General features: G+C 60.1%; 3 protein-coding genes across 4 annotated transcripts in view; 1 reads left to right on the top strand and 2 right to left on the bottom strand.

The window, feature by feature from the left end:
• Gpr20 (G protein-coupled receptor 20) overlaps window positions 1–238 on the bottom strand; it is a 1,071-nt gene extending 833 nt beyond the window's left edge. Inside the window, exon 1 of the mRNA XM_026403075.1 lies at window positions 1–238. This exon is cut by the window's left edge and continues 833 nt beyond it. Within this exon, the coding sequence (XP_026258860.1) occupies window positions 1–238 (238 nt within the window).
• A 26,736-nt stretch (window positions 239–26,974) lies between these two features.
• Ptp4a3 (protein tyrosine phosphatase 4A3) lies at window positions 26,975–64,122 on the top strand. Of its 2 annotated transcripts, none has more exons than XM_026403045.2 (6): window positions 26,975–26,996; window positions 56,927–57,821; window positions 60,049–60,141; window positions 61,763–61,893; window positions 62,574–62,648; window positions 63,646–64,122. In XM_026403045.2, exons 2-6 carry the CDS (start codon window positions 57,717–57,719, stop codon window positions 63,761–63,763), a joined length of 522 nt encoding a protein of 173 aa, XP_026258830.1. In that variant the 5' UTR covers window positions 26,975–26,996; window positions 56,927–57,716; the 3' UTR covers window positions 63,764–64,122. The 2 variants fall into 2 exon arrangements, with proteins under 2 accessions (XP_026258830.1, XP_026258829.1); XM_026403044.2 differs by lacking the exon at window positions 26,975–26,996 and adding an exon at window positions 54,166–54,274.
• Window positions 64,123–66,059: 1,937 nt separating this feature from the next.
• On the bottom strand, window positions 66,060–129,019 carry LOC113192821 (maestro heat-like repeat family member 5). The gene is made up of 27 exons (XM_077800917.1): window positions 128,969–129,019; window positions 123,779–123,938; window positions 122,986–123,038; window positions 114,112–114,219; window positions 113,741–113,857; window positions 113,091–113,216; window positions 111,996–112,148; window positions 111,369–111,491; window positions 110,970–111,049; window positions 109,904–110,039; window positions 109,076–109,171; window positions 107,849–107,953; window positions 106,492–106,627; window positions 106,047–106,210; window positions 102,823–102,972; window positions 102,018–102,172; window positions 91,224–91,383; window positions 89,774–89,955; window positions 70,990–71,127; window positions 70,528–70,642; window positions 69,685–69,828; window positions 68,635–68,811; window positions 67,971–68,126; window positions 67,287–67,409; window positions 67,101–67,203; window positions 66,875–66,949; window positions 66,060–66,607 (listed from the first exon to the last, which is right to left on the bottom strand). The coding sequence occupies exons 1-27, from the start codon at window positions 129,002–129,004 to the stop codon at window positions 66,507–66,509; spliced, it is 3,372 nt and encodes a 1,123-aa protein (XP_077657043.1). The 5' UTR covers window positions 129,005–129,019; the 3' UTR covers window positions 66,060–66,506.
• Between the last annotated feature and the right edge of the window lie 8,640 nt (window positions 129,020–137,659).

Genomic DNA, 137,659 nt, shown 5'->3' with positions numbered 1-137,659 from the left:
CCCTGGTGCGGCAGCAGAAGACGTACAAGGCCAGCCCGTTGAGCACCAGCCCGGCCAGGAAGATGACCCCGTGCACCACCATCAGCGCCAGCCAGAGGCCGGGGAAGGCCGAGTGCAGCTCCTCGTCCAGCAGGGCGAACAGGTGGAAGAGAGAGGTCTCCGGGACACTGCTGTTGGCCGACACCGTGGCGTTGGGGGCTGCCAAGGCCCAGGGCACTGCTGCAGGCGCAGAGGGCATGGCGGGGGCCCTGGAAGAAGGAGAAGGGGTTACCTGCAGCACCAGCCTGGCAGCCAGCTCTGTTTGAGGCTGGCCCTTGCTTGGTCTGTCCACTCTGTCCCCTCCCCACACCCTTGCCTGGCCCCGCCTGAGACCCTGCTCTCTCCGCACCACTCACACCTGACACTTGCAGTGTGGAGTTTCAGCAAAATGCTAAGGTTTGGGGGACTGTCCTCACTAGACAGGCACAGACACATTCCCCATAGGACTGAGTTCAGGTTGGAGGGGGAAAACAAAGGGAAGATCATGGGGATCAAAATGTGGTTTCAGGGCCTGGTTCCATTCTGGTTCTTCTACTTACCTGCTGTGCATCCTCAGGCAAGTCACTGAACCACCCTGTGCCTTATTTCCTAATCTACGGTATTGGAATTTAGCTGCTGCTGGGAGGATTAACTGAACTGATCTGGATCAAGGGCACAGCAGCCCCTAGCACAGGTGGTGGCTGATAAACTTGTTCTGCTGGGACAGAGCCCTGCCCAAGGGGAGGGCCATGAGCTGCTCCCCCACCCCTGACCCCACACCCACCATCCTCCAGCCACCTGTCTGTCCCCACCTCCACCAGGTCAGCTCCAGGTCAACACCCTGGTCCTTTCCCAAAGGGAATGGGTGCTCAGCAGAGCAGTTGGGCTGAGGGCCAGCTGCTGTCCTCTACGGGCCCTGAGAGCAGGGCCCACTTACCCTGACCACCAGGCTGCTCGCTGGGGTGGAGCCTGGAGCCAGGTCCCAGCAGCCACCGGGAGGGTGTGGGTCTCAGGCACACTGTGCTCTGCGCAGGGGAGGGTGGGCAGGGGCTAGGCCGGAGCCGCCCACTCTGTTTACGTTCCTGCGAGCAGTGTTTAACTGGCCCTGATTTATCCCTTTATTTATAAAGGAAGGGTTAACAGGATCCTGCCCCCACCCCAGGCTGGGCTGACCCTCCAAATAAGGACATTTCTGTCTTTTTCAGGAGAGAGGAGAAGCCTCTGGGGAGAGGCAGGGAGGCGGGGTGGGCACCCAGACATTCTTGGTGCACAGGGTCCCCCTGCGGGGTCAGGAAGACTCTTCCCGATTCCTCCTAGGGGCCATCTGCTGTAAATAGCCTGGGCACTGCCACTCCCAGAGACTGGCTGCGTGGCCTTGGGCAGCAGGCTCCCTCGGTCATTCCATCCTGCTGAAGGGGGGACACTGAGTCCTATGTCCGGGGACGTAGGACAGGGGACTGTGCCCAGCCTAGCAGGGGTGGGTGCAGTGAAGGGACACTGGCTTCCCCAGCGTCAGGTCTGGCAGGCAGGTAGCCCCAGCTCCATCCTTAGCTCAGAGAGGTCGGCACCTGCCTGAGGTCACCCAGCATGCTCTCTGCCTCTGGGAGCCCTGCCCTGGACACCTGCCACCCCAGGCCGCTAGGGAAAGCCAAGTGAAGCCCAGGCCTGTGCCTGCCCTCTGCACCCCCCAGGGGCCAGGTCATCGTGTCCTCTGGGTGGGCTCTATCACCCTTCACAGGCAGGCCATCCCCGATGGGGAGGAGTGGATGGGTCTTCCTCCAGCCCTGGGGGACTCCAGGGCCAGGGGGCCAGGGCGGGGCTCTGAGGGCATGAGGGGCCATGGGGGCTCAGAACCTGGAGGCCCACCCTCTGGGCTTGGCCTCCTGGCAGCAGGGAGAGCCAGAGGTCTTCAGGAAGGAGAGGAACGTCATCTTGGAGGCGGGACCTGAGGCGTCACCAGTGTCAGCAAGGGGACAGTGTTGCAGAGTGGCTTTCCACTCTGTCTGCACTGGCCTGACTCAGTGTCACAACCAAAGACAAATAATAAACATAACCAAATGTCTCCTCTGGGAGCTGGTCCCAGGATGTCGCTGACCACAGGGTCCTGCCCTCCCGGGAATCTCCCCAGGGCCAGCCTTGCGTGCTCACCAGCCACTGTGGTGCTGGGGACAGGGACCAGGGCAGTGGGAACTCTGGGGTCTCCAGAGTCTGGGGGTGGATGGGACCTTCGGAACACCCCAGAGGCCAGACAGGTGAGGAGAGAGGGACTCTCAACCCCGAAGTCTGATCCCTGATCTCACACAGAGCTGAGCCCTGACCTTGGTCACACAACGGTTCTAAAACTGGTTGCACTGAGCCATGATCCCAGCAGCGTGATGAATCTTGATACCGGCCACTCTGAGGCCTGATGTACTGAACCCTGATCCCGGTCACACACTGATCCTCAGTCCCAGTAACGCATTGAGCCTTGGTCCTCGTCATGGCCTGAGACCTGATCCAGGTCACATTCTAAGCCCTGATCTCAGTCCCATACTGAGTCCTGATCCTGGTCACATGCAGATCCCCAATCCCAGTAACAGAAGGAGCCTCGTCCCTGTCATACTCCAGCCCAGGACAGGCAACCGGGTCCACATCACACTGGGAGCCTTAATGCCAGCCACACTCAGCCCTGGTCCTGGCCACAGCCTGCTCCCATCCTGCCCTCCCCTCTTCTCTCGGCTGAGTCTGGCACCTCTCCTGTCCCCGGCCTCCCTTTCCACAGTGACTGATTAAATGGCCACTCTCTGCGCATTGCTCACAACCCTTTTTGTCCTGGAGGACGAGGAACTCAAATGTGTGCTCCAGTCCCCGTTTGCCGTGAAGGTGGCCAGTGACCACTTCAGAGGAAGAAAGTCTAGGCCCTCGGGGGCCGGCTGGCCTTGGCCCACCTGCCCAGGCAGAAGGGGAGGCAGAGGGCCTGGGGGAGATGATCCTTCGCCTGTCCCTTCCTGGAGGGTGCTTTGGGACTGTCCATGGCTGAGCAGCCTCCGTGGCCTGGAAGAGCTGGTCGGAGCCCAGTGGGCAGGGCTGATGTCATGTGCTTGCAGTGCGGGGCCTGGAGCTGGGGCTCTGGGCCTGGGGCCTGCGCCAGGGCTGCGAGACTTCACATAGCACTGGTCCCAGCCTGCTGGGCCTGCCCACACCTGGACACTTCCCTGGGGTGGGCAGAAGAACAGCCCCCTGTGGTCAGAGTCAGACGGGAGAAGAGCCGGGGGACACCATGACCCTTAATGCCACTCCTGATCCTGCCTCGGGGGCCTTCCTGAAGACCTCTCCCAGCTGCCAGGAGGCCAAGCTCAGAGGCTGGGCCTCCAGGTTCTGTTACTGGGATTAGGGATCTGCCTACGACCAGGATCAGGGCTCAGTATGTGACTGAGATTAGACACCAAGGAACTAGAGTCCAGCTCGAGCTTAGACTGCCCCGTCCATGCCTGGGTCCCTCTCTGAAAACGATGTGTCCTTCCTTAGAGTCTCCGAGCCTCTGTTTCCTCATCTGTAAAGTGGGGGTCATTGCACCAACATGACACTGGGCACGGAGTAGGTGCTCAAAATAGGGAAGCGAGGTAATGAGGAGATGAGCTCCACCTGATGGGATGCAGGACCAGGGGCGTGTCCTGCTCCCCTCCTCAGCAGGGCCTGGACTGGACCTGCTGGCAGGAGGGTGGCTTCTCCCAGAGTGACCTTGCCGCCCTCCTCCTGGGCTCCTGGTGCTGCTAACTGCCCTGGCAGCCTGGCAGGCCTCCGGGGCCAGGGCCCTCAGGGCAGTCAGGGCACCCTGCCTGAGGGAGCCACAGTGGCCCACATTCTGCACGCCCTGCCCCTCCAGGCCTCTGCTTCCTCCCTGCACCTGGACACACTCGGTGACCACGGTTAGGACTCGCTCCCAGCTCTCCTCCTGGCTCCTCTCTGGGCCCCAGGAGCCTCTTCCTGCACTCCTCCTCCGGAGTGGTCCCTGCACTGCTGTGTGCCACCCTGCCATCACACCGTGGCATCTGGGGTGAGCAGCCCAGGGCGGGTCTGCCATCTTTCTGAGCCAGCCCCATGGAGGACGGCAGGGTGGGCCGTGCCCACGGTGGCATTCAGTGCCTTTCCTCAGGCTGGCTGTGCCCACCAAAGGGGCAGAGGGGACCTGGTTTGGCTCCGCCTTACCACCCCCAGCCAGCCCAGAAAGGCTGACACCTCCTCCAGGAAGCCCACGGCAGTCGCTGACCACTGGGTCCTGCGAGCGTCAGCTCCCAGCTCCCACTGCTGCGTGGTGACCTCCACCTGTGAGGCCTGGGCCAGGTACTCCACCCTGCGAGCCTCAGTTCCCTCTCCCGTGACTCCGGGGACCCTGTTTGTCGAGTGCATCCAGGAAACCTGGCAGTGACTGGAGGTGCTGGATGGCGGGGGGACGCACCTGTGGACACCCCACCTGGGAGGAAGGCTGAATTCCAGAAAGGGCGCTAGAGGCCCGCCGCCCACAGGTGGGAGAGTGGGACCCCCAGCACTTCTCCTGTGACTCTGGGGATCTCCCAGAGAGGGGAACCTTCCCACCAAGTCATCTGATCCTGTCCCCTCCCCTGGGGCCCACCCCATCCAGCCTGGTGGCCACGACAAAGCCCCACACCCGAACCATGCCCCACTGCCCCTCCCAGCTGCTGCGCGTCTGCTGTGGGCAGGGCGGGCGAGGCCAGGGCTCCTGCTGGACGCCGCCTGGGCATCAGGGGGGGTGTCTCTGTAGCTGCCTCCTTGCTGGGTAGGGAGGGCAGGTCCTGAGTGCTCTCTAGGCCCCTCTCGGGTCCAGCTGTCCCTCCTCTGCCTGCTGCATGTGGGGCTGGGTAAAGAGGTGGCCTGGGCCCCGGAGTCTGCGTGTGGCCTGCAGCTCGTGAGCCAGGGCAGGGAGGGCAGGCGTGGAGAATGGGTGCGGAACCTTCCCACAGAGTGTCCAAGCTCCACTAGGAGAAAGGAGCCCCAGAGAAGGCCGCAGCAGGCCCAGGGTCACCCAGCATGGCACTGGTGGACCTGGGGACCAGACCCAGATTGGGCAGGACCAGACACGGACAGCAGTGATCTGCACATGGCGCCTCTGGGCCAGGAGTGTCCCTGTGGATGCGCTTGTCTGTGTGGGCTTTAGCCTGCCCCCCTCCATGAGTGACACTCATGGTCTTCCATGGCCAGAATAGCCGTTATCAGGGACCGTGTGCTGCAGAACCATCGTCCACCATTTTCACGGGGCTGAGCTTCTGTTTGTTCTACTAAGGGGCAGCCAGGCCCCATCGAGTCCTCCAAAATGGACCACATGACCCCAGTCACCCAGATGGTCTCAGTTGGCTTGGCCAGGGCTTCCCCATCCCAGATTGGAGGGCACCACTCGGCAGAGAGGGCCCCTGGTCCCATCCTGCCCGACGGCCTCAAGGGCCACCAGCAGGGAGCCCCTTCCCCTGGGGTTGTGTCTCTGATGGACTCCCTCATATTCTGGGGCGAGGCACCGGCCATCTGCAGTCCTGCAGGTCCCCAGCCAGTGCCTGCCTGTTACCTGGTTCATTGTTCACCTCTAGCCTGGACAGCGGTGGCTGCAGCAGCCAGACACCCCCATCCCATTGACCCTTTCTCTCTGGGGGACAGGCAATCCATGGTGTGCGCCAGCTTGGCCTCTGCCCACCTCTTCTGCCTGATGACCCTGAGCCTGGCACTCTGGCCTCCACACTGCTGTCCCCTCTGCCTGGGTCACCTGGTACAGGCTCCTGGCACTGACACAGCCCTCCCTGAACCCTCTAACCTCCTGGTGCCCTGGACACTCTCCCTGGGGTATCTAACCCCACAACATGTGGGGTTGATAGGATCCCTTCTAGGCTCCCACTGATGCCTCCTATCATGTCCTCAAGTGGATGTGCTGGTCCCATCTTGGCTCTGCAGAAACGGAGGTAGGGAGGGGTCAAGTCCTGTGTTCAGGGTCACCCAGCCAAGGTAGGGGCTGGGCGTGGGCTTCTGCTGGTGCTCAGCTTGGCTCTGCCTGATTTGGGTTCACTCTGCCCTGCTGTGCAGAGGGGATGGGCAGACGCTGGCCAGGCTGCAGCCAGGGCTGGGACAGGGGACAGCTAGGACGGTGTGTTTGGGAGACATAGACCTGGGCTTGAACCTCAGCACTGTGAGCACGAAGAAGCCCCAGGCACACCCAGCCCCTCCTGACAGAGCACACGGCGGAGGACAGGGGGACAGGGCCGGGAAGTGGCCATTAAGGCAGGACAGCTGAGGAGGGCCTGAGAGCACACTGCTCCAGGGGAGGGCAGAGGTGGGAGCTGGCTTCTGAGCTGGGACCTGTAGGAGGCTTTAGGGTGGGGGGAGCTGCACTGGGCACCCTTCAGGCCCTCGCCACCTCCTGGGGTCCTCCCTGAGCTCCTGAATCCCACACACCTGAGCTGGCCCACCGGGCTGCAGCAGGGCAGCTGCTGAACCAACAAGTGTGATTTGGAAATGACACTGGCCTCGGGACAGACAGACACCACCTTCCCCTTGGTTACCCAAGAGAGAAGGGGTCCCCAGGCTCCCCGTGGAACAAGGTCACAGCTCCTGCCTTTGCTGAGGTCCTGCTTGGCAAGGCACAGAGATGGGTAGTTTCTTGCCCATGGCACAGAGATAGGAGAGGAGAGGCGAAGAGAGCCCCTAGATGACCCAGTATCAAGGACAGAAGGTGGGGACAAGTGGGCAGGTCCAGCCTCCTGCCCTGGGCTGTGCACTGCCACCACCAGCCTTCCGTCCCAGTCCTGCCACAAGCGGCCCAGCAGCTGCTCCATGTCTGCCCCGCCAGGCACCCTGGCTGCTGTCCAGTTCCCATCCCGCCTGCCCCCCTCGGGACCCTGCTCCTGCTGACTTCTCACAGGGCAGCTGCTCCAGGGACAGCAGGCTGGTTAGTGCCAGCTCTGAGGTCCATGCTAGAAGCTGAGCTGCCGAGCCTTCCCTGGACCTCAGTTTCCCCATCCCTCAAAGGGAAGGGGAGGGCCAGAGTGGGAGCTGAGGCCCTGAACCGTGGGATGGTGGGGCTGACTCTGTAGGGGGACCCTGGTGGGGCTGACTCTGCAGGGGGACCCAGGAGACTGTCCCACAAATCCCTCCACCTCAGCCCTGCCCCAGCCCCGGGTGGTGGTGGCTGTGGCCCCAAGAGAGCTCACTGCCTCTGGGATTCCCTGATCCCTTTGTAGGCTCAGCCTCTGGGGCCACCCCACTGCCTTGACAGGTGGAGAGACTGAGTCCCAGTTTGGGGTCCCCAGCAGATACTGAGGGTGTCACTGAATGAATAAATGGACCTAGGGAGGACATCCAGAGACTGTCAGGCACCTAGCAGCCTGGGAAGAACTCTGCTCTGTTCCCAGGGCAGCCGGGTCCTCTGCACCCCGATCTCAGCCTGGCCAGCTCCTGCCTGCCCTCCCCGGAAGCCTCAGTTTCCCCTCTGCCCGGACCCTGCCCGGCAGGCGGGCATGGGCTCTGCGCTCCGGGCTGGCGGGGTCTGCGGACAGTTTCCCGCCCTCCCCGGCTGCCTGCTAGGCTGGGCAGCCAGGGTTCTGCGGGAGCCTCCTGCCTGGGGCGCGGGGGAGCGAGGACGCCTGCCCGCGGGGACTCACCGCGCCTTCCCGGGGTTGGAGACTGTGCGGCTCGGCCTCCGCTGGAACGTGAGCGCTCGGCCGCGCGGACCGACTGGACCGCGCCCTCCAGGGCCTGACGTCAGGCCCGCTCGGGGCCGCTTTTGGGCAAAGGCGGCGGGTGGGGGCGGGGTGGGGGCGGGGCGGGCTCCTTCCCCCCTCCTCCGGAGCACTGGGATCCAGGAGAGCGCGCCTGTGGGCGCAGAGGCCCCGCGTCCGCCTGGAGATAGAGGGGGAAACTGAGGCACGGGGCGGAGCCATCCAGGAGGCGCGGTCTCAGGCTGCAGGGGCTGGAGGTGGGGATGGCACTCCTGCCTGTGGGGTGGGGGGCGGGAGCACCCAAGGCCGGTTTTGTGCCCGGGAGGGGCGGAGTCCTGCTCACGTGGTGCTGGCCTCCGTGTGTACCCTGCACCGGGGGTGGGTCGGTGGACTTGGGCTGGATGCATGGGAAAGGCCTGGAGGTGACAGAGGTCCCTGGATTGCGCCCTGGGGGAGGGTGAGTGGGCACCACCATAGGGCTCTCAGCAGCCCCAGTGGGCACAGTGGTGGATTTGATTCTGTGGGCAACTGAGAGCACTGAAGCTTCTGGGAGAGGGGATGTCAGGGCTCTGGATCCCCACTGTGGCCGGGCAGAGCCCACGGCTTCCCTCTGTCCTTGTGCTGTGACTGTCTCAAATGGGGAGCCTGAGGCCAGAGCCGGGCAGGAGCTGCTGGTCCACCCACACTGCTACGCTGGACCAGCACCAGCCCCTCCTGGCAAGGCAGGGCTGGAGGGGTCCTGCGGGAGGGGTCACTTGCTGGGGGTTGCAGGGCCTCTGGGGCAGGGGTCAGTGTCATCTGGGCAGGGCAGGGGGGCCTGTGGAGGCTGAGCAGGCGAAGGCTCTGAGTCACAGGCAGGGCTGGCCAGCCTCTGGTCCACCTTCCGCCTGGTTCTCACAGAAATATCGGAGTCCCCCAACACACTGACACCAGAGGACGTCTGGGAAGGGTGACAGCACGAAGTGGCTCTCAGTTGCCCACAGGGTCCAACCTACCCACTGGGGCTCCTGAGACGGTGCGGTGGTGCCCCGTGATCCAAGGGATCCTCGAGGACTCTCTGCTAAGGACCCCGGACTTTTGGGGTGGCAGAGAAGGTGCTGGAGCCAGGAGGCCGGGGTGCTGAGGGTCAGATTGACCTTTCACAGGCACAGGGACAGTGTCACCATCACCTTTACCGAAGCTGTGGTTCAGAACAGGCTGTCTCTGGGTGGGGTCAGTTAGACAGCGCCTGGGCCAGGGGTCGGGACCCTTCAGGTGGGTCTGATGGAGCACACTTGAGCACTCTGGGCCCAGCCCATAAAAGCACCTCAGGGGTATCAGGGACCCGTGTCCTTCCTTCCTTGGGGGACAGAGGGTAGAGAGAAGCACAGCCATGACTTCCTGGCAGGACATGGAGTGTGCCCCTGGGAGACACTGGGTACATCTGCCTGTGGGGTCAGCTTGGACCCTGTCCCCTGGTCCCAGCCTTGGCCTTGACTCTAAGGCCTGACCTTGCAGCCCAGTGACCTGGGTGGCTCCTCACTGGCCAGGGGACTCCACACAGGAGGGAAACTACCCACAGGGGCAGCGTGGCTTCTGCTGCCATCAGGAAGGGGCCCCTGTCAGGAATCACCGTCCTGCCTGGCAGTCTAGAGAAATGGGGCTGAGGTGGAGGGATGGGAGGGGCCAGGACTCGCCCGAGGTCCGTGGAAGTGAGCAGGGGCTACTTGATGCACTGAAGGGAAGACACAGGCCAGATGTGGGCCCAGAGGTTTGGACCTCTGGAGGGTAGGGGCTCAGCTGTGGCAGAACCCCTGGGAGTCAGCTGGGAAGGGCCCAGCATCCAGATCCACCAGGCCAGCTGGGGTGGGATAGTCGACCCCGGCCTCAGCCTGCCTGTTGCCAGACACCCAGGACACTCGCCTTTGTGCACAGTGATGGTTGGAGACCTGAGGCCACAAAACAAATAGGGCAGGAAGACTGGCTTCTAGTGGCCCCGTGGCTGTGTGCCTCAGTGACCTGGTAAACTCTGTGTCCTGGGCTGTGCAAGGGCAACACTCAAGGGACATTCTTCCCATGGCTGCAGTGGACTGGCCCTGGCTACCCAGGCAGGAGTGGGGCACCCTGTGGGCTGTGGGTACTGCTGAGGGAGCACAGAGCAAAGGGAGGTACCCTGATAGGATGGCGGGGGCAGAGCGGGGCTCCTGGGTGTGCAGAGGAGCAGAGGCCCAGGCCTAGGATGGGTGCTGGAGGGCTTGCTGGAGGAGGCTGGTCCCTGGCCTCCACACCTCCCCAGGATCCACTCTGGCTCTGCCTGCCCTGCTGCATGCCTAGGACCCTGGGTGAGGTCGAGTGGTGGGCTGCCCGCCTGCTCTCCTGCGCTAGGGCCTGCAGAATGGGCCCACAGGGCCTGGGGAGGAGCCCTGGAGTCAGAGGAGCTGGAAGCCCACCCTAGTGGCCCACCTTTCGCAGGCGGGGAACCCGAGGCCTGGGGTGGGACTCCCTCACAGGAGAGTCTCGGCTTCAGCCTCCTCTGAGCCCCTGGCCCTGACCTCCTGGCCCTGACCTCCTGGCCTGGGACTGGGAGGGGTCCTTCGTATCTTTCCAGGACCCCCGGGCCCCGAGGCCAGCTCAGGAGATGCTGGGTGAGTGGTGGGTTCCCCTGAGCAGGAAGGACAAGAGGGTGTGATGGCGGTTTACCTGGGGCTTCCGTGCGGCCATTCCAGAGGGTGCCCGGTCAGCTCCTGCCCCTGCCCTCCGCCTGGGGAGGGCCCTGCGGAGTTCAAGTCCTCCTTCCTTGGGCTCATGCCACTGGGCCCTGGAGCTCCCTCCACCCTGAGCGCCACTCTGCTCCATGGAGGTGGCAGAGCCTTCGGGGTCGGATCCCACAGGGCTGCTGGAGACCAGCTCACCAGGCCCTCCCGCCACGGCCTCCTCTGGACACTGGCTGGGGAGGTGCTGGAGTGGGCGTGGGTGCTACGGGCAGTCAGAGATCCCAGAAGACTCGCCCCAACCAGTGGTGACCCGGGTCCAAAGTGCTGGTCTGGTGCCGTCACTCCGGGAGCAGCACTGAGAAAGCAGCGGGTGTGGCTGCCACCTCGCAGGAGCTGGCCTGGGGGTACCACCTCAGAAGAGCAACCGGGGGGCTCAGAGAGGTCACACAGCCGGGAGGCAGGGAGCAGGGTGGAGCCCAGGTGGCCGCGGCTGGACCCGGAGCCTATGTCCCGAGTCCCTGCCTGGCGCTGAGGGCCGGGCCACCTTCTCTCTGGAAGCTGAGGAACCCACCCACCCACCAGGACGCAGCACCACGTCTTTCCTGGGTGTGTCCACATCAGGCCGGGCCTCTGGGCCCAAGAGCTGTCCACATCCCCTGCAGGGCCTCAGGGCCTGCTTTCTATTTCAGCCCTCCCTGGCCCAGGTGGCCCCAGGGGACCCAAGTAGCTCTCTGTGTCTCTCTGCTCAGCAGGCCTCAGAGGGGCCACCCCGGTGCCCAGCTCTTCTGACCTCACTGTCTGGTCCAGGCTGGAGTCCCCAGGGGGCAGAGAACCGCAATAGCAGTTGCTGTTCTCTGCTCAACCCCTTCCACACTCCCTCATGAGGCAGTGAGATCCCTGTCCCTTCGATGGGCTAAAATAGCTTAGACCAGCACATTCCAAGAGGTGGATAGTAGGTGCTAGGTGGGCGTGAGAACGGAAGTTCTTCTTAGTGTCTAACCTTTTCCCATTCTGAGTGCTTCATGTCATTCTAACTGGGTTTTGAGGGTTGTAAGTGTTGGCACTGTTCATCTAACCTTCAAGAAGCCAGGTGGCCACCTCTTGGTGAGTGACAGAGATGGGGGGATGTGACATGCACAGTCAATATTGTCTTCCTAGTGGTCAGTGAAGAAACTCAGGGGTGGGGAGGCCCGGCTCACCACTTCGGAGGCCTCTGCATTTGGCGGTCGCCCCCGCCTCGGCAGGAGCACTGGTAGGCAGCACAGGGACAGGAGAGGGTGCTGTTGTTGGCTGGGACGGCCATTTTCCCCAGTGCTGGTGTCAAGGGTCCTGAGGTGGGTGGACGGGGCGGGTGCTGGGAACAGAGTGGCCAGAGGGCAGCCCAGGCAGGGTGGCCTGGTGAGGGTGGCAGGCCAGTGCTCACGCGCAACCCCTCCTCCACTCCAAATCCAAACTGCTCTGGGGGGGCTTGAAGTTCTTTTGACAAACTCCCTGCATCTAAGCAGCAGGGGCCGGAGGGGCAGAATCTGCTGCCCTACTCTGTGGACGTGTGTGCCCCAGGGGCGTCACTGTGTGCGATGGAGGCCCCCTGGCCCCGCGAGGGGTCACGTGATACCCAGGCTGTGCCCCTTACCGTTTTCCTACAGTGGGAACCAGATTTGGCCAACTGCGGATCTGACCGCCTGGGGCAGGTCACAGATGAGTGGACCGAGGCTAGAGGAAGAGTCGGCCCTCCGCTGGGAGCTGCCCCAGGCAGCTGGACCAGGACCCCAGCCTTGCTGAAGGGACCCAATTTGAGGTTGTACCATGAGCCATCAGTGTCCCCTTCAGGAAACACTTCCCTGACATTGACATTCCCTAAACTCAGCCTGCGCTGGCCAAGCCCTGTCCCTGGAGCTCAGCCCCACAGGAGGGCAGCCCCACAGGAGCTCAGCCCCACAGGAGGGCAGCCCCACAGGAGGGCAGCCCCACAGGAGGGCAGCCCCACAGGAGCTCAGCCCCACAGGAGCTCAGCCCCACAGGAGGGCAGCCCCACAGGAGCTCAACCCCACAGGAGCTCAGCCCCACAGGAGGGCAGCCCCACAGGAGGGCAGCCCCACAGGAGCTCAGCCCCACAGGAGGGCAGCCCCACAGGAGCTCAGCCCCACAGGAGCTCAACCCCACAGGAGCTCAGCCCCACAGGAGGGCAGCCCCACAGGAGGGCAGCCCCACAGGAGGGCAGCCCCACAGGAGGGCAGCCCCACAGGAGGGCAGCCCCACAGGAGCTCAGCCCCACAGGAGGGCAGCCCCACAGGAGGGCAGCCCCACAGGAGGGCAGCCCCACAGGAGCTCAGCCCCACAGGAGGGCAGCCCCACAGGAGGGCAGCCCCACAGGAGCTCAGCCCCACAGGAGGGCAGCCCCACAGGAGCTCAGCCCCACAGGAGGGCAGCCCCACAGGAGGGCAGCCCCACAGGAGCTCAGCCCCACAGGAGGGCAGCCCCACAGGAGGGCAGCCCCACAGGAGCTCAGCCCCACAGGAGGGCAGCTCCACAGGAGCTCAGCCCCACAGGAGGGCAGCCCCACAGGAGGGCAGCCCCACAGGAGGGCAGCCCCACAGGAGCTCAGCCCCACAGGAGGGCAGCCCCACAGGAGGGCAGCTCCACAGGAGCTCAGCCCCACAGGAGGGCAGCCCCACAGGAGCTCAGCCCCACAGGAGGGCAGCCCCACAGGAGGGCAGCCCCACAGGAGCTCAGCCCCACAGGAGGGCAGCCCCACAGGAGCTCAGCCCCACAGGAGGGCAGCCCCACAGGAGGGCAGCCCCACAGGAGCTCAGCCCCACAGGAGGGCAGCCCCACAGGAGGGCAGCCCCACAGGAGCTCAGCCCCACAGGAGGGCAGCCCCACAGGAGGGCAGCCCCACAGGAGCTCAGCCCCACAGGAGGGCAGCCCCACAGGAGGGCAGCCCCACAGGAGGGCTGCCCCACAGGAGCTCAGCCCCACAGGAGGGCAGCCCCACAGGAGCTCAGCCCCACAGGAGGGCAGCCCCACAGGAGGGCAGCCCCACAGGAGCTCAGCCCCACAGGAGGGCAGCCCCACAGGAGGGCAGCCCCACAGGAGCTCAGCCCCACAGGAGGGCAGCCCCACAGGAGCTCAGCCCCACAGGAGGGCAGCCCCACAGGAGCTCAGCCCCACAGGAGGGCAGCCCCACAGGAGCTCAGCCCCACAGGAGGGCAGCCCCACAGGAGGGCAGCCCCACAGGAGGGCAGCCCCACAGGAGGGCAGCCCCACAGGAGGGCAGCCCCACAGGAGGGCAGCTCCACAGGAGCTCAGCCCCACAGGAGCTCAGCCCCACAGGAGCTCAACCCCACAGGAGCTCAGCCCCACAGGAGCTCAGCCCCACAGGAGGGCAGCCCCACAGGAGCTCAGCCCCACAGGAGGGCAGCCCCACAGGAGCTCAGCCCCACAGGAGGGCAGCCCCACAGGAGCTCAGCCCCACAGGAGGGCAGCCCCACAGGAGGGCAGCCCCACAGGAGCTCAGCCCCACAGGAGCTCAGCCCCACAGGAGCTCAGCCCCACAGGAGCTCAACCCCACAGGAGCTCAGCCCCACAGGAGATCAGCCCCACAGGAGCTCAGCCCCACAGGAGGGCAGCCCCACAGGAGGGCAGCCCCACAGGAGCTCAGCCCCACAGGAGCTCAACCCCACAGGAGCTCAGCCCCACAGGAGATCAGCCCCACAGGAGGGCAGCCCCACAGGAGGGCAGCTCCACAGGAGCTCAGCCCCACAGGAGGGCAGCCCCACAGGAGCTCAGCCCCACAGGAGGGCAGCCCCACAGGAGCTCAGCCCCACAGGAGCTCAACCCCACAGGAGGGCAGCCCCACAGGAGCTCAGCCCCACAGGAGGGCAGCTCCACAGGAGCTCAGCCCCACAGGAGGGCAGCCCCACAGGAGGGCAGCCCCACAGGAGCTCAGCCCCACAGGAGGGCAGCCCCACAGGAGGGCAGCCCCACAGGAGCTCAGCCCCACAGGAGCTCAACCCCACAGGAGCTCAGCCCCACAGGAGATCAGCCCCACAGGAGGGCAGCCCCACAGGAGGGCAGCCCCACAGGAGGGCAGCTCCACAGGAGCTCAGCCCCACAGGAGGGCAGCTCCACAGGAGCTCAGCTCCACAGGAGGGCAGCCCCACAGGAGGGCAGCCCCACAGGAGGGCAGCCCCACAGGAGCTCAGCCCCACAGGAGGGCAGCCCCACAGGAGGGCAGCCCCACAGGAGCTCAGCCCCACAGGAGCTCAACCCCACAGGAGCTCAGCCCCACAGGAGATCAGCCCCACAGGAGGGCAGCCCCACAGGAGGGCAGCCCCACAGGAGGGCAGCCCCACAGGAGCTCAGCCCCACAGGAGCTCAGCCCCACAGGAGCTCAGCCCCACAGGAGCTCAACCCCACAGGAGCTCAGCCCCACAGGAGCTCAACCCCACAGGAGCTCAGCCCCACAGGAGCTCAGCCCCACAGGAGGGCAGCTCCACAGGAGCTCAGCCCCACAGGAGGGCAGCCCCACAGGAGCTCAGCCCCACAGGAGCTCAGCCCCACAGGAGGGCAGCCCCACAGGAGCTCAGCCCCACAGGAGGGCAGCCCCACAGGAGCTCAGCCCCACAGGAGGGCAGCCCCACAGGAGCTCAGCCCCACAGGAGCTCAGCCCCACAGGAGGGCAGCCCCACAGGAGGGCAGCCCCACAGGAGGGCAGCCCCACAGGAGCTCAGCCCCACAGGAGGGCAGCCCCACAGGAGGGCAGCCCCACAGGAGCTCAGCCCCACAGGAGCTCAACCCCACAGGAGCTCAGCCCCACAGGAGATCAGCCCCACAGGAGGGCAGCCCCACAGGAGGGCAGCTCCACAGGAGCTCAGCCCCACAGGAGGGCAGCCCCACAGGAGCTCAGCCCCACAGGAGGGCAGCCCCACAGGAGCTCAGCCCCACAGGAGCTCAACCCCACAGGAGGGCAGCCCCACAGGAGCTCAGCCCCACAGGAGGGCAGCTCCACAGGAGCTCAGCCCCACAGGAGGGCAGCTCCACAGGAGGGCAGCCCCACAGGAGCTCAGCCCCACAGGAGGGCAGCTCCACAGGAGCTCAGCCCCACAGGAGGGCAGCCCCACAGGAGGGCAGCCCCACAGGAGGGCAGCCCCACAGGAGCTCAGCCCCACAGGAGCTCAACCCCACAGGAGCTCAGCCCCACAGGAGATCAGCCCCACAGGAGGGCAGCCCCACAGGAGGGCAGCCCCACAGGAGGGCAGCTCCACAGGAGCTCAGCCCCACAGGAGGGCAGCCCCACAGGAGCTCAGCCCCACAGGAGCTCAACCCCACAGGAGCTCAGCCCCACAGGAGCTCAACCCCACAGGAGCTCAGCCCCACAGGAGCTCAGCCCCACAGGAGGGCAGCTCCACAGGAGCTCAGCCCCACAGGAGGGCAGCCCCACAGGAGCTCAGCCCCACAGGAGCTCAGCCCCACAGGAGGGCAGCCCCACAGGAGCTCAGCCCCACAGGAGCTCAGCCCCACAGGAGGGCAGCCCCACAGGAGCTCAGCCCCACAGGAGGGCAGCCCCACAGGAGCTCAGCCCCACAGGAGGGCAGCCCCACAGGAGCTCAGCCCCACAGGAGGGCAGCCCCACAGGAGGGCAGCCCCACAGGAGCTCAGCCCCACAGGAGCTCAGCCCCACAGGAGGGCAGCCCCACAGGAGGGCTGCCCCACAGGAGCTCAGCCCCACAGGAGGGCAGCCCCACAGGAGCTCAGCCCCACAGGAGGGCAGCCCCACAGGAGGGCAGCCCCACAGGAGCTCAGCCCCACAGGAGGGCAGCCCCACAGGAGCTCAGCCCCACAGGAGGGCAGCCCCACAGGAGGGCAGCCCCACAGGAGCTCAGCCCCACAGGAGGGCAGCCCCACAGGAGCTCAGCCCCACAGGAGCGCAGCCCCACAGGAGGGCAGCCCCACAGGAGGGCAGCCCCACAGGAGGGCAGCCCCACAGGAGCTCAGCCCCACAGGAGGGCAGCCCCACAGGAGGGCAGCCCCACAGGAGCTCAGCCCCACAGGAGGGCAGCCCCACAGGAGGGCAGCCCCAGCTCCTCCAGCTCCCTCCTGCCACCGGCTATTCCCTTGGTCAGTCCCAGGCACAGACCCTCTGTCCCCAGCATTACGGCCCTGGCCGAGGAGGGCCCATCCACCCTCTTTGGTCCTTGCACAGGCAAGGTCCTCAGAAACCCTGGTGGGAGGGAGCCCTGAACTCAGGCACAGGGCCCGGTTCAGCCACTGTCCAGCTGGGGGGACCCCAGTAGGGGTCAAGGGTGAGGCCTGGATCAGGGTTCAGCTTGTGCCCAGAGTTCATTCTGTGACCAGGGGCTGGGCTCAAGCTGGGACTAGGACCAAGGCTCAGTGTGTGGCCAGCACCAGGGCTCAGTGTGTGGCCAGGACCAGGGCTCAGTGTGTGGCCAGCACCAGGGCTCAGTGTGTGGCCAGGACCAGGGCTCAGTGTGTGGCCAGCACCAGGGCTCAGTGTGTGGCCAGCACCAGGGCTCAGTGTGTGGCCAGCACCAGGGCCCATCTCTGTCTGGAGCCACAGTCAGGGCACCCAGCCTGGGCCTGCTGCCCCACCAGCTGACCTTGGTACCTCTGAGTATAGACTCTCCTGCACCAGAGCTGGTCCTCCAAGGGCCGTTTCCTGTGCTGCCTGTGCTCTGCCCTGTCCCTGCCCCAGGGAGGGGCTTGGGATCCCATCTCAGGCCCCCTCCCTTCTTTTCCCCATGGAGCTAGAGTCTGAGATCCACCAGGCCTGTCTGTTGGGGCCCGCTGGCCATTTTCTGCTTATGACTGTGTCAGGAGGACAGAGACCAGGCCCGGAAACTCTCTGCCTGGGTGGGAGGTGGAGTGGAAGTGGGCTGAAGCTCTGGAGAGGACGGAGGAGCCAGCTGGAGGAAGGCCTGTTCTCAGGCTGTCAGGGGGCTCCCAACCTGAGCCATCCCTTGGGCCACAGGCTCCCTGGATGACCTCAGGGGTCAGCGGCTCTGGGCCTCTGCTTCTGGTGAGGGTGTGGGGAAGGTCCCTGCTCTCTCTTGAGGAGCTGGGCTCCAGGCTCTGGCTGCCTAGCACCTGCTCTCAGGAGATGAGTGTGTCCCTGCTGGGCACCTGCCCTGGACTCAGGCCCCTCTCTGTGTCTTCAGGAGCTTGGAGTGCAGTGGGAATCGGTCAGCAGATCACAGACACGGATGAATGTCACAGTCACCTGGTGACCTGGCTCCTCCCAGGATGAACATCAGGATGACGTTTAGGACCGCAGCTAGGAACGCAGGCACTACTATGAGCGGCTCCCTACCCGAGGGCCACGTAACGAGCCAGGGCCGGTGACAGTCCTCTAGGCTAGCTAGACTCCCCACTGACTTGGCTCAGGGACCTGGGCAGCACGGAGACCCTCACTGCCCAGAGGGAAGGAGCTGGAGCCATCTGTCCTCATGGTCCTCAGAGCTCTAAGTCACAGAGTGTCCTGCCCACAGAGGTCACATGTGGAACCCCTGGTGAAAGCCACAGGGGCAGAGCCGCCCTGGCACCTCCTTTGCCAGAGCCCTGGCCTCAGGAACCTGGGCAGAGCCCCGGCTCCGGACCCCAGTGAGACCCTGGGGAGCCCCTGTCTGACCCCACACCCAGGGGCCTGTGCAGGAACAGGGGAGGCTGAGAGGCCCCTAGTAAGGTGGGGGAGACCAGGATGGTCACTTCTGGGAGGGCCCTCTGTCACCTAGAAGAGATCCTTGAATGGGTCCTGCCTGTGGGTGTCTGGGCAGGGACCAGGCAGGACACAGCCATGGTAGGTGAAGTGGACAGGAAGGACTCCAGGGTCCGGGCCACCTGCCTTTGCCATGCCCAGCACCTGAGTGGGTGGGTGAGTGGACAATGAGACACCTTTGGAGGTCACCTCAGATGCTCTGCTGTCCCAGCCAGAGGCCCCAGCGCTCTGTGACTACACTAGATTCAGAGTCTGGGGCAGGATCTGTGTGTGCAGTTGTCACAAGGGACAAGCACGCATGTGGCTCAGCAGCCTGGTGTAGACCATGTCTCTCTGTGACTATGGGGCCTGGCCCCAGAGGTTACCCCGGGAGCCGGCAGCCCCGCAGGACAGGCTGAGGCAGCCATGGGTGGCACCTCTCTGCCTCCAGCCTCGCACCTTCCTCTGGGGGTCAATTTCTGTCCCCAGCCCACTTCCCAGAGATCAGAGGGATTGAGTGCAGCTTCGCTGAGCCCCATCAACATCCAGGGGACGTGAAGCCTGGGAGATCTGCTTCACAGGCCTGTCGGAGCGTCCATCCGTCCTTCCCCGGGATCCAGCAGAGAAGCTGTCTGGCACTGGACACCACTGTCACGGGGTGTTTGGGGGCACCAAGCTGGGGTGGCTTTTGATCTCACCTTTGTACATTCCAGTTTCTTTGAAATCTCTGATGGCCAGGAACCCTCTATAAATAGACACCCGACAGCCCTGGTCCTCCTAAGGCGCAGGAGGGACACCCCCAGAGGGGCGGGGACAGTGGGCTGGACACTGGAGGGTGAGATCTGGGCAGTGGAGGCAGGCGGCTTCCTTTCTTCTGTCCATTGCTCTGGATTCATGATTAATTTACCCAGAATGCATATGCTCCTCAGAGGTGCCCCGTGGTGGCCCTGCGTGTCACCGCTGCCCCTGGGCTTCCACAGCCTCTCCTTCCAGACATGGGGAGGGGGAGTCGGCGGCCCCCGGCCTGCCCTGCAGCGCCCCCATCACTCAGGCTCTCGCGGCCACTGGGCCCGGACTGTCCTCCCAGCTTCCCAGGCGGCTGGCGAGTGGACCATGGAACAGACCCACCTGGGCTGGGCCCAGGCTCCTTGATTTTCCCTAGAAACCCAAAACCCTGAGGCACTGGGGGGAGGGAGCGTCACCAAGGTCCCGGGGGACTTGGGGGGCCGGGCCCCTCACAGTGTTCTTCCTGCTGGGAGGTGGGCTGTGGTCCTGACCTCCCCAACCCTCACCTGGGCCCACGGGGACCCGGGCCTGGCCCTGGGGGAGCTGCGGCTTAGAGGCCTGTGACGAGGCCCTGCCCCCACCCCCACCTGCAGTCGGAACCCCCCTCGGGCCTCCAGCATCCAGTCCCCCGACAGGACACGCAGCCCTGCCCAGGCTCTCAGGTCCAACGGGGCAGTCTGCACTGGGGACCCTGTGACAGAGGAGGCAATAGGAAATGACTCGTGATGGGGTGACGGGGACACTTGGGGATGAGTTGGGTCTGCACCTGACCCCCGGCCTCCTACCTGGGGAGCAGTAGTGTGTCCTTCAGCCTCCAGTGCCGTGCCGTGGAGCCCCACCTGGAGCGGAGGCAGGAGAGCTGGGGTGGTGTGAAGCGCCCTGGGAGGAGGGTATTGGGGGCTGGCCCAGGACACCGGGGTCAGGTGTGTGACCTGTTGTTGCCCCTGTCCTGAGTCAGACTGCAGATGCCCGGGCCCTCCTGGAGCGCTGATTTGAGTGGCCTGGGCACCCACACTTTAAAGTAGTGACTGATGTGCAGCCAGGGTGACCGTCACTGAGCCAGCGCCCTGAGATGCTGGCAGAGTGGATGTGGGCTGCTGGCCTGCCACTCCCCAGCTGCCAACCTGGAGAGGAGCAGCCGCCTGGCCCCGAGCGACACCTCACGTGGACCCACCGTGTCCCCTCACGTGCCATCTGCTGGTGTGGTCAAGGACGATGGGCGTCCTTCATCTGGGCCCTGTGGGTGGTGACTTCTCCCACCGCCAACCTCATCTGCTCCAAATCCCGCTCCCGTCCCAGCTGGCCGGGCCGCGCCTGCTCCTCGTCTCCGGGAACAGGTTTGTTTAAGGGCCGCCTGACACGTCTTCTCCTCCGCCCGCCCGGGGTGTTTACGCTGGCGCTGGCCGTGGAAATTCCAGGTGCAGGAAGGGGATGGAGGGTCTCAGGGGACCTCTTCCCCACAGCTTCACAGAGAGCCCTGTCTCCAGCCCCGGGCAGACTGGCAGTGAGGCCCCGGAGGTCACCCGAGGGCCGGGAGCAGAGCCGAGCCTGGGGCCCAGCTCACCAGGACTCTGCGGCAGGGAGGGAGCCCTGGACAGCTTTTTGGAGGAGGGGACACCTGAATTGGTTGTCAGTGGGGACCTCGAGCAAGCCAGCAGGCGTGGAGTGCCAGGCGTTAATGCAGAGTAGCCCTGCTGCAACCCTCAAGTGCCACCCTGGGCCTGCGGTCAGGGTGTGGGTCCTCCTGCATCCGGCCATGTGGCCTTGGGCACATTACCCGCTCCGGAGCCTAGTTCCTCCTCTCAAGGGAGGGAATAAATAGTGCATTAACTTCTCCTGCGGTGGCTGCCGGCTCCCGGGGTAACCTGGGGCACAGGAGGGGAGCCTCTGCCTGCAGGCAAGGGGAGCTGGGCAGGCAGCTGAGCAGTGCCAAGCTGAGACTCGCAGCTCTGCCTGGGCTTCCAGCCAGTGCTGGGCTCCGCACTCTGCAGGAGCCTTTTCTGCAGTCTGGGTTGGGGGGTTTTATGCTGCAACCCTCTGACCAATCACAGATCACCTAGCCTCCCTCCTGGCCAGTGATTGGTTCAGAGGTGGATAATCCTAAATTGGTTTGAGTCAGTGAAAAGTATCCAGAGGGTCATCTGCTGATAGACAAGCAGCCTTTTTGTGACCACGAGGGGAAAATGAAGTGGGGAAGAAATTCAGAGGAGCACAGGCAGAGCCTAATCTCTCTGTGCCTGAAGCCCATATCCCTTCCCATTTCCTTTTACATGTGATCATAAATTTCCTTCCTGGGGAAGCCACCAGAGTCTGGTTTCTGTCATTTACTTCCCAACGTGCCCATTTTCCACAAGGCACCCTGAAGCATCTGGCAGAGCTTCACCGTGACTGCATCTCCACCTGCTAGAGACGCACCCCTACGATCGACAGCCTAGCACTTCCCAGCAGCCTGCGAGGCCCGTGGACTGTGGCCTTCCCCTGTGGCCCCGGACCCCAGCCACACCAGCTCCCTGACTGTCACACATCAGCACACACCAGCACACATCTTCCTTGAGGCCTGGGTGCTCTGGAATGAGTTGTGCTGATCCTGCCCACCTCAGCACGGCCAGCACGGTGGCATCCCGAGTGGCGAGTGGTCTGGACGGCCCAGTTAGCCACAGCAACATGGCCCCTGCTCCAGTGCCCCAAGGAGGGTGGTGTGGCTCTCACAACACCTGTGCTTTGGGTCCACGGAGCGGGTGGGCCCCTGCTCTCCCTGGGCTGGGGAACCCGAGTGACGGAGACTACACCCTGCAGGAAGCGACTGCTGTCCCAGGAGGCTGTAGGGTGCAGGTGGCGGAGGGTCAGGCACTGCTCATGGGCCAGTCCCTTCTGCCAAAGCTGGTGGTGTGGCCAATGTCAGGGGTGGCTCTGGGGCCAGGGCCCGGGAGGGACTGATGCACGGCAGCGGCATCTATCAGGGGCCCCGGGCCTTCGGCTGCTTAGCAGCCCCTTCACGTGGCCGTCCTGTTCCCATGCAGAACATTCCCCGGAATAAAACCAGCGTTTAAAGAGCACACTGCAGCTGTGCCTCTGCCTCCCCGTGCGGGGCACTCCTGTCTCCTTCCGAAACTTCCATCTCCCCAGAGGAGCCCTGAGCCCATTCAGCAGTACCCCCGCCCCGTGCGGAAGGCGAAGGACGGTGCTGTGGGCGTACACGGCTGATATGCCACCTTGGGTTTGTCTGTCCCCCACGGATGGCTGGGGGCCTGGGTGGTTCTGCAGGTTTTCTGTTCTGAGGGTGCTGCTTCGCACTGGGTGCAGGTCTCTGTCAGTCCCTGCTGTCAGCCCTTCTGGGTTGGTGTGTGGCCACCCTCCGTGGTCACTAGTTCCCACTGGGCCTTTGCTTGCCTGCCTGGGGACAAGTCGGACTCAGCAGCTCCGTCTGCTGCTGGAGGGACCCAAGCTTCAGCGCACCGTCCCTGTGGGCGCCTTCCTGTGGCTTGTCCCACCTCCTCCTGTGGCAATGAGGACAGGGTCACCCTGCACACAGGAGGCGAGTGCACAGATAAACTCAGAACCGTGGCCTGCGCTTGCCTGGGGGTTGGTCTACGAGGAGAACCTGCGGCTAAACGTGAACATGCCACTGGCCCCTCCAGGCAGCGATGCCAACCTCGCAGGACTGGGGCCAGGGGTGGGTGGGCCCAGATGGAGTCTGTCTGCCCTGGCAGGAGCCCCTCCCTGTGTGCGGGGGCAGGATCTATGGCCTGCCCCTGGGCCCTGCCCTTTCAGGCGAATGGGGACTGGGTTGACTGCAGGCGTTTCCAGGTGGTCCCTCCTCCAGCCAGTAGCTGTGCACACTGGCCCCTGGTGGTGGGGCACCTCATGCTCTGGGAGGACGCTGCACCTGGCACACTCTGGTTTAGGACACTGCTGGGATTCAGGACGAGTCTGCTGATGAAGGCTTGCACAGTCCCATGACAAAGAGCTACTGCAATGGCGGCTTCCTGGGAAGGAGGGCTCCCACCCCGCCCAAGGGCCTCAGCAGCCTCCCCGGAGGTGCCCACCAGAGGCGCAGCCGAGGGAGCCCTCCCTGCTCCAGAGCAGCCTGCAGCTGGGCTCTGGTGAGTGGTGCTGCCCCCTGGTGGCCACTGTCCACAGGTGCTGAGGCTCGGCAGGCTGAGGTCACTGTCCCTCACCTTTGGCTTCCCTCAGCTCCTGTCCCTAAGTTTCCACTGATAGGGATGCAGGAGATGGGGACAGCATCCCAGGGCCTGGCACTTGGGGCCTGTGGAGAAGTCAGAGGTACACAGTGGGGAGAATGACCTCCCTCCTGGAGGCCACAGCTGCCTGCTGCAGTCCCCGGACTCCTGTGGCCCTGTCTTATGATGGGGCCTTGGGTTTGCCTGGCCTGGACCTGCCATGTCCTGGGCAGCATCAATGTGGGGGTCCTGTGACCTCAGGGTGGGGTCACCTGTCTGGAGGCTGCTCTCACATGCTGGGCAGAGGTCCCCACTGCTGGCGCGGCCCAGTGGGCAACCTGCTGGTCCACAGGAGGCACAGGGACTTCTGCACCATCCCACTCCCAAGCAGCTGCCCTGCTCTGCCCGCAGACTGCCCAGCTCCGTCTCCCTCCCAAACTGCATTGACCCCGGCAGGGAATGGACGTAATGGCCCCTCTGTCCCCTCTCCTTTCTCTTGTCCACTCCTTCTTTCGCCTGCCACTCCCTCCTCCTTCCCCTCCCTCCTCTTCCCTCCACTCTCTTGGCCCCCACAGGTTGGGGGACATTCATTTTATCTGGGGGAACAGAAGGAAGCAACCTCATCGCAAATCCCCTTTGACCAAATTATTAGCTCCAGATGGTTCTTGGATTGGGCGCTGGGGGCTTCCGGGTCAGGAACAGGGAGGTCTGGGTGTGGAGTGGTCAGGCCTCCCTCACCCCTTTCCGTGTGCACTGCACCCCAACTTCTGTGAGGGTCACAGGGCCTCTTCCAGTGCACCTGCTGCCCCTGCCCAGGATCCGTGCCCGGGATGGGCTCTGGTGTCTGGGCAGTGCTTGGAAAAGGCCGTCCCTGTGTCGGGGCAGTGGGAGGACAGGCCCTGGTGGGGATCTGGGGGCCTGGCTCCAGGGGTCCTGGTGCTGAGGAGCTTCTCCCAGGTCACGGTCTCTGCAGTGGGGCCAGCTCCCGGAGGGCCCTGGGGGGCAGAGAGCTGGCCGGGCCTGGCCAGGCCCACAGGCGCCACCAGGGGGCACCCGTGTGGCACCACATGCCTGGCAGTGGGCTGGGCCCAGAGCTGCCGACGCAATTTTCCCCTGGAGGCTGTGGCTTGGTGGGTGTCCTTCTTGGCCCCCTCACTGTGCTTAGTGGGGTCTGCAGCAGGGTCCTCTGGGAGGTCACTGATGCAGTGGCAGGTGCAGATGGGCCCAGGATCAGCAGCACTGGGTGTGGGGCCACCAGACACTCGGCCCTCGGCCCTCCCCCTGCAGGGCCCAGCCCCTCCCCACCCGGCAGCACGCCCACCTCCACTGGCCCACCCTGCAGCCCAGGCTCCAGAACCCGTGCCAAGGACACGCCTCCCTAAGCCCCCCTCGGGCTTTCCCCGGGTGCGAGGACCCCAGGGCAGGTGTCGATGACCAGCTGACAGACGGGGTCTGAGGCACAGGGTCTTAAGGTGTGGCCAGAAGCTGACTCAGGACCCACCCCCAGGTCCCTCTTCTGCCCTGTGGGTCTGGGCCGGGCCTGCTGGACCAGAGGCTGTTTTCTAGAAATCCTCTTAGCACTGACCTCTCTCTGTCCCCTTCTAAGCCCGTCTGTTAATCCTGTCCATCCCAGTGAATCCTCCTGTCCCTGTCCCCAGCTGCGACTGCTCTCAGCCATGCTTCCAGGGGCCTTCAGGGTCAATGTCGGGTGGCAGGGTGGGTCCCTTCTGTGGAACTGGGCGAGTCCTGGAGCCTGGGAGCTCCGGCTTGGCTGGGTCCCGCCTTCTCCTCGATGGCTGTCCCCTCTGCAGGGCCACTATCTCCTCTGGAAACCAGCTCAGCCTGCAGCCCCCACCACAGCACTGCACAGGACCCTTCCCCACCCTCCACCTCCCCCTGGGCTCCATGTCCCCTCTGCCTCTGCTGGGCCTGGTCCTACCTGCACATCGGGCAGCAGGGCTTGCGGGGTGTGACTTGGGGCAGCGGGTTTGGGTCCTGCAGGTGTCCATGCTCACTGGCTGAGGGATGGAGCAAGCAGGGGTTTCCTTCATGGCTCCCTGCTGCCCACCAGACACAGGACCATGGCCATGAAGGAGACTCCTGCTCCATGGCGAAGGAGCCCGTGGGGAGGGCTAGGTCCCCTGCCCGCAGCAAAGGTGGCTGGGATTCAGACCCCTGAGATTCAGGGCAGGAGAGGAGAGAGTAGGAAGTGTGTGTGTGTGTGTGTGTGTGTGTGAGAGAGAGAGAGAGAGAGAGAGAGAGGATGTGTGCCCGCGCGGTGCTCTGCAGTGAACGTAGGCACTGTAAAACACGGACAACCAAAAAGGACTCAAAGTCCCCCCGTGAAGTGGGACTGAGACACCCTCAGAGGCTCTGAGCTCCCTAACAGTGCAGAAGTGGAGGTATCCCTTTCCCTGGAACGCAGCTCCATGTTGCCTCCACCTCCCTCCTGGTCTCTGCTTGAACACACCCTGAACGGAAAGCTGGCTTCGTGGGTAAATGTGGGGGTCCTGGACCAGCTTGACATCCAGTTTGCTGGATGACCTTTGGAAGCTGCTTACCTTCTCTGTGCCTTATCTGCAAAACAAGGAAAACAAAAGGCCTGTTTTGAGGCTAACAGAAAATTAAATGACTAATGCACTGAGATTCGGCTCCAGGTCTGCAAGGGTCTGCCTCCAAGCTGCCCCTGCCCGGTGTCGCTGCCTCTGTCCATGATGTGGCGCACACTGCTGTGTGCTGCATGCTGGCCAGGCACAGGAGACACAGCTGGGGACAGCCAGATGAATCTGCAGGCTGACACTGATGAGCAGTAACCTGGGGCTTTCTGGCAGAGCTGAGGGCACAGTGGCTCGTGTGAGGGGCCAGCCCAGGAGAGGCTAGGACAGGAAGGACGGGTCACACTGCCTGGAACAGCAGAAGCAAAGGCCCTGGGCTGCCAAGGAACCTGAGTTCTTGGAGTCAGGCTCATGTGACGGAGGCTGCAAGGACCACTTGGGAGCCTGGGGACAGGTTAGGGTCTCTGGCCCTCACCAGGGCCAGTGTGCTCCAGGACTCTGCAGAGGAGGTGGCCCTCGCCTTTCCTTTTGGGGGTTCCCTCTGTCCGTTGTGGGTGCGTGAAGGCCTGGGGAACGTGGAGGCAGGACCAGAGCAGCTGGGTGCTTGGGTGGGCGGGTCCACAGATGGGCAAAGAGTCCACTGCTTGTTTTTAGGTTGGCCTCTGTCCTGAGCCTCCAACATGAACACGCCACTGCTGGCCTTTCCAGTGACTTGTGTCACAAGCCTTCCCAGGAAGGGGAAGCCTGGCCAGTCTCCAAGGGGCTCCTTGAAGTCCCCCCAGGGCGGCAGGCTGCGCACTACATGGGGACACCAGGAGCTGGGCCAGGGCCGCTCCGGGGCCTCGGTTCCCTCCTGAACACCTGCTGCGAGGGCGGCTCCTGGGGCTCGCTCTCAGCCCCATCCGCACAGAACCATCTCGGCCGGCCTCGAACTCCGGCCTGACCCCAAGTCTCTGGGCTCGGGAGATGCTTCCTCATCGCCTCGTCGCTGCAACCAGCCCTCCGGGTCACGTGGGCTGAGAACTGAGCCGAGGCAACGTATGGGGAAACTGAGGACTTCAGATTGTCCAAAGCCCCGGGCGCCCGCCCTCTCCACCCTCGCTCCTGCGGACGCCCACCCGCCTCTGGCCACTGCTCCAGCCCAAGGGTCCGGGCCGGGTGGGGGCCTGGGTGGGTCCCGAGCCCGCCCCCCACCGGGAGGGGCCGCCGAGGCGCGCTCCCATTGGGCTGCGTCCACGTGACCCAGCGGGCCGGCGCGCGCCCCGAGCCGGCGGCGCCGAGGCCGCGCCTTTGCGCGCGTGCGCGCGTGCCGAGCCCTCCGCCCGTCCAGCCGGCGCCGCCCGGACCGCCAGGTCAGTCTCCCCGGCGCCCGCTCGGCCGGGGGCGCGCGGGGCGCGGCGCCTGGTGCCGGCGCGTGGGGGGCCGTCCGCGCGCGAGCCCGCCGCCGCCTCGGGGCCGCGCAGGCGGAGTGCCGCCGCCTCCCTCCCGGCGAGTCTGGGACCTGCGCCCTGAGGCCGCCCCGCGGTCCTGCGTGGACCCGGCCTGGTGCTGCCACGTGCAGGGGCTGGCCCCAGGGACGCGGACGGAGAGTGTCCCTTGTGAGCACAGGACAGCACTGGACGAAGAGGTGGCCCCGCGCCGGTCACTAGGGGCGCTGAAGACCTCTGACCCCTACCCTGGTTCATCTTCCTCCAGTCTCCTGTCCCCAGGGTTTGGGCACAGGTTTCCCTGCCTCCTGGGAAACATGGAGGTCAGTGGGTGACAGTGGCAGGCTGAGCCCCAGGTTTCAGGGGCCTGGGACCCTGTCCAGGCTCTGATGAGTACTAGTGTCCGGAGGTGCTTTATCTTTCCCAGCACCCCTCCTGCTGTGGCCTTGTCCCAGGTGACACAGGGACTAAACAGGTGACTCTTGACATGCCCCTGAGATCTCCTGGGCAGTTGGCCACCAGCAGGATTGAACTGAGTGGCCATCATCCTGGCCTGGCATTTCCTGCAGGCCAGGGCCTGCTCACGGAGGGGCAGCTTCCTGGCCCCTCTGTGGCGATGGGGCAGAGGGCAGCATGGGGGCCAGGCCAGCTGGCCCTGTGGATCCATGGTCCAGAGTTGCACACTGCACCTCTTCTCCCTGCCTGTGGGCTCTTGGTGGTTGGGCTGGGTGTCACTGTAGTGAGTGGACTCCGCAGAGGTCTGCTGCCAGGGCTGCAGAGCAGGTGGAGGTCCCTGGACAGTGCCTGTGGTCTTGCCTGGACAGAGGCCCCTCGGCAGTGCTGCACGCCAGCTACTGAGGGCCCTTTTCAGATGGGGAGATGAGGCCCAGGAGGTGCGGCAACCCCAGCCCTCACCTGCAGGCCCAGGGAGCCTTTTTTCCCACCTGCAGGCTGCTGTGAGGAGACCCAGGAGGGGCAGCCCCCCCACTACCACCCTTGCTGTAGGACTGAAGCAAGGCTGCCCTGAGCATGTGGGCTGTTCTCAAATGCCCCCGATGGAGCTGGCCACTCCCCACATCCCCAGCGTGTCTGCCTGGCCCTCACTCTGGGCCGGGCCTGGTGTTGCATTTGGAAGGGGCTTATGGTGGGTCCAGCCTGGAGGATCCCACTGGCTGCCTGGCGGGTGGAGCAGGTGGTGGACAGCCTCCACAGGTGGTCAGTTGGCAGGAGGAAGTGCACATGATAAAGAGAGGTGCCTCCAGGCTGCTCTCGTCCCCTAGGACATCTTCCCTGACCCCTGAGGAGAGGTGTCCCCTTTCTCCTCAGCCCAGCTCAGGACTTGGCAGAGGGTGGCTGACTGGCACAGAGCGACAGGTGTGGGCATGGGGGTGGGAGAGTGTGGTGGGAGGGCTTCTCAGATGAGGAGGCAGTTTGGGGCCTTGGAGTCACCAGGGTGGGTGGGCTGGAAGATGGCACGTGGGCATCTGGCAGGGGAACTGGCAACAGTGTAAAGCCCTGATGCTTAGCGTTGGCCAGTTCTTGTGGCGTGAACACTCCCAGGTGCCACCTTGCTTCCCTGCCCATGGGGTTGGGGAGGGTTGCATCGTTGTGGGGAGCTGGTGTGACCTGGGAGCCTGCTGACCAGGGGCAGTGCAGGCCTGGGCACCTGCCCTTCATCCAGATGGCGGCTGCAGTTCTGGGGGGTGCCTTGCGAGGGTGGGTGAAGTGGAAAGGGCACAGAATGGTGTCCAGGTGGCATTTGTCCAAGGGGACAGTGCTGGGAGCTGCTGGGCCTGGGAGGCAGGACACTTACTTTCCCTAAGTCCTTGGGCTTCCTGGGTTCCCCAGAGGACTCAAACCTGTTCACAGCTGTGACTGGACACGGGGGATGCGTGGTTGCTCCTGCCCTGCCCCCCCCACCATGCCCTGTCTGGGCTGCCCCCCTAGGGTGCTCTCTTATCTGCCCCACCTCCCAACCTGCCGCTCTTGCCGTCCCCTGCTTCTGGTCCCTGGCACCTCTGCCTGTGCCCAGTAGCCTCACTCAGCGCAGGCAAGGGCAGCAGCAGGAGGGCTAGGCTCCGAGCTTCTGGCCAGGTTCTTAACATCTTGTCCCTCAGCTTCTGCACCTGTGAAGTGGGAGCGATGATAGGTGTACCTGACTGGACGGGCGTGAGGATCAGCCAGGGGCAACCCCACCTGGCGCTCAGGTGGTATGTGGTGAAGTGGACCCTCCTTCCTTCCTTCCTGCCCCTCCCAGGACCCTCTGCAGGGGCCACAAGCACAGGAGGAGGTGCAATGAGAGCCCACCCAGCCTGGTAGAGGGGTGGGGCGCTGCAGGCCTCAAGCTTCTGGGTGCACCTGCAACCTGGGGCGTGGCAAGCTGGTCTGGTTGTGGGTGGTGGTGACATGCATGCCTTGAGCCTGCCCAGCCCCTGTCAGTTGGACCCAAGGCCCACACAGTGGGCTCCCAGGGGAGGGCCTAGGGTCCTGTTGGCCATTGATGGTGCAGCCCCAGCTAGATCCTGCAGTGGAGCAGGTTGGGGCAACACGGGCAGCTCTGCCAGTGTGGGGGACCGAGGGTGGGGAAGGCCTGTGGGTGCTGAAGGCTCAGTAGGAGTTCACCCAGCAGGTTGGGGGTTGCCTGTCTACCATGCACCAGGTGCCTCAGATTGACATCCTGAGACCCTCACTTTAGGGGTCAAGGCCTTTGTAGGAGTTCAGAAAAGGAGCACATCGGTGGGGGAAGGGTCACCGTAGCCTGCAAGTTGTTAATTAGAACCCAGGGTTCGGGCGATAGGGGATTAAGAAAGACAAAGGCTTATAGAGAGAAAGCTGGAACCAGGTGGGACATTGTCCTCTGCTGGAGGAACAATAATGACCCAGAGCTAGCTCAGCACATTTATTATATCGGTTTTGTCATCAGAAGGGTTTCTGTGAGCTGGTGTGGTGGCCCATGCATGTAATCCCAGTGGCTCTGGAGGCTGAGGCAGGAGGATCGTGAGTTCAAACCAGCCTCAGCAAAAGTGAGGTGCTAAGCAACTCTGTGAGACCCAGTCTAGGGCTGGGGATGTGGCTCAGTGGTCGAGTGCCCTGAGTTCAATCCCTGGTACCTTCCCCCGCATCCCCCCCCCCTTAAAAAAAAATAAATAAATAAAAGGGTTTCTGTGAGAAAGTTTCTCCAAAGCAGGCAGGCCTGAAGTTTGAAGCACCTTCAAGCAATTATAATTATCCAGTTGCACTGATATTCTCTATCCCTGGCAGCTGGTGTCTGAACTCAGGGTCAGGACTGACAGTTCTGTGCTTAGCACAGAATCTCCTCAAGCAGGGCATCACCATAGCAACTGGGCAGTCTTGATCTGCACCTTTACACAGGAAGTTCCAAGTGCAAGCTCAGCCTCCTGCCTTTGAGGCACTCAAAGACCATGATCCAAGTCACCACTGTGTGCAGGTGGTGGCCCTGAAGACCCCTGTGCAAACCCCACTCCTCCAGACCCTGGGTACAGGCTCTGTTGCCTCAGGCCAGCGTCCTGGGCTGAGGCTGGGGAGCTGTGCCTGCCACCTGACATGACTGTGTGGCTAGAGCCTTCTCTGAGGGTAGGCATGCAGGTATTACTTTCCCCAGGAGCCTTGGGGAGGGTGCTGTTGGGGTGGGGGACTCTTAAGTCACCTCTCCTTGCTGCTCCCCACTCCTTGAAGCCCAGGACACATGGGCCCTCCTGCTGCCCACCTGCTCATCTGCTGCTCATGGCCCAGATCTGGGAGCCCCAAGTCAGGGCTCTGCACGGTAGTCATTGCTGCTGCCCAAGGTGCCAGCCAGGCTGGGGACAACAGGTGCTCACTCCCCTGGCCTCCCCGGCCTGGCCTGGCCTGCCCAGAATCCTCCCTGCACTCCTCAGAGGGGACAGGCCTGGCCTGGTGTGTGATCCTAGGTGCCCCAGCCCTGCACACCAGCGGCCGTGGGAAGGTGGGTTTCCTCAGCAGGGCCTGATGGCAGTGGCAGTCAGCAGTGTCGTCGTCTGGGCTGTGAGTATTGTTAATTAAGACCATAGTGGCCTCTCCTGTCCCTCTCAGGTGGGGAGGAACACCCTGGGCTAGGTATCATGTTATCATCCTGTCTTGCAGCCGGGTAGGACCCTAGAGATAAAGTGACATCCAGGGGCATTTCATGGGCAAAAGAGCCAGGATTGAACTTTGGCTCTCTGGTCCTGGGGCCTGTGCCTATCACCATGGCACCCTGTTCCCTTCTGGGGAAGGTCAGTAGATTGGCAAGGGAGGTTCCCTTTATCTGGTGGTCCTTGGGGGTGCAGCTTTGGGGTCACCAGGTGGTGTGCCTTTGGGCTTTATGCTGCCAGCCTGGCATTCCTTCCTCACCCAGACTGTAAAGCAGGAGTGCCCACTGTGTGTCCAGTTCTGGCCCACTGTGGATAGGACGACCGGGCCTCCCTGCCCTGCGGAGCTGGTGATCCAGTTGTACCCTAGACATGCACTTGGAGTCAAGGTCACTTCTGATGGTTGGGCCAGGAGGGAATGAAGTAGGTTAGGGGCCACAGGTGGTGGGGAGCGTGGCCTAGGAAGGGCTGGCTTAGCTGGGCCACTCTCTGATCCTCAGTGTCCCTCTATCTAACTGGACAGTGACTTTGCATGGTTGATGGGCAGAGTGTGCTGGGCCACTGAGCTGAGGCGCGAGTCCTGGGTCTGCTGGGACCCTGCGCCGCAGGGCCTGGAGCGCACCCTCTGACGGCAGCTCTCCCAGCCAGGAAGCCAGGTGGGGACTCTGGCGGCTCAGGAAAGAACCACCGTGTCCAGCCCATTCCCGGGTCAGGCTGGCTGTCAGGACAGCGATGCGGCCTGTGTGTGCCGCGCTCGATGGGTGGGGAAGCCGCGGCTCTGGGAAGGTGATCGCAGGGTCTGTCGGGCCCGCTGCAGGCCAGGCTGCTTCTCCCTCGCCCTGTCCTTCTCCACTCTTGTGACAACAGGAAACCTGTCCACCTGCCACCCGGCAAGAGGCAGGTCTTCACCCCTTTCTGAAGTCAGAAGGCCCCAGTGACCCTCATCCCCTGGGGAGAATCCCTGTGGGGAAACTGGGGCCTGGGCACCTGTCCCCTGGGAGCCCCTGTAGGGCCGGGTGGGGTGGACATTTAGATAAGAATGCCTGCCTGGGGCCCGGCCAGTCCTCTGGGATCAGCATTCCTGCCTCTACATCAGTGACCTCTCAGGACTGCCCGTGTGGGATGCTGTCCTCCGTCCTTGGGATAAACTCGTTCAGAGATTGGCCCTGATCTGGGTGGACGACTTTTGCTGCCCTGGTTCTTGGCCTTGGCACCACCGGTGCCTCCTTTGTTCTCGGTCTGCTGAGCCCCCACCTTTATTATGTGCTTGCTGTGTGCTCGGCTACCTGTGGCTGAGGCCTGGATGGGACCCAGGACCCTGGATGGCCCATGTAGGCTGGGAAGGAAGAGGCCTGCCTGGACCGCCCCTGCTCAGGGCCGGGGGAGTTGGGGCAGCAGGGAAGAGGCCATTAGGTCCAAACAGGTGCTAGGAATCGTTTGCTTGTCAAAAACCTCAGTGGGCTAGTGAGCTGGGCCAGGGAGTGGCTTTGGGCCAGCTTCTCTGCTGGGGAGCCCTTGAGGGTAGACATGAGCCCGCCTGGTCTCTGCTCCGCAGGACCATTCGGTGGGCGAGAAGGTGGACCACAGCAGTGGTTGAGAGCTGGGGAATCATACCTGGCCAGTTAAGGCCCCCTGGAGATTCTGGCTCCCCTCCTGAGCCACCTGGAGGAGGTTGGAAGCTCCAGACCGTAGCATGTGGTCCCACTGCCAGACGTGTCTTGGGGACAAAGTGGCAGGAGTGTGGCTCTTTGGCCCCTGTGGGGGGTCCGATTTCCCTGGTGTGCAGTTGTGGGGATGGGCAGGAGGGATAAGGCTCAAATGCAGGGGCCTGGGGTCCTTGGGTCCAGGGGCTTCTATGTCCAGGACTAGAAGAGGACTTTAGAGTAGGAGGTTGGGGTGCGGATGGTGAGGGCCCAGCTGGGCTGCGTGCTCAGACTCTGCGGCATCCAGAGCTAGGTGACCCGGGGTGCTAGTTGACGACGTCACTGCCAGGAAGTTCTTCTCAAGCCTCAGTTTCCCTCCACTGTCTCGAGCTCTCTGTCCCTGCCCCTCCCGGGAGCTGCCAGAGCTCGTTCCCACAGCCTTGGTCTCACCCGCCAAGGACCCGAGGCTAGGGCTGGCCGGGTGGGAGAGGGGGGTGGGGGGCCTGCCCTGCCTGTCCCCTTCCCATGGGCTCTTGGCTGCACTGCAGCCTGGGGCCTCCTGTGACTCAGGCTTCCTGGAAGAGGCCCACTGACTTGGGAGGATCCCCCCAGTCCCCCTAGAGCCCTGCCTGCCCGCCTCCTGTCCAGCACTGGCCTTACTGCTGCACCATGCATTGTGGGTTTCACCTGCCTGTCCACTCTGCTCCTAACCCAGAGAGGGTGCCCCTTCCTCCTGGCACCCCACCCTGACATCGTCTGCTGGTGCCCAGAACTGAGTCCCCTCACCCTGGCCTGGCCCTCGGATCCCTGCCAAGGCAAACATTTCTCTTTCATCTTCCTGCCTGGGGTCAGCACAGAGGTCCTTCCTCCAGGGTCCTGCTTCTCTCTGGCGCGCTGCCCAGAGGCCCATCTGCTGGGAATTGCCAGGGAAAGCTCAGGGGGTACCCAGGGCTCCCAGCTGCCCCTCCCCGTGTGACCTCCATGTCCCCTCCACTGGGCCCTAGGGAGCCACAGGGCCCGGCCCCAGCTCTGCCTGGTCTTTCTGGGTGAATCCTGGCCTGCTCTGCCCTTCCTGGGCCTCTGTTTATTTATCTGGAGATTGGGGAGCTAGGAGAAGACCACGGGGCCCCCAGCAGGCAGGGTAGGGGCTGACCAAAGTGAGTCCCTTGATGTCAAATCACATGCACAGGATCCCAGCAGGAAGGCCCTTGCTCTTCTCCAGGCCAGCAACCTTGGGAAGTACCAGCCTCGGTGCCTCAGCTTTCCTGTTAGGTGCTACTCCTGCGGCGAGCTGGGCACGTGCAGGACAGCACTGGCTGGCCCGGGAGCCTGTGCAGAGAAGGGGCACGCACTGCTCCAGAGGCGCAGTTACCATGCTCAGTTTGAGGTGTGTTCAGTGCAGGAACTTAAACAGACCAGGGAACAGCTCACTGCCATGAGCCCTGAGCCTACGACTCACCCACGGGCAGGGTGACATCTCACTGAGGTTTCCCATGGCCTTGATAGCACCCTTGGTCCCTGGGTCCAGGTGGACCCTTGTTTTTTAACCCTCTGCCATAGACATGCATCTGGACAGCGGTGCAGTCTCTCTTGGTCCCAGCACAGAGCCTTGGGCCCGGGAGAAGGAGAGTTGATGCTACCTGGCTCTGTCACCCTGTCACCCTGTGGCCCCTCTCCTGGCTGCTGTGGGGTGGGAGGGACGCAGGCTGCTGGCAGGGCCTTGGTCCCACTTCCCCGTGCCTCTCAGGAGGCTGCCAAGCCTGGCTGTCCTTGTGGGGGATCAGAATGGACAGAGAGGAGTGGTCTTGACCCCAAGAAGGACCCCAAGGCTGAGCAGGACTTGCAGGGGGCAGTAGTCACCGTTCTTGAGCATATGTCCCTCGCCTTTCTGGAGGCTTTGAGGTCATGGTGGGGCAGGAAGGGGACTGCCTTGCTAGACAGTCAAGGTGGACTTGTGGGAGGTGGTATGGTGGTGTGGAAGGAGTGAGCCACCAGGCTCCAGGAAGGGGTGAGCTAGGTGCAGGCTGCCCCCTGAGCTCAGGGCTGGGAGGCCAGCATTACCCACAGGGCACCTGCAGGCGACCCCCACCCAGCTCAGGGCCACTAGGCCAGCATTACCCACGAGGCACCTGCAGGCGATCCCCACCCAGCTCAGGGCCACTAGGCCAGCATTACCCACAGGGCACCTGCAGGCGACCACCACCCCAGCTCAGGGCCACTAGGCCAGCATTACCCACAGGGCACCTGCAGGCGACCCCCACCCAGCTCAGGGCCACTAGGCCAGCATTACCCACGAGGCACCTGCAGGCGACCCCCCCACCCAGCTCAGGGCCACTAGGCCAGCATTACCCACAGGGCACCTGCAGGCGACCCCCACCCAGCTCAGGGCCACTAGGCCAGCATTACCCACAGGGCACCTGCAGGCGACCCCCACCCAGCTCAGGGCCACTGGGCAAGCATTACCCACGAGGCACCTGCAGGCGACCCCCACCCAGCTCAGGGCCACTAGGCCAGCATTACCCACAGGGCACCTGCAGGCGACCCCCCCACCCAGCTCAGGGCCACTGGGCCAGCATTACCCATAGGGCACCTGCAGGCGACCCCCACCCAGCTCAGGGCCACTAGGCCAGCATTACCCACAAGGTACCTGCAGGCGACCCCCCCCCACCCAGCTCAGGGCCACTAGGCCAGCATTACCCACAGGGCACCTGCAGGCGACCACCCCCCTCCCCAGCTCAGGGCCACTAGGCCAGCATTACCCACAGGGCACCTGCAGGTGACCACCCCCCCAGCTCAGGGCCACTAGGCCAGCATTACCCACAAGGTACCTGCAGGCGACCCCCCCCACCCAGCTCAGGGCCACTAGGCCAGCATTACCCACAGGGCACCTGCAGGCGACCACCCCCCTCCCCAGCTCAGGGCCACTAGGCCAGCATTACCCACAGGGCACCTGCAGGCGACCACCCCCCCAGCTCAGGGCCACTAGGCCAGCATTACCCACAGGGCACCTGCAGGCGACCCCCCCACCCAGCTCAGGGCCACTAGGCCAGCATTACCCACAGGGCACCTGCAGGTGACCCAACCACCCAGCTCAGGGCCACTAGGCCAGCATTACCCACAGGGCACCTGCAGGCGACCACCACCCCATCTCAGGGCCACTAGGCCAGCATTACCCACAGGGCACCTGCAGGCGACCCCCCCACCCAGCTCAGGGCCACTAGGCCAGCATTACCCACAGGGCACCTGCAGGCGACCCCACCACCCAGCTCAGGGCCACTAGGCCAGCATTACCCACAGGGCACCTGCAGGCGACCACCACCCCAGCTCAGGGCCACTAGGCCAGCATTACCCACAGGGCACCTGCAGGCGACCACCACCCCAGCTCAGGGCCACTAGGCCAGCATTACCCACAGGGCACCTGCAGGCGACCACCCCACCCAGCTCAGGGCCACTAGGCCAGCATTACCCACAGGGCACCTGCAGGCGACCCCACCACCCAGCTCAGGGCCACTAGGCCAGCATTACCCACAGGGCACCTGCAGGCGACCCCCACCCAGCTCAGGGCCACTAGGCCAGCATTACCCACAGGGCACCTGCAGGCGACCACCCCCCTCCCCAGCTCAGGGCCACTAGGCCAGCATTACCCACAGGGCACCTGCAGGTGACCCCCACCCAGCTCAGGGCCACTGGGCCAGCATTACCCACAGGGCACCTGCAGGCGACCACCCCACCCAGCTCAGGGCCACTAGGCCAGCATTACCCACAGGGCACCTGCAGGTGACCCCCACCCAGCTCAGGGCCACTGGGCCAGCATTACCCACAGGGCACCTGCAGGCGACCCCACCACCCAGCTCAGGGCCACTAGGCCAGCATTACCCACAGGGCACCTGCAGGCGACCACCCCCCCCCAGCTCAGGGCCACTAGGCCAGCATTACCCACAGGGCACCTGCAGGCGACCACCCTCCCGCCAGCTCAGGGCCACTGGGCCAGCATTACAACATGGGGACCTGCAAGTCCCGCCTCCCCCCCAGCTGGGGACCAGTGGGCCAGCATTACCCACAGGGCACCTGCTGAGCCTCTTTGGGGGCACCTCTGTAACTCACGTGGGGCACCTCTGTAATCCTCAAGGCAACCTGGTGGCAGCTGCTGCCATGGCCCCTTCCCCTGCATGGAAGCTGGTGTCTGGCTGGCCCCGGCAGGTGGCACAGTTGGGGAGTGTCGCCGGGACGAGAGCGGGCCTGGTGGTGCCTGCACACCTGGGCGTTGTTCTTGCAGGTGGCCTGGAGCAGCCCTTGCTCCTCTTAGCAGCTAGTTAAGGGGAAGTCCTGCTGTGGCCTCTGGTGTGACCTGCCTGTCTGTGCCTCAGTTTCTCCCCCTGCAAGTGGGGACATGAAGTCTTCTCTTGGCAGATGTTGGGAGGCTCACGAGGGGCAGAGGCCCATTTGCAGTGGATGCTCTGCTGACAGATGGTGCAGACCCCCCTGCTCCCACCCGCCCCTTGATGGCCTCCACTGAGCGGCAGTTCCCACGCTGCCCAGCCACAGGAAGCCATCTGGAGGCCTTGTTTACCCTCCCCCTGGCTGCCCTGGCAGGAAGTCACCGGAAGGGCTGTCCCCAGGGGCTCCCAGGCCTGTGAGGACAGCCAACAGCTTGGGGGCCTGTGCTGTGGAGTCCCCGCTGGAGGGGGGAAAGGGAGCTGGGAGAACAGAGCTGGGCAGGGCTGGGGGCCCTGAGGTGCTGAGGGCTGGAGCAGGGTCCATGTGTCCACCCGCCCTGTCAGCCACCCTCCCACACCCACAGGCCCTAGACGAGACCCAGATGGGCCTCAGCCGGCTTCAGCCTGGGTGGTCTATGTGATGTGGGATCTGGAGGAGGAGCCCTTGACATGAGACACAGACCACCCTGGGTGGGGGCTGGGGGGAGGAGGAAGTACCCAGGAAAAGGGACTTGGGGAAGGCAGCAGGCAGAGGGTACAGCCCAGGGTACAGTGGGGGGCTTTGGGGCTCCAAGGGGCAGGGTGGGGTGAGGGAGGTGAAGTTTGGGTGGTTGTGGCCCTGCAGACCCCTCTTTCTCCCCGCCTCCCCCCGCCCTCCATCCCTCTTGGAGGTTCCCCTGGGACCTCCCCAGGTCAGCCCATAGTCTGGACGTGCTGGCGTTGACTCGGGCCTGGGCTCCGCCCCATAGGACATGTCCAGCAGCCCTGGCATTTGTGGCAGTCTCCTGAGCCTGAGTCTGGCCCCTGGGACCTGGGGACTGTTCCCACGGACACTGCCAGCAGGGCTGCTTGGCCCTAGGCGGGACTCTGACCCAGTGGGCCTGTGTCCTGTGTTCCTGGCTGCCTGGTTCCTGTCCAGGCCTCTCCTCTGCCTTCAGGATTGGGAGGGCTCTGGGGTCAGGCAACAGGCTCCTCAGCCTCAGTCCACTCACTTCTGTCCTGCCTGTCCCCACGCCCTCTTCCCTCTGCCACTTCCCCTCTGGCTCCTGGCTCCTGGGGGCAAAGCCCTACCCTGGGACAGGTTTCCTGGGCAGCATCCCTGCAGGCCCTCCCCACAGAGGAGGAAGTGGCCTGAGAACCATCTCTGGTGGTGCCCAGGAGAACATTGGTGCCTTAGGCCGGTCACCCGACCTCAGCGGGATCCTGGGTGGGCGTGCATATTCCGTGAGTCCTGGTGGTGGGGACAGCAGCCTGTGTCTCAGGAGGGTCACTGTCTGGTCCCACGCCTGCACTGGGCTTGGTGTTCTGTGGTCCAGCCAGGAAGCAGCACTGGTGGCAGGGACCCGTCTCCAGAGGCTGTGTCAGGACCCAGGACTGGCTGTCCCCCCAGGACAGACAGACAGAGCTGGTCAGCCAGGTTGAGCCCATCAGCCTTGCCATTCCACCTCGTGACAGGACAGTGAGAGGGAGCTGTCCTGGTCACCAGGAAGCCTAGCAGAAGGGACTGCAGCGTTCAGACCACAGTGGCCTCGGGTGCAGCTGAGCAGTGCTGGGTGCTGAGCTTGGTGGCCGCTGGGGCAGGAGGCTCTCTGGGGTGCTGAGTTGCTTTTGGAATGGGAGGACTGTTGAAGAGTGTTGGGCTCTGGCTGCATGGGTCCTGGGGAGGCTAGCCGCCTTGGCCAGCTTGACCTTCGGCAGCAGTCACCTCAGCCCTGCACTCACTGGGACAGTGCGGATGGTGCGGGGCGGGGCCTGCTTTGGGGTGGTGGGGTTGAAAACCTGATAGGATTCTCACTGAGTTGGAGGGTCCAGTTGGGGCAGGACCCCCAGCAGCCTAGGACCTCTCTGCCACCCATGCTGTCCTGGGCTTCTGGTCTCTGGAACTCTGGCCCCACGGTGTCCCCTGGCTGCTGTGCTTGAAATCAGTGTCGTGCTAGGAACTGAGCCTCCTCCCCAGGAGCTCCCTTGGCCCTGGTATAGCCATGGTTCCTAGGCACTGGTCAGTGTTGGCTGCTGAGCCGGCCTCCAGTAACATGGGATCCCAGTGGATGGAGCAGAGCCGGGAGAGGTCCAGCAGGAGGGACGCGAGGTCCCACACGGGGCACTGGGGCCTCCTGAGCACCTCTCCAGGGAGATGGAGACTGTCCTTTTGGAATGGGAGGACTGTTGAAGAGGGGTCCTGGTGGTGGGGACAGCAGCCTGTCTCAGGAGGGTCACTGGCTGGTCCCAGGCCTGCACTGGGCATGGTGTTCTGTGGTCCAGCCAGGAAGCAGCACTGGTGGCGGGGACCCCTGTCTCCAGAGGCTGTGTCAGGACCCAGGACTGGCTGTCCCCCCAGGACAGCGGGCCTCTGGGAACCAGGGGCTGCTGTGGCGGTGAGTCTGGAGAGTACTGTGTGGTGCCTGGTTCCTAGAGGGACTCAGCAAGTCAGTGACCCAGAGGCTCGGTGTCTTTGGAGGGGGGACATCCTCAGGGACTCCTGAGAACCTCTGGGAGGCAGCGGGGACAGTATGGAGGAGGGCTGCTTTGTTCCCTGTGCCTCTCACGCCCCAGCATGCCTGTGCCAGGCTCTCAGAGCAGCACCTGGCGCCCAGGAAGCCCTGGTGAAAGTCCCCCTCCACTGCCGGCAGCACCCACGCCGAGGACCTACTGTCTACACTGCCGGGCATCTTGGGGAAGTAACTAAAAATGGCCGAAGTGCTCAGTTTGTAAGGGTCGTTCCTTCCCCACTCTGGCTGCCCCATGCTGCCATCAGGGCCCCAGGATGCATGGGCTGACCTGCTGACCACAGCCCACAGTCCTCAGGAGGACAGACAGGTCACCAGTAGACAGAGTCATGGGGTGCCCAGGGGAATGGGCCTGAATTGACAGGCTCGATTTAGGATCTGCCACCAGCTGAGGGACCCTCAGTCCTGTGCACCTGGCCTCCTGACTACTGGCCTGTTCAGCCACGAGCGTGGTTCTTTCTGGGTGCTTAGCCATGTCCTGTCTTCCTTGAGGGCTCCCTGGGTGGTTCCAGCAGAAGGTCCTTCCTCCAGGCCCTCCAGAGTCCCTGAGGTTGGAGTCCATTCTCCTGGGATGCTCTGAGCAGTGACTTTGGGTCCACCCATGAGGTGCTATGGACATTGTCTGGCAGCAGTGGCACCAGGTCCCTGGGGGAAGGAACCAGGTGGGGAGAGACAGGCCTGCTTTGGCCACCCACCCTCGATGGCAGCAGGCTCCTGGCCAGCCAGGTCCTCCTCATCCCCCTCCACCTGTTGGGCATGATGGCCCTGCCCTGTCTCTCACAGGGCAGTTAAATGCGTTCGGATACCAAGAGGCTCCTACTGTATGCAGTGCCCACTGAGCACCAGGCAGACAGGGGGCACCATGCCAGAACTCTTGCTCTGCAGGGAGAGAGGCCCACGGGCTGGTCTGGGAGGGCAGGCGATGCCAGGTGGCCAGGTGAGGTCTGGTGGATGGGGTGCTGGCAGTGGTTAGTGAGATTGCCCAGGACAGAACCCATGTCTGAGTGATAAGGAGGAGGTTACTGGAGGGGCACATGCTCCTGGCCACGGGTGCAGCCAGGGTGAGGCTGGGAGCGGGAGGGTGCTGGGCGGGTTGCAGGAACAGCTGGAGGCAGGCGAGGCTGGTGCAGTCAGGAGCGGGCTGTGGGAGGAGGTCAGGGTGGATGGAGCCGGTCATGGGACCTACAGGGCCAAGATGTGGCTTTTCTTTGGGGCTATGAGGGTGCCCTTGAGGGGTCTGAGCAGAGGAGACTGTGATCTGACTTTGGTGTCACCAGGTAGGACACAGGGCAGGGGCTGGGATACCTGGGTCTCAGGGTGGAGGCTGGCTCTGAGTAGATGCTGCCTGGTGTCGTGGTCACTCCGGGTGTCCTGCTCTGGGGCAGCACTCTCCTTCTCACCCGGCAGCCACCCAGGGCTGCTCTCCTGGGAACTTGAGGGACTTTCCATTTCCTCGCTTTGTACTGGACTCAGGACTGTGGGACCTGTGGTTCTGAGCCGCCTGCCCCAGGCCTCTGTGGCTCCTCCCACTGCCACCTTCCTGGGCCCCAGCTGTACCTTCACTGAGACACCTCCCCCTTTGCTCTTCTGGGTCAGATCTGTTAAGAAGGGACAGTGTGTCCAGTAGTGTCCTGTTGGTGTGTCATCTCAGGCTGCCCGAGGATGACCTGACTCTGGGGATGTCCACCCACTGTGTGATCAGATAGGGCCAGACTCAGTGGTCAAGTGTGAACGGACTCACATGTGGCCTGCACTACCCTGCAAGCCTGTGGCCAGCTCAGTCCCTTCTTTCCCATCTTGGTCCAGTGCTCAAGGTCCCACAGTCTGAATAGCCTCTGGGCCCCAGCTTTGCCTCCTTTGTCTGTCCACTGACTTCGATGACCTTTGCCCCATGCTCCGGTGTGCTTTAACCCTTCGCGTGCTGACAAACCCTCCCCTCTTTGAAGGCCCACTCTGACAAGTCCTTCACCTTCTGAGCTTTCCTAGGGAAGTGGGCCAGGCCCTGGCAGGGTCCCTTCTGTCCTCATTGCCTGGGACCCACCCCACTGGAAGTGGGGAAGTGCCCAGAGCCTCCCTGAAGCCCACTTTCCCTTAGCAGCCTGCCAGGCCTGGGAGGGTCGGCCAGGGGTCCCAGGTGTGGGCTGCCTTCTGCTATCCTGCTGTGTTGCTGCAGCCCCTCCCACCTGCACTCGCCAGGCCCCAAGCTCCTGGTCCCTCTGTGTGTCCCCGCGATCCTGCTCCCCAGGTCCCAGCAGGACCCAGGGTGGGCCTGTTTGGTAAGCCATGCCCTGCCTCCCTGCCCTGACAACGTCCCGTGCACCTGGCTCTGTCCCCGATGGCAAACATCAAAATGCTCCTGGAAATGACCTAGATGTCTCCGTGAAGAGTGCAGAAACAGCATGGCGTATCCAGGCGGCGGGGTGTGACTGGGCCACAAGGCAGAACCTTGACACCGCAGGCTGGTGTCTGTCCCCATGCATGTGAAAGTGCCTGGAATAGGCAAACCCTTGGGACTGAGGTGGTCAGCGGTCACAGGTCTCTGTGGCCATGATAGTTGGAGTTGGTGGGAGGAGCACAGCTACTGCTCCTGGGCACACTTGCCATCTACGTGGACAGCGGCGGCTGAATCTCCTCCTGCTGGAATTCACCTCTGTGGAGAAGCATGAGGACAGCCCTGCAGGCGGGGAACAGGTGCTCCGGGGTCTGTGGGCAGGAATGACGGCCACCCTGGGCTTCCAGCAGCCGGCCCTCCAGCCGCTGGGGAAGAGCAGATGCCCACAGCTGCACCGTGAGGGTCTGGTGGGAGCGCCAAGTGGAAAGGAGGTGGGGAGTCCCCCCTGCCCTGGCAGAGCCCTGCAGCTGGGGGAGGGAAGGGCAGAAGCTTGGGGACAAGGTGGCCTTGCTGTGTAAGGCACCCACCTCCTGTGTGTAGCCCCATGGGATGTTCTCCTTGTCCCTCTGTGTGGCTGTCTGCCCAGCTCCCTGTGTGTCCCCAAAGCCCAGCTGTGGACAAAGTGCGGCTAAGGCCTTCTGGTCCCCAGGTCCTGACCAGTAGCCCCCTCCTGGAGTCCTTGTCTGGCCCTCGGCAGGCGTCCATCTGGTAACGGTGCTGCCACTTCAGGCAAGTTCCCTACCCCAGAGGCCACCCTGAGGCTCTGCAGCTGGCAGGACCGATGGCTCCCCTGAGGGCTCCCTCCACCCCTAGCTGGTACTCTCTGGGCTAGGGACAGGACGGAGGGCTGGGAAGCCCAGCCTGTGCCTGCCTCCTATTTGCCTGGGGCCTGGGGCCTGACCTCCTTCCACCTGTGCCTGCTAGGCACCAGCAGCAGTGCCAGAGGGCACGGGAGGGAGCAGGCTGGGTGTCCCCAAGCTGAAGGACGTGCTCCTGGCCTGTCCTTCAGGATCTCCATAAAGTCCTCCTGGGAGCCCCGCCTAGCTCCCAAGAAAGGCTTCCCCCAGGCAGAGCTGGCGGCTGCCTGGCACCTGCAGCTCAGCCGAACACCCACCTCCTGCCCTCGCCTGGGAAGCTGCTCTGGGACATCGGCAGGGCTGGCAGGGGATTCCGGGACAGCAGTGAGCTGTGGCTGCTGTCCTCCTGCTGCCCGTGTAGGCGGGGTGTGGGTCGAAGCGCTGGTGACCCTGCCCCGTGTTGTTGGTCTGAAGGTCTGTGAATACCCTCGTCACTAGTGCCTGCTGTTGGACACTCCAGAAGTCCCAAGTCTGGATCTGACAAGTCCTGCAGGAACTGAGTCCCCTGAACCCAGCCTACACTGTGTGCCGAGGCACTGTCCCACCAGGCAGAGGCCCCGGCAGCGCCAGCCTGAGTGTGGGTCCTCTCAGGGCCCCCGGGGGGTGCCAGGCCCACCGTGGGGCTTGAGGGACTCAGGCCAGGCCTCTTAGAAAGGCAAGGGTCCCCAGGTCCCAGGGGACCACCTAAGACAGCCTCAGGAAGGATGGCTTCAGAGAGCTGGTCCTCAGCCCCGCAAACCAGGGCACAGAAGGTGAGGGACGTGCCCCCCTGCGGCTCTCAGTGGGTGGCCCAGGGGTCAACAACAGGCCAGACCCCCATGTGGTGACACCCTGTGAGGGGTGGGCTCTGGGAGCAGCGGCACCGGCTGAGCGAGGGTGTTGAAGAGACATGGGTCAAGCCCAGGGTCAGGTGATTGGTGGGAGTGTCCCCTCGCCTGGGAGCCTTCCTGCCTTGGACTTGAGCGGAGGCCACTGGGGTCATGGGACAAGTTTCAGGGCTCTCTGTGGCTTAGGTTCCTCATGTCAGCTGGCCACTGGTGCTCGCAAGGCTGAGGTGGGGACTGTGACCCAGATGATAAGTGGCCCAGGGGAGGCTGCACCCAGCAGGCCCCGTGTGGGCACCTCTGTGGGCTTGTGGGGTCTGCCTCTCAGGGCCTGGTGTGTGTGGGGTGCCTGCACGTGCATGAGGTGAGCCATGTGGCATGTGAACCCCGGCTGTGTCCTGCCCCCACTGGGCCCCCACCCCGCCACGTGCTCTGGTTGGAGCAGCTGAAGGCCTCCAGCAGGGCCCTCGTCATCTCAGGGACCAGCTCTGCTCTGCCCTACCCTGGTGCCCAGCACAGGGCATGACCTGTGTGATGACCTGAGTCCCCCAGGGGTTCCGGCGTGAAGCCGACACACTGACGGCTCCAGGTGTCTGGTGGGGAGGGGGCTCTGCGGGGAAGGCCACGCACAGCGCTCCCCGCAGGATCTCTCTGGCTCGGGGGCTGTGGCTGCGTGGGTCCCCCCACCACACCCCAAAGTGCACTCACCACCAGGCCAGCCCAGAAATAGCCACGACCTTCCCGGCCAGCGTGGCAGCCCTGGGGCAGTGGCTGACGTGCCCGGCTGAGCCCCTCGCTGGGCGTGCTGGCTATTTTGGACATGGCCTCCCAGAGCCAGGTCAGAACACTTTCCCGCGACTCCAGTAGGGCCCTCTGACGTGTGTCCACAGGGCCTTGGCCAGCGGCCCTGGCTTGCTCTGTGACCTCAGACCCCTTCCTGTCTGCCTAGCCTCAGGGACCCTGGACTCTGGGTGGGACTGGGGCGGGGGTTCCTGGGCTGAAGCAGGTGCCAGGTGCTGGGCCCCCTGGAGCCCGACATGACTGCAGGACTTGGCAGTTTTAGGAGAATACACAGGGCGTGCCCATCCCAGGCCAGCTCTGTGTCCCCTCCCAGCCCCTCACTGACTGCACGGCTATAGCCTCAGTTTCCTCATCTGTAAAATGGGTGATGGGTGCTTTCCAGGGCTGCTCTGAGGGACACGGGCCCTGCTGGGACCCTGCAAGACCATTACACAGAGGGATCTTTGGGCCTGCACTCTTCGCAAGGCTGTACCCAGGCTCGGGGAGGGACATCCCAGAACTGATGGGCTTGTGAGCTGGGCAGTGGCTGATCGTGGATGGGGGCTGTGGGAAGCTCATGGACCCGGGTTCCAGTCAGGCCACAGCCGCCTCCTCTGTGACATGGGCAGAGGCACACAGGCCTGCTGTCCCGGTTAGGGCTTCTGGTGTCGTGCAGAAGTGCCCACCCTACCACGATGTCTCAAGGTCCTGCTGCCGGGTGGGACCATAGCTTCCTGCACAGCCTGCTGACTGGGTCCTGCAGGGGAAGTGAGCCCAGGGGGTGGGGTCAGTGGGGGCCTGGCTCCCATCCAAGAGCAGAACTCCCCTCCCAGGAGGGGGCTGGGTGGGATCTAACCCTGCTCCCAGAGTCGGGGTCAGGCACCAGGGAGGGGCCACATGACCTGCCTAGTGCTGGTGTCCCTCCTATGATATGGGGATCCCGAGGAGGAGCTGTGACCTCCTTCCATGGAGAGGAACTGTAGGCCCCTGGCCCTGGGCACGTGGAATCCAGCAGGATTTTGGGTCCTTCTGCTGAGTGGCATGGCTGGAGCCCGCTGTGTACCTGGCGTGCCCCTGGGCCACTCTGAGGACTAGCCTGCTTACCTGAGGCAGTTGTGCTGTCGGCTGGGAGCGGTGCCACAATCCCTTCGGAGTGCTGGTGACAAGGCCAGAGAGCCCAGGAGACGCCTTTGGGTCCACTGTAGCACACCGGGGCCTTCTGAGCACCTGGTGAGCATGTGCAGTGGAGGCCAAGGCAGGCCACCCCAGGTGGGTAGGACTTTCCTGAATGGCCCAATCCTGGCCAGCAAGAGAGACTGCTGGGTTGTGGGATGCACCTAGATGCTGCTGCCAGCATTTTACAATCAGAATTCTGGGCTCTGAGGCTGGACTTGGAGGCCTGGTTGCTGCCCTGTGATTCACTGTTGTCTATTGAGGTCCACTGGGTGGTACCATGTGTGTGGCACAGGAGGGACAGAGGCTATGCCTAGTGATCTAGGGACGCTGAGTTCTCAGGAACCCAGTCAGGGACCTCCTCTGGGCCTCTATGTTACTGGAAAGGGTTTGTGGGGGACAAACCCCCTCTTATAGGCCATTATCTTTACATGGATCTATGAAACTCCATGTCCTCTGGTCACCATTGGGTGGCACAGTGCCAGGAGTCGGCACCAGCCCAAATGGGTCCCAGGAGGAAGTCTAAGACTGTGGGTACTCAGGTCTGATGCCAAGGCTAGGGCCGTTTTCAAGTCTGCCTCTAACCCTCTAGGATCCTGGAGCTGCAGAATTCCTGACCCGATGCCCTGTACTCTAGAATTCCAGCTCATAGCTGGAAGCTGCTGCCAGCATCGTATAATCAGAATTCTGGGCTCTCCAGACAGGGAGGCCGAGAGCAGGGAACAGGGGCCAAGGTCTGTGAACTCAACTCCCAACTGCCTGGGCTAGCCTGGCTCTGTGTGCAAACACAGATGGGGCCCTCATTTAGGTTTGGCTGGGAACCTGCATATATACAAGGGTACCATTTTGGAGCCCCTGTGAATTCAGCATCTCTGTCCAAGACCAGGCTGGGTGGCCTCAGGGTGAGTGGGAGGTTCCACCAAAGGCTCCCGCCCTCTGGGGCCCTGGACCTTAGAAAGGTGAACACTGGGTCATGAGGTCCCTGGAGGTGTTGAGGCAGGCGCAGTGGGGCGGGCGCAGTGGGGCGGGCGCAGCAGAGGGCAGCACTGCTTGGCTTGGTGCCTCTGGGGGGCTTGTGGGCCAGGCCACTGCAGGGCAATGGGTTCCTCTTCCTGGCGCAGGCGTCTGTTCTGATGTGTACACATCTGTGTGCGTGTGTCAGTGTGTGCACGTCAGAACGCCCCACTTGGGCCATGTCCATACTGGGTTCTCAGTCACACTGGGAGGCAAGGGATGAGCACTAGACTGGGAGTCCTCACTGGGCTGCTGGCAAGAGGCTGCCCTTGCCTCCAGGCCATTTGTGCATAATGATCCCAGGTTAGCAGCTTCTGTGGGGCACTACACAAAGGACTTGTTGCGAGTCATCCAGACAGATTGGCCTCAGGCTGTCCAGAGAGAGGGGCAGGAGAGGTTCTTACAGGGGAGGATGGAAAGAGGTGGCCCAGCAGGAGGCAAGGCCAGGTGGCAGAAGAAGTGTCTTGTGCCTGGCAGGGGCCCTGGGTGCCTTGAGGGGCAGAGAGGTGGAAGGGCTGGGCACGAAGGAGGGCTTCAGGCACTGGCCAAAGTGCTAAGGAGCTGGTCCAGGCTCCATTGAGAAAGGCTTCTATCTGGGGAGTGGGTGTGGGCAGCAGGCAGGCAGACTTGGGGAGACAGACCATGTGGATGGGGTGGCTTGGCAGGGGTGGTGCCGTCACAGAGCAGCTGTTTTGGTGACAGAGGTGAAGCCAGTTCTTTAGCTAGGAGTAGCCCTGCTGCTCCCCAAGGGGTGCAGAATGTGCATGAACTCTTGGTAGCTCCTCTGCCCCAGGGCACAGTCCTGGGAGTTGGCCTGGCCTGAGATACCTTGCCCCAGGACCCTCTGCTTCAGGGTGGCAGGGCCAGCATCCTGATGGGAGGGGCACGTGGCAGCTCTGGGAAGCAGGAACTCCCTCTTCCCCAGCTGGTGGGGAAGGGACTCAGTGAGTGCTGGGGAGGCGGTGAGCATGGTCGGGGCCTGGGTCGGGTCGGGTGGGGGAGCAGCACTCTCGCTTGTTTCACGGAGGAAGCCATGTCCCCAGGATGAACTGAGTGCGCCAGAGCAGGCTCAGGGCCAGATCCAGGCTGCTCCCTACAAGGGCGATCCCCAGCCCCTGGGTGTTTCTGGGTGGGAGTGGTAGGGTGCAGTGAGTTCCGTGCACGGAGGACGGGCGGGGCCCTCTTCCCAGTTGCAGCCCGCGGGGCAGGCGACCCTGGGCTGTGTAACCCCTGCAAGGGTCATGGCAGTGGGGCGGGGCTGTCCCAGCCCCTGGGGCCGCCCCGCGGCCCGCCCTACTTGGGAGGGGCTCTGTCGCTGAGCCAGCCAGGGTGCCCGCGCTGGCCGGTCTGTGATCCTGGGGGCAGCCCTGCCCCCGCTCTCCCGCCCCAGCCTTTGCCGCTAAGGCGAAGGCGGGCGAGGCATAAAGCCGGAGCAGCGTGGAGCTGGCGCGCAGAGGACTGGCCGGGTGAGTGTCGCCGCCTGGCAGGCCTGGGTGGGGGCAGACCCTGGCAGGCGCCAGTGTGGTCTTCGTCTCAGGTCTTGCCAGGGGCAGGCGGGGAGGGCGCCGCCCTGGTGGCCAGAGTGGAACTGTCTGGGCCCAGAAGCCGAGCTGTGCAAGGGGAGCCTCTGCTTTGCTGTAGCCCTTTGCACCCTGCGAGGTGCCCAAGCCCCGCCCCCGACCTGGCACCAGCCTCCGTGGCTGTGCATATGTCTCCTGAGAGCACCTCGCCCCACTTCGTGCCAGCTTCACATCAGAGGTGGGACAGGACCCCTGGTAGCACAGGGACTGGAGTCCTGTGGGCGGTCCGGCCTGGCTCTTTGCCTTTAGGCAGTTTCTGTGTCCCACTGCCCTATTCTGTTTGGTGAGATTAGGATCAATACTCAGTGACCACATGGTTTATCCCTGGTCACTAGTCCCTTCACTAAGAGAGCTGCTGTGAGCAACTGCTCCTGGACAGCTATCATGAATGGGACTGTCCTGGATCACTCTGGTACATAGTTGGCCTTGGAGCACTCGTGACTAAACTGGCCTGGATCTGGGGTTGGAATGGCCATCAAATGAAGGGCTGGCTGTGAGCCTGCCCTCTGCAGCTGGGGCATGGTTCCCACAGCCCTTGAGGCTGGTGAGCCCTTCTTTTCAGAGTGGCTGGGTGGGGTGAGAGCTGTGGACGCCTCCCTGCAGCTGGTCAGTGGAGGACCTCAGGAGGCCTGACCTGTCAGGCTTTCAGCTCTGTGGAGGAGGTGCTCATTAGGGGGAACCATATTCACTGTTGCTGTGTGGCATCTGCTGTCACCTTGGGTCAACAGGTGGATCCCTGTGAGGTGCTCCAGTGTGGCTGGCTTTCCAGGTGGGTCATAGCTGTGTGCAGAGCAAGAATCCCTGGGCTCTGAGCGGACACTCTGGGAAGTGCAGTGGCTAGGCATCCTGGAGAGGTCCCTGGCTGCTTCTGCCCTGCAGGCCTCCTTGAGCATCTGAAGCCTCCCTAGGTCTGCGTTCTGCACGGAGGAGGCTGTGTGATTTGCTGGGGTGGGAGAGAAGCAGGAAACATGGGTATGGAAGCAGAGAGCCAGGTCTTGACAGTTCGGCCCTCCATCAGCCCCTGAGAAAGATGGGTCTCCTGGGCCTGGGTGGGCCTCGAGACCTGTGCAGGGCGGTGCGCTCATGGAGATGCGCCAGGAAAGGGCTCTGAGCTGCCAGCAGGGCAGGCACTGGTGTGTGCTGTTGTTTGGGGCTCTGTGGAGAGTCTGTGTGTCCCCCACCAAGGAGGCCTTTGCAGTGTTTGGGGTATGGGCCCACTGTCTCTGCCTGAAGACCACCTCCTCAGAGAGGCCCCATGACTCTTCCCTGCTGTGGCGACTTTCTGTGGTCCAGCTTTCCCTCTACCGTAGTCCCTCACCTGGTGACCGAGGTCTCCCACTGACCTCCACCTGGCTATGTTCCCTGAGGTGGATCATGGCCATTCACTCACCCGACTCCAGCCAGTGCCCACGTGGGGCCTGGAGCCCAGAGGTGCTCAATAGGTGAACATGTGAAGGGACGTGGCAGGGGAGGCACAGGCCTGGAGACTACTCTCAGGCTGCTTAGGGGAAGAGGGACTGGCCTCATCTTCAGTGTGCAGGGGTGTGTCTGGGCAGAGAGATGATGGTGCCTGCATGGGTGACTCCTGCCACCCCTTCCTCCCTGGTCCTCCTATTAAGAAGCAGTGAGCCAAGCTGAAAAGCCCAGATTTGGTTTGTAGTCCATAGGGAGCCACGGAAGGTGTGTGAGCAGTGGTAGAGCCAAGGTTGCCATTCTGTTTATTTATTTATTAGTTGTAGTTGGGCACAATACCTTTATTTTATTTATTTTTATGTGGTGCTGAGGATCGAACTCAGGGCCCCACACGTGCTAGGCGAGCGCTCCACCACTGAGCCACAACCCCAGCCCCAAGGGCCGTCATTCTGCCTGCAGCCCTGGTCTAGGCTTCGCGATGTGTGTGGGTGGCTGCCGGGTGGGTTGGCAGATGATATGGCCCCTGGTTCCCTATCTAGTATGGGTTGGAAGTGGCAAAGCTTTCTTACCAAACCCAGATTGACTTGCCCTGCGTGGCAGGGACACATGGGTCCTTACCTTGGTCCCCGCCTGGTGGAGGGCTGGTTGGCGGAATGCATTACTTGTGGTAACTGACAGCTCTGTAAGGGAGGTGCTGTTCTATCCCATCGTATGGATGAGGAAACTGAGCATCCGAGAGGACCTGTGTTGGTTGGACTCTCCCTGGGGGGAGGTGTGTGAAGCACAGCCGGGAGAGACAGGCCCTGGCAGGGGCACAGGGAGGGCCAGGGGCTGGAGGTGGTGGGGGGCACTCCTCAGGAGCCACAGGGGTGTACAGGCAGCTGGTGTGGAGGAGCGGGCAGCGGAGCTGACCCTGTGTGTGGCGAGGGTGGGGTGAACCACGCAGCCCAGGGAGGGGTGGCACTGGTACAATGCCACCTTCTAACCTGTACCCATAGCCTGGGAGAGCGGGGTCTCTCGGAGGAACCAGCCCCAGGCCTGGCTCCAGGGACCAAGTGGCCCTGGCCTCAGTAGCGAGGCCCGCACAGGCACCCCTGGCACCACGGCTGCCTGCCCACCCTGCTCCCATTTGTCCTGCCCCCTTCTTGTCCTGCCTCTGCCAAGCTCCGCCCGTGCCTGCTGCGGGCGGTGCTCAACAACGGGTGGAACAGGACGTTGAAGGGATGCCTCTCCCCCGGGTCCTGGGGTCTGGGGGGAGCAGGGAGGCCAGAGGGGCTGGAGGGAGCAGAAGACGCCCCAGCCAGTGCTGACCTTGGGGAGGGCAGAGGGCATTGTGGGTGATGGAAGGGGCCATCCTGGTCGGTGGTGGACGGTCCTCAGCCCCTGCTAGTGGTCAACTTCAGCTGGTGCCGTTGGAGGCCAGAGTGGTTCAGGGTGGGCCTGGCAGGGCCTGAGGGGCCACGAGGTTTGAGGCCCTGGTAACTGTGGGCCTCGCTGTCTGTCTGTCCTGATGCTCTGTGCTGTGGAGCCCAGTGGCCTTGCCTGTGACTAAGCTGGGTGCCCATCTGCCTGCCTGCCCACTGAAGGGTCAGTTGCATTCCCCAGTCTTTGGTGGAAAAGGGGCCTGCCCAGGCAGTACTGGTGGCTGGTGACACTGAGGGTGGCCTCGGGGAGTGGATACTCTTGGTTGGCCAGTCAATGCCCCGCTGAGCACTGCTAAAGCCATGTGTGTGGCGAGGGTGGTCTGCGTGGCAGTGGCTGAGCTCTGGGGACTGGCCTTGCAGCTGGCATGTCTCAAGGTGCTTGGCAGGGAAGACAGGTGCCTGCCCCCTGGGGAAACCCAGGCTGGCTCCCTGTGGCTGTTTCCAGGTCACAGCCCAGGCACCCCATGACCAGCCCAAGACCAGGCCGAGCTGGCACCACCCTGGAAGGTGGCTTTCCTCACTGCCAGCATCTCCATCTACGGAGGAGTCCACAGGCCCCACGAGGGTGAGGGTACATGGAACCAGGTGGCCCCTGGGTGATGTGACTCCAGGCCTCAGGAGCATGCCCGTCTGGCCTGCTGGCCAGCTCTTCCCTGACCACCTGCCCAGCAGTGCACCTGTTGGCTGGGCTTCTGTGCAGGGGCTTCTCACAGCCCCCTGCCAGCCTTGGTGCCTGGGAGTCCCCAGAGCACACTGACGAGCTCGGCAGCTGCCTGAAGGCTGCTGATGGGCGGCGAGTGCCCCATCCCAGGACGGGTGCAAGATGGTCAGGTGGTGCGGGTGACCTCGGGTGCTAAGATCCCGTGATGGGTTCTGAACGTTTCCCAGATTGGACCTCTGCCCAGAACATTGGTTCTTTCCCTCCACAAGCAAGCAGGAGCCCTCTTGGTGCCAGGGCCTGTGCGGGAGGTGAGAGGAGGGGTGGAGCTAAGGACCTCTGTCCCTCCTCCCACTAGGCTGTCCCCTGGGACCAGGACACACCGCACTCTAAAGGCATGAGGCCAAGGGAGAGGGGACGGTGCAGAGGTAGAGGGGGCCGAGTGCCTGGTTGGTGCAGGGCACCTCTGTGCTGCAGGGTGCAGGAGCTGGGGGCCTTCCTGGGGGTGGGTGAGGCTGGCCTGCTCCAGTCTCCCCTTGGCCCCCAGCAGTGGGCAGACTTGGGCTCGCTCTGGGAGGGTTCCAGGAACAGCTCCTGCCATGATATAAATAGTCTTCTCCGAAGGACTTGGTGCTAGGCCAGCTGAGCAGGTGCCCCCCAGGCCTCCCAGAGGTCCCAGGCCTGGGGCGGGGCCCAAGGTGGGGACAGCATGCCCGCCTGATTTGCAGCAGTAGGGGCGCAGTGGTCCTGGTCCTGGTCCCGGCATTCCAGAACTCACTGGACTTTTCACTAAGAGACCCCTCTCCTGTGAGGAGACGGAAGGGGCGGGCAGCGTGCCCTGTGTGCTCTCTCCCAGAGGGCTGGGGCCAGGAGGAGCCAGGCCTGGGGCCAGCTACCGTCCTTCTGCCTCCTGGCTGGGTTACTTGGGCAAGTTGCTCAGCTTCTCTGTGCTGCTGTTTGGTTGATACAGTGTGGCCAATGTTGGTACCTTGCTGGTGGGGACAGTGAGTGGGCGGGGGCTGGGGCTATCTTTAGGCAGCAGGTGTGCAGATAGACAGTGGTCAAGGTGGGAGATGGGGGGCAGTGAGTGCTCAGAGCTGGCCTGTCCCCACCTGTGCCTCCTGGGAGGTGCTCGGGTAGTGGTGAGCTGAGGGCATGGTGTGGGAGTCGGACCCCAAGGCCTGCCCGCTGTGCTCAGCGAACTCAGGAGGGGAGCCCTTGCCAGGAGCACTCCCCCGGGACTCCTGAGCTGGTGGGCAGGACCACCTGGCTGGGGTCCTGTGGTCCACCCAGCATGGACAGAGCCATCCCACCCCCTGACTGCTCACCCAGGTGGGGGTGGGAGGAGGCCAGAGTGGCAGACATGGCTGATGGGATGTTCTCTGGGTGTGTTGTGGGGAATGCCTGGAGGAACTGAGTTCTCTGCTGGCCCCTGGCCAGCCCGCTCTTGTGCTGACTGCTGATTGCAGGGGCCAGGCTGTCTGTCTGGGAGCCAGACGGGGAGCAGGGTTCCCAGCAAGGCAAGGCCCCTGGGGACCCTGTGTGCTGGGGGCTACACGTGCCCTGTTCCACAGTGATTTGAGGGCCTCTGGGGGCCAGGACAGGCATGGTGTTGACCACAATGCTAGGCTCCCCCTGGGGCCCAGAGTCCCGGGAGCACTTGAGTTCCTGGACACGGTGCTCTTGAGAGGCAAAGCCAGGACAAGTTGGTGGGAGCAAGTGGGGAACCCAGGGTAGGGCTTTGGAGGGCATCTGCCCAGAACCTGGAGATGGGTGGGGCTGGAGACGGCTCCCTGGCGGTCTTCCTATCTGGTACGACCCTGAGGCGCCCCTAGGATCTGTGCCTGTTTCCTCAGCCATAAGCTGGGGATGATGTTGGTGTGAGAGTAGCCAGCCCACAGGGGGCAGCAGTGTGTGGCACATGGTGGGTGCTGTGCATGGAGAGTCTTGGGTGTACAGCTTTCCATGTTGGGAGGCCGTCCTCGCAGTGCGCCTGGCCAGCTCCTCTGGACCTTCTAGGAGGGGACCCTGTGCAGCCCTCCCTCCTCTCTGCGCTAGGAGTCCTTGTGGCTGTGGGGCCGCGGGAACCCCCAAGGTCCCAGAGAGGCGCTGGCGCGCTGCCTTCCCGCACCTGGCCTTCCTCTCGCTGCCGGCTGGCCCCCTAGTTAGTAGCTGTGGGCCGGGGCTGGGGCTATCTTTAGGCAGCAGGTGTGCAGAGGCCGGGAGCCGGGTCGCCGGCCGGTCACCGCCCACCACGTGACGCCGGGCGCTATAAATAGCGAGCCGCTGCTCCGCCTCTGCCCGAGCCGGCGCCGCGCGGGAGGGCACCGCGCGGGTCTGGGCGCAGCACCAAGGCCCTGCGCATGGAGGCGGCGGCTCGCCTGCGGGCGCGGGTGAGCGGAGGGGTGGGCGGCGGGACCCAGGCCCTCCGATCCTCCCGACCCTCCCTGGCCCTCCAAGACCCCAGCCCCTCCCGGAGGACGCGGTGACCTCGTGCGCCAGATGGGAAAAGCCCCTGGGCATGCGCCTAGACCCAGTCCCCATCTGCCTTGTCCAAGAGGAGGCCTTACTTCTCGGGGCTCCACAGGCTCAGGCCTCCCACCCTCAGTATCACACAGGGTCCTCGTATGCCCAGGCCCCCAGCAGCCTGATAGATTCAAACTCCTTAAGGCCGTTCTACCTGAATGAAGGAGGTCACTTCCTGAACCTCGGTCTCCTCTGTGCTGGTGTTTAGAGCTTTTGTGTCCTAGGTTTGAGGTTGAGGAAACCCATTTAGCTGGACGCCTGGTCTAGCCAGGGCCGAGAGTATCCTTCCATCTCTCTCTGGCCTCTTAGCTCATCTGGCAAACAAGTACAGAGTGGTTCTGGAAGTAGCAGAGGGCTCAGGGGCACTGCCCAGAGGAGGCCCAGCCGGGGTCCCAGGAAGGGAGGGCCAGAGGGAAGGAGGGCCTTCATGCTCCGCAGGGCTCACGGCCTGGGTGTGGGCGTGGTGGGCGTGGTGGGCGTGGTCCTCAGCCAGCAGAGAGGCTGTGATGGTGGCTGGCACACAGCAGCTTGGGGCATGGGTGGCCTGTGCCTTACAGAGCTGGAGCCGGGGCTCGGCCAGTGGCCTGCCCACTGCTGGTCCTGGGGGTCCTGCCTCTATTCAGATCTGGAGTTACTGGCACTGGTGGATGGTAGGTGGCAGTGGCTACCCACGTGGGCCACAGGCCTTGGGTCAGCCCTGCTGGGGGCTGTGCAGGGCTCTGGCAGCCCGTAGCTTCAGATCCCCTTAGCCCTTGCCTCAGACATCACCAAAGGGAGGTACTGGGGGGGGTGTCCCCCAGGTAGGTCTGAGCCAGCTGTTTGCTCAGGCAGGGGACTGCACCTCACTGCCCTGTGTGTGGCAAGAAACCAGTCCAGACTGGTCCAGCCTAGACCTGGATCTGTGACCCCATTCTGGCCTGGACTCTGAACCCTGACCCTTGGCCCAGCCCAGTGTAGCCCCTGATCCCTGCAGGCCTGTGACACCTTGAACCCTGGAGTGGTGAGAGGCTCAGGCCCTTCTGCCTGTGCCGTGGTGCTGGCCCAGGAGCAGGCCATGTGCCATTGCGCAGGTCTCCCTGTGCCCAGCCCTGTGGGGAGAGGCCCCTGGAGTCTGTGGCCTCCTTGGGCCCTGTTCCTCCTCTCCTCTTGTCAACAGGAGTGTGGCTCTGGCACACAGGCGTGTCCCAGGGGCCTGTGTTTGTGTGCAGCGCAGCAGCCGCTCTTCTCCCGGGGCTCAGAGTGGGTGCTTGCTGAGTGGGCGCAAGCTGGGGCCTGGCTGCCTCAACCAGGAAGGGTTCCCCTGCCTTCCCCCTTCTGGGGTTGCCCCTCCCACAGTTTTGATCCTCCCAGGGCCCTGGTGAGGGCAGGGTGTGAGCACCTGCCTTGAGCCTGGGGCCGTGGGGCCTCCGTCCCTGGGCAGGCAGAGGGGGTGAGGAGTCTGCACCCCTCCTGCACAGCCAGAGTTCCGGACAGTAAGGCTGTGCCCACAGCAGGGGCAGAGTGGTGCTTCTAAGCCCAGGGCCCCAGGCTGGCCTCTTCCTCACTCAGCCTGAGGGTCGGGAGCCCAGCCTCCCTGAGTGGGCTGGAGAAGGGGTGCTGGGTGGGGGCAGAGGTAAGAAGCAGGCTAAGGCGGATGAGGACTGTGCCCGGCCCTTTCGTGGGCAGAGGCAGAGACTGTGGGCAGACAAGCGTGGTGGGGTGAGGTGGCGCGGTGTGCTCAGCACAGGGCACAGTGGAGGTCTGTGGAGGCTCTGTTTGGACGCTCACTGTGCAGGTGGGAAGCTGAGGCTGAGGCCATTGACCAGCCTGTGGGTGGGGAGGGGGCCAGGTGCCCCTGGGGACCCCTGGCCTAGGTGCTCTGGAGCTTTTAGACCCTGAGAGGGAGGGGGCAGGTGTGGCTGGCCTTGTGTCCTCTGGCAGTGCCCTTCCCCACAGTGACCCATTGTGGCCACCTGGGCTGTCACCACCGTGGCAAGACCTGGCACTGGCCCTGGGCCTGCTGTCTGCAGAGCGCCTGGAGCAGAGTGGGCTTGTTTACCTCTGTGCCTGGCTGCCCCGGCTGTCCCTGGTCCATGGAGTGGAGACCCCCTGGGGCAGGAGACCATAGGGGCCTGACAGAGGCCGCTGAGGCAGCTCATGGCCCGTCCTCACTGTGCCCGAGGACCCACTGTGTACCCACAGTTGGCCACTCCAGAATGATCTGTGCTCCAACATCAGGGGCCAGGAATCCCCAAAGGAGACCACGGCTGCTCTGGCGTGGGCCGGTCTGCAGGCCCAGGTTGCAGCCTGGGGGCCTGGTCTCTGCTGCCACAGATGGACCCATGAACTGCTTTTTGGGGTTCAGCATACTCCTGGGGGCTGTCCTCCCTTCCCATGTTCCTCTCCACCCTGTCCTGGTGTGGGTGTCCTGTCACCCCAGGGCCCTGGGTCAGCCCTGGCAGCAGCTGTCCTTTCTCATGTCCTCACACAGGGAGACTGAGGCCGAGGAGACCTCTCAGTTCCTTCTCTCTCCTCTCCAGACGTTGCCTGCCAAGGCCCAGCTGCGGTTGATGGAGAGGCCCTCGGGGGTCAGCCCTGTGTACTGCCGTGCCCAGCATCTCCACCAGGCCTGCTGCTGAGGAGCCCCTGCTCTGGCCCTCACCGTTGCCCCCGCCTTCCCATGGCCCGTGCTGCCAGGCCTGGGGCCCTTGCTGCCGCCTGAGCCCCCTGCCCCCCTCCAGGATCCGCCGTGCCCCGATGGGGTAACGTGACCGAGGCCTCGAACACAGAGGCCGCACCTGCCACAGCTGCTGCCTGCCACCCCACCCGGGCGCTGGAGTTGGTTCAGTTCAAGTTCATTAACCTTTGGTCCTTGGGAGTTTGGGCCACCTTTGAGTGAGCGGGGCTCTTCACCACCCACGGATGCAGAGAGTGTCCCCCGCCAGACACTGCCCACAGCCAGACTCACTGTGGGTTTTCACAGTTTGTTGAGTTTTTTGGTGGTCAGTATTTTTGCCCACTTATAATTACCCAGCTCGGAGACTCAGGAGTTTGGAGTTGCCTATTTTACTTTGGGGGGGCTGTTTTTATTCCTCTTCTTTATTTTTAAGGGTCAGGTTTTCTTTTTTTTTAATTATCCAGGTACTGGGCAGCTTCCTCCCCCTCCCAAGTATTTGCACAATATTTGTGCGGGGTGGGGTTTTTTGTTTTTTTTAAAGAAATCCTTTTTTTCTCTCAGATAAGTACAGGGATCCCATCCTACCTTGTTTTGGGGGCTGGTGGGGTTTCTCTGGTGGGTCCCGGCCCTCTACCTGCTCCTGGGGAGGAGGCATGGCGCGTATGAACCGACCCGCCCCCGTGGAGGTGAGCTACAGGAACATGCGCTTCCTCATCACGCACAATCCCACCAACGCCACCCTCAGCACCTTCATCGAGGTGAGTGGGCCTGAGTAGATGGTGGGGGGGGGTGTCTAGCAGCTTGGCCAGCTACGCTCAGAGGTGTGGACAGGCCAGAGCTGGTGGGATGGACTACGGCTGTCAGCACCCAGCCCTGTCACCCTGTTACAGGACCTGGGAAATGGAGGGGTGTCCTGGTTATCAGGATGAGGGCTCAGGGTGTGAACAGGTCAGTGTGTGAATAGGTCAAGGACACAGTATATGACCAGGATGAAGGCTCAATGTGTGAACAGGACGAGGGCTTGGTATGTGAATAGGATGAGACAGGGCTCAGTGTGTGAGCAGGATGAGGGCTCAGTATGAGAGCAGGATGAGGGCTCAGGGTGTGAGCAGGATGAGGGCTCAGTATGAGAGCAGGATGAGGCCTCAGGGTGTGAGCAGGATAAGGGCACAGTGTGAGAGCAGGGCTCAGGGTGTGAGCAGGATGAGGGCTCAGGGTGTGAGCAGGATGAGGGCTCAGGGTGTGAGCAGGATGAGGGTGCAGTGTGAGAGCAGGATGAAGGCTCAGGGTGTGAGCAGGATAAGGGCACAGTGTGAGAGCAGGATGAGGGCTCAGGATGTGAGCAGGATGAGGGCTCAGGGTGTGAGCAGGTTAAGGGTGTAGTGTGAGAGCAGGATGAGGGCTCAGGGTGTGAGCAGGATAAGGGCTCAGTATGAGAGCAGGATGAGGGCTCAGTGTGTGAGCAGGATAAGGGCTCAGTATGAGAGCAGGATGAGGGCTCAGGGTGTGAGCAGGATGAGGGCTCAGGGTGTGAGCAGGATGAGGGCGCAGTGTGAGAGCAGGATGAGGGTTCAGGGTGTGAGCAGGATGAGGGCTCAGGATGTGAGCAGGATAAGGGTGCAGTGTGAGAGCAGGATGAGGGCTCAGGGTGTGAGCAGGATGAGGGCTCAGGGTGTGAGCAGGATGAGGCTTCAGTATGAGAGCAGGATGAGGGCTCAGGGTGTGAGCAGGATAAGGGTGCAGTGTGAGAGCAGGATGAGGGCTCAGGGTGTGAGCAGGATAAGGGTACAGTGTGAGAGCAGGATGAGGGCTCAGGGTGTGAGCAGGATGAGGGCTCAGTGTGAGAGCAGGATGAGGGCTCAGTATGAGAGCAGGATGAGGGCTCAGGGTGTGAGCAGGGCCTAGGTAGTGTCTTCAGGTGAGGCTGACACATGGCCTCTCTCCTGTCTGGTGCTACCCCTCTTGTCTTGCTGAGGGCTCAGTTTGTGAGCAGGATGAGGGCTGAGCATATGAGCAGGATTAGGGCTCAGGCGTGAGCAGGACAAGGGCTCAGTATGTGAACCGAACCAGGCCTCAGTGTGTGACCAGTTTGAAGACCCACTGTGTAGCCAGAAGCAGAGCTCTGTGTGTGATTTGGTCAGGGCACAGTGGGTGGCCAGGATGGTGGTTTGGAGTGTGGTCAGGGTGAGCTGGGCGGTGGCTTCCTCCACTGAAGGTGTGCCCAGGACCTCCTAGGCCACCTCCTATTCTACTCCTTGTGTTATCAGAATAGTTGGGTCTGGTGTCCCCATCTCATGACCAGCAAAGCCCAGTGATTCCTTACCACTCCTAAAATATCTACTGGGAGCAGGTGGGGTTGGTGCTGGCCTCTCATGTGTCCCCAGATATATAAATACCCCATGTCTGGCTGTGAGCTGCTGTGACCTTTGGGCTGGCTGTGTGGGTCTTCCCCACACTGCTCAGGTCTGGCTCCCTTCCTGCCTGCTCTGAGGCACCCTGCCCACCGAAGCCTGCTTCTCCCTGCACTGGACCTGTCCGTGCAGCCCAGGCCAGGAGGGCTGCTCAGAAGTGGGCCAGGGGTCTGCCGCTGCCACCGGGGAACCAGTAGAGGTTTGCCTGGAACGGGAGGCCTGGTGAGAGCCAGGATCCTGAGCTCCAGAGAAGGGGGCTCATGTTCAGGGGCCTGGCCCAGCTGCTGAGCCCGGGTCCCAGTGAGTGTAGGTAGGAATGCCTCCTCCCCAGGGGGCCCAGGCCCACGTGACCTGGAAGCTCAGGAAAGGCCACCTGCCAGTCACTGGGCCTCAGAGTCCATCTCCTGTTCACCTCCTGACTTGCTGAGGGGACATGGCTCTATCCAGGAGCTTGAGGGGACCCAGCCCTGCAAGGGGACCCCTGGGGAATACAGTCTGCCCTGGGAACCCTGGTCAAGGGGTCCTGGGTCCTGACCCCATGGCCCCTGCCCATCTCCTCCTGTCCCCTTGCCAGGACCTGAAGAAGTACGGGGCCACCACTGTGGTGCGCGTGTGCGAGGTGACCTATGACAAGGCCACACTGGAGAAGGATGGCATCACTGTGATGGTGAGGACTGCATGGCGCTGGGCACGTGGCCGCCGTGAGGCAGGGCCTGGGTGGGGTCCTCGGGGAGGCTGGCACGTGGCCTCAGGTGCTACCCGGTGTTTGTGCCTCAGCCACAGGCATGTGGGCACCTGCAGGGAGGCCAGGGTCTTGGGACATGTGACCACCTGTCACAGCCCCTGCCTGGCTCCCTCTGGGGAACCACAGCTGGAGGCAGGAGGCTCCCTGGTCATGGTTGCTCCTGCCCACAGACGCACTGCCGGGACTGGACCTGGTCCCCCGCAGCCCTGCTTGGAGGAGGCCACGGCCTCACCTCTGCTGGGTGCGAGGCTCAGCGGGCCCCTGCCCGGGTTCCTGAGCAGCATCGGGCAGCCGGGCTCCTCTGCGCCTGCTCCTCCCAGGGCCTCCCCTCTGCCTCCGGCTGCCTGGTGCTGGGCCCTGGGGAGGCCCCTGCAGAGGCTGTGGCAGGAGCTTGGGCTGTTTCCTTGGCTTCTAAAGCCCCTGGGGTCCAGTTAGGGGAGGATCTGGCTGCCGAGTACCTGGGGGTGCGCCACGGGGCAGGCCCCAGAGCCAGCTCTGGGTCACCTAGCTCGGCAGATGGCAGCTCCCCGGAGCAGGGCCTCCCCACCTCAGGATGGGGCTCGGTGCGGGCTGCCTCGGGCCCCAGCCCCAGCTGCCCCGTTCCGTAGCCCCAGCCTCCTGTCCTCAGTGCCAGCTACCCCTGGTCCCCTGCAAGGACCCTGGTGTTGACAGGTATTGCTGTGTGTAGGGACCACCCTTGGAAGTCGGCGTGGGAAAGAGTGGCACTTGGGGTCAGACAGGTGTGGACTGAAGCCCGCTGCTGCCTTGTTCAGCCACGACACCAGCAGGGTTCTAGCACCACCTCTGCACAGGGTGCCGCCCCTCCCTCCAGTAGGAGGGATTTGGGTTAGACCCAAGACAGCAGTGCCCTGGATGCCTCCAGGAGCTGCCCTGCCTAGACCTGGGGCAGGGTGAGATGACCCCCAGGGTCGCTTTCCAGCAGCCCCAGGGAGCCCATGCGGATTCACCCTGGCACCCGGCAGTGCCAGCCTTGGCCTGGGCACCTGCCTCACCACAGTGTCCACATCTCTGTGCTCACTGTGGCGTGCTCAGGGCTGGAGGCTTCCTGGACACTGGCTGCACCTCCCCAGGGCACAGGGGACAGGAGAGCGACACTGAGCTTCACAGCAGAGCTGACCCCTGGGAGTGGCCAGAAGGCCCGCCAGCCTCCCCCATCAGCCTCCCCCGCCAGCCTCCCTCCATCCCACATGTGGTGCCCTGGGGGCTGGGGACGGCAGGCACGTGGCAGCACATTAGTGTCGCTGCAAGGGATGGGACTCTGAGCCTCTTGGGTTGCCACAGCACACAGTGGACAGGATGGTGACCCCAGGACCACAGACGGGGCATAGGACTGTGGGGCTCCCAGCAGGGTGTCTTCAGGTGACCCAGGGCGGCTTCCTGGAGGAGGGGTCAGTGCCCATGAGTCCCTCCCCAGCAGGCCCCAGAACCTGTCCCCACGCGCACCCCTGGGGTAGGCAGCCTGGGCCCAGGGCCGCCTGGCCACCCCTCTGGTCCGACCTCACGAGTGCCTCCTTGTCTGCAGGACTGGCCTTTCGACGACGGGACGCCCCCGCCTGGCAAGGTTGTGGAGGACTGGCTCAGCCTGCTGAAGGCCAAGTTCCTGGACGACCCAGGCAGCTGTGTGGCCGTGCACTGCGTGGCCGGCCTGGGACGGTGAGCAGCGGGTGGGGCCAGGGCACGGGGTCCCAGCCTGGGCTTGAGATCTTGCAGTCTGTCTCACTTTCTGATGTGGGACACATCCATGTGACCGTCCCCGAGGGGAGATGCCCCAGTTTCTCTTACAGCCTGGCAGGGAAGAAGTGCTTCTCGCAGTCTGACCTGACTCCCACCTGCTGTGGTCGAAACTGTCCCTGCACCTGTGCAGGGAAAAGAGCTGCCCCGTCCCCCCTCCCAGTCACAGACATCTCCTCTTAGCTGGGGCGGTGGATTCTTCCTGAGGGAGGTGTCACAGCCTGGATTGGATGGAAATCACCCAGGCAGGGGGATCTGCCATTTGCAGAGGGCAGACCAGACAGTGAGGGTGGAGAACCAGCTTTCGCAGAGGCCTGCTCTGAGCTGAGCGTCTCCTGGCGCATCCTGGCTTAACCCTCCCACCACACGTTTCACCTGCCTGAGGCACAGAGAGTTCGTCTCAACTACCTGAGGTGGCACAGTAGACAGAAGGGGGCGGGCTTTGGACCCAGGCTTTTCAGCTGGTCTTGGTCTTGCCCTCTGTAGGAGCTCAGGGGACTCCCCTTGGGTCCGGGTCCCCCACCCTCCGTCTCCAGAAGGCAGCCTGTGAGGGAGGTGGGGTTCAGGGCTCAGAGGACCTCAGCACTGCTATCCGCCCGCAGGGCTCCGGTTCTCGTGGCGGTGGCCCTGATTGAGAGTGGGATGAAGTACGAGGACGCCATCCAGTTCATCCGGCAGTGAGTGGCCAGCTGTGGGGACGGGGTGGCGCGTGCTTGGGTCCTGGTTGCCCTGGGAGAGGGCTGGCCTGGGATGGGCTCTCCTCCCTGGGTTTGCTGATGGAATTTCCTAGGCCACGTGGGTTGGCAGGGGCCACAGTGGGTCCCCCTGTTGGCTCTGGACAGTCGGGGGCTGGCCCTGCGGCAGTGACCTGTAGTCCTGTTCCCCACCTGCCACAGTGGAGGGACAGCTGTGGCTGCCAGTGCCCCCCTCCTGCCCTGGCAGACACGGTTCCTGTGCCCAGGGCGGACCCCAGGGTGGGCCCTGCCTCAGTGGAAACAGCCCAAGCCTCCCCCGGTCCTCTCCCGCCCAGGACACCGGCACACGCTGGTGTCTGGGTTGCCTGAGACCAGGCCCACGGTCCTGGCCGCCCTTCTCAACCCAGGTCCAGCTGCCCCCGTCCTGCTGTCCTTGGCTTGCCCCGTTCCTCCCCTCCTTGGAGGTTTCTAGGCCAGCTGCTTGTGGCTTGGTGGCTTCCCACGTGGGGACAGCAGGGGCTGACGCTGTCCTCGGCTGCCGCCGGCACGTGTGTTTGAGGTGTACACGCTTTGGGCAGGTGTCCTCCTGCTGCCTCCGCAGCCTGTCAGAGCACAGCTGTCCCTTCCCAGGTGGCTTCTACCATCCTGTCACACCCTGTCACCACGCGAGTGCCTGTGAGGGCTGGACACAGGCCCCTGGCACACCCAGGGACACACCCCCCATGCAGCACACCCATGCACAGTGGGCACGTGCCCAGCACTCGTGTGGGCACACACTCGTCTGTTGTCCTGCCTGCTGGTGCCCCCCGGGGCTGGCTGCCAGGGCCAGGGCCAGGGCCAGGGCCAGCCTTGCCGTAGCCTGCCTGGCCCGGGCCCTGCTGGCCACGTGGAGCCCCCAACCCCACCTGCCATGGCCTTGGACTCCCTGGGGTGCAGGCAGGTGGCCAGCATCCCGATGACCTTCTGTCCTGTCTCCCAGGAAGCGCCGGGGGGCCATCAACAGCAAACAGCTCACCTACCTGGAGAAATACCGGCCCAAACAGAGACTGCGCTTCAAAGACCCCCACACGCACAAGACCAAATGCTGCGTCATGTAGCTCAGGACTCTGTGGCGGGGGCTCCTGTCCTGGCAGCCTCCGCCCGCCTTCCCCTCCTGTGCCTCAGCTGTCCGCGTCCGAGGAGCCCATGGGCCGTGTCCTTGCTCTGCCTGCCTGCCCGCCCCAGGCCCTCTGTGCTGGGGCCGACTCAGGCTCGGCAGCCCCGTCCCTGGACTCCTGCCTGCACCCTCCTGCACCCCACCTCAGGTCCCCTCTGCCTGCCTTTTGTTGGGTGGATGGATTTTTGAACTAGTGGCCAGGCCTCTGCGGGGGCCCTCACCTGTGCTCTGCACTTAAGTCATTGGATCCCGGGCGGTCAGGTGCTCTGGACACTCGAAGGCAATAAAGAGCGAGCCGTGGCTTTGTGTGGAGTGAGCATGGGGCCTGGGGAGTCCGCTGTCCCAGGATGGACCCTGCTGTTTCTGTGTGGGGGGTGCTGTGTGCTCCCATGGTGCCCCCCCTGGTGGTCATGCTGGGCCCTGCACCCTGCCTTGGTCCTCTGCCTTCGAAAGCCAGGGAGAAGCGGAGGCTGGGGTGGCATTGCTGGGCCCAGCTCTGGGGTTGGGGCACCCGTGTTTCCCCTCTTAACAACATGGTGGGGGTCACCTGGCAATTCTTTCAGCCCTGTGTCCAGTGAGGCGGCCTCACTATCCCACCCAGCCAGGCCCAGAGAAGGGAGCCCAGGGAGGGGTGCCGGGGTGCCACTGTGGCCACCAAGGCTCAGGGTGGCGGAAGCACCCTTCCTGGCCTAGGGAGGGGAGGGACGACGCAGGCACCTGCAGCTGAGCGAGCATGTGGGAGAGGCCCCGAGCGCCTGGGGCCTGCTTGGGACCCTCCTGTGCTCCTGCATGTAGGTTCCCAAGTTGGGGGCCATCCCGCCCTGAGCTCCCACCGTGATGCCACCCAGGGCCTTTGCTGACCCCAGGCCACGCCCCATCTGTGTCTGCTGCTTACCTTGCCTTTGGCCTTGACCTCTCAGGGTCCCTACCAGACCTGCCCTCCTCCCTCCTCCTCCTGGCCCTGTACCCACTCTGGGTTAGGCCTTAGGGCCCCTGAGAGGGGCTCACCCAGCCCCCCAAAATCTCTGTTCCCAGAAGGGCAGGCCATGTGCCTCAGTGGCATAGAGGGCCTTGCTGGAGACTCATTTCCCAAGTGTGGGGGCCCTGGGTGGCCTGGCGGGGGTCACCTCTCCTGGAGCCCTGGCAGGAGGGCCCAGGGCGATGCAGGCCCTGCCTGCTCTCCCCTGGTGGCTCTGTCCCGCTTGGCCTTACCATGGGTATGCCATAATGCAGCACCTACTGTGTGCCAAGCTCTGAAGGCCTACTTATCCCTCTCAACCTGGCGGTGCCCACCCTTTTCCAGATAAGGGGCCAATTCAGAGAGCCCCAGGGGTTTGTCTGGTTACTCTTAGCTCCAGAACCCCATTTGGTCCAGGCCCACCCAACCCCAGGGGTCTCTAAGCAGGATTTTCCGGAAGGGAAGATGAACAAGCACAGAGCAGGTCTGCCGACGGTGGCCAGGGTGGGGGAGGGCAGCTGATGAGGCCGCAGCAAGCCCACCCCTGAGAGCGACTGCTGAGAGGGGCCTGCTGTCCCCACACCCACAGGCTGCACCCACGGGGACCCTCCCTAGTGGAGGCTCAAGCAGAAAGGACAGGTGCCCATGATATCGGGGGACAAGGTGGGGAAATGTGAACAGGCAGAAGTACCCCCAGAGCCCCTCAGGCAGCTCCTCTTCCAGGGGTTTGGTGGACAAGCCTGGGTGCAGCCCTGCTGTCCCTGGGCGCCCAGGCAAAGCGGGGCACCAGTTCTACAGGTGGTTATTTCTCCCTTTCCTTGAACGTGTGTGAACTCGGTGATACCTGTGGCACGTTTGGGGAAGCCACTGTGTTTTTCTAAGTTTTGGGGCCTCTGTGCAGGCGCTGAGCAGCGCAGCCTGTCCTGAGAAGGGCACGGTCCAGGTGGAGGAGGTCGGGCTGCAAACCCGTCTAAGCCAGGTGGAGGTGCCGCTGGGAGGGCGTGGCAGTGCGGAGGCAGGTGTGTGGGGTGGGCCCAGGAGGGGCCGGTGGGCAGTGTGGCTGGTCTGGGAGCCTGTGGACGAGGCCCCAGGAAGAGTCTGGACCCACAGGCGAGGGAAGGGCCCGCCTGCCCGGTTCACACGGGGGAAGCGGGTGAGGGGGAAGGATGAGGGAGGCTGTCTGGAGTCAGGGGCCCTCCTCTGGGCCCTCTAAGAGGGTCTTGGGGGAAGGACTTCTGACTCATGTTACAGAGGGCACGGCCGGCCCCGAGAGCCTGGGGCTTTGCTTCAGGCCGCTGACCTCATCCTGGGTGAGCCTGGCTCCCCTGGGAGGTACGGCTTGGGGCCTGGTCAGTCCTGACTGGACTGAGGAGGGGGAGTGGGCAGACCCTGGCCCCAGCTGTGGGCGCCTGGCCGGGAGAGTGAGGGCTGGGGCTGCCCACGTGGCGTCCCCCCCCGTGCCCAGGACCCCATCTCTGTGAGTGTCGGGGCTGCCTTGGCAGGCTCCGTCCCACCACCCCCGCCCGGCCTGGCCCCGCCCCTGAGTCCTGCCAGTGTCTGCTGGGTTTGGCTGGGCCACAGGGCGGGGCCTGGGATGAGAGCAGGGAGCCACAGGGTAAAGCTTCTTTGTTGAATCTAGACCTTTCTTTCAAATGGAAAAATGTTATGCAACCAACTCTCTGGGATGGGGCAGGGCTGCCCGCCAGGTGGCCGAAGGGGGTGCTGGTCACTGCGGGCGTCCCTCTGACACCTCCCGAAGGAAGGAGAGCTGCCTGGTGGCAAATTCCCGGACGCCAGGCTCTGGGTCCTTTTTGAGGTCTTCAAAAGCTCCAGGAGAGAAGGGGAGAGTCAGGGGTGCCCCAGGCCTGGCTGCAGCCCCCCACTCCTTCAGCGGGTGGGTCACCCCTCCTGCCTGCCCAGGGGGGCTGGGGGGAAGGGCTCCCACCCCTTCCTGGAGCCTGGTTCTGTCAGCTGGGGGGTGGGGGTGACCCTGTGCCAGGTATCCTGAGGGGCCCAGGGAGGGGACAGGCCACACCACTCCAGGGGAGGCAGGGCGGGGCTCTGCTCTGGAGGCTTAGGGGTGGGGCTGCTTACTGCAGAACAGCAGGTTGGTGTCCACCTCGCTCACCATCCGGGACACGGCCTGGGGGTGGTAGCAGATGGTGTAACCTGTGCAAGACAGGGTGCAGCTGGGCAGAGGGTGGGTGGTTTCCTGGGGCCAGACCCACTCCTCCACCCCAGGCCCCTCCTCCACCCTTCCTTTCCTGCCGGTGGGTCTGGGCGGCCTGGGCCCGCTGCGGCCTGGCCACCTCCTGCCCACCTATGAAGAGCTCGGCCCAGGTCTTCATGTGCTGGTGGTGGCTGTGCAGGTAGCTGAGGGCCTGGGCCAGGTGGATGCTGAACTCCTCGGAGCTGGAGCGCATCTGGCCAGGGAGACCCTCCTGTCACCACCCAGGGACCCCTACCCCCGCCCCAGCCCTCCTGGAGGAGGCTGCACCGGCCTCACCAGGCAGGTCCAGAGGAAGTGGCGGGCGCTGAGGCCTCGCTCCCAGGCCAGCGTGCAGAAGAGGGTGTGGCGCGGCCGCCACCCCAGCAGCAGAGCGCAGCGGTAGAAGGCGAACTTGGCCTGCTGTGGGGACAGCGGGGGGTTCCACACTGCCCGCGTTGTCTGGGGACAGCTGGGGGGGGGTTCCACACTTCCCGTGTTGTCTGGGTACAGCCGGGGGTTCCACACTGCCCGCATTGGCTGGGGACAGCTGGGGGGGTGTTCCACACTGCCCATGTTGTCTGAGCCTGGGGTCCACCTTCCACAGGCGGACATTAGAGACAGTGGGCCGCTCAGGCCACCGCCTGACTGTGTGCTCTCGCCCTGGCTGGACTGTGGGCAGCCTGTCTCAGGTCATGTCAGAACTGGTTTACTTCTCCGGTGGTGGGGTCGGCGGGATCCACATCCCAACAGGTCCAGTGTGCCACCTGGGCCCTGCCACACACCAGGCACTGGGGACTCAGCAGGGAGTGGAACCACTGGGTCCTGCCCAAGGTCAGTGCAGCCCGGTATATGTGTGCATGTGTGCGCAGGCGGGAGGGCAGTGGTCCGGAGGGCAGGGTGGGGGCCTGCTGCCATCTGCCCGCCCAGGCCCTGGCCCAGGTGGAGGCCATAGGTCTGTCTTGCCTCAGGTGGGGCACTGACCGTGGCAACCTTGGGGCACTTGTCCTTCAGGTGCAGCAGCAGAGGTACCATGCTCTGGTACACCTGGGTTCGAAGGCCGCTTAGCTCCTTGCCCTCCATGGTTGCCACCAAATCCCCAAACAGTGCCATGGCTGCTGCTCGAATCCTGTCCCGCTCCTGCAAGGCAGAGGCTCAGCGGGATTCCCGCTCTTCTCAACTTGGAACCCCCACCTCACTTGGCTTCCTTAGAGGGTCCTCTCAGCCAGCTCAGGGTTCCAGGGCGGGGCTCCTTCCGCCCCCCCAACAAGGCTCCGGTGCAGGGCTGGGCCCCTCCTTATCAAGGCCTGGCCAGCATCCAGTCTGTCCCCTCACACCCACAATGGCAGCCTGACAACCTGAGTGTCAAGAGTGACTGGGGGGACAGACGTATCCCACTCCCCAGTGAAGGAGAGCGTGTTCCAGACAAGATGACCTGTCATCAAGTTGGAAGGCCATGTGGTCAGCTGTGGGACCAGAGGGGAGAGTGGGTTGGAGGACTGGACTTGATGCCAGTCCACCTGCAGTCCTGGGCACACAGAAGCTGCTACCCAGGGCTGGGAATCCATGCCTGTAATTGGAGGGGAGCCTGGGGTCCTGGGAGGGCCCAAGTAGGAGGCACCCCACCTGCCTTGCCCCCCCCACTCACGTCATCGAAGAAGGAGCGGGCGTTGATGGCCACGCTGAGGCTCTGGGCCCCTGCGCCGTGAGTGCCCAAGCGGTGCAGCACGTCGGACACGGTGCCCATGATGTCCACCACCACGGGCTCGCTGTTCTGGAAGAAGCCGTTGAGGAAGGGCGGCAGCTGCCCTCGGAGCAGCCTTTCCTGTGGGCGGTGAGCGCGGTGGGTGGAGTGCCCGACCTGCCCAGCTTCAGCTGTGCAAATGCACTGTGCCCAGGTCCCCGGATGCCCTGTCTCCCACTTTGTGCCACCCTGGCTGCAGGTGACTCAGCTGGGACCCTACCCGGCTCTCTCTACCCGGGGCCACATGGCTTTGGACAGGCCTTCCCTCTCAGAGCCCCCAGGGTCCTGCAGGGGTGGACCCAGAGGCCTCAGTTCTAGTTGGGTCTCAGCCCCTTCCTCCTCCTGGTCCTGCCCACCCTTCTCCCCAGCACCCACCCTGCCTTCACCCCCATTTCCAGCCTGGCCTCAGGCCAGTTGGGATCCTGGGCTGGACCGGGAAGAGGCCAGTCAGGTGCGCATGCTAAAACCACATTTTGTGTATACCAAGTGGAGGTTCCAGAATGTTCTAGTGACCAGTTATGTTCCATTTCTAGGCTTTCTTTAGAAATTTAAAAAATTCTGTGCAGCCAATTCTGTCTGCTCCCCTTGTTTGCTGTGCCTTCCTGAATTCTCTAAATGAATTGTCAGAAACCAAAGTGGGTGTCCCCTGCCCTGGCCCCTATCGTGCCCTGTGTGCACACTAGGGTGATGTTTACAACTCGAGAACAAGTTTTCAGCGAGCTTTGCTGGCTTTCTAAGCTCTGTTTACAATATTCAGTCCACTTTCACCCAGTGGGTCACGTGACAGCCACACATTTTCTGGGCACCTGTATGTGCAGCCAGGGGAGGACGGGGATCCCAGTAGGATGGAGTTCCAAGGGGAAGGCCGGGAAGGAAACGCAAGTGCTCATTGTGGTGAGAGCCGGCTCCAGCCACCAGCTCAGTGGGCCAGGCCCACCCCGTGATGTGCCTTACCTTCTCCGGGTGGAAGAGGATGTTCCCGAGGCCCTGCAGGCTCCATACGCGGATGTCGGGGCTCTCATCCCGGAGGCCCTGTGCCAGGAGGGTCAGGGCAGACTGCTTGGGAAGCACTTCCAACAGGACAGGGCTGTAGAGGAACTAGGGGCCGCAGGGGGTGGGTGGGTCAGGTCTGGCACCCTCTCCTGGGAAGCCTGCGTGTGTGTCCGGGCTCTGGGTCTGGGGTCTGGGTAGGGCTGCAGGAGGCTGATGGACCAGTGCTCCCTGGGACCTTGGCTGACCAGCACGCGACTCCTACCTGCCTCCCCTCTGACTTGCAGCTGGGGAACAGGCCCAGGGAGCAGAGGCCTCACCTCAGGTTACGGAGTGAGGGGGATTCCAGCTCGCATCGATGGCTGGCCCCCAGGCACTGGTGGCCCAGACCCTCCTGCTGTGGGGCTGGGTGCTAGCCCAAGACTTTGACTTGGAGTCAGTTATGGAAATGAGACACCCCCATGCCCCCAAGTGCTGCCACTACCCAGAGCCCACAGTTGCAAAGCTGGCTGCACCCCAGGCCTGGGGCAGGGGCCCCGAGTCCTGCCAGGCTGACCTTTGACTACAGATCTACCCACTGCCCTTCCACTCTGTGGGGCTCGTTCAGGGAGGGATGAGGGGAGAGAGGTCCCTCAAGTCCAAGGGCTGAGGGGCAGAGGGGTGGGAGCCCCGTGAGGAGCCACCGCCTGCAGACACCCTGCAGAGCTGCAAGTGGGGAGAGGGTGTGAGGGTCTCTCTGCGGCTTCCCCAGCCAGGCGGAGGTCTGGGGGGTTCCTGCTGGGTTGTGCTGCTGGTGGCCTCACCTACCTCAGTGAGCACCAGGACGGCCGCCTTCCTCTCCCGCTCCTCCTGGCTCTGCATGCGGCGCAGCAGCCAGCTGAGCACGGCCTTGATCTGCCGGCAGTGGTTCTGCACCATAGCCCTGGGGGCAGGGCCTGGGCTGCGGTCACTCCTGAAGCCCACCCTCCACTCTCCCAGCCAGCTGGGGCCAGGAGCGTGCTGACGGCAGTGCTCCCACCCCCTTGAACCCCCCGGCTGCCCACTCGTGCCGGGTCTCGGGGGGGACCGGGGAGGCAGGGAAGCTGCATTGACAGCCCTCGCCCTGGGAGGTCCCAGGCAGGGGCGGGACATCGGCACCACAGGCTCGAGTGACTGCAGAGTGGCGGTGTGTGAATGTGAGGGTCCTGCTCATAGTCAGCCCTGGGGCCACAGGTGGCTCTGGAGGGCACAGGCCCTGTCCCCACAGCCTACGCACCCAGTGCCCGGTACCTGGCCAGGAGGCCCACGCCCTGTGCGTAGGTGCTGATGGAGGTGAAGTGCTCCCAGGCGCCCTGCAGCTCAAGGTGGGCAAAGTCATGCCAGTGCCCCGTGGTGGACAGGAGGCTCTTGAGGGCCTCCAGCGACGTGCTGTGGCCAAGCAGAGGGTCAGGCCACCTAGGCCAACAGCCGTCACTGGGCCGTCCTACCCTGGGTGTGGCAACTCCCCCCACCTGGCTCCAGCACCTGCCTCCGATGCCTGCTCCGCCCCGCCTGCCCTTCTCTAACAGCCGAAGCCTGGGTGGAGGGTTCGCCAGGCACAGGGAGATGGCAGGGCCCCGCCAACCTGGGCCAGACCTGTGGGTTGGAGACTGGAGGGGCCCTTTAGGGAGGGGAGGGACCAGGCTCTCGGGGGCGTGGTCTGACTGGGAGCACAGCACTTTCCAGTGTCCTTGAAGTGACCTAGACAGGACACAGCTGTTCTGACAGCTGGCCACAGGCGGAGCTTAGAGGACAGGTCTGGAGGGAGCTGCAGGGCCATCTCAGGCTCTGTGACCTCCCAGGTCCTGGGGTGGGGAGTGTCCTGACCAAGCCTCGGGGGACATTTAAGTATGGGTGAAGAACACAGAAGGGGACATCTGAGGAGGGTGTGTGACACTGTGAGAGCCAGAGGGGCTCACTTCCAGGCCTGGTCTCCTCTGTCTCAGGGCAGGACAGACCAGGTGGCATGACCCACAGTTGTGTGGCCTGGCCATGTGTTTATCAGCACCTGGGTGCCCTGCGAGGTGACTGTCACTCTCCAATAGGGAGGAGGCGCTCACCCCCATAGAAGCCATGTGCCTTGTTCAGGTCAGAGAGCCAGGTCAAGGACAGCACAAGTGCTACCAAGCCAGGCCTCTGGCTCTACACCGCACAGTGACGTCACGGTCACAGGGACAGAGCTGCCCCAGGCGCTGCACACAGCCCCTGAACCTGGTACAGAGCCTGGGACGCAGGCCGGGGAAGCACAAGCAGCAGTCTGCTGGCCCGTCTTGACGTGCCTGGCCACATCAGCCCCGATGTGTGAAGGTGCCCGGGAAAGAGGCTGCCATCTCAGAGCAGGCCCACCTCTGAGCACACTCACTGAACCAAGGGTCACTCCGAAGTCCCTGGTGGTGCCAACCCAAATGCCAGCTGGCTTGTCATCTCGCTGCAGCTCTGTCATTAGAGAGGTGGCGTTCTCCAGGTCACTGGTCTCAGCCACCAAGTGAGGGTGGTTTTCAGGAGCAAGAGGTGCAGGGCATTTCCTTCCCTCCAAGGCTCCAAGTGCTTCTGCTCCTGGGGCACGCAGGGTGTCCCATTTCTCGTCCTCTGTAATTGCTCTGTCCCTGTTACCACAGCAGGGTTTCCAGGAAATGCCTGTCGGCAGTTTGTGCATTCTTGGGAATCCCCTCCTATCTGCGGGGAGACCACACCCCTCTGGGGGTTCCTACAACCTAAAACCCTTCCCAGGCTGGGCCCCCGGGGAGGGGTGACACGTGTCACCTGAAATCCACGTGCAGCCCCAAGCCTGGCGAGGGGAAGCCCCCGAGGTCCACGCCTGGTGTGGCAGGGTGGCCCTCCACCCTCTGGCATCCCAGTGATGTCCACGCTGCCTCCAGCGACTCCCGTCCCCTTCTGAGGAGCAAAGGCTCTTCAGAAAGGGGCGGCCGAGCCCGTGCTCCCCAAGGGCGCAGGCACCAGCCCTCTGCCTGCCCAGACCCGCCGCCTCCTCTTCTTTTTCTGTTGTATTTTTGTGGTAAATCCGTATCACATAAAATCTGTCACTGTGATGTTTTAAGTGTGGAATTCCGCGGCATTGAGCCTAGTCGCGATGTTGTGTGGCTGTCACGACCGTCTGTCCATCTCCGGAACTCTTCCGTTTTCTCAGACTGAGGCTCCGTCCCCAGTGACACTACACCCTCCTGCCCCCAGGGCACCCCCCACTGCCTGTCCCCATGGGGTCCTCAGAGGAGCAGAATTGCAGGGTGGCCTCCTGTGCCTGCTGGGCCCCTCAGCATATGTCCTCCAGGGCCACCTTCTGGAGCCGTGCTGGATGTCCCTCCTTGGTCTGCTAGGACCCGTGGCAGGGAGACACAGGTGTCGATTGCCTCCTCCACCATGGGCACGGGCTGCTTCCACTTGTTGTCCCTGTGAGCCGTGTGGCTTGGCACAGGAGCTCACGTGTCTGTTCTGGCCCCTGCTCCGACTCCCCCAGGTACATGGCAGGAAGTGGGACTTCAGGGCGGTAGGGTAGCTCCAGGTTGAACTGAGGAAGCCGCGCCATCTTGTATGCCCACTAACCAGCACAAGGGGTCTGGATCCCACATTCTTGCCAACATGTTGGTTGGTTTGCTTTTGGCAGTGGAGGTCCTGATGCAGGTGACATTTCTTCTTCTTTTCTACAAGGCCTTTCTTAGCACCTGTGGCCCAGTGGGACAGCGGCAGAGGCTGAGGGCCAGAGGAGGGCAGGGAGGGGAGGGTGTTGGTCAGGGATCTCTAGAGGAACGGGATCCACAGGAAGTATGATCACACAGAGGGGATTTATTAGACTGGCTTCCACAACCAGAGCTGGCAGTCCCCAGGGGCCATCTGCTGCTGCCCACACTCAGGGAAGTTCCCCACTTTAGTTGGCTCTGCCACATGCCAATCATGCCTAGACACACCCTCACTGACACACACAGACGCATCTTAATCTTCGGCATCTCTTAATCCCATCAAGTTGACAGTTCCAATTAGCCATTACAGGGAGTGTGTTTGAAATACAGAAATGAGGTGCCTCTTGACAGGTAGAGAGAATCACCGTAATGGATGAAGGGAGAGGAGCCAGAAGTCCATGGGGCAGGCTGGGCACTGGCTGGAGGCAGAACCAGCTAAGAATCGGGTGGTGCAGGTCTTTGTTGTTCAGAAAAGCAAGTTGGGTCCCCTGCCAGGGGAAGAGTGCCTTGCCTAAAGCCCCACGGGGCTGGGCCCAGGGGCCGCCCCAGGTGAGCAGGATGTCAGGAGCCACAGAGGTCCGCCTGGCTGCCATCCAGTGCCCTCTGCCAAGTCCCTAGCAGGGCACCTATGGTCAGTGGCTACTCAGCAGAGGGTACTCCCTCTTCTGCACACTGGACAGTGCCGGGAATCTGGCACACATGGCCACCTACCCTCTGAGGCCCAGAGAGTGGCCTCTGGTCTCCCCACTGTCCCCAACGACTTTCTGGCCTCCCTGAAGGTATGGCCACGGGTTGGCCTGCGCCACACCTGGGCCTCTTCAGGACAGTCCCAGCTAAGCAGTTCCCCTGGGAACGGCTCCAGAGGCCAGGAAGCCAGTTCCGGCCCATCAGAGCCTCCAATATTCCAGTGACCCAGGACGGGTGTGTACCTGCGTGGGCCAGAATATGGACTCTGCTAGGGAGAGCCTTTTCTTGTCCTGTGGCTACTGGGACCACCTCCTTTGCTGGAGAAGACCTGCCCATAGGGCCATCAGGGGAAAGCAGAATGAGGTGGAGAGCGGCTGGTGAGCGGCTGGAGGTCTCTGTCCAGCCACACTTGAGCCAAAAGCTGCCCACAGCCCCAAGAGACAGACGGACATCCCTGATGTTTGGGAGCCCAAGAGAGACAGAAGCCTCTAGTGCATGGGGAGCCCTGGGTGAGACAGGTGCCCCTGGTGTATGGGGGAGCCCTGAGTGAGACAGGTGCCCCAGGTGTATGGGGAGCCCCGGGTGAGACAGGTGCCCCTGGCCATGGGGAGCCCTGGGTGAGACAGGTGCCCCTGGTGTATGGGGAGTGGGTGAGACAGGTGCCCTGGTGTATGGGGAGCCCTGGGTGAGACAGGAGCCCCTGGTGTATGGGGAGTGGGTGAGACAGGTGCCCCTGGTGTATGGGGAGTGGGTGAGACAGGTGCCCCTGGTGTATGGGGAGTGGGTGAGACAGGTGCCCCTGGTGTATGGGGAGTGGGTGAGACAGGTGCCCCTGGTGTATGGGGAGCCCTGGGTGAGACAGGTGCCCCTGGTGTATGGGGAGTGGGTGAGACAGGAGCCCCTGGTGTATGGGGAGCCCTGGGTGAGACAGGTGCCCCTGGTGTATGGGGAGCCCTGGGTGAGACAGGTGCCCCTGGTGTATGGGGAGTGGGTGAGACAGGTGCCCCTGGTGTATGGGGAGTGGGTGAGACAGGTGCCCCTGGTGTATGGGGAGTGGGTGAGACAGGTGCCCCTGGTGTATGGGGAGCCCCGGGTGAGACAGGTGCCCCTGGTGTATGGGGAGCCTGGGTGAGACAGGTGCCCCTGGTGTATGGGGAGTGGGTGAGACAGGTGCCCCTGGTGTATGGGGAGTGGGTGAGACAGGTGCCCCTGGTGTATGGGGAGCCCTGGGTGAGACAGGTGCCCCTGGTGTATGGGGAGCCCTGGGTGAGACAGGTGCCCCTGGTGTATGGGGAGTGGGTGAGACAGGTGCCCCTGGTGTATGGGGAGTGGGTGAGACAGGTGCCCCCTGGTGTATGGGGAGTGGGTGAGACAGGTGCCCCTGGTGTATGGGGAGTGGGTGAGACAGGTGCCCCTGGTGTATGGGGAGCCCTGGGTGAGACAGGTGCCCCTGGTGTATGGGGAGCCCCAGGTGAGACAGGTGCCCCTGGTGTATGGGGAGTGGGTGAGACAGGTGCCCCTGGTGTATGGGGAGTGGGTGAGACAGGTGCCCCTGGTGTATGGGGAGCCCTGGGTGAGACAGGTGCCCCTGGTGTATGGGGAGTGGGTGAGACAGGAGCCCCTGGTGTATGGGGAGCCCTGGGTGAGACAGGTGCCCCTGGTGTATGGGGAGCCCTGGGTGAGACAGGTGCCCTGGTGTATGGGGAGTGGGTGAGACAGGTGCCCCTGGTGTATGGGGAGTGGGTGAGACAGGTGCCCCTGGTGTATGGGGAGTGGGTGAGACAGGTGCCCCTGGTGTATGGGGAGCCCCGGGTGAGACAGGTGCCCCTGGTGTATGGGGGAGCCCTGGGTGAGACAGGTGCCCCTGGTGTATGGGGAGTGGGTGAGACAGGTGCCCCTGGTGTATGGGGAGTGGGTGAGACAGGTGCCCCTGGTGTATGGGGAGCCCTGGTGAGACAGGTGCCCCTGGTGTATGGGGAGTGGGTGAGACAGGTGCCCCTGGTGTATGGGGGAGCCCTGGGTGAGACAGGTGCCCCTGGTGTATGGGGAGCCCTGGGTGAGACAGGTGCCCCTGGTGTATGGGGAGTGGGTGAGACAGGTGCCCCTGGTGTATGGGGAGCCCTGGGTGAGACAGGAGCCCCTGGTGTATGGGGGAGCCCTGGGTGAGACAGGTGCCCCTGGTGTATGGGGAGCCCTGGGTGAGACAGGGGCCCCTGGTGTATGGGGAGTGGGTGAGACAGGTGCCCCCTGGTGTATGGGGAGCCCTGGGTGAGACAGGTGCCCCTGGTGTATGGGGAGCCCTGGGTGAGACAGGTGCCCCTGGTGTATGGGGAGCCCTGGGTGAGACAGGTGCCCCTGGTGTATGGGGAGCCCTGGGTGAGACAGGTGCCCCTGGTGTATGGGGAGTGGGTGAGACAGGTGCCCCTGGTGTATGGGGAGCCCTGGGTGAGACAGGTGCCCCTGGTGTATGGGGAGTGGGTGAGACAGGTGCCCCTGGTGTATGGGGGAGCCCTGGGTGAGACAGGTGCCCCTGGTGTATGGGGAGCCCTGGGTGAGACAGGTGCCCCTGGTGTATGGGGAGTGGGTGAGACAGGTGCCCCTGGTGTATGGGGAGCCCTGGGTGAGACAGGAGCCCCTGGTGTATGGGGGAGCCCTGGGTGAGACAGGTGCCCCTGGTGTATGGGGAGCCCTGGGTGAGACAGGGGCCCCTGGTGTATGGGGAGTGGGTGAGACAGGTGCCCCTGGTGTATGGGGAGTGGGTGAGACAGGTGCCCCTGGTGTATGGGGAGCCCTGGGTGAGACAGGTGCCCCTGGTGTATGGGGAGTGGGTGAGACAGGTGCCCCAGGTGTATGGGGAGCCCTGGGTGAGACAGGTGCCCTGGCCAGGGGAGCCCTGGGTGAGACAGGTGCCCCTGGTGTATGGGGAGCCCTGGGTGAGACAGGTGCCCCTGGTGTATGGGGAGTGGGTGAGACAGGAGCCCCTGGTGTATGGGGAGCCCTGGGTGAGACAGGTGCCCTGGTGTATGGGGAGTGGGTGAGACAGGTGCCCCTGGTGTATGGGGAGTGGGTGAGACAGGTGCCCCTGGTGTATGGGGAGCCCCAGGTGAGACAGGTGCCCCTGGTGTATGGGGAGTGGGTGAGACAGGTGCCCCTGGTGTATGGGGAGCCCTGGGTGAGACAGGTGCCCCTGGTGTATGGGGAGTGGGTGAGACAGGTGCCCCCTGGTGTATCGGGAGCCCTGGGTGAGACAGGAGCCCCTGGTGTATGGGGAGTGGGTGAGACAGGAGCCCCTGGTGTATGGGGAGCCCTGGGTGAGACAGGTGTCCCTGGTGTATGGGGAGTGGGTGAGACAGGTGCCCCTGGTGTATGGGGAGCCCTGGGTGAGACAGGTGCCCCTGGTGTATGGGGAGTGGGTGAGACAGGTGCCCCTGGTGTATGGGGGAGCCCTGGGTGAGACAGGTGCCCCAGGTGTATGGGGAGCCCGGGTGAGACAGGTGCCCCTGGCCATGGGGAGCCCTGGGTGAGACAGGTGCCCCTGGTGTATGGGGAGTGGGTGAGACAGGTGCCCCTGGTGTATGGGGAGCCCTGGGTGAGACAGGTTCCCCTGGTGTATGGGAGCCCTGGGTGAGACAGGTGCCCCTGGTGTATGGGGAGTGGTGAGACAGGTGCCCCTGGTGTATGGGGAGTGGGTGAGACAGGTGCCCCTGGTGTATGGGGGAGCCCTGGGTGAGACAGGTGCCCCTGGTGTATGGGGAGTGGGTGAGACAGGTGCCCCTGGTGTATGGGGAGCCCAGGTGAGACAGGTGCCCTGGTGTATGGGGAGCCCTGGGTGAGACAGGTGCCCCTGGCCAGGGGAGCCCTGGGTGAGACAGGTGCCCCTGGTGTATGGGGAGTGGGTGAGACAGGAGCCCCTGGTGTATGGGGAGCCCTGGGTGAGACAGGTGCCCCCTGGTGTATGAGGAGCCCAGGTGAGACAGGTGCCCCTGGTGTATGGGGAGTGGATGAGACAGGTGCCCCTGGTTTATGGGGAGCCCGGGTGAGACAGGTGCCCCTGGTGGATTGGGAGCCCCGGTTGAGACAGGTGCCCCTGGTGTATGGGGAGCCCCAGGTGAGACAAGTGCCCCTGGTGTATGGGGAGTGGGTGAGACAGGTGCCCCCTGGTGTATGGGGAGCCCTGGGTGAGACAGGTGCCCCTGGTGTATGGGGAGTGGGTGAGACAGGTGCCCCTGGTGTATGGGGAGCCCAAGGTGAGACAAGTGCCCCTGGTGTATGGGGAGTGGGTGAGACAGGTGCCCCTGGTGTATGGGGAGTGGGTGAGACAGGTGCCCCTGGTGTATGGGGAGCCCTGGGTGAGACAGGTGCCCTGGTGTATGGGGAGTGGGTGAGACAGGTGCCCCTGGTGTATGGGGGAGCCCTGGGTGAGACAGGTGCCCCTGGTGTATGGGGAGCCTTGGGTGAGACAGGTGCCCCTGGCCAGGGAGCCCTGGGTGAGACAGGTGCCCCTGGTGTATGGGGGAGCCCTGGGTGAGACAGGTGCCCCTGGTGTATGGGGAGTGGGTGAGACAGGAGCCCCTGGTGTATGGGGAGCCCTGGGTGAGACAGGTGCCCCTGGCCAGGGGAGCCCTGGGTGAGACAGGTGCCCCTGGTGTATGGGGGAGCCCTGGGTGAGACAGGTGCCCCTGGTGTATGGGGAGTGGGTGAGACAGGAGCCCCTGGTGTATGGGGAGCCCTGGGTGAGACAGGTGCCCCAGGTGTATGGGGAGCCCCGGGTGAGACAGGTGCCCCTGGCCATGGGAGCCTGGGTGAGACAGGTGCCCCTGGTGTATGGGGAGTGGGTGAGACAGGTGCCCCTGGTGTATGGGGAGCCCCAGGTGAGACAGGTGCCCCTGGTGTATGGGGAGTGGGTGAGACAGGTGCCCCCTGGTGTATCGGGAGCCCTGGGTGAGACAGGAGCCCCTGGTGTATGGGGAGTGGGTGAGACAGGAGCCCCTGGTGTATGGGGAGTGGGTGAGACAGGTGCCCTGGTGTATGGGAGCCCTGGGTGAGACAGGTGCCCCTGGTGTATGGGGAGTGGGTGAGACAGGTGCCCCTGGTGTATGGGGAGTGGGTGAGACAGGTGCCCCTGGTGTATGGGGAGCCCCGGGTGAGACAGGTGCCCCTGGTGTATGGGGAGTGGGTGAGACAGGTGCCCCTGGTGTATGGGGAGCCCTGGGTGAGACAGGTGCCCCAGGTGTATGGGGAGCCCCGGGTGAGACAGGTGCCCCTGGCCATGGGGAGCCCTGGGTGAGACAGGTGCCCCTGGTGTATGGGGAGTGGGTGAGACAGGTGCCCCTGGTGTATGGGGAGCCCTGGGTGAGACAGGTGCCCCTGGTGTATGGGGAGTGGGTGAGACAGGTGCCCCTGGTGTATGGGGAGCCCAAGGTGAGACAAGTGCCCCTGGTGTATGGGGAGTGGGTGAGACAGGTGCCCCTGGTGTATGGGGAGCCCTGGGTGAGACAGGTGCCCCTGGTGTATGGGGAGTGGGTGAGACAGGTGCCCCTGGTGTATGGGGAGCCCAAGGTGAGACAAGTGCCCCTGGTGTATGGGGAGTGGGTGAGACAGGTGCCCCTGGTGTATGGGGAGTGGGTGAGACAGGTGCCCCTGGTGTATGGGGAGCCCTGGGTGAGACAGGTGCCCCTGGTGTATGGGGAGTGGGTGAGACAGGTGCCCCTGGTGTATGGGGGAGCCCTGGGTGAGACAGGTGCCCTGGTGTATGGGGAGCCTTGGGTGAGACAGGTGCCCCTGGCCAGGGGAGCCCTGGGTGAGACAGGTGCCCCTGGTGTATGGGGGAGCCCTGGGTGAGACAGGTGCCCCTGGTGTATGGGGAGTGGGTGAGACAGGAGCCCCTGGTGTATGGGGAGCCCTGGGTGAGACAGGTGCCCCTGGCCAGGGGAGCCCTGGGTGAGACAGGTGCCCCTGGTGTATGGGGGAGCCCTGGGTGAGACAGGTGCCCCTGGTGTATGGGGAGTGGGTGAGACAGGAGCCCCTGGTGTATGGGGAGCCCTGGGTGAGACAGGTGCCCCTGGTGTATGGGGAGCCCTGGGTGAGACAGGTGCCCCTGGTGTATGGGGAGCCCTGGGTGAGACAGGTGCCCCTGGTGTATGGGGAGTGGGTGAGACAGGTGCCCCGGGTGTATGGGGAGCCCTGGGTGAGACAGGTGCCCCTGGTGTATGGGGAGCCCCAGGTGAGACAGGTGCCCCTGGTGTATGGGGAGTGGGTGAGACAGGTGCCCCAGGTGTATGGGGAGCCCTGGGTGAGACAGGTGCCCCTGGTGTATGGGGAGTGGGTGAGACAGGTGCCCCAGGTGTATGGGGAGCCCCGGGTGAGACAGGTGCCCCTGGTGTATGGGGAGTGGGTGAGACAGGTGCCCCTGGTGTATGGGGAGCCCCAGGTGAGACAGGTGCCCCTGGTGTATGGGGAGTGGGTGAGACAGGTGCCCCAGGTGTATGGGGAGCCCCGGGTGAGACAGGTGCCCCTGGCCATGGGGAGCCCTGGGTGAGACAGGGTGCCCCTGGTGTATGGGGAGTGGGTGAGACAGGTGCCCCTGGTGTATGGGGAGCCCTGGGTGAGACAGGTGCCCCTGGTGTATGGGGAGCCCTGGGTGAGACAGGTGCCCCTGGTGTATGGGGAGTGGGTGAGACAGGTGCCCCGGGTGTATGGGGAGCCTGGGTGAGACAGGTGCCCCTGGTGTATGGGGAGCCCCAGGTGAGACAGGTGCCCCTGGTGTATGGGGAGCCCAAGGTGAGACAAGTTGCCCCTGGTGTATGGGGAGCCCTGGGTGAGACAGGTGCCCCTGGTGTATGGGGGAGCCCTGGGTGAGACAGGTGCCCCTGGTGTATGGGGAGTGGGTGAGACAGGTGCCCCTGGTGTATGGGAGCCCCAGGTGAGACAGGTGCCCCTGGTGTATGGGGAGCCCTGGGTGAGACAGGTGCCCCTGGCCAGGGGAGCCCTGGGTGAGACAGGTGCCCCTGGTGTATGGGGGAGCCCTGGGTGAGACAGGTGCCCCTGGTGTATGGGGAGTGGGTGAGACAGGAGCCCCTGGTGTATGGGGAGCCCTGGGTGAGACAGGTGCCCCTGGCCAGGGGAGCCCTGGGTGAGACAGGTGCCCCTGGTGTATGGGGGAGCCCTGGGTGAGACAGGTGCCCCTGGTGTATGGGGAGTGGTGAGACAGGTGCCCCTGGTGTATGGGGGAGCCTTGGGTGAGACAGGTGCCCCTGGTGTATGGGGAGCCCTGGGTGAGACAGGTGCCCCTGGTGTATGGGGAGCCCTGGGTGAGACAGGTGCCCCTGGTGTATGGGGAGTGGGTGAGACAGGTGCCCCTGGTGTATGGGGAGCCCTGGGTGAGACAGGTGCCCCAGGTGTATGGGGAGCCCGGGTGAGACAGGTGCCCCTGGCCATGGGGAGCCCTGGGTGAGACAGGTGCCCCTGGTGTATGGGGAGTGGGTGAGACAGGTGCCCCTGGTGTATGGGGAGCCCTGGGTGAGACAGGTGCCCCTGGTGTATGGGGAGCCCTGGGTGAGACAGGTGCCCCTGGTGTATGGGGAGTGGGTGAGACAGGTGCCCCTGGTGTATGGGGAGTGGGTGAGACAGGTGCCCCTGGTGTATGGGGGAGCCCTGGGTGAGACAGGTGCCCCTGGTGTATGGGGAGTGGGTGAGACAGGTGCCCCTGGTGTATGGGGGAGCCTTGGGTGAGACAGGTGCCCCTGGTGTATGGGGAGCCCTGGGTGAGACAGGTGCCCCTGGTGTATGGGGAGCCCTGGGTGAGACAGGTGCCCCTGGTGTATGGGGAGCCTGGGTGAGACAGGTGCCCCTGGTGTATGGGGAGTGGATGAGACAGGTGCCCCTGGTGTATGGGGAGCCCCAGGTGAGACAAGTGCCCCTGGTGTATGGGAGTGGGTGAGACAGGTGCCCCTGGTGTATGGGGAGTGGGTGAGACAGGTGCCCCTGGTGTATGGGGAGTGGGTGAGACAGGTGCCCCTGGTGTATGGGGAGCCCTGGGTGAGACAGGTGCCCCTGGTGTATGGGGAGCCCCAGGTGAGACAGGTGCCCCTGGTGTATGGGGAGTGGGTGAGACAGGTGCCCCTGGTGTATGGGGAGCCCTGGGTGAGACAGGTGCCCCCTGGTGTATGGGGAGCCCTGGGTGAGACAGGTGTCCCTGGTGTATGGGGAGCCCCAGGTGAGACAGGTGCCCCTGGTGTATGGGGAGTGGGTGAGACAGGTGCCCTGGTGTATGGGGAGTGGGTGAGACAGGTGCCCCTGGTGTATGGGGAGTGGGTGAGACAGGTGCCCCTGGTGTATGGGGAGTGGGTGAGACAGGTGCCCCTGGTGTATGGGGAGTGGATGAGACAGGTGCCCCTGGTGTATGGGGAGTGGTGAGACAGGTGCCCCTGGTGTATGGGGAGCCCTGGGTGAGACAGGTGCCCCTGGTGTATGGGGAGTGGGTGAGACAGGTGCCCCTGGTGTATGGGGAGTGGATGAGACAGGTGCCCCTGGTGTATGGGGAGCCCCAGGTGAGACAAGTGCCCCTGGTGTATGGGGAGTGGGTGAGACAGGTGCCCCTGGTGTATGGGGAGTGGGTGAGACAGGTGCCCCTGGTGTATGGGGAGTGGGTGAGACAGGTGCCCCTGGTGTATGGGGAGCCCTGGGTGAGACAGGTGCCCCTGGTGTATGGGGAGTGGGTGAGACAGGTGCCCCCTGGTGTATGGGGAGCCCTGGGTGAGACAGGTGCCCTGGTGTATGGGGAGCCCTGGGTGAGACAGGTGCCCCTGGTGTATGGGGGAGCCCTGGGTGAGACAGGTGCCCCTGGTGTATGGGGGAGCCCTGGGTGAGACAGGTGCCCCTGGTGTATGAGGAGCCCCAGGTGAGACAGGTGCCCCTGGTGTATGGGGAGTGGGTGAGACAGGTGCCCCTGGTGTATGGGGAGTGGGTGAGACAGGTGCCCCTGGTGTATGGGGAGCCCTGGGTGAGACAGGTGCCCCTGGTGTATGGGGAGTGGGTGAGACAGGTGCCCCTGGTGTATGGGGAGTGGGTGAGACAGGTGCCCTGGTGTATGGGGAGCCCTGGGTGAGACAGGTGCCCCTGGTGTATGGGGAGCCCTGGGTGAGACAGGAGCCCCTGGTGTATGGGGGAGTGGGTGAGACAGGAGCCCCTGGTGTATGGGGGAGCCCTGGGTGAGACAGGTGCCCCTGGTGTATGGGGAGCCCCAGGTGAGACAGGTGCCCCTGGTGTATGGGGAGTGGGTGAGACAGGTGTCCCTGGTGTATGGAGAGCCCCGGGTGAGACAGGTGCCCCTGGTGTATGGGGAGCCCCAGGTGAGACAGGTGCCCCTGGTGTATGGGGAGCCCTGGGTGAGACAGGTGCCCCTGGTGTATGGGGAGCCCCAGGTGAGACAGGTGCCCCTGGTGTATGGGGAGTGGGTGAGACAGGTGCCCCTGGTGTATGGGGAGTGGGTGAGACAGGTGCCCCTGGTGTATGGGGAGTGGGTGAGACAGGTGCCCCTGGTGTATGGGGAGTGGGTGAGACAGGTGTCCCTGGTGTATGGGGAGTGGGTGAGACAGGTGCCCCTGGTGTATGGGGAGCCCTGGGTGAGACAGGTGCCCCTGGTGTATGGGGAGTGGGTGAGACAGGTGCCCCTGGTGTATGGGGAGCCCCAGGTGAGACAAGTGCCCCTGGTGTATGGGGAGTGGGTGAGACAGGTGCCCCTGGTGTATGGGGAGTGGGTGAGACAGGTGCCCCTGGTGTATGGGGAGCCCTGGGTGAGACAGGTGCCCCTGGTGTATGGGGAGTGGGTGAGACAGGTGCCCCTGGTGTATGGGGGAGCCCTGGGTGAGACAGGTGCCCCTGGTGTATGGGGGAGCCTTGGGTGAGACAGGTGCCCCTGGCCAGGGGAGCCCTGGGTGAGACAGGTGCCCCTGGTGTATGGGGGAGCCCTGGGTGAGACAGGTGCCCCTGGTGTATGGGGAGTGGGTGAGACAGGAGCCCCTGGTGTATGGGGAGCCCTGGGTGAGACAGGTGCCCCTGGCCAGGGGAGCCCTGGGTGAGACAGGTGCCCCCTGGGTGTATGGGGGAGCCCTGGGTGAGACAGGTGCCCCTGGTGTATGGGGAGTGGGTGAGACAGGAGCCCCTGGTGTATGGGGAGCCCTGGGTGAGACAGGTGCCCCTGGTGTATGGGGAGCCCTGGGTGAGACAGGTGCCCCTGGTGTATGGGGAGCCCAGGTGAGACAGGTGCCCCTGGTGTATGGGGAGTGGGTGAGACAGGTGCCCCAGGTGTATGGGGAGCCCTGGGTGAGACAGGTGCCCCTGGTGTATGGGGAGTGGGTGAGACAGGTGCCCCAGGTGTATGGGGAGCCCCGGGTGAGACAGGTGCCCCTGGTGTATGGGGAGTGGGTGAGACAGGTGCCCCTGGTGTATGGGGAGCCCCAGGTGAGACAGGTGCCCCTGGTGTATGGGGAGTGGGTGAGACAGGTGCCCCAGGTGTATGGGGAGCCCCGGGTGAGACAGGTGCCCCTGGCCATGGGGAGCCCTGGGTGAGACAGGTGCCCCTGGTGTATGGGGAGTGGGGTGTATGGGGAGCCCTGGGTGAGACAGGTGCCCCTGGTGTATGGGGAGCCCTGGGTGAGACAGGTGCCCCTGGTGTATGGGGAGTGGGTGAGACAGGTGCCCCGGGTGTATGGGGGAGCCCTGGGTGAGACAGGTGCCCCTGGTGTATGGGGAGCCCCAGGTGAGACAGGTGCCCCTGGTGTATGGGGAGCCCAAGGTGAGACAAGTGCCCCTGGTGTATGGGGAGCCCTGGGTGAGACAGGTGCCCCTGGTGTATGGGGAGTGGGTGAGACAGGTGCCCCTGGTGTATGGGGGAGCCCTGGGTGAGACAGGTGCCCCTGGTGTATGGGGAGTGGGTGAGACAGGTGCCCCTGGTGTATGGGGAGCCCAGGTGAGACAGGTGCCCCTGGTGTATGGGGAGCCCTGGGTGAGACAGGTGCCCCTGGCCAGGGGAGCCCTGGGTGAGACAGGTGCCCCTGGTGTATGGGGGAGCCCTGGGTGAGACAGGTGCCCCTGGTGTATGGGGAGTGGGTGAGACAGGAGCCCCTGGTGTATGGGGAGCCTGGGTGAGACAGGTGCCCCTGGCCAGGGGAGCCTGGGTGAGACAGGTGCCCCTGGTGTATGGGGGAGCCCTGTGTGAGACAGGTGCCCCTGGTGTATGGGGAGTGGGTGAGACAGGTGCCCCTGGTGTATGGGGGAGCCTTGGGTGAGACAGGTGCCCCTGGTGTATGGGGAGCCCTGGGTGAGACAGGTGCCCCTGGTGTATGGGGAGCCCTGGGTGAGACAGGTGCCCCTGGTGTATGGGGAGTGGGTGAGACAGGTGCCCCTGGTGTATGGGGAGCCCTGGGTGAGACAGGTGCCCCAGGTGTATGGGGAGCCCCGGGTGAGACAGGTGCCCCTGGCCATGGGGAGCCCTGGGTGAGACAGGTGCCCCTGGTGTATGGGGAGCCCTGGGTGAGACAGGTGTCCCTGGTGTATGGGGAGCCCTGGGTGAGACAGGTGCCCCTGGTGTATGGGGAGTGGGTGAGACAGGTGCCCCTGGTGTATGGGGAGCCCTGGGTGAGACAGGTGCCCCTGGTGTATGGGGAGTGGGTGAGACAGGTGCCCCTGGTGTATGGGGAGTGGGTGAGACAGGTGCCCCTGGTGTATGGGGAGTGGGTGAGACAGGTGCCCCTGGTGTATGGGGAGCCCCGGGTGAGACAGGTGCCCCTGGTGTATGGGGGAGCCCTGGGTGAGACAGGTGCCCCTGGTGTATGGGGAGTGGGTGAGACAGGTGCCCCTGGTGTATGGGGGAGCCTTGGGTGAGACAGGTGCCCCTGGTGTATGGGGAGCCCTGGGTGAGACAGGTGCCCCTGGTGTATGGGGAGCCCTGGGTGAGACAGGTGCCCCTGGTGTATGGGGAGCCCTGGGTGAGACAGGTGCCCCTGGTGTATGGGGAGTGGATGAGACAGGTGCCCCTGGTGTATGGGGAGCCCCAGGTGAGACAAGTGCCCCTGGTGTATGGGGAGTGGGTGAGACAGGTGCCCCTGGTGTATGGGGAGTGGGTGAGACAGGTGCCCCTGGTGTATGGGGAGTGGGTGAGACAGGTGCCCCTGGTGTATGGGGAGCCCTGGGTGAGACAGGTGCCCCTGGTGTATGGGGAGCCCCAGGTGAGACAGGTGCCCCTGGTGTATGGGGAGTGGGTGAGACAGGTGCCCCTGGTGTATGGGGAGCCCTGGGTGAGACAGGTGCCCCCTGGTGTATGGGGAGCCCTGGGTGAGACAGGTGTCCCTGGTGTATGGGGAGCCCCAGGTGAGACAGGTGCCCCTGGTGTATGGGAGTGGGTGAGACAGGTGCCCCTGGTGTATGGGGAGTGGGTGAGACAGGTGCCCCTGGTGTATGGGGAGTGGGTGAGACAGGTGCCCCTGGTGTATGGGGAGCCCTGGGTGAGACAGGTGCCCCTGGTGTATGGGGAGCCCCAGGTGAGACAGGTGCCCCTGGTGTATGGGGAGTGGGTGAGACAGGTGCCCCTGGTGTATGGGGAGCCCTGGGTGAGACAGGTGCCCCCTGGTGTATGGGGAGCCCTGGGTGAGACAGGTGTCCCTGGTGTATGGGGAGCCCCAGGTGAGACAGGTGCCCCTGGTGTATGGGGAGTGGGTGAGACAGGTGCCCCTGGTGTATGGGGAGTGGATGAGACAGGTGCCCCTGGTGTATGGGGAGTGGGTGAGACAGGTGCCCCTGGTGTATGGGGAGTGGGTGAGACAGGTGCCCCTGGTGTATGGGGAGTGGATGAGACAGGTGCCCCTGGTGTATGGGGAGTGGGTGAGACAGGTGCCCCTGGTGTATGGGGAGCCCTGGTGAGACAGGTGCCCCTGGTGTATGGGGAGCCCTGGGTGAGACAGGTGCCCCTGGTGTATGGGGAGTGGGTGAGACAGGTGCCCCTGGTGTATGGGGAGTGGGTGAGACAGGTGTCCCTGGTGTATGGGGAGTGGGTGAGACAGGTGCCCCTGGTGTATGGGGAGTGGGTGAGACAGGTGCCCCTGGTGTATGGGGAGTGGGTGAGACAGGTGCCCCTGGTGTATGGGGAGTGGGTGAGACAGGTGCCCCTGGTGTATGGGGAGCCCTGGGTGAGACAGGTGCCCCTGGTGTATGGGGAGCCCCAGGTGAGACAGGTGCCCCTGGTGTATGGGGAGTGGGTGAGACAGGTGCCCCTGGTGTATGGGGAGCCCTGGGTGAGACAGGTGCCCCCTGGTGTATGGGGAGCCCTGGGTGAGACAGGTGCCCCTGGTGTATGGGGAGTGGGTGAGACAGGTGCCCCTGGTGTATGGGGAGTGGGTGAGACAGGTGCCCCTGGTGTATGGGGAGTGGGTGAGACAGGTGCCCCTGGTGTATGGGGAGCCCTGGGTGAGACAGGTGCCCCTGGTGTATGGGGAGCCCCAGGTGAGACAGGTGCCCCTGGTGTATGGGGAGTGGGTGAGACAGGTGCCCCTGGTGTATGGGGAGCCCTGGGTGAGACAGGTGCCCCCTGGTGTATGGGGAGCCCTGGGTGAGACAGGTGCCCCTGGTGTATGGGGAGTGGGTGAGACAGGTGCCCCTGGTGTATGGGGAGTGGGTGAGACAGGTGCCCCTGGTGTATGGGGAGTGGGTGAGACAGGTGCCCCTGGTGTATGGGGAGCCCTGGGTGAGACAGGTGCCCCTGGTGTATGGGGAGTGGGTGAGACAGGTGCCCCTGGTGTATGGGGAGTGGGTGAGACAGGTGCCCCTGGTGTATGGGGAGTGGGTGAGACAGGTGCCCCTGGTGTATGGGGAGCCCTGGGTGAGACAGGTGCCCCTGGTGTATGGGGAGTGGGTGAGACAGGTGCCCCTGGTGTATGGGGAGCCCTGGGTGAGACAGGTGCCCCTGGTGTATGGGGAGTGGGTGAGACAGGTGCCCCTGGTGTATGGGGAGTGGGTGAGACAGGTGCCCCTGGTGTATGGGGAGCCCCGGGTGAGACAGGAGCCCCTGGTGTATGGGGAGCCCTGGGTGAGACAGGTGCCCCCTGGTGTATGGGGAGCCCTGGGTGAGACAGGTGCCCCTGGTGTATGGGGAGTGGGTGAGACAGGAGCCCCTGGTGTATGGGGGAGCCCTGGGTGAGACAGGTGCCCCTGGTGTATGGGGAGCCCCAGGTGAGACAGGTGCCCCTGGTGTATGGGGAGTGGGTGAGACAGGTGTCCCTGGTGTATGGAGAGCCCCGGGTGAGACAGGTGCCCCTGGTGTATGGGGAGTGGGTGAGACAGGTGCCCCTGGTGTATGGGGAGTGGGTGAGACAGGTGCCCCTGGTGTATGGGGAGCCCCAGGTGAGACAGGTGCCCCTGGTGTATGGGGAGTGGGTGAGACAGGTGTCCCTGGTGTATGGAGAGCCCCGGGTGAGACAGGAGCCCCTGGTGTATGGGGAGCCCTGGGTGAGACAGGTGCCCCTGGTGTATGGGGGAGCCCTGGGTGAGACAGGTGCCCCCTGGTGTATGGGGAGCCCTGGGTGAGACAGGTGCCCCTGGTGTATGGGGAGTGGGTGAGACAGGTGCCCCTGGTGTATGGGGAGTGGGTGAGACAGGTGCCCCTGGTGTATGGGGAGCCCTGGGTGAGACAGGTGCCCCTGGTGTATGAGGAGCCCTGGGTGAGACAGGTGTCCCTGGTGTTTGGGGAGCCCTGGGTGAGACAGGTGTCCCTGGTGTTTGGGGAGTCCTGGGTGAGACAGGAGCCCCTGGCCAGGGGAGCCCCGAGTACAGGTATCTGAGAGTGACAGGCACCCGTGCCCTCCAGGACCTCCCAGTTTTGGTATGCAAACAGGAAACCAGGAAGTGAGCCAGAGACCCCAGTGCTGGATGGGGAGGGTGCTGAGGAGGGAGGGCTGTAGGCGGCGCTGTTTACAGAGGGTGGTTGAGGAGGTGGCAGGTGAGGGGTGGGCGGGTGGCAGTGGGAGAGGAGGAGGTGGCAGGTGAGGGGTGGGCGGGTGGCAGTGGGAGAGGAGGCTGGCGGCTGGCAGTTCACCAGCCCTTCCCACAGCCCTCCACGCTCTGGGACGATATTGTTTTATTAGCTTATTAGGGGAGATTCATGCATTTTGCTTGTTGATCAGAGTAAAAAAGGAACTTCACGCACATTCTAACCCAGAGGCAATACGGGAAGAGTGACAGTTTTTTCAGTGACGTGCCTGGGGGAGGGCTGTTAGAGCTGACAAATTGCGTGAAGCACCTCATAATACAAACAAATGAAAGACTGGTGGTGTTCAAGGCTCGCTTCTCGGAAATATGAGCTGCTGCAGAGGGAGGCCCAGGCAGCAGCACTCCATGGCCTGCCTGGCCCTGGCCCTCCACACACCTCTGCTTGCCCTGCTCGGGGGTGTTTCCTCCCAGTTTCAGAGGAGCGTGGCCCCGAGCCACCTTGGTTTTGGACTCCGGCCTTGGGAACTGTGACAGCTCCCTGACAGCTGTGACACATTCCGCAGTTTTAAGCCTCTGGGTGTGTGGCACCTAGTTCCTCAGTCCAGACACTCTCCCCTGTCTCTCAGGCCCTCTGTGGCCACTGCACAGGCCAGCGAGGTGCTTGGAGCTCTTACCTCTGGGGACTGGGCATGGCTGCCTCCTGGGCCTGCTGCCCACGCTGAGGCTCAGTGACCAGGTTCAGCTCCAGGGTGTAGTGGACCTGGGTGAGGAGGGCCAGCAGCAGCTGTGGGTAGGCCTCCCGCACGGCCTTCTTGAACTCCCGTGCGAACTGTAGCTCCAGGAGTGTGTTCATGGCCTGTTGGGACAGGAGGGCCCAAGCTCCTGATGATGTCCCTCCCGCTGGCCCCGCCACTGTGTGCTTCAGCCTGGCCCACTTCTCTGGCGCTCTCGGGCAGGCGCTGCCGTGCTGGTCCCCCTGCTGTTCCACACACTGGAGCTCCTCAGCCTCCTCCCTGCCATCGCCTGGGATGCTGCCACCCAGCCTGCAGGCCCCACCATGCCAGGCTGCCCTCTATCCCGCCTCGACTACGCCACCTGCTCTCTGCACTTGGCACTATATCGGGGGGGGGGGGTCTGGCCCCGGAGGTGAGCTCCTGCACTGTGTTCTCAGCACCAACTCTGCACACAGCAGGGGCCTAATGTGTGAAAGCTGGGGAATCAAATGCCCTTGAAGGCAGAGTCTGTGACAGCAGGCCCCAGGCCCCAAGGCAGGGGCGTTGAGTTCTGGGCTAGGGGTGGTCCTGAGCAGAAGTGGCATGGGGTGGGCAGGGGATGTACACACAGGATGCAGGGTGGCTGCTCTGCAGCTCCTGACAGGGGTGCTACTCTGCTGGGGGCTGGCATCAGCCTGGGGCTGGTGGGCTCGGGGGGCTGGTGAGTGCCAGGCATGGGTGGTCTCCCTCCAGCTGCCTGTTCATCACACCCCTGGGGCAGCAGCTGCTCATCTAGGGGTGCCTGGGTAGGAAGGGGCAGCTGTGTGCTCTCGGCTTCTGCTCACAGGGCTTCTGGGGCTGGGACCCTGTCTGGAAAGTTCCAGGACATGGCGGCTGCCTTGCCAGAGTCCAGCCAAGGGGGCAGGTGTGGCTGCCTTAGGGAGTGAGTGCCCTGCCCCTGGGGTATGCCAGCAGGGCCCGGCTTACAGGGAGAGCGGAGGGCTCCGACAGGAGGCAGCCTCTGAGATCCCTCCAGAATCCGTGGTCCCCAGAGCCCCAGTGTGGCTGAAGAGCCTGGTGTCTCCACACTCTTCCCCGCAGCCCCCTCCAAGGTGGCCCTGCACATAAGCAGTCCCGGCACACACAGATGGAACCCCCTGGCCAACCCTGCAGGGGGGACGCTCGGCTCTGATTCCCTGCTGGGGCCAGAGCCCTGGGCAGTAAGAAGAGCTGGGCCTGAGACCCAGGTCTGTGGGGTCAGCCCCTGGACTGGGGCTGCCCCAGAGGGAGGCCCTCTACCTCCAGGGCAGGCCTGGGCCCTCCTGCAGCCAGGCTGTGGAGCTCCCCACCACCCTGTGCCATGGTCCTGACTGTCCGCTCCTGAAGCCAGGGGCTGGGGTTGCGGACTCACGGCCAGCGAGCGCAGGTAATCCTTCTCCTTGGGGTTGGGGTTGCTGTTGCTTGCTCTGGTGGGCAGGGGCCGCTCCTGCAGCCAGGCCAGCAGCATGGCCAGCACCAGGCGGCTCACGGGCTGCTCAGCTCCCAGGGCCCTCCACAGGCGGAAGGCATGGCTGTGGGCAGAGAGGGCCATGAGGGCTGTGTGGCAACTGGGGCCTGCCCAGCTCTGCCGGGAGGCCACCGTGGCCAGGGCCCGCATGCCCCGGATGAAGGTGGGGTGGACCTGAGCGGTGTGCAAAGCTTTCAGTGCATGCGATGTTCTCCTGCCCGTTGCAGATGGGGACCTTGAAGCCTGGAGAGAAGGCGTACCCTGGCCAAGCATGTTGCATTTGGGGGCTGCCAGCATGTGCTCGGGACAGACTGGGGCTGGGTGTGAGTGCTGGGCAGTGTCAGCATTTAGAGGTCATGAAAAGCCCTGGGAACAGCGGTGGCCACTGAAGGTGAAGTCTGAGAGTCACCCTGAAGCCCGGGAGAGGAAGCCAGGATGAGGCAGGAGCCAGCAGAGGAGAGCACACAGGAGTGGAGCGGCCAGGGACGGAGTGGCCAGTGGAGTGACCAGGGCCGACAGTGAGCCAGGCAGCCGGCTCCCAGAGCCAGGAGAACAAGGGCTCCCGGAGCGGAGCATGACTGGCCAAGCCAAATTCTGCTGACAGCCCTTGTGCGTGGGGACAGAGGCTGACCCCTGGACTCGGCAGCACGAGGTTGCTGCTGGCCTGAGGGAGGGCTTCCCTGAAGCCACAGGTTTCACTGGAGCTGCGAGCCACGGCACAAACACCAGCCACCCAGCACAGATGGACGCCGAAGGGCTGAGGAGCACTTGGACGCTCATCATCAGCCACCAGCAAATGCACTCGGAAACCACCGCACGTCGCGCCACACCCACTGGGATGGCCACCGTCCAGGAAATGGAGCGTAATGAGTGCTGGCGAGGACGGGCAGCGCTGGGCGCCCTCCTGCTGCTGGTACAGCACCGTGGAAGCCACCGCGGCAGCTTGGGAAGTCCCCAGGACTGCCGTGTGCCAGCCACACCACCACCAGGGCTGCGCCGGGTGGTTCAGAGGACTTGATCACACAGCTCCCCCTGGCTCCTGCAGGGAGGGGCCACCAGACCTGCCTCGGATACAGTCAGTACTCAAGTCCCTCCTGCAAAGCGGCAGAGCAGGACCCTCTGAGCAGGACCCTCTGAGCACTCCGCCTCCGGCCTGCGCGGCCCGACTGCAGTGGGATACTGCGCAAATATTATCCACTGCACCCTCCAGGGACTCTGGAGAAGTCTGCACAGGCGCAGGGCAGAGGCAGTGTTTCTGGAAGAGGACGGTGGGTCTGTGGATGCAGAGCCCGAGGACGCAGGCCAAGGCTGATGGCAGTAGTGATCACAATGGCCCAAAGGGGAGAGCACGTGCCCATCACCACAGAGGACACGTGCAGCCACAGACGGAGAGAGGCTCTGACAGGTGTCAGGAGGATGAAGCCCCAGGACCCCAGAGGAGACGTGCACTCCATCTCTGTGGAATTCCCAGGGGCTCAGAGGCCCCCTCGTGCCAGGAGGCTGGGGGCCTCTGCGGCACAGAGGGAGGCACCTGGGGGCTACTCTTGGATGGGTCCAGGGATTCTGCCTGGAGTGATTCTGTGGGATCAGACAGTGGTGGCAGCTGCGCAGCCCTGCAGATATGACCAATGCCCTGAGCTGGACCCTTAAGAGTGGTTAAATGGAAAATTCTATGGCACACATAATTACCAAAGTTAAAGTAATTCATGATGTCATGCCCAAACCATCGAACTGTATACTTTAAATGGGCGAATCCTTTAGTATGTGAATTTTATTTGTGGTGTGTGTGTGTGTGTGTGTGTGTGTGTGTGTGTGTAGTACTGGGGTTGAACCCAGGACCAGGACTCATGCATATTAGGCAAGCACTCTACCACCGAGCTACTGCCATAGCCTATGGGTCACATCTTATTAAATCTGTTTTTTAAAAAGGAATGAGCTGGGCACAGTGGTGCATGCCTATCATCCCAATGGCTTGGGAGGCTGAGGCAGGAGGATTGCAAGTTGGGGGACAGTCTCAGCAGCTTAGCAAGGCCCTGTTTCAAAATAAAAAATAAAAAGATCTGGGACATGGTTCAGTGGCTAAGCACCCCTAGGTTCAATCCCTGGTATTAAAGAAACAGAAAAGAGCGGGAGGCTCGGGTCCCCCAGGAATGGTCTGCCAGACTACTCGAGTCAGCGCCTCCCTTGAAAACCGCTAAAAAGCCTGGGGAGTTAAAATCCAGGGTCCTAAAAGCACCAGAGATGATGGAACTGCAAAGGAGTGCCAGGCCGCTTGGAGTGTCTGAAGACCTCAGGATGCAGGGACCCCAGGAGCCACCGAGGCCCTGGGGACGTGTCGCAATTCTGGAAAGGTAGGGCCTTTGCCAGCCTTGCGGGATGGAGGGCAGAGACTGGAGCCCAGAGGTGGGCTGGTGGAGCAGGTGGCCTTCCGCCATCCCCTGTGATGCTGAACTGGTGGTGGGAAGCCGGTGGACATCCACCAGTGTGAATCGCCTGGGGCCCGGGGTCTGGAGTCCTGGAGTTGGCTGAAAGTGGTCTTTAGCTGGAGTGTCCTGTCCTTAGGTGAATCATTCCTATAACATTTCCCCCAGATGAACATCTAGCCGGCTGTCAAAGATAGCCAGACCCAGGAGGAAGCAAGACTGCATGGGTGGCATAGAGCAAGGACAGATGCGATTGTCACGGTTTGGAGAAGGAATGTCCCTGGAAACTTCCTGTGGTTATACAGGAATACTTGGAAGTGGAGTGATGGGATGGGGAGAGCTGTATCTAATCATCTTCCCAATTTGAATGGACTAAAGGGTAGTGATTGTTGGCAGGTGGGTCGTGGCTGGAGGAGGTGGGTAACTGGGGGCGAGTCTTGGAAGGGGGCATCTTCCCTGTCGTCCTGTACCCACCCATGTCTCCTTCCTGGCCACCGTGAGTGGAGCAGCACCCCTTCACCCTCCCTTCCCTCATGTGGGCTCAGAGCGACGGCCTCGGCTGACATGGACCGAACCCCTGGAACAATGACCAAAAATAGACTTATCCTCCTCTAAGTCGCTCTTGTCAGGTGTTTGGGTCCCCATGACAAAAAGCTGACTGATATAAATTGGTACTGAGCAGTAGGGCTGTGGCTGGGACTAACTTGACCATCTGGTTCAGAAGCCTTTGGAAATGGTTTGCTGGAGGAGTTGGAAAAGTTCAGAGATGAGGGCATGGGACCCCTAGGATGCTGTAAGCAGAGACTCATGGGCAATTCTGGTGAGAGCTCGGGAGACCAGAATACTGAGAGGAATGGAGACAGATGACGCTCAGGAGATTTCAGAGAAGAGCAAGGGATCTACTGGAAATTGAACTAGCGGCCACTCATGTTATCGCCAGGCAAAGAATTTGGCTACATTTTGCCAAATTGAGCTGAATTTAACGGTGGCAGACTAATTAATCTGGTGGAGGAAATTTCCAGACCACACAGCACTAAGGTGGTGACATTGGTGTTACCGGCAGCCTTTAGCCAGGTTTGCTGTAAGATCAAGAGCAGAAAGTAGAGCTGAAGGACTTCAAACACTTGCAGTGTGACCAGAAAACAGGGGAAAGGAAGGCATGGTTGTTAAAGAGATCAGAGCCACCCAGGAGACACTAAGGACTTTGTACAGAGACAATAGGAAAGAGCCTCAGGAATTTGCATGACCATACACATTACTGACTCAGGATGTAGAAGGGAAAATTCCTTGAGAAGAGATTTTGGGGTACCCTGCTCGCATAGGGGGCCTAGGAAGTTGTCTCACCAGGCTCAGCACCCAGGCATTCAGAGACCACTGCCACTCGACCCCACAGGTCCCAGCTGCTACTTCAGCTGGAAGTGACCTGGGCATCATCCATGTGGCGCTGGTTCTTCAGGAAAGCGGGATGGTGCAGGTAGAGGGTCAAGAAAGCGTCCACTGAGATTTCAAAGGAGGGCCTGGGTCAGTCTTGCAGGCTGCCCCCGAGGGGGTGACGCATAAAGCTGCGAGGGTGAAGCTGAGACTTGAAGACCCCAGAAATGAAGAGATGCCAGTAACATGGAATGTCTCCCGAGTGAACCTGCTGGCTGCAGAGAGAGCTGGGCTGAAAGAGAGGCCCAAGGAGGGCAGCTACCCAGGCCCTCTGGAACCTCGTCTCCTCACCGTGAGCCCCAGAGGCTGCAAGAGGAGAGACCGAAATGTCCGCCTCGCTGGGCTAAGGTCCTGCTTTGGCCCCTCCCCTGTCCCTCTGCCCCCGTTCCTCCCTTTGAAATGGGAATGCTCACTCTATGCCGTTAGGTATCGGATGTTACAGGGGCTCACAGCCAAGAGTTTGCTTTGAGTCTCAGAGGAGACTTTGGAATTGGACTTTGAGGCAGTGCTAGAACTAGTACGGCTCTACAGGGACTATATAGGGACTCCCGGAGATGGACTAAATGCACTTTGCTTTGTGAGGTGGACTGAGCTGTTGGGGGCTGGGGTGGAATGTAGTGGTTTAGATATGAGGCACCCCCCAAAAGTCTCATGTGAACGCAGGAATCCACAGGGGTGGATAATTGGATGTGAGAGCTCTGACCTCATCAGTCCACCCTAGTTTAATGACCTCATTGGATGGTAACGGAGGCTGGTGGGTGGCGGGAGGAGGTGGGCTGTGGAGGAGGTGGTGGTGGGGTGCCCTTGAAGGTCTCACCTTTCCTTTGCCTTTTTTTTGTTTCCTGGTTGCCACCAACAAAGCAGCTGCTCTGCGTCGCACCCTTCCATCCTGACGCCCCCTGTCCCACCCTGGGCCCTGAGCATGGACTTCACCTCTGAAACCAGAGCCCAAATAGACACCTCCTTCTCCTTCTTGGGTACTTTGGTCACAGTGACAAAAAGCTGAGTAAGAAAGGTGACCTGACAACAGCTAGGACGCTGGACTGGCCAGACCTGGGCTGTGGGCAAGCCTTCACTATGAACAGAAATGAGGGGCAGCTTAAGGGCATGTGCAGCAGACAGGAGTCTGGGGGGCAGACTCTGAGCAGGTCACAGACAGAACCAAGTCGAAGCCTTAGAATTAAAGAACACCAGGTCTGAAACCAAGCCTTCAGTGGGAGAACTTAACCTCAGATCACCGTGGGTGAAGGAGAACCCGTGAGACACAAGGCAATACCACGCTCGACCCAGAAGAAGGCAGAACCAGGGCACCTCGGAAAGACGAGACCCCGGCACCTTCGGAGGAGCCAGTCAGATCCGGCTTCCCAACCGCAGCAATGGCGGGAACAGAAGGACGCGACCTTGCTGGGCCGAAAGAAACAGTGCAGTCCCCCAGGGCTACATTCTAAGACCCCCAGTGGACGCCCGAAACCAAAGCAGCTCTGAGTCCTGTGTAGACTGTGCTTCTTGCTACACCATCTACATGTCTACATACCTATCGAAAAGTGTGGTTTGTAACCTGGGCACGATGACTAATAAATAGACAATTTTATCAGTACCCTGGGTACGTGAGTGTGGTCTCTTTCCATCTAAGCCATCTTTGCAAGGCTGTGCGGTGCACAAGGTCTACGTGCTGAGCCCAGGAGAGGCGGTGGAGGTGGCAGCAGGACGCCACACGCTAGGCTGCTGCATGAGGGCCGCCGAGCCCAGCAGTGTGATCCAGCAACAGTCCCGTGATACCCGGGTGGCTGCTGAGGGACTTGTGGCAGACAGTGTGTACAGCTCTGGACACGGGGAGGGCTCACACTCTGGCCCGGGAGAGAGTGTGAGCTTCATCACACCTCACAGAACCATGCCCTATTTAAAACTTCAGATTGTTTATCTCTGGAACATCCCATTCACTCTGTTTGGACTGTGTTTGACCATGGTAACTAAAGCCAGGGGTCAGGGGAGACCCCTGTCACTGCCCACCTGGGATTCTGCACCTAGCAACGACATCCTTTAGGACTGAGGGTGAAATAGGACATTCTCAGACAAAAACCGAGAGTACTTGCTCGTGACAGACTCAAACTACAGGACGTGCCTCAGCCTGGGGACAGATGGCTTGGGTTCCAACAAGGAGCGAAGGGTAAAGAAGGTAGTGAGAGGTCAGCAGCTTGGGGCAGGGCTGGGGCTCGGCAGGGCACTTCCCCACATGTGCGAGGCCCTGGCTTGGAGTCTCAGCAACATATAAATAAATAAAAATAAATAAAGGTCCATCAACAACTAAAAAATTATTTAAGCTGGGCGCAGTGGCACATACCTGTCTTCCCAGCAGCTCAGGAGGCTGAGGCAGAGGATGGAAAGTTCAAAGCCAGACTCAGCAAAAGTGAGATGTGAAGCAACTCAGTGAGACTCTGTCTCTAAATAAAATACAGAATAGGGCTGGGGATGTGGCTCAGGGGTCGAGTGCCCTGAGTTCAATCCTTGGTTCTCAAAAATAAATAAATAAAATAGGACTCAGCAGCTCTGAGTCCTATCAACGTGTGAGATTTCAAATAACAGGGCAGTAAAATAAACAGCAAAGGCATTAAAACAGAGAGTGGCTCAATTCATTTGAGGATTTTTGAAGTTTGGTTTCTTGGTGTGGAAAGAGAAAAGACGGTAAACTTCACACCAAACGTTGACAGTTCTACTACATGGAAATGGACCAGCACTCCAACCACAGACGGAGACTGGCTACGAATGTTGTTCACAAGAGAGGGGTTGGTGCTGAAGAATGGGGAGCGTTAAAAGTCAGAGCACGGGGCAGAGCGTGAGCACTACTGACGGCCGCATCAGTGTTAGAGGAAGCTCATCACTGGACCGCGGGGCTCTACCACAGCAGGTTAATGTCAGGCAAGCCAGAAAGTCTCCAAAGAGTGGCCCGCCTGACACCCTTTATGTGAAAACAAAAAGTGAATTCATATGAAATTAGAGAAACAACAGAATCCTTTGAGGAATGTTTATGCAATAAGACTCTGCAAAGGAAGGATGGCTCTTTTTCTTCTTGATATTTATTTTTTAGCTGTAGTTGGACACAATACCTTTATCTATTTACCTGTGGTGCTGAGGATGGAACCCAGGGCCTCGCCTGTGCTAGGCAAGCGCTCTACGGTTGAGCCACAACCCCAACCCCAACCCCTAATATATTTTTAAGTTGTAGATGGACCCAAGATCTTTATTTTTACTTATTGTTATGTGGCTCTGAGGATCGAATCCAGGGCCTCACTCCTGCGAGGCAAACACTCTACCACTGCACCATAACCCAGGCCCAGAAGGACAGCTCTTCAAGCAGGTGAGCAGGGGCTGGAATCCACTGGTGGTTGTGTCCCTGTCTTTAAAAGTCGGATGTGACCCAGACCCTAGTTTTCGTGTGGCTGATGGGTTCATCCATCCACATAGGCCTTACTAGATAGTCAAAATAATCACTGATCTAAGTAAGCACTTCCACGAGAGCAACAGTCGGGCGATGGGTGAGCTGCCCCTGGGGAAAGGGGCTTCCAACAGCCAGTCAAGAGAGGGCTGGTGTCCAGATTGCACAGGGATGCCTGGACATCTCCAGGGCAGGAGGGGCCGCACGACAGAAGAGTGCACAGCACATGGGCAGGCACATCCCCAAAGAGAAACCAAGTGGCCGAAAGGAAACGGAAAGATGTCCAGCTCCATCATGTAATCCCGGGAGTGAAAACAAACACCAGGAGAGGATGAACAGCACCCACCAGCCTGGCCATGTGGGTGCTAAGTAGTATTAAAGATGTGACTCAGCAGGACCCTATAAACAAAGAAGTACTGCGGGGGTATGACTTGGTACCAGCACCCGGAAGACACCTTGCACCATCTATTAATGTGTGAGGCACGTGAAGCCCGATGTCTGGGTGTGTGCTAGAGGAACACATTGTGGAAATCAAGTGCTCACGTGCACAGGGCTCGTAGGTCAGTAGGTCCAGTGGCGCTGTTTATCCCTGGGCAGGAAACAACCCAACGTCTGTGGTAGTGAACATGACCATGACGATGTGGAAGGAAGGGTTCAGGATGCCTCCATGCGTTGCTCAGCACGCTGTGAGAGAAGGGGCTCCCTGGAGTGTGTGAACCTCAAAACCCATTTTGATGTCCAAATTCACACCACCCATGTGGTCCCCAAAACCTCAAGCAGAGGCTTACACTTCAAGGGGTCTCAACTTGACAGTGCCCAGGTGATCGGCAGAAGCTGATACAGATTTAGTTGTAAGTCACCCTGCGTGAGAGACCCACTCTGATTTCATGGCTATGAACATGTGATAAATGTGCTTAGAATTGAGAAATAAGGTAGAGATTCCAATTCAAGTAAAGTGGAACTATGAACTTCTGGGTGAATGAACACACCCTTGTTGACTGCATCTCTGCCTCCCAAAATCTCCTAGAAAAACAAGAAGGGAAAAGTGATACCACACAGAGACTCTGACCCCAGTGTAGTACAGAGAATGCCCAAACCTCAAAGTCACGGTACGTAAAAGAGAAGCACGCGGGTCCAGTGCGCAAACGCAGCTCTTCCCCAAACACACCCCAGGGCAAGCAACAAGACTGAGGCTGAGCTAGACTGCCCAGCCCAACTGCCCTTCAAATGCACAACTTCCATCCTAGGACATGAAGAGCTTGGAAACCAGGTGCCTTTTCTTGGGAAATCTGTCAGGGATGAACTTTGCTAAACCATAAGATGGCCAGAAAAGGTCAGGCATAGGGATGATGGTGAGTGTGGTTACACACACTGGAGGTGAATGCTGAGGTGGGCTGCTCAAATTGGGTGCAAATCTACATCCTTTGACAAAGTGCAACTGAAAAAAAGGGAAGGATGGGGAGGAATAAAGAGAAAAATGGAATCATGTCACTGATTGGTGTGTAGAAACTGGATGGGGTTAAAGCAGATCAAATAAGAGGAATAAGCCAGATATTAAGAGGTCAACAATGAAACAGGGGGCTTGGGGCATTAAAATAGGTCAGGAGGATGGGGCTGTAGCTCAGTGGTGGCGTGCATGAGGCCTTGGCTTCAGTCCCTAGCACATACATAGAAAAAGAAAAAAAAACCCCAGCAGGTCAGAGCACAAAAATAACAACTGGAATGAAATCACCACACTTCCTAAACTAAAAAAAGAATACATCTTATAGAAAAATAAACATATCAAATATAGCAAAATACAACGACAAAATATTATGAAAGACTGATCATCCACACATCAATGAATATCACCTGTTAAAAAAGATTTTAAATTTGGGTCACGATACCAAAGCACTATATAATACGCTACCTAAAACAGGAATTCTGCAAAGGAACACCAGGCCAGAGGAGAAGAAATGAAGTCAGGGTAGTGATCCTGGTAGCAGACAGAGTAGAATCTAAGTCCCCCAAGCACTCAACAGGACAGAGCAGAGCACCTTTAATGTTAAGGGTCATGATTTTTTTTTAGATTTTTTATTTGTTTTAATTAGTTAAGGGCCATGATTCATAAGTAAGATTAATAACAGAATATGCATGCACTGAACAACACAGCAACATGTGTGAGGTCAGTAACTACAGGAGGTGGAAGGACACAGAGACATGAATGTTCCTTTAGTCAGACTTCAACACAGGTCAGTCCAGGGGTCAGGGGACAGAAAGGAAGTAGGATGTAGGGGACGAAGACACCATGATTGGCAAGGTAAGCCTTGCGGATGCGTATCCAACTCAACCCCAGGCGACAGAAAATGCACTTTCTTCCCGAGGACCCACAGAACACTCACAACGCAGTTTTCAGGACCAGCCGACCCGATGAAGGAGAAGCATGATAGACCACCCAGATCACGATGCAATCAGGCGAGAAGTTACTGACACACCACCCCAAGGTGCTTGCACATGGGCACCAGCAATCTTCCCAGAAAGCACCGCTGGGTGCTGGGAGCTTGTGACCTCTCCTCTGCAGGCTCCCGCATGTGCAGCGGAGAGGGCGGCCAGGTGAGCCGCTGAGGGAAGGGCCTGGGTCTGTGCAGGGAGGGAGGGGATGCTGGGTGGTGGAACGGCATCAGGGAGCAGGGTGAGCCAGGAGGGGCTGTGAGAGGTGGGCACAGCGGCAGCTAGAGCTTCTGAAGGGTGGCAGCTTGTCGGGTACCCAAGGGAGAAGCCATAAAGGTGGGAGGTGTCGGGGAAGAAAGTCTTGACATTGGTGACTACCAAGTCTGGGCCAGGACCATGGGAGTGGTAGCTGGGGGGGATGGAAGGCAAGATTGCCAGGAGAGGGAGACCCAGGCAGAAGTCACAGCAGGAGTCTGGCAAGAAGGTGTCCCTGTCCGGGAGCTGCACCCTGAAGCATGGCCCAGGGCGGTGTGGGGCGGATGGGTGGCAGTGGTATGAACTGAGGATGCGGGAGGCAGAGCTGGGACCCTGGCACCTCCGATCCAGGGTCCAAAGGCTGAGGGAGAAGAGCCAGCCTCACCTGAGAGGCTGTGGTGGCTGCCGGGGTCCTGGGAGGAGCAGGGAGAGAAGGTCTAAAGGCGACGTGGAGACAGAGGGGCTTTGCTAATGGATGGCGAGGTTTGGGGGTCTTTCCAGGAACCCTCAGGGTCCTGGGACCCCCTCACCAGGTGAAGGGTGGGGGCGGGGCAGGACGTGGTGAGCAGCGCTTCCCCAGGGTCCCTCCCAGGAGGGCAAGTGATCCCTCCCTGCGCCCAGCACTGTGGGCTCCCTGTGCACCCAGGAGGGCACCCAGGAGGGCACAGGCCATGCCCCTGCCTGGGGAGGGTGGTGGTGGGTAGTGAGGGAGGGTGGGCTGGGCACCTGTCCAAGGGCATGGAGAAGTCCAGGAAGGCAGCCACCAGCTCGGGGGTGTGGTTCCTGGCCAGCAGGGTGATGGCGGACAGGGCATTGTCTTTGGCTTGGGGGATGCGGACAGAGCAGAGGCGCAGGTGGATGCCCCGGGCCATGTTAGCAACCTGTGTGAGGAGGGAGAGGTCAGAGGGGAGGCCCTGCCCTGGGGACTCTGACAGGGGAGGTACAGCCTCCCTGGAGCCACAGGTCTGATGGGAGACAGGACCCCTGCCTTGGGGGGCTTGAGAGCTCAGCACTGCCCTCAAGGTCTGGCAAGCAACCCCTCATCCTGCCCCAGACACACTGCTCCGGTGCAGGCTGCTCTGGTGCCTGGAGCGTCCTGACCCTTCTGCTTCAAGGTCCGTTACACAGCTGTGGAGGCCCAGCTCCCACATCACGGCCTGCAGGACCTGGCATCAGCTGTCCCCTGGCTGGGGGGCCCCTCCTTTCCCTCTGGGCCCACTCTGCACCTTTTGCATCTACTGGCCATCCTCTCTCCGTCAGTTGGAGAGCTCCTGGAGGGTCAGGTCTGTCCCTTTGCCCCATTCCCACCGTAGGGTCACAGCAGGCTCCACCACTGCCCGTCTGCTCCAGGGCCTGCAGCCACCACCAGGCCCCTCACGCTTGCTTGGACCCTCCCTCAGGCATTCCCTCTTTTGGCTCTGGACAGGGTGGCTCTGGCTTCCCCTACTGGGCCCAAGCTCGGGGCTCCTGTCTCGGCCTGGCGGGTGCCCCTGGATAGTGCCCAGCCCCGGGTGGTGCCCCAACCCCTCACGGTCTCCAGCTTGGCCCCGTGCTGGTGGATGACAGCCAGCAGCAGCTCAGCGGCCGCCTGCACGCGGAAGGGACTGGAGGAGCCCAGGCCACTGATGGCCGTCCAGATGAGGTCCGTCACCTCTGCCATCAAAAGGTGCCTCATGATCTCCTGTGGGAATGGAGAGGCCATCACTGGGTCCTGTGTCTGGGCACCCACTCCTCCACCTCTGCGTCCACCCAGTCCTTTGCCCAGGCTCCCTGGGTCTCTGAACACCCACTCTTCCACGTGCCCCCCGCCAGGCATTTGAGGTTAAGTGCTGTCCCATCTCCCTGCACAAACTACAATCCAGAGCACAGCAAGGGACTGCAGGTCTCCTCTCTCCTCTGCCTGTCCTTGCCTCCTAGGGCATCCCCATCTGCTGGCCTCAGCCCAGAGGGGAGGTCCCCATGGCCAGGCTCCAGTCTCAAGAGACACTCAACTTCAGAGTGTGGAGGGTCTTTGAGACCACCTGGACCAAGTCCCAGGCCTAGAGAGGTGTAGGGCCCACCCTCAGCCACAGGACAGGGTGGCGATGGTGGGGTCAGCCTCCATAAGACCCCAGGTCTGCTGGCCACGAGTATTCTCCCAGAGACCCTCAAGGTCTAGGGAGGGGCTTACTTCTGCAAGCTGACCATGACAGCTGCCCAGAGGGATGAAGGGCACTAGGGGATGCAAGGTGGTGAGTATGACCCCTGCACCATAGTCTCCTGAGGGTGGAGTTGGGGCAGGGCACTGCACAGGCAGAACCTTCTAGAATGATTTAGAACATTGCTGCTCAACGTAGTAGCCACCAGACACCCATGGATTATTTGAATCTATCTAATAAAATTAAAGTTCAGTTCCTTAGCACCAGACACATTTCAAGTGCTCACTAGCTTTACAGGCCAGTGACAGCCTTGGACGGCACAGATGTTGAACATGCCCAATCTCCCAAAAGGTCAGGTTGGAATGGTGATTTGACTCTGAGAATCCTAGAATATACACCTCAGGGTTGACATAGACTTTAGGTATCCTGCTTTTACTCAGTGAGGGTAGAGGTAGTAGTGGTAGTGATGAGGATGGTGTGGGGTCATAGTAATGGTGGTGGTGGTGATGGTGATGGTGGTGATGGTGATGAATGTGATGGTGGCAGTGGTGATGATGGTGATGGTAGTAATGGTGGTGATGGTAATGATGGTGATGATGGTGATGGTGATGGTGATGGTGGTGATGATTATGTTGGTGATAGTGGTGGTGATGGTGATGGTGATGGTGATGATGGTGATGATGGTGATGATGGCGATGATGGTGATAATGGTGATGGTGGTGATGGTGATGATGGTGATGTTATTGTTGTTGGTGGTGATGGTGATGATGGTGATGATAGTGATAATGGTGATGGTGATGGTGATGGTGATGATGGTGATGATGGTGATGATGGTGATAATGGTGATGGTGATGGTGATGGTGATGGTGATGATGGTGATGATGGTGATGATGGTGATAATGGTGATGGTGATGGTGATGGTGATGATGGTGATGGTGGTGATGATTATGTTGATGATAGTGGTGGTGATGGTGATGGTGATGATGGTGATGATGGTGATGATGTTGTTGTTGGTGGTGATGGTGATGATGGTGATAATGATGATGGTGATGATGGTGATGGTGATGTTATTGTTGTTGGTGGTGATGGTGATGATGGTGATAATGGTGATGGTGATGGTGATGGTGATGATGGTGATGATGGTGTTGGTGGTGATGATTATGTTGGTGATAGTGGTGGTGATGGTGATGGTGATGATGGTGATGATGTTGTTGTTGGTGGTGATGGTGATGATGGTGATGATGGTGATAATGGTGATGGTGATAATGGTGATGGTGATGGTGATGGTGATGATGGTGATGTTGGTGATGATTATGTTGGTGATAGTGGTGGTAATGGTGATGGTGATGATGTTGTTGGTGGTGATGGTGATGATGGTGATGATGGTGATAATGGTGATGGTGGTGATGGTGATGATGGTGATGGTGATGTTACTGGTGGTGGTGATGGTGATGACGGTGATGATGGTGATAATGGTGATGGTGATGATGGTGATGGTGGTGATGATTATGTTGGTGATAGTGGTGGTGATGGTGATGGTGATGATGGTGATGATGTTGTTGGTGTTCGTGGTGATGGTGATGATGGTGATGATGGTGATGATGGTGATAATGGTGATGGTGATGGTAATGGTGATGATGGTGATGGTGGTGATGATTATGTTGGTGATAGTGGTGGTGATGGTGGTGATGGTGATGGTGATGATGTTGTTGTTGTTGGTGGTGATGGTGATGATGGTGATGATGGTGACGATGGTGATAATAGTGATGGTGATGATGGCTATGATAGTGATGGTGATGACAGTGGTGGTAGTGATGGCGGTGATGGAGGTGATGATAGATGGTGGTGATGGTGGTGATGGTGATGGTGATGGAGGACAACCAGTGGGACTCCACCCTCCTTGCCCTGCCTTTGTCCCAGCTCAGGTTCTCTGGTATAAAACTGTAGCCAAGCCAGGTTTTTCCCACTCAGGGCATGGTCAATTAACATATTAGCCCCAGGTCTTTAGATTTTTGTACTAAAATGATGGGCCTCAGCGCTCAGCTCACGACAGCTGCTAGAGCACCAGTTCTGACAGCCCTGCTGTGGTGCCGAGAGCCCTGTGCACCCCTTCTTCATCTGGTTCTAGCTGGACAGACTCCCTGGTGGTGTTTTTTAGAGGCCAGCCCTACTGCAGGCCTCAGTGAGATGCCACCTTTGACCTAAAGGGCTCAGGTCTAACAGGGCTGATGAGGGAGGCAGTTCCAGAGGTCTTTGTTCGCAGGATTCAACCCCAACATGGACAAGCCACCAGCTCAGCCTTCCTGGATGGACCTGTGAGGCTCCGTGAACCTGGCCCTGCCCAGGCAATGCCGGCACCCTGCTCACTCTGGACTGTGTGAGGACAGGACTGTTCAAGCAGTGAAGTGAGGGAACATTGGAACAGACCAGGGAAGATGTCTGGAGTCTGAGAAGGGACGGCAATGCCCCGAAGCCTTCTATGGTAGGTGCCGTGCTGCCGGCTCCACTCCAGCACCACGGGAGACAGGGTGGTCCCCTTCCCGCTCCCATCGTATGCTGTGGCCTGCTCTGCCATGCCCCTGCGCTGCGCAACCTGCCCAGACTCTAGGGCTCTGACCTTGAGGGCTTGGGAGCTTTCCAGGTGGAAGATGCTGTCCGTGGGGGATGCCAGCTCCTGGGGGTCCGAGGAAGTGGCTTTCTGTTCACTGCTCCAGAGGGGGGCTCCCTCTGCACCAGGCTGCTCCATGGAGGTCAGTGATTCCACCTGAAAAGTTTCTCCTGCTGGCCGGACGGAGACAGAGCCAGGTGAGGCAGCGCAAAGGTGGCCCAGGCCTAGGTGGTGACGGGGGCAGTTAGGATGGGGTCATTATCTGCAAATGGGTCAGGCCTGTGGCCTGGGCTTGGAAGTTGGGGCAAGGCCATTCTAGGGTTATGGCTGAGATCAGGGTTGGGTTTGGGGGTAGATTTAGGGAGGGGTTAAGTTCAGAGCACTGGTGTGAGTCCACCCGAGCCCGTGGTTGGGGTGGGGCCAGGTGTGCCAATGGTGGCCCGCATAAGCTCACCTTTTTGGCGCATCAGGAGCTGGTAGAGATGGCCCATCCCTTCCAGGCTGGAGTGCTGGATGGCCCTATCCGGGTCCTGGCACAGAATCCCCAGCATGCCCACTAGCTGCCCGATGCGTTTGAGGCCCTCCTTTGGCTGTGTTGAGAGTGCAGGGGACCACTGAAGGCAGAACCTACCCACGGAGTCCCCAGGCGGCCACACATGCACCCAGCCCAGCCGAAGGGTCGGAAGGATCCCTTCAGATTGTGTGGCCGGGCCAGGCTAGGGAGTGGGCAAAATAAAGGGGCTTCCAGAGTCTTAGCAATCAAGAGAGATGATGTTAATGTCAATACAATAGTAAAAAAGTCAAAATGAACACAAACAAAAAAGTGTGACAACCTTAAGACAGGATCTAACCCTGCCTGACCCCAATCCTGGCCCTGGTTCCAATAAAACTTCATTGATGAAAACAGGTGGCCGGCCTGTGGGCCACAGTCACATCCATCACGGGGCCCTCTAATCACATAAAGCAGGGTTGATCTCGATGGTGGAGTTCCTGGCACTCCTGTAGGGCCTGAGGCCATCACCCCTCACCTGCCTTACCCTGGTCCCAGTCCTGTGGTGTGGACATGGGTTTTGAGCAAACTGAAGCCACTTCAAATCCCTCTAGGACTGCAATGACCTTTCCTTGGTGGCACGACCCTGCCCTCTGCAGTCCTGCGCCTCCCTGCCCTGGGGCGGTCCCCAGCCTCCTGTAGTTAATGGTGACTGGCTGGTACAGGCAGAAGCTCCACCAGCTGCAGTGAGCCAGGTTCCCGCAGCCCAGGACCTCAGGGGCCAGGGCGCAGGGGAGGCCCACTGGATGCAGGCAGTGTGGGAAGGGGTGTTCCACGCTGCACCCCTGGGCCCCCACCAGGTGCAGGCTTGGGTTCAGAGCCTGTTCACAACCTGAAGCTCACCTGACTCCCACCACACCTCTCAAGGAGGAGCCATTTCCACTCATTTTACAGGTGAGATGCAGAGGCCAGGGGAAGAGAAACACTGCCCCAGGCCACAAAGTGCATGGCTAGAGCGGCCTCCTGGGTCAGGGGCAGTGTCCTCCTGGTTCAGAGCCCAGCAGAGAGACCTTGACCAGGGTCCTTTTCCCCCAGCCTGTTTCTTCAAGTTCTGAAGAGGTGAGGACACTCTGTAAAGGGGACATTACCTGGGCTGCCATGGAGCCCTGTGGGGGTTGCAGGGGGCTGAAGTATACGCTCCGGCCTCGAGGTATGGACACGGGCCCTCGAGCTCCTGCGGAGCTCCCCTGCAGGCTGCAGGGTCCCTGGGCTCCGGGGCTAGAAGCCCCGCTGCAGAGGGCATTTGGGGCCCGGTACTCACATCTAGGCAGCGTTTGTGGTTCAGGAATTTGAGGAGAGTCACACAACTGTGCACGGCCCGCTGCCGCTCATGCGCCTTCTCCGATGCCAGCCAGAGGTACAGGTGCTGCAAGATGGGCGGGGTCGGGGGCCATCTGCAGCCCTGGCGAAGTAAGGCCCCGCCCACCACTGGCTCGGGCCCCGCCCCCAGCCCCGCCCTCGGCTAGGCTCCTGGGCTTCGCTGGCTGGTTCTGTCTTTCCCAGGCCATCAGCAGCACAGCCGCCCAGTCCTTCTGTTCCCAGGAGTCCTGCCACGGGCGTGGCCACTTTCTCCCATGGGAAGCCCTCTGGGGCTCCGGTTTCTTAACCTGCCATGTGCCCTAAGCCCTTTCTAGACCCGGAGTCACAGGGCGCTAGGCATCTTGGCCAGGCTGCGGCTGGGCTGGGCTGGGCTAGCCACCTCAGCCTGTCTGTGGGGCGCAGTGTGCTCCCTGAGTTGGGGTTCTGAGGAGGGTGAGGACACTCTGTGTTTGGAGACTGGGCCACCCGGCGATGGCCTGGGGAGCCTTTATGACTTCCAGTGCTGGCAGCACGGCCCCTCTGGGACACCCAGGGGGCTGTCAGGCTACTTGCCAGGCAGGTGGCACTTGCTCCTGCCCACCTCCCACTCCTGACTTCTACCTGTGTCCCAGGCCCCCAGGCCCTGCTTCACCTCAGCCCAGCTCCTTGCCCAAGCCAGAGGGGTCCACCCTGCTGCCCTGAGCCCCGCCCTACCCACTGCACCCACCTTGCTGCCCGCTGGTCATGAGAACTCCTCCACACCCACACCCCTCCCTTGACCCTGTGCCCTCTGCTTTGGGGCCCTTTCCTGGCCAGGGGCCTCCTTAGTCCTCATTCAGGGCGAGTCGATGAGGGCCCACTGGCCCTGACCTCTGACTCTCTGGCCAACCCCTATGCCTGGGTGGTCACTGCCCCGTGATGGTCTCCCTCCTGACCAGGCAGGACTCCTGGAGGGCAAGCAAAGGTGAGAGCCTGGGGTCACTGCTGCAGGGGAAGGGCCCTGGGGGTGCACTTCCTCACCAGACCTCACCCCAGGCTACACCTGCTGCCCCTCCCTCCCCTCCACTGTGATGCTGAGTGTGGGAAGACCCCCGTCCAGGCCCTGCTTCCTCTGAGCTGCCCTCCTGGGGCCTCCAAGCCCAGGTCCAAGGACATTCCCCCCACTCCCCCGCTGCCCAGCTGGCCTCACCGACAGTAGAAAGTGCAGCTCTTCGGCCGTGGGGCTCTGGGTGATGAAGCTCTGCAGCATGCAGTCCAGCGCCTCTGTGGTCTGGCTGTACAGGGTCTGCCCGTGTAGGGGAGGGGTGGAGGTCCCGGGTCTGCCCGCCCCTGGGGGTCCTATTGCCTGCACAGCCCCAGGCCTGGTGGCGGCCATGAGCAATGCCCGGAGTCCCTCTGCAGGGAGAGCTTCTATTATTTAACAGAACCTAGGAAGGGGCGGTGAGTGGGCCAGGTGCTGAGCGCGGTCCCGGAGCCCCTCCTTCAGCCTGGCTGGGCGAGGCCTGAGGGGGCATGGCCAGGCTAAGTGGCTTCGTGGTGAGACTGAGCCTGTCCCTGGGGAAGGTGGCTCCAGGGGTCGCAGGCCTTAGTGGCTGAGTTGGGATTCTTGGGCTCCTGCAAGGCTGGGAAACCCATCCTTTAGAGAGAGGCAACTCTCCCCCCCTTGGGCTGCTGGGGAGCTCGGAGAGTAAAGAAGCCTAACTCCGCCGTGGAGCCAGCCACAGGGCCCTGCAGTGTGCTCAGTGCTGGGGTAGCCAGCCCCCCCCCCATGCTTGTGCTGAGGATCCGCAGGGAAGCTGCTCACATCCCTGCTCACAGGCTGCTGCACAGCCACACACACCCAGGATCTCATTTCAGTCACTTGGGTTGAAGACCACCCGTTCTACCATCATCACCCCACTTCACAGGTGGGAAAGTGGTGCAGTTAGGAGACTGCAGGGTCCCCGGCCCTGCCTGGTGGTGGTCAGGACCCTCCCGCCCAGCCCCCTTGCTGGGCATGCCCTTGTGGGAGCCTCACCTGGATGTTGGGTGGCTCCAGAAAGAGGCAGGTGTGCTTCTCCAGGGCGTCCAGAAGCGGCAGAGCGAACACACTGCGGAGGCAGGTGGAGAGGAGCCGTGATTTCCTGTTCGTGTCCATGGGTGGCCTCAGCTTGCTGTTGGAAGACAGAGGGCAAGAGCCTGACACTGCAGACCTTTTAGCTTTCTGCCTCTTGCAGACTCGTGCGCACCCTGCCGCTCTGGTGCCCTTGCTGGCTCTCTGACAACTCAGGTGTGTGCCACCCGCAGGGCCTTTGCACTGGCTGTCCTGGCAGCCAAGGGTGTGCAGGGCTCACTCTCACCCTGCAGGGGCTTTGCTCAGGCCCCTCCCGGGGCATCCTAACACAGCCTCAGCCCTCGAGGATGGTGACACCTCCCCATCTCACTTCCCTGCTGCAGGCCCCCGCACTTCATCAGAGACACCTGTGGCCTGAGTACTGACAGTCCCTCCCCAATTATATGCTCTTGGAGAACAGGAACGCTCCCTGCTCACTCCCCTCTGCGTCCCCAGAGCCCAGGATGTGCCTGAAGAGCGCAGGAGGGTCTCATGCTTCTAGCAGGCCTGGGCACAGGGGCGTGGGGAGTCGGGTGCCTCATGGGGGAGGGGCTTAACCAGTCTCACAGTGGACATCCGCCAGCTCCTCCTGCCCTCTCCCTGGGCCGTCCAGGTCACCTGCTGCCTGCCTGTACTCTGCAGCCCCAGAGTAGGCAGCTCTGGATTCCCTGGGTCCCACTCCTAGGCATCCCACCCCGCTAGGACAGGGACACCAGGTGTACCCTCACCGGTCTGTGGGTGGGGCCCTCAGTGGGGCTCTGTCTTGTGGCCTGGACCCCAAGCCCCTGGAGTCTGCCTTGACCCTCTCCTGGGGTTGATGGAGGTGTAGGCTGTGACTGTGAGCATCTGGGGGGTCAGTTCCCCAGGGAGAGGCTGTGTCCAGATGCTGCAGCCTGCGTGGGCTGCCCCTCCATGCATGGCTTAGGCCCAGGCCTGCCAACGTCAAGCCAGGCGGGGGCTGCTGGGGGGAGGGCTGTGGCTGGGAGCCTACCAGAGGCTGCTGATGATGTGGAGGGCCTGCGGCCTGCTCTCCGTGCACAGCACGTCCTGGGGCTCCTTCTCCATCAAGACCTGCAAGTCCCCAGGCAAGGGCCCACGCTCAGGCTCTGCCCGCCCGCCCGCCTTTGATACCAGGTCCCTGCTCAGCCTCCATGCCTTGGTGCCTGTGTCCCGTGACCCTGGCCCTCACCCACCCGGAGGGTCCTCTGTGCCTGGGGCCTGGCAGGTCAGATCTGGGTCAGGTCAGGTACAGCTGCCTGACCTTAGGCCAGGCTCCAGAGGCACTCCAGAGGGGCGTGGAAGTGCTCTGGAGACCCACCCCGCTCCTCCAGCAGCGGCCACCAAGAAGGCCTGGTCTAGGGAGCAGCCTCCACAGGGGCCTGGTACGCACTATCAGACACTCGAGCAGCTCGGAGATCTGCGAGAACTCGTAGCTGTGGGCACCTTCATTCCGGCTGATGGCCCCCATCAGCATCAGGTTGGCAGTGAGGAAGCTCTGCTTCAGGGTCTCATCCTGCATGGGGCCAGGCCCAGGACCAGGGGGACCGGTCAGGAAGAGGGCCCCGGAGTGCATGGGAGCCAGCAAGGGGTGAGGCTGATGTCTTGGGGGCAGTGGGGTCCCAGCAGAGAGCACCAGCTGGGAGCCACCTGGGGATGTCTCTAGGAGGGGGCAAACGAGGCGACAACACTTAAACTAGGCCGCAGCCTGTGGGAGGTTCTGGGGCATGGCAGGCACCCAGTGGGTGCTGGGTAGTGCCGCCTGGTTGCAGGCTGCTGGTGCAGAGGAAGAGAGTCAGCCTCTCCGAAGCCCCGCCCACCAAGGTAACCCGGAGAGTGGGGTGGGGTCTTCCCCAGAGCACGGAGGGCAGTGGAGAAGGAGCTGGGGCAGCCGGGGGCAGGGCCTGGTGGGCATGGGAGGTGGCTGCCTGCCCTGCGGATGCCAGGATCCCTGGGCTCTGTGACTGTGCTGGGGGTGCAGCAGGGCCCGGGAAGTTCCAGCCAGCAGCCCTGCCCCTACCCAGGAGCTGTAGCGGAAGTAGAATATCATCCTGGACAAGATGTTGTCCACCCACGGGAGAATGTGGGCCTTGGCGCTGGCCGCCACCTGGCCATAGGCGAGGAGGATGGTGCTGCTGGCCCACTTCCAGCGCAGGTCCTCCGAGGTCGGGCCCTGGCAGGGATGGTGCTGAGAGGAAGGACCCTGCCCCATAGGTGGCTGGGGGCAGGTGTCCCAGGGTGGTGGGCTTGTGCATATCTTAGGAAACCAGGGAGCAGGGAATTGCCCCTCGAGGGGCTGAGCGACCCTGCGGGCCACCAGGGCTGTGTGCAGGCTTATTCAGCGCTGTGGGAAATGGCCAGTGTCCAGGCCTCCACCTTCCCCCTCTGTGGTGGCCCCTTCCCCAGGAGCCCAGGGCCTGGCCCCTCTTTCTGCTGGACAGGGCAGTGCCCAGCACCTGTACCCCCTGGGGCTGTGGGGGCCTGAGAGGGTGTGCCTAACCAGAGAGCTGGGCAGGCACAGGCTGCTCCCTTTGGGTGAGATCCCCCCCCCCCGGTGTCACCTGAGGACCCTTGTGGAGGTGTTGCCCTTAGTGACGAGGCACCTCTGGGGGCTGGAGACACAGGCTCCAGGCCCTGCTCTGCCACTTGCCAGCTGTGGGACCCCAGGGCGTCCTGGCCCTCACTGGGCATCTGGACATCTGAGCAGACCCGAAGGGTAGGCAGAGAACCCCTTCCCTCCTTGTGGCCAGGGCTGCCCTGGTCACATGGTGTGCTGCGTCCACCTTCATGGCTGTCCCTGGCCTGTCTCCCCTAAGATGGTCACATGCCTGAGGGCCGACCTCAAGCTGGCAGCGCTGTCCCGGCACGGCTGGGCATGGCCCTGCTCCAGCTGCGCTGGGGGTGCCTCAGCTCACCTCAGCCCAGGCCAGGTCGGGGTCAGTATTTAGGAGGAAGCTGAGGCACAGGGGGCCATGCTGCAGGTGGGACTGGAGTCAGGCTGTGTGACCCAGAGCCCGTGCTCCTGGCCCTGCCGGGCCCCGGGAGTCCCTGCTTGGAGGCTCTGGTCTTCACGGAGGGTGGAGGCCCAGGACCAGCCCTGTGCCGAGGCCCGAGCAGGTACCTTCAGGGAGAAGCTGTGCAGGCTCCACTTGATGGGCCCACTCCGCCCGAACTGGTCCAGGATGGCCCAGACGTCATTCAGGTGGCGGCTGGCGGCCAGCCCCACTGTGAGCGCAATGCCCTGTGTGGGGGACCCAGTGTGGTAGGCTGGACCTGGCCCCACACCCAGCCCACTCACTGGAACGGGATGGGGGGACTCAGCCCAGATCCTCGGGCATCTAGTTCCCAGCCGCACGCTCTTCAGGACACGTGACTCGGCCTGACCCTGGGGACATCTCTTATGGGGTCTGGCAGGTGGGCGAAGGGAGGCAGGAGGCAGAGGGGGGCCCTGGAGACTGGTCATCTCTCCCACCAGCTCTAAGTAGGCCTGACCAGGGGTGGGAGTGAAAAGAGAGATGTGTGGGGTGGAGCAGGAGGACCCCAGCTGTGGGCAAGGTCAGGGTGACCAGGACTGGGCCTGCGACCAGGGTTCAGCCTGTCATCAGGGTCCAGGGCTCAGTGCAGGGCCAGGGCCCAAGCTGTGAACAGGATCAGGGTCCAGTGTGAAACCCAGGTCAGGGTTTCAGCAGGGAGGTGGCTCAGCCAGGATGGGGGCTAACACCAGTGTGTGGCCAGTTGTGGGGACAGAGTGGACTGGGTCCTCACCTCCCTCTGCTTGGGCCACTGGTGGGAGGTCTCCAGGAGGGACTGCAGGTGTGCCCTGACCGTGGTGCTCTCCTCCTCTGCCTGGAGGACCATCCCGTAGAAGGTGAACAGGAAGGTCTGAGGAGAGGGAGCATCCTGTCCGCCGCTGGACCCTCCTGGCCGGCTGCCTCCTCCTCGGCAGCCTCCCTGACCTGCCCCTGGGCCCTCAGAGCCCTTACCCACAGCCTGGGGTGGCTGCCCCGCTGGCCTGCAGCAGGATGGGCTTCTCGTCCTGCAGCCCAGACCCACCCGTTTCCTTTGGGTCCACCCTGTGTGTCCCGTGGACAGTGCGTGTGGTGGATGGGGTGGGGGCTACCGGGAGCAGGGCCCACCTTCTCTGGTAACTCTTCCTGCTGGGTGCGGCTGGGCTTGGTGAGGGCCGATAGCAGCTCCCTGGACCACATGTCTGTGTTCAGGAACGGGACGGACTTGGCAGCCACCTGTGAGCAGACGGGGTGGACAGGCTAGATTGTCCTTCCCTCCACTCCCAGAGCTGGGGCCTCTACCAGCCCGCCTAGCCCCAGGCTGTCCTGAGCTCTGAACCATTGCCCTTGGTGCCTCCCTCCTCTGGGTCTCCAGACCACTCTTTTGTTTGATAGCACTCAGGGGTGAGGGACATTCCTTAGGATGCCCCTGGATGTATTCAAGGTGAGGCAGGAAAACCAGAAGCCCAGGGGGCTGCAGGGTATGGTCCTGACCCCGGCTCTGGCCAGTCTCACCATGACAGATGCTCATGTGGGCTGAGGATGCCCCTCTGCAGGGGCAGGACACACATGTCCCAGGGCCTGGCACATGGAACATGCTCTCACGTGCACTCTGGTCAGCAAGAGATCAAGTGGGTGAGTGGACGCAGGATGCAGGACTCAGGGAGTGCTGACCCAGGTCACACGGCTTCATAAGGTGGAGGCAGAAGATCTATTTCTGACATTCCCACGTTCTGGGACTCAGCAAGTCCAGGGTCCCCCCCCCAGATTCTCCTGGTCAGGGAGGCACCCCTCCCTTGCATAATTCCAAACCCCAGATCTTAAAAGACTGAGGAGTGTGATGGTCAACACTGAAGGAGGCGTGTTAAGGAACACCGTTACAACTGAAGCAGAAAGACTGTTTCTTTTGCTGTCATCTGTTGCCAAGGGCAGATGTCAGTAGTAAGAAATGGCACTTTATCAACCCACAAGCAAAAGGCAAGCCATCCGCTTGAGAATGAGGAGAAGATGCACGATGAGCGTTCCACAAACCCAGCTTTGCTCAGATTTAGGGAATGGCTGTTAAGATGGCATCGTGGTGGCCAAGGTTGACGGAAAGTGAAACCCGAGCAAGTCACATGCTGCCTGATGTCAGTGAGGGACCCCACAGGACCCTGTCCCCTGGGTTGTCATGGGCTGGAAGGTCCCTGTTGCTGAGTGACGCTGTGGCCATCCTCACATCTTTGCTCACGTGTTTGTGGCGATGACAGTGGAACTGGCGCTGATGCTGGGAGGGGTGGTCAGCAGCGGCGTGCCTGGTTTACCTGTCTGCTACATTCTCTTCTTTACTGTAGGGAGCGCCCTTGCCCTTCTGTGAGGCTGCTGACTGCAGTCGAGGCCTCTTGGGTCTTGTGCTGACCAGAGTCTCTGCATTCCATCGAGAGGCCACAGGAGTGACAGCACGCAGCTCTTAGAACTAACCTCAAGGTTGGCAAGACTGACCTCGTGGAAGTGTCCTTAGTGGGAAGGTGGTTAGATCTGCAGATTTTTTTAAGGTTTTGGAAATATTAATAAAAACGACAATGTCAACATCAATCAAAGCTTAAAATATCATACATTTCTCCCAGTTAAGTCTAGTTTTAGGAATTTATCCTGAAGAGATAATTTACCATGGAGAAACGTCTTGTTGGGCAGAAGACAAGCTTAGAGTGCCCCCTGCAGGGGAGATCTCCTCAGCCCTCCCTGGGGCTGACCCTTGGGACCCGGAAATGGAAACTGTTCCCCACTTGCGGTAGAGTCTGTGCTCCACTTCTGGCTTACTTGCTGATGCAGGGGTGCAGCAGACCCTGGGTGGCTCTTGTGGTTGAGGTATGAGGTGTCCCCAAAAGCACACGTGTGAGACAAAGTCCAGACGGGAAATGATTAGGTTAAGGCAGCTGTGACATAATCACGGGTTAGTCCGACGACTTGGATTAGCGGGGTGGCAGCTGGAGGCAGCAGGTCCCAGAGGTGGGTTTGTATTTCACCCCTGGTGAGCAGAGCTCTCTCTCTCTCTCTCTCTGCTTCCTGGTTGCCGTGTTCTGAGCTTCTTCCCTCCACCAGGCCTTTCCACCCTGATGTGCTGCCTCACCTCGGGTCTCAAGCAATGGCGTCAGCTGACCATGGACCGAACCTCTGAAACCATGAGCCCAAATAATCCTTCCCTGGTCCATGTTGCTCGGTCAGGTCTTTTGTTCAATTGATACATGAAACAGTGGCTCTCCACCTGTAGGACAGGTGACTGCGGGGTCCTTATGAGACTCTGCCCTCTTGGGAGTCCCCAGCCCAGAAGTGCCAGGGGCTCCTGTCAGCCCCCTTTCTGTACGTCTATTGCTGTGAGTACCAGCCCCCCAGGTCCTGAAACTCAGAAAACAAGCCCACCCCAGAGCTCTGCAGTGACCTCATTGGGTAGCAAAAATTGACCCAAAAGGATGCAGCAGGATTCATGGGCGTTACTGTGAGTATTTGGTGTCTATGTGAAGAGTCATCACTGTATCTGGTTCTGCATCGGCTCTAGATCCGTCTTCTGGATGTCTGTGGAATATACAGGATGGACATCATTTTGTTTTATTTTTTAAAAAATCTGAAATGTTCTGAATTTTAAAATATATCTGTTTCCAAGCATTTTGATTTTTAAAATTTTTAAGTATTTGAAAATCAAGCCATTTCTAACTTACAGTGAAAGGCACAGGTCTTCAGTGCACAGCTCAAGGATCTGAGCAGAGACCCACGTCATCCACACACCGTCAAGATGCGGGGTGGGTGCTTCCACCCCAGAGAGCTCACTCACGCCCCTCCTAGGAATCCCTGTCACCCCGTCACTCCCAAGGTTTCTGACCGACCCGACTGCAGAGGGGCCTCCTCTTTCTGGTTCAATTCTCAGCATTTCCCTGGGGGTGTTGCTCTGCCTCCCAGGTAGCTGGGTTAGAGGCTGCCCAGAAGGAGGCTGGTGGGGACTTCCTAGGAGGAGGGAGCCTGTGTGCACAAGCCTCTGCGTCTCTTGGGTACAATCCCTACAAGGGAATTGCTGAGTGAGGGACAGCACCATGACCGTCCCACGGGCAGCGGTCCTGCCTCCCTGTCCTTGCCAACGTTGGGTGTCCTCATGTTTTTGTTTGTACTCTCAAGGGGCATATGATGGCAACTCTCCAGCTCCCTGGGGACCGCACTGTGGTCATCTTTCCTTTGCTCAGGGCCATTCCATGGCTTCCTGCGGGAAGCACCCGTCTGCATCTTGCTGAGAGAGCAGAGCGGCTCAGTGTTCCTGCTGAGCTCTGGGAGCGCTTTCTCACTCTGCGAACAGTCCCTTGTGGGAGGGACCTGGGTCTGTGCGTACTTCCTCCATGTCTGCGGCTCCTCTTTCTCTGTTTTGGATAAGCAGACGTTTCCATGGTAATGGAATACAACCTGTCAATTCTTTGTATTATTGTCTTCTGAGTCCCAAGAAATAGTTACCTAGTCCAAGTTGGCAAGTTTATCCTGTGTTTTCTTCTAGGTGCTTTTTAAGTTTTGGCTTTACATTTAGATCTTGGTTCCAATTAATTTTTAAAGAATATTTATTTTTTATTGTAGTTGGACACATACCTTTATTTTATCTATTTTTATGTGGTGCTGAGGATCAACCCAGGGCCTTGTACGAGCTGGGGGAGCACTCTGCCACTGAGCCACAGTCCCAGCCTCCCAATTAATTTTTGAAAGTGGTTTAAGGTAGACAATAAAGTTCATTTTTCCCTCAGAAACAGATAATTGTTCATGAACCTTGTTCAAAAGACTTTCCTTTCCTGGTTAAATTGCTTTGGCAGCTTTAAAAATCATTAGAGTATGTGAGTGTGGTTTTATGTGGGATTTTCTAATTATTTATTTGTTTCACCAGAGCCAGTGCCTCATCTTTCTGTTTCCTGTGCCTTAGAGCAAATGATCTCTTACTGTGGTTTTAGACTTTTACAAAAATCTCAAAATCAAGTTGTGGAATTCTTGCAATTTTGTTTTATAAAAGGATTATTTTAACTACTCTAGGTCCTTTGAAATTTCCATGTAAAAATTTAACCTATAGATTATATTTATTGCCTCCCCTGATATCTTCGGCTATCTATTGCTCATTCAATAGCATATTATTTATTCTCCAGGTGTTGGAATAGCTTCTATTTTTGTATTTTATCATTGATTTCTAATTTCATTCCATTATGATCTGATAACACAGGGTAGTATCTCTGTTTTTTTATATTTGCTGAGAGTCGCTTTGTGGCATAATATATGGTCTATTTTAGAGAAGGAGCCATGTGCTGCTGAGAAGAAAGTGTATTCACTTAATGATGGATGAAATACTCTATGTCTGTTAAGTCTAAATCACTGGTTGAATTATTGAGTTCCAAAGTTTGTTTAGTTTTTGTTTGGAAGTCTATCCAGTGGTGAGCCACTCATTATTATTGTGTGGTCTATTTGCTTCTTGAAATTGAGAAGGGTTTGTTTGATATACGTAGATGCGACATTGTTTGGGGCATAAATATTTATGATTGTTATGTCTTGTGGATGATTCCCTTAAGCAGTATGAAATGACCTTCGTTATCCCTTCTGATTAACTTTGGTTTGAAGTCCACTTTGTCTGATATGAGGATGGAAACCCCTGCTTGACTTCCACGGTCCGTGTGAGTGGTATGTTTTGACCCACCCTTTCACCTTTGGTCTGTGGATGTCTTTTCCTGTGAGATGAGTTTCTTGAAGGCAGCGTATTGTTGGGTATTTTTTAAAAACCCAATCTGCCAGTCTATGTCTTTTAATTGATGAGTTTAGGCCATTAATATTCAGGGTTATTATTGAGACGTGGTTTGTAATCCTGGACATTTTGGTTTATTTTTTTTAACTTGACTTGGTTTCTCCTTTGATTGGCCTTTCCTTTAGAGTAGATCCTCCCTTTGTTGATTTTCATTGTTGTTTTTCATTTCTTCCTCCTGGAACATTTTCCCGAGAATGCTCTGTAGTGCAGGCTTTCTCACTGTAAATTCTTTTCTTTATCATGGAAGGTTTTATTTAGTCATCAAATCTGAAGCTTAGTTTTGCTGGACATAAGATCCTTGGTTGACATCCATTTTCTGTCAGAGCTTGGTCTATGTTGTTCCAGGATCTCTTGACTTTGAGGGTCTGGGTTGAGAAATCTGAGATTCGAATTGGTCTCCCTCTCTATGTGATCTGAAACTTTTCTCTTGAGGATTTTAAGATTATACCCTTATTCTGTATGCTAGGCATTTTCATTATAATGTGCCTTGGGGTGGATCTGTTGTGATTTTGTACATTTGGTGTCCTGTGAGCCTCTTGTATTTGATTTTCCAATTCATTCTTCATGTTTGGGAAATTTTCTGACACTATTTCATTTAAGAGATTGTGCATTCCTTTGGTTTGTATCTCCGTGCCTTCCTCTATCTTAGATTTGGTCTTTTGATGTTGTCCCATAATTCTTAGAAGTTCTGTTCATGGTTTCTCACCATCTTCACTTGTGGTCAACTTTATTTTCAAGATTATATATTCTGTCTTCATTGCCTGAAGTTCTGTCTTCCAGGTGATTTAGTCTGTTGTTGATGCTTTCTTCTATTGAATTTTTTTATTTGGTTTATTCTTTCTTTCATTTCAAGAATATCTGTTTTTTTTTTTTCAGAGACTCTTTCTTGAAGTAGTCTTATCTACCTGTATTTACTCTCTCATCTCTTTGAGGAGTGGTCAGTTGCTGCCTGAGTCTGCTCTCTTAATTCATTCTTTCCTTACAGATCAGTTTAATCCTGTACATTCTGAACTTCTCTGACGTGTCATCTGCTGTCAGTGGACTCCATTATTGTACAGTTGGTTTGTTTCGGGCTCTTCCTTCCCTTGTCTTTTCATGTTGTCTGTGTGTCCTCCTCTCTAGCAGTGGGGGTCCGAGGTACTACAGTTTCTAGTGTCCCTGCAGGGACCTGGATGATGGTCTTTTAAAATATATTTAATTCTGCACCAAAGCCTCTGGGACTTTTATTGGCTTTTAAAAAAATTAATTTTGGACTGTCATATCAATTTTTGGAGACATGATATCTTAGCATTACTTAATTTTCTTATTCATGAACACCATACATCTCCATTAAAAATTTACTTTTTGTAACACTGTCAATATATTGCACATTTTTCATCAGATATATCTTTCAGTCTTTCATATCTTTTATGCTGATGTGCCATTTAAAAAATCCATTTTCCAATTATTTGTTGCAAATAAATACAAATTCAGTTTCTTTCTATATGTTAATCTTATATCCTGATATGTTGCTAAATTCAATTATAAGTAATTTTCAGTTATTTTAGATTCTGTAAGATTTTCTGTGCATGCAACCATGTTATCTGGAAAGCAAGACAGTTTTACTTTTTCAATTGCAATCTGTATGTCTTCTCTTCTTTTTCTTACCTTATTGCATTGGTTAGCAATTGTAGTGCAATTCTGATGATGTGGAAAAACTGGGCATCTTTGCTCTATTCCTCCTGATTAGCAGGGAAAGTTAGTCTTTGTTAGTGTGTTTGCTATAGATTCAGAAGCCTTGTCAATTGGGAAGTTTCTTTTTACTCATGGTTTGTTGAGAGGTTTTTAACATGAATAAGTATTAAATTTTGTCAAATGCTTTTTCTTCATAATTTTTATTAAATATGATCATAATTTTTCTAGTTTATTCTATTGGTGTGTTGAATTACATTTATTGCTTTTCATACAATAGGTCAACCTTGTGTCTCTCAGATAAATGCTGCTTAATCATGGTGTGTTATCCTTTTATTCAGCATGTTAATATTTTGTTAAAAGCCTTTGAATCAATCTTCATGGAAAATGAACTCTAGTTTTACTTCTTTATTTTTTTAATGCACAATACCTTTATTTTATTTATTTATTTTTATGTGGTGCTGAGGATTGAACTCAGTGCCTTGCACACGGGAGGCAAGTGCTCCACCACTGAGCCACAACTGCAGCACTGTAGTTTTATTTCTCATGTCATTCATTTCAGTATCATGGATTTGCTGGCTTCATGAAATGACTTGGAAAGACTTCTTTCTCCCTCTATTTTTCTTGAAATAATTTGTGTAGAATCGGTATTATTTTTTTCTTAACTACTGATAGAATTCAACAGTGAAGTGTCTGGGCGGGGAGTTTTCTTTGTGGAAATGAGACAAAGGGAAGATCTGAAAAAAATCACCTGCTCTTAGCTTTTGAGTGGACCCTCTGGACTCACCTGCACTTAGTCACTTGCTTTTAGTTAACTATACCTGACCTCTCTGATGTGAGGGTCACGGTGTTGACAGTTGTTAAGTTGATCCAGTTGCTTTCCCCATGCTCATCCCATAAATAGCCCCAAACCCTATAATCAGGCAGGTGAATTTCAGACTTGTTCTCCCATCTCCATGCTCTTGCCTGGTGAATAGACTCTCTTTTGTAAGACTCTTCAGTGTTTGACACATTGCATGGAAGGTAAAATGGATGTGGCTTGGTAACCAGAAGGTTTTAAATTATACTACCAGTTTAGTACATATAGGACTACATAGATTTTCCATTTCTTCTAGTGTCAGCTTGGTAATTTGTGTTTTTCAGGGAATTCATTGCATCTTTAGTCTGATTTATTGGAATCATATTTCATTATCATCCTTTAATATCTAAAAGATTTCTAATGTTCCTTATTTTTTTTTCTGAAACTGACATTGTATGATTTTTCACTTGATCAGTTTATTAATTTATTAATCTTTTGATGACACTTTTTGGTTTTATTCATTGTTTGTTGTTTGTCTCTTTTTTAGTTCTTTAACATACGGTTTAGTATTTATTATTTTCTTCCTTCTACTTTTTTTGGGTTTAATTTGCTCTTTTTTGGTAGTTTGTTAAAATGAAGATTTAAATAATTTTATACATTTCTCCTGTTCTAATACAGGCATTAAAATACAAATTTCCCAGCATTGATTTTTGTCATCTCTCACAAATGTTTCTATGTTGTGTTTTTATTATCATTCAATTAAAATAAAAATATTTTCTAGTTCTCTTGTGATTTCTTCTTTGACCCATGGATTATTTAGAACTGTGTTGTTTAATTTCCAAGCATTGGAGTTTTTCCAGATACCTTTTAGTATTGACCTCTAATTTATGTTTTGGTCAGAGAAAGTACTGTTTGACTTCAGCCCTTTTAAATTTATTGAAAATTGATAGATGCCAGTGTGTGGTGAGCTACGGAATGTTCTATTTGCATTTGAAAGGAATGTCAATTAGATCAATTTGGTTAATTGCGTTGTCCAGGTCTTCGGTTTCCTTAGTGATTTCTGTTCCATTAATCACTCGTGTTCAGCGCTGTGACAGCCTGACCAGCACTGAGCCCGGCTCGCCCTGTGGGTGCCATGCAAAGGCTCCATGGTGGTCAGCGCCCAGGGTCTTCACGGCGGCCCTTTGAGCCAGGACTTTTATCCTCATTGACGGATGGTGAACTCAGGAACAGCGAGGCTGACGAGGCCACAGCTGTGATTGGTTGAACATGAACCAGGTCTGCAGTGGCCCATGTCCCTTCTCTCAGGTTTGTGAGCTCCAACTCTGGGGGTGTCCGATGGGGCTGCCCTGAGATGGCGCACCCCAGTCTGCTTCCCCCTTTCAGCTCTGGCCCCTGTGTCCTCTCTGGTCCCAGGCCATCATGGATCCAGGTCCTGGGCAGAGTGGAGGGCTGTGTGTCGACACCTGCCTCAGGACCAGAGACCCAGGCTCCAGTCCCCACTGTGGCTAAGTCCCCTCCCGTCTGCTCATCTGTACAGTGGGGAACACCCCTGCTCCCCTCCCTTCCCCTCTCCCCCCTCCCTCCCTGCCCCTCTCCCCCCTCCCTCCCTGCCCCTCTCCCCCTCCCTCCCTGCCCCTCTCCCTCCTCCCTCCCCCTCCCTCCTCCTCCCTCCCCACTGTACCCTCCACCTGGCCTGGCTGCCCACAGAGGCCCAGGGCCAGCCGGTCTCCCTGCCTACCTGGGCCAGCAGGGTCTCCCAGCGCGCCCTGTCTTCCCGGTTCAGAAGCTCCTCTGTGGGAGACGGAGGTGGGCTGCAGCCAGGTCTGAGCTCACAGCCAGGGCTGGCCTGGGGCCCCAGCTCCCCCAGCCCTCAGACACTGAGTCGGGGGGACACTGTCCTGCCTCTGCCTGGCCTGGCTCCGGGGCAGGGGGAGGCAACCAGGAGGGCCGCGAGCCAGACTGGAGTTGGTCAGGGTCCAGGGAGCTGGATTGGCATTGTGGCCCTGGCCCCTTGTGTGTGGCCTCAAACAGGTCCTGTACTTCTCTGGACCTCAGGCTGTCTCATGGTGACCGGAGGGACACCTCTGAGTAGGGCCTTTTGGGGTGTGCGGAAGTTCCTTCAAGTTTGGGGAAATAAGGCTCAGGGAGTCTTGTGAGGTGAGAAAGCCTTATGGGAGATTTGGAGATCCCACCTCAGTAGGGGCTGCTTTGGAGGCCCCTCAGGTGCAGAGGGACCCTTCCCAGCCTTTGCCAGTTCCAGGGTGGAGGAACAAGGCCAGGCTAAGCCGATTCCTGCCTGGTTCCGGGCCTGGTCCTAGGAGACCTCTTGTCTCCTCCCTGCTGCCCCTGGGCCCTTGCACAACCAGCTCTCCTCCAACTCCTCTGCTTCAGCTGCAGTTCCTGCCAGTCCCTGCTGGGGGTCGGGCACAGCAGCCTGGTGCCACCCCCATGAGCCTCGCTGTCTCAGGGTCGGTGTGCCTCCCCCCAGATCTGCCTCCCTGCCCCCCCCCCCCACTGCAGGCAGCACATACCATGGGAGGACAGGGTGCCCATCACGTAGAGGACGCTGCGATGCGGGAAGACACCGGTCAGGAACTCCGTCTCCAGGTGCTGGGCCACCTCCGGCCACGAGTGCCTGCAGAGGGCCACCAGCACGTCGCTGGCTGCGTTCTGGTACATGTCTTCAAGCTCCTGGGGGGGAGGGGCAGTCAGCGCAGGCCCAGAGCCCGGAGCCTCCAGCCTGTGGTTTGATGGACACAGCATTGGGGGGATGGAAAAGGAGGCTGATAGAGTAGGTAAAGCATCCTCAGCGAGAAGAGCGAAGCAGGGGGCGTCCAATACCAGAGCTTAAGCCACACTACAGAGCTATAGTGACCCAAACGGCTGTGCTGGCACCAAAACACACCTGTAGACCAGAGGTACAGGACAGAGGACACAGAGACAGACGGACAGGAATACGGCTACCTCACACTAGCAGAGGCACCACAGAGATACACTGGAGAAAGAAAAGACAGCCTTCAACACACAGTGCTGGAACTGGAAATCTGTTAAGGTCTGTAAACAAGTCAGGATGGCGCCAAATGTTAGAGTCTGTAAACAAGTCAGGATGGCGCCTGGCATTTTGCCAGGGGGAGTGGTTTGTGAAGTAACGCCAGCGAGCCATTAAGTGTGGAGATTCCTTATTGGTTGACTGCTGTATCTAGTTTATGCTAATTAAGATAAGCTGTGTGGAATGTATAAATACCGTTCCTGTCCTACAATAAACGGTTCCTACTCCTGCTGGATCAACCTTCACAAGTTCCTCGTCACCCCCCAGTTATTTTGCTGCAGCCGGACTGCGGCAGAAATCCATATGTAGCAGAGTGAAATTAGACCCCTGTCTCCCACCCCGCACAAAACTCAGTGGGATCAAGGACCTTGGCCTGAGCTAGAGACCCTGAGCCTGCAAGAGGAAAGAGGAGGCCAGACTCTCCATCATTCTGGCTTAGGACCTGACCTCTCAACAAGACTCCTACAGTACAAGAAGGAAAACCAAGATCAATAAACGGGATGGAGTCAAACTAAAGAGGTTCTTCCTAGCAAAGGAGACAACCAAGAATGTGAAGAGAGGCCTACAGAAGGGAGAGACTCTTGACCACACTCACCTCAGTCAGAGCATTGATCTCCAGGATATATCAATGACTCAGTGGACTTCCACCCAGACCCCAGATAACCCAATCCATCCTGGGCTAAGAACTGAACACTTCACAGAAGAAGAAATACGACTGGTCAACAAAGTGAAAAATGTTCAACACCTCTAGCAATTAGAGAAATGCAAATTAAAACCCCATCGATAGTTCATCTCACTCCAGTCAGAATGGCAGTTATAAAGAACACAAGTAACAATAAACATTGGCGAGGGAGGATGTGGGGAAAGGCACACTCATTCACTGCTGGTGGGACTGCAAATTGGTGCAACCACTCTGGAAAGCAGTATGGAGATTCCTTAGAAACTTGGAATAGAACCTCTTTGACCCAGTTATCCCACTCCCCAACATATATGAAAAGGACTTAAAAATCAACATACTATAGTGTTGCAGGCACATCAATATTTATAGCAGCTCAATTCACAATAGCTAAGCTATGGAACTAACCTAGGGGCCCCTCAACAGATGAACGGATAAAGAAAATGTGGTCTAGGGGCTGGGGTTGTGGCTCAGCAGTAGAGTGCTCGCCTAGCATGTACGAGGCCCTGGGTTTCATCCTCAGCACCACATAAAAATAAATAAATAAAATAAAGGTATTGTGTCCAACTACAACTCAAAATAAATATTTAAAAATGTGGTCTCTATACACAATGGAATATCACTCAGCCATAAAGAAGAATGAAATAATGGCATTAGCTGGTAAAAAGGGGTGGAATTGGAGACTATCATGCTAAGTGAAATAAGCCAATCCCCCAGATCAAAGGCAGAATATTCTGTCTGATAGGTGGGTGTGACTCACAATAAGCAGGGTGGGAGGAGGAATAGAAGTTCACTGGATCAGACCAAGGGGAAGGGAGGGAAGGAGGGGAATGGGAATGGGAAAGACAGGAGAATGAATGAGACATCCCTCTCCTGTGTTCATGGGAACCTCACACCGTGTCCGACCACAAGATTGGGAGCTGTGCGCCCTGTAGGTAGGGCACGTCAAACCCATTCTCTGTCACGTACAACTACTAAAAAGAACAAATAAAAAAAGAAAGAAACAAGAGGCCCAGGGAACGGAGGGGAGCTCTGTGCCCAGGCTCTGGACTCTGGGTCCCCTGAAGTCCCAGAACACACTGTCCTGCACCCTGCCTCAGGGCCTTGCTCTGTGGAGCCGCCTGCCCGGTGCTGCATCTCCCCTGGCCCTCTGCCAAGCCCTCGCTGTGTCTCAGGCCCACTCCCGGGCACGCTCAGGACATGTCACGTCCTGTGACGTCACCAAGAGTTCAGAACCCAGGCTGTGCTCCTGCTGGGACTCTCCGCCTGCAGGGTGGCTCTTGGCTGCGCCAGGCCCCCCAGGCCCACCAGGGCCACCCTTGGGCGGCAGCCAGCCTGTGCCTGGAGCCGGCCCTGGGCGGCCACCGGCCTTCTCGGCTGCTGTGGGATTCTGTCATCTGCTGGAGGAGGCGGGGGCAGCAAAGACCCTGCCGTAGGTGGCATCTGAAGGAGCAGGTGTCCAAGGGCCCTCCTGCTCTCAGGAAATAGAGAGGTCATTGCAGTTCTGTGAAAGCACACGGTTGTGAGGGCTTCTTAAGAGGATGGATCGGATCTGATTTTGCTTAAAAAAAGAAAGACCCTCATTTTTTTTTAAAGAGAGAGAGAATTTTAATATTTATTTTTTAGTTTTCGGCGGGCACAACATCTTTGTTTGTATGTGGTGCTGAGGATCGAACCCGGGCCACACGCATGCCAGGGGAGCACTCTACCGCTTGAGCCACATCCCCAGCCCTGAAAAACCCTCGTTTAAAACTACATTTAGCAGAATTTAAAAAGGACAAAAGCCATCATATTCTCGGAGCTGGAAGCAGACAGACGAGAGATTCGAAGTCCAAGAGCTAAGCCAGGAGCGGGAGAGGCCGAGAGCCAAGCCCACAACCTTGCGTGGACCCAGGACGAGGTGCGCCGTGGTGGAAATCCAGAACTCGGGTGCTGTGAGCCCCGGGGAAGGCAGGTCCTACAGAAGGGTGGGCGTCAGGACGGCCTGGGCCTCCAGGGCTCTACAGAGGGCCGAGGACCAAGGGACGGCGATCTAGAGTCCAGGGCCCGATAGGACACAGAGGGTTCTGGAAACTCGTAGCTCACGGTTTCCTCCCCAAACACTCCTACGGAGGAAGCAGCTGGAGATGAGTGTCTTCTACGTGGGAATTGGGGAACCAGGCTGCTCAAATCGTGTCACATGCATGTGGCGGAGGAATCCACTGTTACGTACAATTACCATCCAACAGTGAAAAATGAATTTTAAAAGTTGGCAGCAGAACAACAATAAAAGGCATTTTTTTAAAAAAGCAGCCTATAATCCCAGCAGCTTGGGAGCCTAAGGCAGGAGGATCATGAGTTCAAAGCCAGCCTTCAGCAAAAGCCAGGTGCTAAGCGACTCAGGGAGACCTGTCTCTAAATAACATACAAAACAGGGCTGGGGGTGTGGCTCAGGGGTCGAGTGCCCCTGGGCTCAATCCTCAGGCCCCCTCCCCTCCGAAAAATGTATCTTTGCCTGAAAAAATAAATTTGATATATGGCAGAGGAGGGAATAAATTGGGAAGGAGGAAGACGTGGGGTGTAGCAATGGGGTCTCCTGATGGAAAGGGTGGTGGGAGTCCCAGAGCAAGGCAGACCCCAGGATGATGCCCAGCACTGCCCCGGGAGGGGTCCTGTCCGCCCCCGGGGAGCCTGAAGCCAGACCCCTGTGCGCTCAGCTCCCTGCACCCGCCCCGCCAGCGCTTTATCATGACAGAAGCCACAGGAGCACGCCACAGGAGCAAGGTCGTGCACACACACGTGCACACACACACGTGCACACACACACACACACAAAACACATGCACACACACATGCACACGTGCACACACACACACACACGCACACACATGTGTGTGTGCACGCACAAGTTTAAACAGAGAAAGGAGCAGGTGGACCTGCCCTGGGCTCCTCTGTCCTTGCCTCTGTCCTCCCCGCCCACGGTTCTCAAGCTCTCTGGGGTGCACCCGCTGTCTATCCACGAGGCTTGTCCCCTGGCCAGTCCCACACTCCAGCCTCCCTGTCCTTCTGTAGAATGGGCCAGAGCTCCTGTTGGTGGGCGCTGCTCTGGCCTTTGGTCTGCTTGTCCTAATGAGCTCCCTGTAAGGCTGTGAACACGGCCCAGGAAGGACACAGGCCCCTCCCCTCCTGGCGGGGGATGTCTATCACAATCGTGCTATCCTTCCCCAGCCTCGGACACTGGCCGGCCCCAGCCCCTTAGTGGCCCAGGGGACATCTCACACAGTGCTGCCCACGCCCACAGGCCTAAGGCATGGCTGCTGCCCGCTGCCTGGCCTGCAAGGGACGGGCCCCTGTGGCCCTGTGTGGCCTGGACGCTGCACTAAAGACCGTCTCCCAGTGGCGTCGGCCTCCTTGTCACTGGAAGGACATCCTGGGTCAAGTGGCCTAGTCATGGCTTGGTGGTGCTGTGGCCTAGACTGCAGGGGGCCTGGCCACTGCCCTCTGGCCACCACTCGCCTGCGTGGCTGAGGACCCCACCATGGGCTGCCAGGCTGCCTGGTCTGAGATACACCCCTGTCCCCACAGCCCTGGAGGCCACCGTGGAGACTGCTGCTGGCCTGGGGATGGGGCTGCTCAGGTCCAGTCCACACACCTCCACGGGCAGTAGCCCAGGGGCCGGAGCCGAGGGCTGATCTGCAGCCTGGGGAATGGGTGGGACTGGCACTTAGGTCTCCAGAGGCTGGAGTGTGGGCAGCCACAAAGGGATGGTCAGGGAGGAGGTGGACAGGGGAACCCGAGCCCAACTCAAGAAGGGACCTCCCTGTCTCAGCTTCCTCAGCCCCAGAATGCATGGACCTGTCCCTCTGGAGGGCCAGGGGTGAGGACACAGGAGTGGACACACACCGTCTGAGGGACCACGAGACCCAGCAGCGCTGCGTCACGGGGATCCCTGGGGAGCCACTTGCATCCCCAAAGCCCCTGGGGGAGTGGCCATTGGCCAGGAGGGGGGAGACCCACCGTGGACTTGGTCATGTTCTCCAGGGCCAGCTGCATGAAGCGCCTCTTCCAGATGTCCTCCATGACGTCACTGGCGCCAATGACATTCTTCAGGACCTGGAACAGCCGGAACTTGTGCCGGTTGGAGATCTATGGACAGCAGAGGGGGTGCTGGACGGTTGGGTCTGGTCACGCCCGGGGTGCCAGCAGGAGCACTGGACGGAGGGAGGCAGAGGGGAGGCCAGGAGTGGCTGTGTGTGGCCATGCACTGGGCAGCTCTTAGGAAATGCCTGCTGCGTGCCGGCCTGGACAGGAACCAGAGACCACACGGAAGGGGATGGTCCCCATCTCAGGGAACTGCCATGGGAATGAGCAGCAGTCCACTCCCGTCTGGGCAGTCATCGTCCATGCAGCCCCCAACTCCGTCCACCCACCCTCCATCCATTTCTGCCCCCACTTGGCTCAGCTTCAGCTCCCCAGTCTGCGAGGATCAGAGTGTTGCCTCAGCAGAGTGTTCTGAGGGCCAAGCTGTGTCCACTCCCTCCTCCTTCCTCAGCCCCTTCAGCGCAGGAGGACGTTGAGTCTTGGCCCAAATGAGTACTATGGAGGACTGGAGCCCCTTGGGGTCTCGCGCCCCCATGTCTGCTCCCAAGGGCCCGGGCACGCCCACCTCTGGGTTGTCTGCGAAGTAGTCGTGGATGGTCTCCATCACCAGGTGGGGGGACCCCTGAGCCATGTCCTTGACCTTCTTGATGATGAACTTGAGGTGCAGGGGGTCTGAGCTGTTGATGTCCCGGAGCATCTTGAAGCAAATGGCTGGAGTCGACAAGAAGGGAGTGAGGGCTGGGGCCCGGGGCTCACCTCGTGGCCGCAGGGGAAGGAGGGGGGGCCAGGAGGAAGCTGCACGCCAGGAGGACCAGGTGCCTGCCCAAATGTCCTCACGGGGCTTGAGAGGGACAGAGAGCAGGAAGGCCTTCCAGTCGGCCTGTCCTGTGCACCCACGTGGATTCCCACCCACTCACTGACCTGCCCACCTCTGCATCCACTCATCCATTGTCCACTCGTCTGTCCATTACCCACACATTCATCCCTATATGTTAGTCCACCAGTCCGTCTACCTATCCATCTTTTCATTTTTGCACTCATCTACCCACGCACCCACCCGAGTGCATAGATCCATCCATCTGCCCACTATCATCTGTGCAGAGATGGGTCCATCCACCTGTCCATCTTCCTGTCCATCCTTCTCTCCCTCCATTCACCATCCTCTGATCCTCTCACCCTCCATGAGGGGGAAAGCATTGCAGGGAGAGGTCAGGCCTGCGCTGAGGCTCTGAGGTTTGAAAGCGAATGGAGGGGAACGGAAGGTAGGATGGCAGATGGGTACTTGGGGGGTGTTGGATGGTGCCACAAGGGGGGGTGGGAAGCCAAGGGAGGAGCAGGGCTCCCTGCTGGAAGCTCCGTGAGTGCGCACCCCGCGCCATCTCCAAGTCCTGGAGAGGACCCCCTCTGGCCCTGACCCTCAGGACTGCGTCCAGTGGAGGACAGGGTAGGGTTTGCTGGAAGCCGACCCCTGTGCACCCCCCCTTGCCCTGGCCGAGTCCCAGGCCTGGTGATCACCTGCGTTGTAGGCCTCCTCCATGAACATCTTGTGCTCCTTGGGCATCAGGGCAGCCTGGCTGCTCCTGGACTTGCAGAGCAGGATAGTGGTGTGCTGTGACTGCCTGTCCCTGCCGGCAGAGTCCTTTGGGGACTTGCTGCAGGAGGACTCCTTCGCGGGTCTTGGGACGTGGGAGGAGATTCTGAAAGGGAAGGGGGGTTGGAGAGAGGGCTGCGCACGTTTGTATTCAAGATGGAAGCAGGGCGCAGAGTCGCTGGGTTTGGATCAGGCTGGGAGGTGGCTTCCAGGGGTCTCGCCTCCACTCACGGCCTGGCTGGGCCCTGGGAGGGGCGGGGGCCGAGGTCTCAGGACATATTGAGTGGACAGAGTCACCTGCGGCCTGGTGGGATCTGGCTTCCTGGCAGGGGCTGGTGACAGAAAGGCTGGTGGTGTGGGCGGGTTCAGGGCCCTCCTCCCCCAGCTCTGGCTCTGGCACTGACTGGGATGACCCCGTATCTCCAGGACGGCCTGGGAGACGTCCCTGACTTTCCAGGTGTCCCTGGTGAGGTCCCCGAGGTGAGGAGAGCTTTCGGGGCTCTCAGCGGGAGCGCGGACAGATGTGGGGCCCCTTCAAGCTGGTGTTGGTCCCTGCCCTCTCCCCGCTCCCTCCTGTCCCCCTGCAACGTGGGGGAGGATTGCCCAGAGGCACTCGTCGCCACAGAGGGCGCAAGGGAGGGCATCCCTGGGCTCCCCCCAGGGAGAGGTCAGGCTCTGTGGCCCCTCCTCAGGACTCATTGGCTCCTTCCCTCTCAGTTCCCACTTCCAGGTGCCTCCCGGGGGAAGGCTGTTGGAGGCCTGGTTGCGTCAGTGCACAGGATGGACAGTCGGCGGACTGGACGCGGCGTGCTGCAGCATGTTTCACGCCTGCACTTGCCCACCACGTGGGAACGTGTGTCAGGTCCACCTCAGACTCCTCCTGTGGCTCCCGGTTCCACGCCAAGGAAAACTCAAAGTCCTGAGAACGCCACGCGGCACAGACGCTCCCTGCCAAGCTGGAGCCACCAGGCCCAGCTTTGCTCCTGCCTTCAACACATAGAAACCGCAAAACCACACGGGATCACGGCCGCCAGACATCACACCTCGGCAGCACGGAGATGATCCCCGGGAGGGGGCTGCGAGGGGCTCCCACTGCCACAGCTAGTGCCAGGACGGCTTCCCGCTCCCAGCGCAGGGACAGGGAACAAGGAGCCACAGCCTCTGTGAGAGGGGGAGCTGGAGGCACCTGAGGCCAACGTGGCTCGAGCTTTCAGGGAAGAGCCGTGGGAGGAGCAGCACAGAGAGGGAGAGAATTCGGGAGATTTGCAGAAACCCACCCTCGTATCTGCACTCAGTGCAGTGGGAAAAGAGCCACAAGGAGCCGAGCAGCCTTGCCTGGGCTCGGCGGCACTGAGAGGGGTTCCTGTTCCATCCACCATGCTCGGGAACCCGCGAAGCCCACGGGGCGTTCTAGAGCTCTCTGCATGGTGTTACCCCAGTCACGGGAGAAAAGCAGTCCTAACAAGGTGCCCTCGCCCCCCTTCCAAAGCTCTAACAGCAAGGACAAACTGTTTTCAATAGTCTCACTGTGCTCCAGAACAAAGCTCAAGAGTATTTCAAGGAGTATCCAAAACCCAACAGGGTAAAACTCACACTGTCTGGCATCCGATCAGATTTACCAGATGTGCAAAGACCAGATGAGCATCAGACCCACCACGAAGGGGAGACTCAACAGATCAGAAGCAACTTAGAAAAGGCAGAATCAGTGATGGACGGGGACATTAAACAGCTACACTTAGGTTCCGATTGGTGGAGTGAAACAAGCAGCTGAGAGACGGAGAACACCAAGAAGAATCTGAAAATGCTCTTCCGATTAAGACGGATGACTTTATCAGAGACAAGACCCTGTGGAGCGAAAGACAAACCTGAATCAACTTGAAGATCAACAGAAAAAAACAAAAACAAAATCAAAAATAAAACACAAGTAGAATACAGACTGGAAACACTGGAACCCAGGGTCAGCGCACTGTGGGACGCCCCAGAGGCCACGGTGCAGGGGCAATTTGAGTCTCCCCAGGAGAAGGAAGGGGGCGGAGATCAAATTTGAAGAGATGATATCTGAACATTTTCCAAACTTTACGAAAAGTATAAATCATATCCAGGAAAATGAGAATTCTAAGTAAGAAGTGCGAAGGAAGAAACACCAAATCATATCGGAATAAAATTGCAGATGGTGGGAGGTGGCACACACCGGGAATCCCCGAGGCTGGGGAGGCTGAGGCAGGAGGATCGCAAGTTCAGAGCCAGCCTCAGCAAAAGGAAGCACTAAGCAACTCAGTGAGACCCTGTCTCTAAATGAAATACAAAATAGGGCTGAGTGCCCTAGTATCCCTCCACCCAAAAATAAAATTGTGTACAACTGATGATGAGAGGAAATCTTTAAAAAGCCAAAGAGAAAGGCATATTAAGGACCAAAGACAGCACAGCTCGTTAGCAACAGGCAGGCAGGAAGGCAGCAGCGCTCAGGGAGGAAACCCCACTCACCCGCCAGGCCAGCACCCTCTACCCAGGGAAGAAGCCTTGAGAAGCTCCATGTGAAGCAGAGACCTTTCCACACACCAAACCCCTTGGGAACGCATCCCAGGACACCTGCACTGAAGACCCCCCGGAGGGGACCCAGGCAGGGGGTGACGTCAGAGGGAGCTGCACAAGAGGGGAGCACACTGAAGTGGGCAGGGGGGCGGGAAATCCAACACACTGTGCTTTGTTTTATAAATTTCAGCTAAACGTATTGTGGGTTTCTAAAAATATAGAAAAACAGCATACAACAACACTAGCAAAGGTTTAAGGACATTAAAATAAGATGTTCAAGATTCTTGTCCTCTAAGTGGCCAATTGACTTGACGGTGGTCCGAGGTCAGCTGGTACTGTGCTCCACAACCACCACCCAACCACAGAAAGGGACATTTCAGGGTAACAGTCACAGAGGACATAGACTAAGACCAACCCTATCAGCAGTCCCACTAAATGTAAGGGACTTAAACAGCACCATTAGTAGCAGGGATTGCCAAATTGGGAAAAAAGCCAGAGTCAGGTGCATGCTGCTGACATTTAATATATGTAATCTAGTAGACACCAACTGATGACAAATAAAGGGATGGAAAGAGATGGGCTACTCACAGCAGCTAACAAAAACGGGCATTGCTCTGTTCCTATCAGACAAACTGTATTTTAGAAGTATAAATATACATATATGAGGTATTTATATATCAGAGAAAGGAGAATTCACTCAGAATGATAAAGGAACCATCTGTCACGATGACTACTTATGTTCAACAGAGCATTTGTAAAGGGAAAATACAAAAGAGGCAGAAGTTTAACTATGATAAAAGATCAAGCATGTCAGTATTGAATGAAAAAGTAGAAGAAAAGCCCATACTTTACAAAACTCATAAAACTCTGTGAAACTCCTGTGGTTAAGGGGTTGATCGTGTGACCAATGAAATCATATTACAAAAAAAAAAAAAAGAAGAGACGACATTACAATTGAATGTTCATGCATCTCACAACAGAACTTCCAAACACACGAGGCAAAGAAGCTGGAGCTGCGAGGAGAAACGGCGGATCCACCACCGCAGTTCAACCCTTCAACCCCCTCTCCACCACGGTGGGAGCGGTGAAGAAGACATCAGCAGGATCCCGAAGATCAGCACCACCGTCAGTGCCGCCACGGGGACGCTCAGGACCCCACCCAGCAGGAGAGGACCGCTCTCTTCAACACAGACGGCACGTTTGCCAGGACCGGCCATAAAATGTCTCAGGAAGTTTAAGAGGATTCAAATCAAACAAAACCTGGTCTCCGACCACGACAGAATTAAATTAGAAATCGATAACAGAGACAGATGGAAAGAAAGATCCTGGGGAATTTGGATACTAAATAACACACTTTCCAATAACCTATAGGGGAGGAAGAACTCAGAAGCAAAATAAAAAGTAATTTGAGTGGAATGAAAATGAAAACACAACGTATCAAAATGCCTTGGAGGGAAATCTACAGTATTAAGCATGTATACCAAAAAAGAATAAAAGCCTGAAATCAATGACCTAGGATTCCACCTACAAAACTAAAAATAGCAAATTAAACTCAAAGAAAGAAAATCATAAAAAGTAGAGCAGACATCAATAAAACAGAGGACAAAAAAATAGAGAAAGTCAGTGAAACCGAAGGCTGGTTCTAAGAAAAGAAGAATACATTGATGAACATCTGGCAGGAATTTAGGGGGCAAAAAAAGAGAAGTTGCAAATTATTAACATCAGTAATAAGTGAGGTGCACCATTACAGGCACCACAGATGTCAACAGGGTGGCAAGAAAATATCACGAGCGACTTCATGCCAATAAACTTGTCAACCGAAATAAAATGGGCAGATTTCTTAAAGCCACAAAATACCACAGCTCTCCCAGGACTCACATCAGAATAGCCCTATGTCTACTACAAAAATTAATTTGTATTTAAGAATCTTGCCACAAAGAAAACTTCAGGTCCAGATGTTCCTTTAATCTTATCAAGCATTTAGGAAGAAATAATACCGATACCAAAACTCTTTCAGAAAATTTAAAGAAGAGGGTATACACTTCCCAACTCCTTCAGTTTGGCAAGCATCATTCTGATAATTCAATGATATTGCAAATAAATAAAAGTAGATCCTAATATCCTCCATTAACAGACGCAAACTTTGTTAACAAAAGGATCCAAAATACAGACATACACTCATTCATCATGCCCAAGTGGGGCTTCTCTGGGGAACCCAAGGCTGGCTGAGGATTTGAAAATCAATCCGTGTACTTCACCGTATTGGCAGACTCATGAAGAAAATGATATGATCATCTCAATAAGTGCAGAGAAGGCATTTGACAAAATTAAACATCTAATCATAATAAAAACAGAAACTGAGGGAATTCCTTCACCTGATGAGGGCATCTGTAAAAACCCTGCAGTTGCATACTGAGAGGTGAAAGACTGAGTGTTTCCCCACATGATGGGACTGAGGCCAGGGTGCCCTGACCACTGCTGCTCCACGTCATAATGTAGCCTTCTCATGGAGCAAGAAGTCAAGAAAAAATAACAAAAGGCATGCAGCTTAGAAAGGAAGAGACAAACTATTTGTAAAATAATTATTTTCTAAGTAGAAAATTCCAAAGGATCTACACAAAGTACTAGAACTAAAAAGTTAGTGGAATTCTCTTCAAAACAGACCATATTTTAGGCCACAAAGCGTCTCTTAGCAAATACATAAAAATCATTACAATTTCTTGCATCCTTTTAGATTATAATGAAATGATATTAGAAATCAACTCGACCAAACCCTACAACATAGAGATTGACCAATACTCTTCTGAATGACGAATGGGAGAAGAAATCAAGGGAGAAATTAAAAAATTCTTAGGCTCAAATGAGAACATGCCAGAACCTCTGGGACCCTGTGAAGGTGGTTCTGAGAAGAAAGTTTATAGCCGTGAATGCCTACATAAGAAAACCAGGAAGATCCCAGATAATAACCCAAGGATGCATCTCAAGGCCCTCGGAAAAGAAGAACAAACCAGTTCTAAAACCAGTAGAAGGAAAGAAAAAGTGAATATCAGAACTAAAATCAATGAACTTGAGAAAATAAAAAAAATACAAAGGTTGGATAAAACAAAGAGGTGCTTCTTTGAAAAGATAAACAAGATTGATAAGCCCTTAGCCAAACTAACCAGAAGAAAAAGGTTCAAACACAGAATTAACAAATTAGAGAAGAAAAACATCGCCACAGATATCTCAGAAACCCTGCAGATCATTAGGGACTATTTTGAAACTAATACACAAATAGATTGGAAAATCTAGAAGAAATGGATATATTTCTAGGCAAATATGATGTGCCAAAGTCAAGTCAAGAGGACATAGAAAGCCCAAACAATGCAATAACTTGTAATGAGATTCAGGCAGTAATAAAAAGTCTCCCAACAAAGAAAAGCCAGGTGGATTTCAGATGAATTCTACCAAACCTTTAAAGAAAACTAATGCTGATACTTCTCAAATTATTCCATGAAATAAGAAGGGATGGAAGACTTCCAAATTCATTCTGTGAAGCCAGTATCACACTCATTCTGAAGTCAGATAAGGCTGCATTCAAGGAAAGAAAATTACAGACCAATATCCCTGATGACCTTAGATGCAAAAAATCCTTAATCAAAAATTCCAAATTGTGTTCAACAACGTATTAGGAAGATTGTACATCTCACGACCAAGTTGGTTTTATTCCAGAGATGCAAGGATTGCTAATATTTGCATATAAATAAATGCAATTAATCACATTAACAGAATTAAGGAAAAAAATTACTTAGTATTCTCAATAGATGCAGAGAAGGACTTTGGCAAAATTCAGCACCCATTTATGAAGAGAGAAACCACAGAATGAGAGAAAAATCTTTGTTAGCCATTCTTCTCACAAAGGATTAATATGTAGAATATATAAAGAACACCAAAAACTTTACACCAAAAAATCAAATAATTCAATTAATAAATGGACAAATGAATTAAACAGACATTTCTTTTTTAAAAAAAATATTTTTAGTTCTTGATGGACCTTTATTTTATTTACTTATTTTTATGTGGTGCTAAGAATTGAACCCAATGCCTCACACATTCTAGGCAAGTGCTCTATCAAGCCCCTAAACAGACCTTTCTTAAAAGAATAAATACAAGTGGCCAACAAATACAAGAAAAAAAAAAAAAACATCATTAGCAATTAGGGAAGTGCAAGTCAACACTTCACTGAGAGCTTATCTCACACAGTTAGAATGGCAGTCACCAAGAATACAAAATGTAACAAACGCTGGAGAGGATGTGGAGAAAAGGAACATTTTTACGCTGTTGGTGCGACTATAAATTAGTACAATCACCATGGAAATCAGTATTGCCGTTCCTCAAAAGACTGGGTGTGGAACCCGCTGTGAACCAGCTGTACCACTGGAATCTACCCTGAAGAGTCACAGCCATCTTACTAGGTCGGTCGAGGCACAGCCATGTTTATAGCA

The sequence above is a fragment of the Urocitellus parryii genome, chromosome 7 (genome assembly GCF_045843805.1).
Source record: "Urocitellus parryii isolate mUroPar1 chromosome 7, mUroPar1.hap1, whole genome shotgun sequence".
In the NCBI taxonomy this organism is placed as follows: Eukaryota; Metazoa; Chordata; class Mammalia; order Rodentia; family Sciuridae; genus Urocitellus; species Urocitellus parryii.
This window is presented reverse-complemented; position numbering and strand designations above follow the sequence as displayed.

What these genes read in the sequence shown, in the direction of transcription:
- Ptp4a3 (XM_026403045.2), top strand. Translation starts at nt 57,717, where the DNA reads ATGGCGCGTATGAACCGACCCGCCCCCGTGGAGGTGAGCTACAGGAAC. An exon ending in AGGATGGCATCACTGTGATG is followed by an intron (nt 60,142 to 61,762) that starts GTGAGGACTGCA and finishes CCTTGTCTGCAG; the next exon opens with GACTGGCCTTTCGACGACGG. An exon ending in TGCGTGGCCGGCCTGGGACG is followed by an intron (nt 61,894 to 62,573) that starts GTGAGCAGCGGG and finishes ATCCGCCCGCAG; the next exon opens with GGCTCCGGTTCTCGTGGCGG.
- LOC113192821 (XM_077800917.1), bottom strand. Translation starts at nt 129,004, where the DNA reads ATGCAGCTGGCCCTGGAGAACATGACCAAGTCCACG. An exon ending in AGTGGCCCAAGCAGAGGGAG is followed by an intron (nt 113,217 to 113,740) that starts GTGAGGACCCAG and finishes TCCCCCACACAG; the next exon opens with GGCATTGCGCTCACAGTGGG. An exon ending in TCCTCTTCCACCCGGAGAAG is followed by an intron (nt 68,812 to 69,684) that starts GTAAGGCACATC and finishes CACCGCCCACAG; the next exon opens with GAAAGGCTGCTCCGAGGGCA.